Below are 109895 nucleotides of genomic sequence, written 5' to 3'. Positions count from 1 at the left end.
TATTATTATTATTACCTCTCATCCGAGAAGCTTCTTCAGTTCTAAGGTCAAATGGTGGAGAGTCCCAGATATAAACCTAGTGGGAGTTTCCCCCCACAGAGGGACAAAAGGACCCCCTGATGATCCTCTAATCACCTGAGCCAAGGTGTGAAACTGGGTGTGGGTCACATTCAGCCAGAGTTTCGGGTGTGTTCATTGTGAAACCTGGCCCCACCTTATCATGTGATTTCCTGAGGTCAGATGGCCCAGGATGTGAGTGGGCGTTAAGGCGTCTGGGAAGGATCTCAGAACTGGATTATAGATGGCAGAGAGTTGGTGTCGTAAACCCCCACACACGGACCAGTACCTCCTGTTTGACTCCCATCACCCTCTGGAACACAAACTTGGAGTAATTAGGACCCTACACCACCGGGCAGAACATGTTCCCTCTAAGCCTGAAGGGAAAAAGAAGGAACACACACATGTAAAGGAAGCACTCAAAACGTGCGGCTATCCTAAATGGGCGTTCTTAAAGTCAGCAAAGAGGCACAGAAAAGAAGACCAGACACCAGCGAGGGAGGATAAGAAGGACAGACGCAACAACATTGTCATCCCCTATGTAGCCGGTGTACCAGAGAAACTCAGGAGAGTTTTCTCCAAGCATGACATCCCAGTGTATTTCAGACCCAGCAACACGCTCAGACACAAACTGGTTCACCCGAAAGACAAAACTCCAAAACACAGACTTAACAATGTGGTGTATGCTGTACAGTGCAGCGAGGAATGCTCAGACCTCTACATTGGAGAGACCAAACAGCCACTTCACAAGCACATGGCACAACACAGAAGAGCCACCTCCACAGGACAAGACTCAGCAGTCCATCTGCATCTAAAGGTCAAAGGTCACTCTTTCGAGGATGCCAATGTTCACATTTTGGACAGAGAGGACAGATGGTTTGAAAGAGGAGTGAAAGAAGCATCTATGTCCACTGTGAGCGACCATCTTTGAACAGAGGCGGGGCTTACCACACCAACTCTCTGCCATCTATAATCCAGTTTTGAGATCCTTCCCAGACGCCTTAACGCCCACTCACATCCTGGGCCATCTGACCTCAGGAATTCGCATGATAAGGTGGGGCCAGGTTTCACAATGAACACACCCGAAACTCTGGCTGATTGGGACCCACACCCAGTTTCACACCTTGGCTCAGGCGATTAGAGGATCATCAGGGGGCCTTTTGTCCCTCTGTGGGGGGAAACTCCCACTAGGTTTATATCTGGGACTCTCCACCATTTGACCTTAGAACTGAAGAAGCTTCTCGGATGAGAGGTGAAACGTCTTCAAGTAACTTAAAGAAGTCCAGACGCTTTTCTCTGCAAGCTCCTTTGACTATACAACAAGAACAAAATGAACATATGCCAGGGGGTGTAATACAAAGAATTACATACATTCAAATAATTTGTAATTACTACAAATAGTAATAGTTTTCACAGCCTTTTTGTTAAGTGATCCACGAATCAATTTTATGTAACATAAAACATCATTATAGTAATGTTTAAAATTAGGCTTTTTGTTACTGTATTTGCATTTGTGAAAATAAAATTTAGCTACGATAACTAACAAGTTTATTATAAAGTAAACATCTTCTTTTTTTTTGCCTTCGAAAGAAACAAAATACTAAACAATAAAAACGTATTTTTTCAGGTTTAACTAATCCTGACGCAGAGGGGGAGGAGCCACGTCAGGTCATTCAGGTAAAACATGGAGTCGAGTGAGAACAGAGTGTACAAACTGGTGTATTACATTTAAACTTTTACATTTTTACAAAGGGTCAAGAGTCTTTACCCGAAAGAATTTTAAAAAGACGTTTAAATGTGTTTTATGAATAGAGAAAATGATTGCTGTTTTTGAGATTCTTTAAAAATTTACTTGATATACATTTTATTTGATATTATAAACTCATAATATTCTGATTGAACGCTCGTGATCAAGACAACATTTGATTTCGAGAACTTCATGTTAAAAGAGATCAAAACGAATCTCTGCTTCTCCTTCTCCTCTAACCCTCTGCATGTGCTCCTTCACTACAAAATAAAATAACAATAATCTTATAAATGCGCTCATTTGTCTTTATTAAAGGGAAATGGGTTTAAACTTGTAATTGTGTAATAAGAATGGCAGAATGCCGTTATTTTAGTGAGCATGCGCAGGTGCAGCAGCAGGTCACGTGTTCTTGTAGAGAAAAATAAAGAAATCTCTGCAGAGCTGAGGCTAACGGCGGAGTTACGGTCCTCACGGCGGAGACTCCGAGAGTGAGAAAGCAGCCAGCGAACCGAGAGAAGCATGAGCTAGGCCACAGAGACGCGGTGACGCTCACAGGTACCGTTTATTCACCTCACCTGTCCGAATGTGCTCAAAGCTAACGCGCATGCTAGCGCTGAGCTAGCAGATTGGGCTCGCGATGGAGCTAACTCCGCATACTGATCAGCCTCTGCGGGGGGAGGATTGCACGGATAGATGTTGGTCACTGTGCACACAGCTGGAGGGGAGCGCGGTGAGGAGGATGAATCGTTAGCCCAGCATCCTAGAGAGACCCGGGCCGGTTAGTCCGGAGCCAACCCCCCCGCCCCCGGACCCGGGCTGGTGGGGTCCAGTGGAGGCAGAGAAGCTGTTCAATAGTTCAGGTTTGACCAACAGAAAACTGGTTTAAGCCACCAGGTGAATCCAGGTTGAAGCCTCAGGGTTCAGGCCTCCATCACAGGAGCAGCCGCTCATCTCTGACACATAGGCTGCGTTCACACTGCAGGCGAAAGCGCATCAAATCTGACGTTTCTGACCCTATGCGCGACCCATCTATCCGATCATGGTCTGACAGTGTGAACGGCGCAAATCCGATATTTTCAAATCCGATCTGGGTCACTTTCGTATGTGGTGCTGAATCCATCCAGTGAAACTGTTGGGAAGACAATGTTGGAGAAACGTGAACATTTTATTTGTTCTGTATAATCTGCAGACTGACAGAAATCTGCAGCTAGAAGCAGCGCTCCTCTAAAACAGCAATAAGGATCATTATTAGGACAAATGTAAATAACAAGATAACTTTATAACTTAAAGCAAAACTGGGAAACGTAAAGTCAGAAACAGTCAAACACTGTTTGTTTGGTCTAAACGGAGCGCGTTGTGTGTGACGTCTTCTTGTGCGCATGCTGCTTTGAGCGTTCACACTAGAGCGCCTTTGCTGTCGCATTTTATTTGTAGTGTGAACGAGCAGACAAAGAAGAACAGCATTGTCAGGAAGGTATTGATCGGATTGTGTGTCTGTGTTTCAGGTGATCAGGTGTGTGTTGTATCAGCTGCAGGATGCCCATCCCTCCTCCACCTCCTCCTCCACCTGGGGGACCCCCGCCTCCCCCCACCTTCAGCCAGGTGAGCTTTCTCTCATTCATAACCTGTGAGCCTGAGAAGACTTGCAGCATGTCACAGTCTGGTTATTTAACTCCACCTCCATCTCTCAAAAGGCTAATACCAGCCCCCCGAAGCTGAGCAAGGAGGAGGCCAAAGGTCGTGGCGCGCTGCTGTCGGACATCTGCAAAGGCGCCAAGCTGAAGAAGGTGGCGGTGGTAAACGACCGCAGCGCCCCGCTGCTCGACAGTAAGACTCAGACACCAAAGAGCCAAACAACCCCCACTGAGCACCCATACATTCGCTTATACCAGTACCTACACCAGCAGCAGAGCCTGCCCAAACAGCAGGGGGCGCCGTCTGAGGAGCAGAAGAAGACAGTCGGAGATAAGAGCCCCACGCTGTCGCTGGAGAGTAAGAACGCCATCTTCTCTGGTACTGGAGTCAGCGTGCAGGAGGCCGAGCGCAGCCTGAAACAGCCGCCGTGTTTCCTGTCCACCGAGGGAGAGGGGCAGACGGGGCCAGACCCGCTGAGGTCAGCTGACCTGATGGTCAGCAGATCAGCTGAAGGTTTACCCCCCGACGGGGTCCTGGGGGTGCTAAGCTCAGCTACGGAGCGCTTCCTTTAGATTCCTGCGTCTAAAATCAGCTGATCGCTCATAACCATGTGACCAGCAGACGCAGTCAGATCAGAGCTGACCTAAACTTGCCTGCACAGCGGAGCACGCCTCACACTCATCCTGATGAATAACTAAACCTGTGGGGGGGCACGGGGTCCTGATACGGCCCCGGTCATGAGCTCACGCTTCAGCCTGTGATGTGTGTAAACATGGCGTGGGCCACGCGTGTGTGACTTGTTAGTGCTAGCGCTTTAGTTCAGACCCTGCGCATTAACACCACAGACTCCTGTTCTGGGATCTGTTTTCCAAAGTTGCCAAAATAAAGTTTAAACATGTTTCAGGACAAACGCTCAGCAGAGTTGAAACAGGAAGTGAGCGCAGGCAGGTAACACGCAGGTAATTCATCGAACCTGCTTGTGTTTCTGCTGCTGGCCAGCAGGAGCAGCCGCACAGACGGCGTTTAAATGTGACCCGGGTCCTTCGGGCTTATATGCGGTCACCCCTGAAGATCCAGCCTGTGCAGGAAACCCCGTTCCTCCTGGAGCTGTCACACACTGGTCCACAAACACGCTCGTCGTCAGTGTGACGTCACAGCGAGGACGCAGGTGATTAATCTGGTATCAGTGTTGGGATTGGAGAGAGCGTCAGAGCTTCGACTCTTCTTCTGCGCACCCTCGGTGGCGGCGAGGTGTGAACAGCTTCAGCTGTACAGGCAGAGACGGCCGGCAGCAGCCTCTGACGCGCGCTCGGTCAGTTTGTAGAAGCAGGCTGAAACGGACTGCATGAGCTGAAAGACTGGAGGAGCGATCGCTCTGCTGCTGCTCCTCCGTCTGTAGACGGCTCGTCGTCTGTTTGACGGGCGGCTCTGAAAGTGGCCGTGACTCCTGCCCGTCATCGGGCTCACAGTTGACCTCCACACACACACGCCGTGTCCCCTCCGGCTCTGACTTCCTGTTTGTTTCTGTTCCACCTTTTCCTGTTTCTCCTCATCTGATCCGTTCTGTCTGTGTCGGCTTCACCCTGAACCTCCGTCATGTCTGTGCTCTAACTTCTCTTCCTTTCTCCGCCGAGTTCAGACTTCAGGTTAAAGTTGCACCACGGCGGTGGCGTGCGGGCTCGGTGGGCAGGTGACGGAGCGGCTGTTGAAACAGATGCTGCAGCTTCCTGCACAGCTGCTGATGACCTGATGATGCTTTCTGCTTTGCTGTGTGTGTTCCTGCTCTGTAAATGTCTGCCGTCCACGCCACCCACAGTTTCATCCCAAACCATCGACGCACTCGCGACCGCACGTACGCGACACGGCTGAGCGCTCACCTGTCAGTGGAGCTGATGTCCTGGCCTGATGCTGGTTTGCAGAACAGGAATGTTTCTAAAACTCTATAACGTGTCATTGAAAGCCGTGCTCGCCGTTTCCTGCGTAGACTCTGTCGGGCGACTGAAAGCCGCCCTATCACACACCGATCAGCAGGATCATTGTCGTTGTTATTTATGTAGCACATTTAACTCCAACAGCAACGTTGACCAAAGTGCTGAACAGAAATACCAAATAACTCTCAAAGTGTATTAAAAGGCAGTGAATACCATAGATTGACAGTCAGAGCCTGTCTGATGTGTGGGGGGAGATTATTCCACAGTTAAGGCACCACGACCACAAACGTTCGATCGCCTCCGTGAACCAGCCTCGAACTGGGTACGGCTAAAAGCAAAAGATCCTTTGATCTAAGAGATCCAGAGGGTGCAGAAGGCTGCAAGAGGTCCGATTAAACACCCAGGAGCCTGTCCGTTCAGGGCTTTAAGTCTACAGTACAATTTTAAAATCAATTCTGATGTGAACAGGGAGCCAGTGAAGACGGCGAGCATCGGGGAAAATGTTCACGTCTTTTAGTTTGTGTCAGAAGACGAGCTGCAGCAATCTGGACCGACTGCAGTCTTACAAGGCAGGTCCGACTAACTGCAACGTATGAGAAGTTACAACTGTCCAAAAGATAAAAATGATCCCACCTTGGATAAAAGCCTCAGTTTGTACAACTGAGCTAATCTGTATTTTAAAGGTGACGTTATTGTCAAATATAACCGCCAAATTTTTAACGTGCGACTTAATAAAAGGCTGAAGACTGCAGGCGAGAGTTAAAGTGCTGCGATTGCTACGAAATGTTTAGGAAGTTAGAGGCCATCCAGACACTGAAGGCTTTTACTGGAGCAGAGCAGCTTCTCATCAGTCTGAGTGTCATCAGCGTATCAATCAAGTGTTATATTCGTTATGTGAAAGTTAGCTAGAGGCAGCATATAAATAGAGTAAATTGGGCCCAATATGGAACCCTGAGGAACACCACAAGTAAGGGGAACTGAAGAAGACGTGAAATAGCCAAAGCTCGCAGAGAAAGTCCTGAACCACTATGAGGGAAAACCCTTGGACAGAGCTTTAAAACCAGACTGAAACCTCTCCAGAACATTTTTATAACGACAGCTGTGTGCAAAGAAATTTTGTCTCGACTGTAAAGTAGAAACCCAGAACGTGTCCACAGCGGGTGGATGTTTCAGGAGTGAAACTGAGAGCGTGCAGCGGGATCAGTTAGCTTTTAGCTCGTACGCAGACACACCTTGTTAACCTGCAGCGGGACAAGTGGGCGGCAGACACCTCTGACCTTCCTCTACAGCATGAAGCCTGCCGAGGGCTGCACAGCTCGGTCATCCTGCTGCTTTCACTGCTGAAGGGTTGCTCTGCTTCCTGTACCCGTGTGCTCAGACCAGCTACAACTCGAGTTAGCATTTCCACTTCCTGTTTCCTCGCTTTGAAGTCAGTAGGCTTTCCTTTCAGTGTCTGAGAGGTTTACACTCAGGCCCCGCCCCTAACAATGCAAACTCTGACTCACTGCTGCCTCTACTGGATGGTAGAGGAACTGCAGGATTGGAGGTGAATTTATTTGTTCTAACATCGCCTCGTTAACCCACTGGCTTCATGAGCATGGAAAAGGGGCGGTGCTAACTTTAGAAGCAGAATGAGCCTTCAGGTAAAGGTGAAATAAAGACATTTTATCTCACGGGTGGGCGTGGCCACACTTCAGACCAACTTTACATCTACTTCCTGTAGCATGTTTTCAGTCATCATGATGTCTGGTCTGATGGTGGTGACGTGACTCCTTCCTCTTTCGCCCTACCTGACGGATACAATGTCTCCCGTTTGTTCCTGACTGATGCAGCCCTGATGATGTCACTGTGATGTAATAGGTTATAATCGATGTGTTTTCGACTGTTTGTTGTGCTGGCGATGATGTCATCGGAGCTGCGTGGGAGCGTAAAACACTTAAACTTAAAGTCTCACTTCATCTCACCTCATCTCACCTGTGGCAGTCTCCTGACCTCACCTGCATCCTACCTCGCGCACTAATCCATCCCATCGTCACGTTAGTGTCGTAGCTGTGGTGTCGGTGTAAAGCAGTGATGTCCCACCCTCAGGAGGCGGAGCCCTCACTCATCTGTCCGATGGTTGTGGTTCTCAGAGCCGAAAGGAGGTGGAGCAGCAGCTGCAGGAGCCAATGGAAGCGGAGCAGGCAGTCCATCTGGTTGTGCTGCACCAATCGGAGGCCTGTTCACAGGCGGAGTTCCCAAACTGAGGCCAGTCGGAGGTGAGAGGTCATTTGCTACTTTGTCACTTTGTATTTTTTCAATTTCAGATTGGTTTTTATTTGTTTTCATATTTTTTTTGTTTGTTTTTATAAAAAATCTTGTCAAATTTTAATTATATTTTTTATTTTTATTATTTATTTTTATTTAATTTACAAATAAAAATAAACGGGTGTTAATAAAGTTTTAGATGTTTGTAAAGTTACCTTTCCATATTTTCCATAGATGGCGCCGTCGGTCGCTCTCCCTCCACTCGGGCTGCTGCGCCCCGCCCTCCCAGCCATCGCCATGATGATGCAGAGAGCCCCTCCCCTCAGGCATCATCACCCATGGAGACATCTCGCATGCCGCGTCCTTCCCTCCCCAACCTGTCTTCATCCCCTTCTCCCTCTTCCCCCTCCTCTACAGCCTCATCCCCCTCCACCGGCATGAAACACTCTTCCTCTGCCCCTCCTCCACCCCCTCCCTTATGTCGCAGAGGTAACGCCCCCTCCCCTCCCACCTCCGCTTACAACAGAGAGAAGCCCCTTCCCCCCACCCCCAACAACACCCCTCCACTGCCCTCCAAACCCCCACCATCTCCTAGCAACAGCAGGCGCCCTCCTACCTCGGGAGGAAACCCCGTGTCCTCTTCCTCTCTGGCCCCGCCCCCTCCACCATACCGCATCACTAACGGCCCAGGTGGAGAGGCAGCACCCGAGCTGCCACAGCGCCACAACTCACTCAGCAACAAGAGGCCCGCCCCCTCACCAGGGGGCCACACCCCTTCCAGAGGCCCTGCCCCTCCACCTCCTCCAGCGTCACCTACACCCTCCCAGCAGGGTGCCAACAGGCCACCGCCCCCTGTTAGAGAGCCGCCAGGTAGAGGAGCAGGTGAGAGGTGATGTCCTTAAGTTACACAGGCAGTAAGATATAGTGCTCCGGGTGCATTATGGGAAATTTAAGAGCAAATGTTCATTTTATTTTCATGAACGCTTTAACAAATATAACACATTTTAATAAAAAAAATTATTTAAAATAATAATGTTTTGCGTTCTGTAGACATTCCTGCAGTTTAACTCATTGGTGTTATCTGGCCTATAATTAGCTAAGACAGGTCTAGTTTTATTTTTTTATTTCTCCAGGCTAAATGATGATCCTCTAAATTTGTGACACGCCATTTCCTCTCCAGCTTACGAGTCATCTGCTTTAGGCTACGTGTTTGAGAATTATACCACGGAGTCAGGTACTTCTGATTAGAGACCTTAGTTTTCACAGGAGCTACAGTATCCAGAGTCGTACGTAGTGAGGAGGAGAAATTATTAACAAGATAATCGACCTCTGTTGGAGCAGCGTTCAGATAGCTGCTCTGCTCTGTGTTGGTACAGGGCATTGAAGATGATAACAGTGGGTGGATTATATTCTTAAACTTAGTTACAGCGCTTTCAGAAAGACATCTACTGTGATAAAGTCTACTCTCCACCGCTGTGTAATCAATTATTGTAAATGTAAATGTTATCAGGAAATGATCAGACAGGAGAGGGTTTTCAGGAAACACTGTTAAATGTTCCGTTTCTATGCCATATGTTAAAACAAGATCTAGAGTGTGATTAAAGTGGTGGGTGGGTTCTTTTACATTTTGAGAGAAGCCAATTGAGTCTAATAACAGATTAAATGCCATGTTGAGGCTGTCATTTTTAGCATCTACATGGATGTTAAAATCACCCACAATAATTATTTTATCTGAGCTCAGAACTAAACCAGATAAAAAGTCTGAGAAATCAGACAGAAACTCTGTGTAAGGCCCAGGTGGACGATAGATGATAACAAGTAAGACTGGTTTCTGAGTTTCACAGCTGGGGTGGACGAGGCTGAGCATCAGGCTTTCAAATGAATTAAAAGTCTGTCTGGGTCTTTGGTTGATTAATAGGCTGGTGTGAGAAATTGCTGCCACACCTCCCCCTCGGCCTGTGCTGCGAGGTTTCTGGTAGTTAGAATGACTCGGGGGTGTTGATTCATTTAAACTAACATAATCATCCTGCTGCAACCAGGTTTCTGTACGGCAGAGTAAATCAATTTGTTGATCGATTATTAAGTCATGTACTACACCGTTCAGCTGCTTTACTTAGTAAAAGTGTGCTTGCTCGCTCTGGCTGTGAGCTCCTCGCTGACGTGTAATTACAACAGTGAGTGTGTGATGAAGTGGGTGTGTCTGCTCTTCAGTCATGGAGCAGGTAGACCAGCTGCTGTGATCTGAGCACACGAGCTGTGGACAGTCAGGGTTTAAATTAGATGCAGAGACGGGTTTAAGGTGGAAATATCAGAATCAGAATCAGAATACTTTATTGATCCCTGGGGGAAATTATTTTTTGTTACAGTGCTCCATTTTAAACCAACATTAAGACAAGACAGACAATACGCTAACTAAGAATAGTACAATATATATATATATATATATATATATATATATATATATATATATATACATACATACATACATACATACATACATACATACATAAGTCACTTATAAATAAATAGTTGGAAAAGAAACATGTGTAGCTGTAGCAGCAAACAGTGTGTTAAGTGGATGCGTTGTACAGGGAGATGGCCACAGGCAGGAATGATTTCCTGTGTCGTTCAGTGGTGCTTTTCGGTAATCTCAGTCTCTCACTGAACGAGCTCCTGTGACTGACCAACATGTCATGGAGTGGGTGGGAGGTGTTATCCAACATTGTCTTTATCTTGGACAGCATCCGCCTCTCCGACACCACCTTGAGGGAGTCCAGCTCCATCCCCACAACATTGCTGGCCTTACGGATCAGTTTATTAAGTCTGTTGGCATCTGCGACCCTCAGCCTGCTCCCCCAGCATGCAACAGCATAGAGGATCGCACTGGCCACCACAGACTCGTAGAAAATCCTCAGCATTTTCTGGCAGATGTTGAAGGACCTCAGTCGCCTCAAAAAATAGAGACGACTCTGGCCCTTCCTGTAAAGTGCTGTGGTGTTTTTAGCCCAGTCCAGTTTATTGTCAATGTGTACTCCAAGGTATTTATAGTCCTCCACAATGTCAACACTGACCCCCTGGATTGAAACAGGGGTCAAGTGTTTCCTGGTCTTCCTGAAGTCCACGATCAGTTCCTTCCTTTTTACCTTTGGTTTCGTTTTTTCTTTTAAAAATTATTATGAAATTGTTGTAACTTCATAAAAATTTAACAAATTATTTTTGATTGTTAGACAATTTTCAGAAGTACAGTCACCTGTGTCGATCACCTGTGTCGATCTCTCCTCAGCTCCTCCGGTTCCGGTCCAGACGTCCTTGAGGGCTGGTGGCAGAGAAGCCCCGCCTCCCCCTCCTTACAGGACACATGGTAGCCCCTCCCTCTCTTCCGATCCCCCGACCCGAGGAAAACCTCCTCCCCCGCCCACCCGCACCCCAGCCGCTCCTCCCCCGCCTCCCCCTCCTCTCCGAAACGGGCACTCCTCCTCCGTCCCTCGCTCGTTTGCGGGTGAGTCCGTCTCCAGCAGGCGGTCGATGAAGCTGCTGCTGATTTCCTCTGATGATCTGATTAGAGCTGAATTCGTCTCCCCGCTGCTGTGTCCTCCTCCTGTCTCTCCCCTCTTCTCCTTTTATTTGTAAAGCCGTGTAAACGCACACGCAGCTGTTTGTATCACTCTGAGCTGTTTCCGTGTCCTGACTCTGTGTCGTCCTCCTGCAGATGATTTTGAGTCCAAGTACTCGTTCCATCCTCTGGACGACTTCCCTCCTCCGGACGAGTACAGACACTTCACCAAGATCTACCCGAGCAAGGCCAACAGAGGTACGACCTCGTGCACGTCTTTGTTTTCATTCGTCCGTTTATTCACGAAAATAACACAGAACAGAAAGTGACGTTAGAACGACAAGTTCTGCTGAAACAGAAAGAGGTTCAGTGGATCCGTCACGTTTTATTATTTATTTATTATTATTACAAACAGAATCCGAGCAGACACAGGGGGAGCTCAGAAGTTTAACAAACATTTTTGTTTGTTTCAGTGATGCGAGGAGCTCCTCCCCTTCCTCCGGTCGGGAGGTGAACCAGGAAGATCACACCCTGGACCACACACACAGAGAGACACACACACACACAGAGAGACACACACACACACAGAGAGACACACGGACACGCGGACGGACAAACACGCAGACACACACACACACACAGAGACACACACACACACACACACACACACACAGAGACACACACACACACACACACACACACACAGACACACACACACACACACAGAGACACACACGGACACGCGGACGGACAAACACGCAGACACACACACACACACAGAGACACACACACACACACACACACACACACAGAGACACACACACACACACACACACACACACAGAGAGACACACGGACACACGCGGACGGACAAACACGCAGACACACACACACACACAGAGACACACACACACACACACACAGAGACACACACAGAGACACACACACACACGCAGAGACACACACGCAGAGACACACACGCAGAGACACACGGACACACGCGGACGGACAAACACGCACACACACACACGCAGAGACGCAGACACACACAGACACACACACCTTACATCCATCATCCTGTCTGAAGTCTGCGGCGTTCCGGCTTCGTCATCCTCGCCTTCTCCATCGCTGCCTCATCTATGCTCACAGCTGATTGGCTGAGAGAGGTCTGACAGACTGACGAGTCTCAGAGAGATGGCGGGAGGAAGCACTGAGGAGCCTGATTTAAAGGGCCAGTATGTCCGTGCACGAGTCCTCCGAGATAAATGTGAAGCTTGGGAGGCGCTGAGCCTCCTCTCTGCACCGTTTTCATGTTTTTAGTTTTGCACCGGCACTTTTTGTTTTCACAGACGTCTGCACGGACGCAGGACACAAGAACAAAGTCACTCAGTGAATGAGCTGAAAGGAGCCGCTCGGCGTTTTAGGAAACCTTCTACAAGGAGCTGATTGACAGGAGACTCGTCGTGTCCCTGAGACCATGACGAAACGTTGAGTCGCTCCTTTAACGAGGCTTCAACTCATGTTTCCTGTAGGAAGCTGGATCGGGACCTGAACGGAACTCACTTCCTGTGTGAGGAGACACGATGGCAGCGTAACTGCTTCGTCATCATCACCTGCCGTGGTGATGTCATTGACCTCTTACTGAGACTGGAGCTGGTCCGTGAGCAGGCGGGTCTTTAAGTGCCAAGTGGGAGTAACTCATCTGGGATCAGCTGACTCCTGCTGCAGGTCATCAGCAGCTTATACCATGTTGTGGACTGTGTGGGGGGGTGATGGAACAAACCATCACAGACAGACTGGAAGTCTCCCACCTGTAGCGAGGACTTCCTTCCTTTTTTCTTCCCTCTAACTACAGACTAAACCTGGTGCATGTTGTCTTTATCTGAGCTGTGTGTGCGTGAGAGAGCACATTTCTTTTTTTAACATGCAGTGTTAAATAATTACCCATGATGCAGAGTGCGCAGGTGTGAGCAGCAGGTCGACACTCGCTCTGATTTCAGGAGCTGAATCTTGAGTTTTGTTTGAGGTTCAAATCAGGAAGCTGACGATGTAAAATAATCTGAGAGCGACGAAGTCGAGAAGTCGCGATGAAGATTCACACAAGTAAAAATGATACTAATGAAAGTTGTTGGAATAATTTGTCAGTAGAAATGCTTTAATGTTTGATGGGATAAAACATTTAATTCAAAAAAGCTCTGAAAATAATTTTGATTTAATGCTCGAGTTGATTAAAATAATAAAATGACATTTAGAGAAAATGAGGAGATTTCTGGAAATGAAGTCCGATTACATTTTTTTGATAAAGCTGAAAAAGAGAAACTAATGTGTAAAATCAGGATGTTTTCATTTACCTCGTTTTCTCTAACGTGTCCGTGTCACACTCATGTTTCCAGTTTCTTGTGACTGTTTCAATGTTTTTAAACGTACGTTCATGTTCGATGACTCGTTTTGTTTGTCACATGAAGCCTTTTTCCCGTCGCGTCCTGAATCCTGGTCACGTGACCCATGAGCGGTTTGAGACTGAATCTGATGTGGTGCTCAGGTTTGAGGTGTTTGCGGTCAGAGCAGATTTCGGCTCTTCTTCTTCTCTGGATCTTCGCTTGCGGTCCTGCAGCAGCAGAATGCGGCTCAGTCTGCACCCTTCGTTCCATTTTATAGCAAACTGTCTGATTTTGTGTTCTTTGATGATGCATTTTGAACTGCAGCAGAGCCTCCTGCCCCATGCCTGCTGTGTTCTGCCTTACACACAGTTAGACTCTGTAAAGAAACTACTAAAAGCTGTAACAAAGCGACCCGTGTGCTGCAGGGTGGTGGTAGTGATGGTAACCGTAGTGACGATAGTGTCGGGCTGTCCTGCAGCTTCACTGAGGCTGAACCTTCAGTCCCAGTTTAACAGCATGCTCCTCTGCTCTCAATAAACTCCTCAGCGACTCTCTGTGTCCTGTCTCATCTCCTCACAAAATATTTCTATGGCTCTGTTATAAAATCTGATGGTGTGTAGAAATTACATGAAAGTTAGCTCAAAAATCACATTTTTTAGCAGCAGTCTAAACATGAAATAGGGTTTGAGGAAATAAATATCATTTAGAAAAAACAGAACATTAATTCAGTAATTATATTATTTGATATTTATGTGGAGACTGAGTTTACAGTTAGAGTTTAAAAACTAAAAATCTAATTTCTTTTTGGCATTTCTGCTTTCAATCACTAGGGGGCGGACTTTGTTTTTCCGGGTTCGGAGGTCATCTCACCGGAAGCACGTGATTGCACTGCGAGTGAGGGGAAAAAACACGCACTGGTCTCCACATGTGCAACACAGTCTGCTTCATGCTAAGAAAAGGATTACAAGTGTTGTGAGGCTGGCTTAAAGTCGCAGTTTTCTGATTGGAGTTTGGTGCAGAGGACGGAACAAACATGGAGGACATGAGCTTCATTAAGCTGCCGGCCGATGAGGGCAAACAGCCGGCCAAGAAGAGGGCGAAACTCCCGCAGTCTAGCCTGGTGGAAGAAGAGGAGGAGCGGCAGAGGAACGTAAAGAACCTGGCGGTGCTGGGGGAGAAGAACAGCTCGGTGAAGCTGCTGGAGGAGCTGGTGTTCGGGGCCGAGGAGGAGCTGCTGGAGAGACTCGTGGAGGTGACGTTCTCACCAGAGACCGTTTAAAAAAACAGCTCATTTAAACTTTTTTGGACACTAACTGGAAACCTCTGCCTCTGAGACCGAGCTGCCGTAACTCTCATGAAACGCAGTTATTTGTGGTAAATTCGGTTTAACTGACCTGAAAGAAAAGTCACGAAAATCTTTGTTACCTGAAAAACTCTCCGTTTCCTGCGATCGGCTTCAAATGTTCTTGCACAGGCGCAAAACTGTTTACGTAAAGACAAAGTTTGACATTTACAAAAGTTTGCGGGGTGTTTCTGGTAAACTCGGCTGGCTAATTAACAGCCACGATGTCTGTAATCTGTTCAAGCTTAACTTGTATCAACCAAACTCCATTCAAAATATCCCTGACTTTTGTTCTCGTGCGCATGAGCAGATATTACTCTGAAAACTAAGGTTACGAAGTTTTCCAACAAACCATTAAACCTTTGGGTTTACCGCCAGACTCCATTTAAAAGTCTTCTAATTTAGATTGCCTCTGTTTGTGTGTGAACCAGGCTGACAGTTATCTACCACCAGACTCCATTTAAAAAAAGTCTTGTTTTTCTTTCCCTGCTCAGAAGCTGAAACTTTTGTATATATAAGACGAAGACGACTGTGTAGGACTTTGGCTTAGACCCGCTGAATAACTGAGCACCAGGTGAAGAAGAGTTTTAGTGGTGAAACACTTTAATGTCAGGTCACCTCCCGTTTGAACGATGCTGTAAAACTGGGTGAATTTTTGAATGGAGTCTGGTTTGTGGAGCTTGGTGATGAATCGTGCTGGGTTCAGGTCAGGTTTTGGTTTTTCACTGATGCTTCCTGTTCCCTGAGCAGGAGGACGAGGACCAAACCGGACTCCTGCTGCTGGAGGACAAAGATGAAGAGGAGGCAAAGGAGTCTGAGGATGAGGGCGGAATGCGGCAGGAGCCGCAGGCCGAGAAGAAAGCGGCGTGGGTGGACGAGGATGACGAGCTGGAGGAAGAGTGAGTGTTTCACAATAAGACGTGTTTTAGGCTGAAAGCGGGAAATCAAAGATGATTGTGGTGAGTGAAGACTCGCGTGATGATGCTGAGGTGTTGGTGTGTTTCAGGGTGGACATGAAGCACCGTTTCCGTAGAAACCTGATGAAAGGCGAGGCAGAGTCCACCATGACCAAACAGAAACTGCAGCAGAGGATGAGGGAGCAGTGAGTATGCACGCACACAGATGCACACACACACCTATAAACACACCTGGACGTGTGCTGCGTGTGTTTCAGGTTCCAGAAGGCGATGGGAGGAACGCCATCATGGGCGGAGAGCAGCGACCAGAAGAGGAGGAGGAGAGGTAGAATCTAAAATGTTTTTATTATTTTAAGAGTGTTTTCAGTCGACAGAAACTCAGACTCTGCGTCTCTGTGTTCCTGAAGCTGAGGAGGATGAAGATGAGGAGGATGACCTACTGAGGAGGACGGGAAACTTTGTGGCGTCCTCGGACAGCCTGCCCAGCGGCATCCTGAGGGTCAGTGAGTCCAGCAGGCTTCTGTTTGTCTGTCAGGCTGTTCCACCAGACTCCATTCAAAATATTGCTCATTTTACGTGTTTGCTGTAGGTAATGTTACAGAGCGATGAGTGTTACACCGGTGCTGGGATAAGTTTGTGTCTGAGAACAGGATGTGAGGCTTTGTAACATCTGCTGAATCTGGTGTGACGTGGTTGCCAGACTCCATTCAGAATATGGATCATTTTAGCAGCAGTGACTGTGTGATTTGATATACCTTTATTAGTCCCACAAGGGGAAATTTCATAAGGCTGCCGACATATTGCACGCAATGGTGGCGCCATCTTACCCCCCGGCCATACATACATGACACAAACATCACATGGGGAAGACAGGTCAGAGAGGTATAACATGGAGAATGCACCACATGAGGAAAGATGAGGAGAAAAATAACTCCCCCCAGACTGAACTCCAACAGGGAGATCAGTTTGAGCACAGAAAAAACACCTCTGCACATGAAAACACTCGTAATACACCAAAGAAACACATGACAAGCAGCAGGGGGATAAAGGTGAGAGACCGCCGATGTAGACAGCACATCCGGGCCTGCGTGCGCTGGTCTCCATGATCCACCGTCAGCATCGGAAGGGAATAAGCATCGAAGGCGTTTGGAAAGGGAGGGTGTGTGTGTGTGTGTGTGTGTGTGTGTGTGTGTGTGTGTGTGTGTGTGTGTGTGTGCGTGTCCATAGTTCAGCTGAGACAGTGTCCTTCACCCTGCCAGGCTAAGTAAACAGTCTTCCAGCCAACCCAGGTGGCCTTGCATGGAACAGGAAGAACAGACTCAACACAGTCGTTATCAGGGTGTTGTTGTTCAGCTCCAGCCTTGCAACCGCAGCTGGTGCCAAAGGGGTCTCCTCATGAAGTGATGGTGCTTTTTACTGTAGTGCGAACAGCTCATATGAATTTCAAAGCAGTTCTAACAGTCCAACACTGGTCTCTCACTCTCCCGTTGGAGAGCCGCGAGCTTTCTATGATGTTTTCCAAACTTACGTTCCGTGATGTTGTCGTTCTTTTTGCTCAAAGAGCAGGTTGTTACACTCACGACCGCAGTGCACTTCCCCAAGATGTGATCGAATTTGCGCTCAGGGGTGTTGTTCGAGCGAGCCCCTCCAGATGTAATCCAGTTTTTCACTCAGAGCTCTTGTTCTGAGTGTTCACGGCAGCCGTGCGTTCTCCAAGATCTTCTCCGTGCTGACTCAATGAGTCCATTTTGAGAAACTCACGCCTCGTCCCATCGTTTCAATCCCAGCGGGCAGCCTTGTGGGGGTTTGAACAGCCGGTTCCGCTTCCTTAATTCTCCGATAAGTCAGGGCCAAGCCAGCTCCGATCCGCCAGAACCCTGTTACCATGGTTCATAGGTAGATATCTTCAGCAGTCAGGTTCACCTGAGCCCAGACTTCTCGTTGAGAAAGGGTGTCGAACGCACCAGTTGATCAGTTGATCAAATCCATAATTCTCTTTTAGGTTTTAGAGAACAGACTGTGAGAGAGTTCCAGGGAAAGTAATACAAAAAACACGAGACGAGACAAGGACACAAGAGGCTAGGCAGGGAAGCTAAGGGAGAGGAGGAGGAGAAAAGTGCGAAAGCCTTCGTCAAGAGCAACATGCTAACATGGGCTTTGTTAAAAACATGTTTGATGCCTCGCGGCGCTTCGAGTGAATTCTGAGCTCTTCACTTGAATTTTGTTTGTTTTTACAGATTAATAAAGTGAGGTCGGACGGCTGTTTACTGACAGTTTTGCCACCAAACTTCATTTAAAATCCTCTGAATTTTAGATTCTCTTGCACAGCAGTTTCAGGCTCAGCTTGCAAACTTGGTTCAGGTCATTTTCTACCAGACTCCATTCAAAATCTGCTAATTTTCTGTTCTGCTGTTCATGAGTGAGTTCATGTGGCTTTCTGGCTGTCGATGCAAAACCCCGTCCTCAGACTGAAGCTGAAGGGTTCATGTAAAACCTGTGGCGTGCTTCCTGCCAGACTCCATTAGAAAAACAGCTGATTTCTGTTCTGTAGCTCACAGGTGAAGTAGTTTGATGCTGTCATTTGTTATAAACACACACAGACGAGCACTCGTTAAAACATCGGGTCTGACTTCCTGTCGTCTCTGCGTTCGTAATCAGGTGAAGAAGTGTCTCCACGCCAACAGCACCCGTCCGTCTGAGGACAGGCTGACCACTGTCCAGTTCCACCCCAGCGCTCAAGTCGTCATGACGGCCGGCCTCGACCAGTCCGTCTCCCTGTTCCAGGTACGGTCGAGCCTCTCTGCTCAGGTGTTAGGCTCAGGTGGGAGGGGTCACGTGATTTTGACCTTCCTCCTCTTCAGGTGGACGGGAAGACGAACCCGAAGATCCAGAGCATCCACCTGGAGCGCTTCCCCGTCCACAAGGCGCAGTTCAGCGTGGACGGGGAGATGGTGATCGCCACCAGCCTCAAGAACAAGATGTTCTACCTGTACGACATGATGGAGGGCCGCGTCTCACCTGTGCACACCGTCAGAGGTGAGGCGGGGTCAGAGGTCAGGGGAGGAGGAGGTTCCCGGGATTTCAAATTAAGAGCATGTTTGTTTGTCATCAGGTCTGAATGAAGCTCGAGTGAAGGAGTTCTCCGTGTGTCCTGAAGGAGGCGCTCTGCTGCTCACAGGCACCAACGGATACCTGCACGTCCTCACCCTCAAGGTAACTCCTCCCCCTCGCCCCTCCCCTCTCCTGAGTCCTCCTGATAACTCAAGCTGTGTCCCAATCCAGCAACCGCACACTTCATAGTACCCGCACTTCGCAGACTACGTGGGGCGGGTACTCTGAAGTGCGAGAAGGCCAGAAGAACGAGGCTCGTGAAACGGGACGGTCTGGCCTTCGTCACGCTGCTCATGTTGCCTAGCAACCATGATACTAACAGCTGGAAACGTTTCATACAGCTTTGTGTGACAGAAATGAAGGAGAACAAATGTTTTTTTGTTTGTTTATTTATGAGATCAGCTGAGTATCTGAGGCTGAGACCACGAGACTGAAACATGCGTGTTGGGCTTCATGTCTGCACTGAACAGTCATTTCAGATTAGTTAGTAAATAACAATTAGTTAATGTTGTTCATGAGACTAACGTCATCTCACTGTGGTGATGTAAATATAATATGGACAATATTAAAGTTATTGTCAGATTATTATGATTTATTACAGCAGAGCTTGAACTCTGGGTCAAAGATTCAAGTTGCAGTTATTTATATTTCCCATCACCTTAAATCTTCACTCAAAGACGAGTATCTGTGACAGTGTGTATACAGATGTGTTATATAGAAGAGACAAATATTGTTCGTTTAATATGTTGGTACTAAATGTGGCTCAATGCTTACATACATGTGTAAAAAGCAAATGTAGGAGCTGTGGTAACTGTGTCTGATAGAATGAAGAGTAGACTGATATATGAAATATTCCTTTATTGGGTGAGAAAATCAGACCATGTCATAACTGCTGTAAGTCACACAGAATAGACATCAGAGCCTTAAACAGGCTGACGTCTGCTAAATGGGTCAAACTGGGCAGAAAGTCTACAAACACATAACATCCTTATAGAATATGATGTAACACTATAGATCAACTTAGCTCAGAATATATAAAGCATATAAACAGTTACAGCAACATGATGCAACAAACACAGCAGCTACTGATCCAAAATACTCAAAGCTTCATAGAACTGAAACCAACATTTATTTTAGCTCCATTCTGCTGCTGATACAGACTTTAGGTTTCTGAACATTAAACTTGTTGCTGCCTTTCATGGTGTGTAACTTGAAGGCCCTGAGTACTCTGAGTACTTTCTCCCACACTGGAAACACTGGAATGATAACATTATTTGAACATTACCTAATAAGACTGATTCAGCACAGACAGTTCTGTTAAACTTTCCTAGCAGTCCTTCACAAACAGGGAACAGTCTGTCTATTCTCTCCATCTGTCAGCTGCTGCTGGCTCTTCCTCCTCCTCTTCCTCACACACTGCTGAGTTTGTCCTGGTGGATCATCAGGGGTGCAAAGCCTCACAGATGATGTGCAGCAGTGGGTCCCTCAGTCTGTCCTCACTCTGGACACTTGCAGTCGTCACACATGGAAATCAAATGTGTGATAAGCTGCAGGATTCAGACACAAGTGTGACTTATAAACACATGTTCATACTTTTATTCCACAATCAGAGAGAAAGAAACAGAGAGAGAGTGCAGGACAGACAGACAGGTGGCAGTCTCAGGTGTACACACTGCTACACAACAGCACAGAGAAGCAGGATTTAGTGTTTGTGTTATTACGAGTGTAAACAAGAAGAGTTCCAGATGGTGCAGTGGACACATGTGTGACTGCTGTGATTAAAGCATCTTTCTTTCAGCTTAACGAGTGAACCGTCAGCTCGTTCAAACACACGTTAAAGTGCGTTTGGCTCGACACCACCGAACAGAGGCAGCAATATAACACAGCTAACATTAACAGTGCAGTGGATCCTGCTTGTGCCGTGATGTTCAGGACTGCAAACCGAGCAGCATCACTGACTTTCAGCTCGTTGTGTTTGTGGATATATGACTGACATAACTTTGCAGACATGTGGCCAACAGTAATGTTTTAATGTTCTTCGTTATTAAACATTCGCACATAAAGAGACTCAATATTCAGTTCTTACTTTTGACAGTTTAACTTTTCGGCTGCCCCGCTTCAGCCATCCACCTTTTTTTTTTTTTCTGAACAAATTATCCACACCCACCGCCACGCTATGAATTGTGGGATATATGGGACCACGAAGTGCACAAAGAGAACACTTTAGATTGGGACAGCCTTCGTCGTGTCGCTGTGACGTAATCGGTCTACAAATGCGCACTACGAGGTGTGCGGCCGCTGGATTGGGACATAGCTACAGTGTATCTCTGACAGAGGCGGAGCTTGCAATGTGACCAATCGGAAGCATGGACAGGTGAACTGATGAAACTCTAATATTAGAAAAATCTGTGTGTGTGCAGACAAAGGAGGTGGTTCGCAGTATGAAGATAAACGGTGATGTCAGCGGCGTCGCGTTCTCTCCTGATGGCAGCAAAGTCTTTGCAAACTCAGGTAAGTCAAGGAAAGGTGGGCGTGTGTGTTCCTGCTCATGTCATGTGATTAATCTTTGTGTGTGTGTGTGTGTGTGTGTGTGTGTGTGTGTGTGTGTGTGTGTGTGTGTGTGTGTGTGTGTGTGTGTGTGTGTGTGTGCGCGCGCGCAGAGGATGGGGAGGTGTATGTGTGGGACATGCGCAGCAGTCGGTGTGTGAACAGGTTTACGGACGACGGCTGCGTGAGGGGAACTTCCATCGCCACGTCTCAAAACGGGCAGTACCTGGCCTGTGGGTAAGACACGCCCTCGTAACCGTGCTGCTCTCTGATTGGCTGAGAGCTGTGTGTTATTTAAGGTTAAAGACGCCGGAGTGCTCAGTGCTGAGCTCTTTTTTTTTTTTTTTTTCAGCTCTCAGTCCGGTGTGGTCAACGTCTACTCTCAGGAGGCGTGTCTTAATTCAGCCAATCCGAAGCCTCTGAAGGCAGTGATGAACCTGCTGACCTCAGCGACCGCCCTGACCTTTAACCCCACATCGGAGATCCTGGCCATTGCGTCCCGCGCAGAGGACGAGGCTGTGCGGCTGGTGAGAGACGGCAGTGATGATGATGACGATGGCGATGATGAAGAGCATTAACGGTTTACCTTTGTCCTCAGGTGCACCTGCCCAGCCTCACCGTCTTCTCCAACTTCCCCGTTGCCAAGAGGAAGATCGTTTATCGAGCCAGCTGCCTCGACTTCTCCCCGCACAGCGGCTTCTTCTCACTGGCTAACAACAAAGGCCACGCCCCCCTCTACAGGTGAGACAGTCTGTGGTCCCACAGGCGTGACCCTCTGGAGTCCGGATTTTTTAACCTCTAACTCTTCTTTGTATTTGCCCCGCCTTGTGTTCAGCCTCGTGCGTCTGAATGTGCACGTATTTCTTCAAATGCACACGAGCGTCAGACCGGAGTGTGTCGCACGCCAGCATGATGTCATAACTGCAAACAAAAACTGTTTAGAAACTATTTTTACAAACCGTTTACCTGAAAACGCCGTGATGGCCTCGGGCAGGTCTTCAAGCCCGTTACAGAAGCGGTCACAATAGAGATCGACAGACCACGTGACTTTCACGCATTGCATGCCGGAAACTCGTGGCAAAACAATCCAAGTACCGCATCAAATGCAAGCACTTGCAGCACCGCAAAACGTTCATTCTCCGGTTCCAATAAATTCTTGCTTTTTCTTTGCCCCCCAAAAAAGTTCTGTACAAAACGAAGCAGAACAATGCCGGTCCGTACAAAGACGGACTCGACGAAAAGTCAAAGAAAAGATACGAGGACAAAATCAAAGGAGTGAAAGGGTCAGACCCTTACGAGCACACAGAGTGGACAAAAGACGTCAGCGTGCTGCCCAACTTTCACCACGCTCATATTTATAATCATACGGTTCTTGGAGTGAGTGCATACACTCGTGAAGTTTAGTAACTTCAGGTCACTGCAACAAGCCCAGGTACAGTTTACCGACGGATGGGTGCAGGACCTTGAAATGCACCGTGTAGAACGAAAGACCATCGTACGTATCATAAGTTTACCAGTCTCACAAATCGTCTTCATAAATACACATTCCTTAACCGTTTATTAATATAATCTTTGAGCTCAACGGTAATTAATTAGTAGTGGAAATAATTTCTGGTTCATCACAGAAATGTAGCAGTGACAATAATACTGTATGCTGTAATCGTACTGGGCAATTAGTGAGCAGACTAACCTGTGAGCTGGAGTGTTCTGGGACGTTATATTTGGTCTTTGAATGGCTGCAATCCAGGCCATCCGTGGCTCTTTGTTACTTCGGAAACACGGCTCGAACAATTTCTCTTCAACGACGTAATCCGATAAAAACGATCTCTTTACCCGTCAGCTTCCCGTGGCTGTCATGCGACCGGCTATTGCAGTTAATAATACAACAGCTTCTTGACATTTTTGTGTTTCTTTTTATCGCTGTGTGACTGATTTTAATTGAAAGCCTGCGTGCGCTAGTACCGCTTGCCACGAGTTCCCAGAATCCTTTGCAGTTTTACCCCTGAATGACGTCACATTTTCAATCTCTATAAGACGCCGCGCAAATTATGTGTCACTCCAAAAAGTAGTTCCTGTCCACCACAAGGCAGCGGGGCAGATCACAACCCTGAAACCTAAAGGTGTATCCCTCCTCCTGTCCTCTACCTGGACGCAACGTTTACATCTCATGTGCTTTTGGCGGCAAAATCACGAATCCCCCAAAACGCGCCCTCTCACGTCCTCACCAACTAATGCTACGTGGGGTTTTTTATATCGTGTTTTGATTGGTTCATCTCTTCCACAGCGTCTTTCTCCTGTCTTCCTTCTCTCACCCCAACCAATCACAGCAGATGGCCCCGCCCCTCCCTGAGCCTGGTTCTGCCGGAGGTTTCTTCCTGTTAAAAGGGAGTTTTTCCTTCCCACTGTCACCACAGTGCTGCTCACAGGGGGTCATATGATTGTTGGGTTTTTCTCTGTATGTGTTATTGTAGGGTCGACCTTACAACATAAAGAGCCTTGAGGCGACTGTTGTGCTTTTGCGCTATATAAATAAAGTTGGATTTGAGCGCTTGTCGTCATGAATCGATCATGTGATCGTGACCCCGTCCGTGAACAGCAGGAGGTAAAAGTTTAAAAACGGCAGTGTGGACTTTTCTGTGTGATCAGCTGTTAATACGACACAAAGTCAAACAGGAAACTGAGGGTGAAGTCACCGCCACCACATACAGGTCGCCTCAGCAGCAGTGTGACGTTTGGAGGCGGAGCTCTGATGCCATGTACGCGGTCTGCTGACCCCTAATCACATGACAGCTTTTACTTTGAAATCCAGTTTATCCTGTTTGGAGAGTCACAAAGTGAGCGAGTTCTTGGGGTGAAGAGCGCCCCCGTGTGGTAAAGAGCTGGAACAGCTGAGAGCGCGCCAGAGCGAGTCTCACACACACATTTACATCCATGACACACTGACCTGGACACACTTAGGCTTCTGTGAGATGATTACGTGTGTGCGCGTGCGGCTCGCGTCACGTTCCCGTACATGCTAACGTTGACCCTGCTCTCTGTCTCCAGGTTGCTGCATTACAAAGAGTTCTGAGGGGCGGAGCTTCGAGCAGGAATCAGACTGTTTCTGTAAATACTGAAACCTGCAGAGGACCAATCAGCTGCAGGAGGCGGAGTTTGTTTTATTGTTTGTATGATGTGATTTCATAAAGACTCAAAGAGGATCCCTGCAGTTTCCTCCGTTTGTTCCAAACCAGTTTTATGAAACGCTGACGTCGTTCTGAACAGTTTCAAATGAAACTCACTAAAAATCATCAAAATACAAAAATGTCAAAGAAAAAACGTTTTGTGTGGATTTGACGAACTGTCATCGTAGAAATAATGTTTTTGTTTGTCTTAAAAACACAAAGTTTCATTTTGAGTTCAGATAAAATATTTTATTGATAAATAACATCGCAGTGAGCTTTAATTAAAGAGGAAGAATTTAAGCTGCAGGTTCGTAATGATTGTAAATAAAAGTCTTTTGTAGAATCTCATCACAGAAATCACTGATTAGCTCTCATCGTGTAATAAACACACACACACACTGTATAATGGGTCATTATGACACATACAGGTCCGGTTGGAAGGCTGAATTTGTCGATAATAATATTCTACAGTCTGTCTCATAATTCCTCGCACAGGTGACGTCTCCACTGATCGACTGGTTGGTTTGATTTGATTACATCAAGTGAATTTAGTGATTTTTGAGCTGTTTGGCATCATTGAGCTTCGGTACAGCAAACAGCTGTCTCATGATCAGTCAGCATTGAGGAAGTTGCAGAGGTGACCAATCAGATGACAGGAAGATAACCGTCAGACTGGATTTGCCAGCTCGCTCGCGCTGCTGCAGGAATGTCCTCGGTCCTGTCCGTCCGCCTCCTTCAGGCTGAAGCATGAAAAGCTCGCGTCCCTCCCAAAAACTCGTCAGCGCTCGCTTCCAACCGTCACGTTAACTTGGCCCTCGAGCCAGGCATCACCCAACCTGCTGCCATCACAGTTCCAGAGGTCAAAGGTCAAATTCTTGTCGAAAATAAAGTTTGAAAGATTTTTTCCTGTTTTATTTAAGCTTTTATTAAATGAATAAATAAATCTAATAATGATGTTTTCATTTCATGTTTATTTTATAACATTTATTAAATACGATTCTTTACTAATATTTGTTTCATCAGCTATAATTTAGATACATTTTTGTTGTCATTTCATTTAGTTTGGGTTTGTTTGAAGTCTGATGACATGATTGAAGTTATGAAAAGATCATTTTAATGTTTCTTTGTTTTTAAACTTCGGGACTGAAACATTTTTAAAAACCAATAAAAGGATTCGATCTGATCGATCGGATGTTAAAATGCGTCTGAAAGTGGGAGGAGCAACAATCTCACCCCCCAGCTGCATAAACATCCACCCACCAAACTAACCTGACCGCTTTCTGCACCTGTTGGCCCCGCCCACGCTGACATCACAGAGGAGCACTAACCAGAGTTTCAGGATCCAGAAACGCCTGACCTGACAGAGAGGAAGGTAAGAGCTTTTCCCTGTTTCACGTAGAATGATCTGGACTCACAGACTGATCTTAAATCACAGGAACAAAAACGTGCGGGTTTGGCGGTGTCTCTGATTGGTCAGGTGAGCACACCTGTGCAGGTGTTCCTGTGAGTTTGGCCTCCTGAGTCCGAGCTGCAGGTGGAGCCTGCTGTAGGTTTGATTCCAGACGTCTAACCTGACGTGAGACAACAAAATCTTTACAACCAAAGTCTCAACCTGTTTGTAATCGTGTGGCGTCTGAGCACCTGTGGAGAGGCTCACACCTGAGCGCCAGCTTTTACTTTCAGTCTGGACCAGGGCTGCCCAATCCCAGTCCTCGAGAGCTACCGTCCTGCAGCTTTTAGATGCATCCCTACTCCAACACAGCTGAATCAAATGGTGTGATTACCTCTTCAGCATGCCATCATGTTTGGCAAAGGCCTGATAACAAGCCATTCATTTGATTCGGGTGTGTGGGAACAAGGATGCCTTTACACCGAAACCAACAGCTGCCGGTTTGTCCTGACTGAGTGGGACGCGTTGGTCCTAACCCACCGGTGGCGTGCAGACACCTGACGACGTCCCCCGCCCCAGTGGAGGCGGTGTCAGGCTGGGTGGCTGACCCGCACAGACGCCCCGAGGATGGACTCGGGTTCAGATTTAGCCCAAACCGACCGAGATGTGCAGAGATGCTCTGACGGCTGTCTCAGGATTCAAAATTCAGATGATCTGCAGTTACATGAAGCATTTTTCACTCTGCTCGTTTTGACGCTTTGAAACAAACAAACCGAACTGATCACATTTTAGACTGTTTTCATTTCTCTGGCGTTCTGCGGGAATCTGTCCGGTTACAGTCATTTAAAATGACTCTGACTTGTTTCCATGTGCTGATCTTATCTCAGCTCTGACTCACTGCGACGCAGAGCTGCTCGTGGTGAAACACGTAACAGGTGTTGATGCGTCTGAATTCTCCGATGTGCGTGCAGCACTCGGGGCACGCGCAGCCTTTTATCGGTCGCGTCCACGCTCCCACATGTTTTTACTCGGCTCTCACTTCCTGTTCTGGAAATAATGGAGGAAATTACATGGTCTCGAGTGGGGGGTTATTAAGTCGATTCGGCACAAACATGTAAACACAGAGCGTGGATCGTCCACAGACGCCGTTTCTGAGCTGCAGGTTTCATCACTCTGACCAACACTGACTGTGACCATCAGATCTGCATTATTCTCTGCTGCTGTGTTCAGTGCTGTCGGCCTCTGACAGCAAAGCCTCATCTCTGCTGTTCACACTGAACAAATGTGAACTTCAACGATTGCTCAGCTGTGTCTGTGACTCTTCTTCACTTCAGCAGCATCAGCTCATCTTCACATGTTGATTCATGGTTTTATTTTAAATGGTAAATGGCCTGTGTTTGTATAGCACTTTACACCACATCCAGTCATCCACACATTCACACACTGGTGATGGAAATCCACAGCCACCCTGGGGCGCACTGACAGAGGCGAGGCTGCACTGGCGCCACCGGGCCCTCTGACCACCACCAGTAGGCAACGGGTGAAGTGTCTTCGGGCCTCGAACCGGCAACCTTCCGAATACAAGGCGAACTCTCACCTCTTGAGCCACGATCGCCCCAGGTTTAAGGTTATCTGCTATAAAAAGCCTTCATGTGTTTCTGCTTTAGCCTCAGTGACTTTGACACAAAGGCCTCTGCTGTGATGCTCACACCTCTGATCAAGTCTCACAGTGTCAGCTTGGTTTTATACACAGACACAAAATATGGAGATGAACTGATAACTGATCAGAATTAGAATATTTCTGACTGACTGAGTGAAAACTGAATCGAATCAAAGTGAATCGATACCCAGCCCTGGCCTCGAGGGTCAGCTGTGGTAAACAGCCCTGTGATTGGCTGGTGACCTGTGCAGGTGTGGCTAAGAACAGGTGGGCCGTTTAAGTCCATCCTGGTACTGCTTCATCATCAGCCGTTTGTTTCTCTGAGGTGAGCAGGTGTGGGCTTTATACTTCACAGACGTCATGCGGACGATTCGGTTTTTATCAGGATTCCTCCGAAACTTGCCGATGGATTTGTTTTACATGTTCCGGAGACGATGAACTTTGTCTGGCTCTGGATCAGGGAATTTTTGGAAGCGTTCTTTCAGACAGAGACTGGACTTTTGGATCAGCTGCTCTCTGAATGTTTTACAGTGTAGATGTGCAGATGTTTCCAGATGTTGGCGGAGCGACGCTTTGATCCTGACGGGAATGAAATCAGCTGAAGCTCAGAGTGAAGATGAGATGAGTTTGTTTGAAATGATCTCATCACAGATGAATCGCCTCAGGCTCACTGCTCGGCCTCTGATGAAGAGGAGTGGTGCGTCCTTGCTTTGAGAGTGATGAAGGTGAGAGGTCATCCTCTGGCTGAAGCCCCACCAACTTCTGCCTCTAGGGTGGAGCTGCTCGAACAAGCCGGAGGACCCGAACGGTTGATGCTGTTCGTCTGGAAAAGGGCACATCCAGACGAGCAGCATCAACCTTTCGGGATTTCCTTACCTGGATGACTGAGCATGAACACAAACTGGAGGATCGCGGTGACGCTGCAGCTGAGGCGCTCGTGCTGCTATCAGAACCAGTTCCTCCAGCGCAGTGACGCTGAATAAACCTGCTGCCGATCTCCTGTGACCAATCCAAACTCAGACGTCACAGAGGAAACGGGCCGAGGCGCAGCAGCCCACCCGACTCGCTCGGCTGCCTCTCCATCAGCATCCAGAGCGTCCAGTTCAGTGGGAGCTCACGCAGCGTGATGCTGCAGGGCGCCGAGGCCATGCCTCTCCTCGCAGACACGCCTCTGCTTCACTCTGAACTGCAGTTTCACGTGTCGGCTTAAAAACACAGTTTTAATCTTTTAAGGCCTGGAAGCTTCACCTGTGACCTCACGGGAACACAAAGGAGCAGGTCCCTTTAAACAGCTGGCCCCGCCCTCTCCACCTGTCCAGGCCTGAGCAGGTGTGCCATGTCTGTCCCCGGGCTCTGACTTATTGCTGTTTTTTTCTGGGTCAGAGTTCAGTGCGGTTTGGCGTGGGCATCCTGCAGGTCTGAGCAGATAAACATCGCCTCCTCATCCTCCGCCCGCTCCACCATCGCTTCACCGCAACGCTGCTTCATGGCCACCAACCTGACACCGCTGGAAAGCCGGGTTATTGATATGCAGCAGCATCTGTGGGTGGATTTGATGATTGAAGAGCGTCGAACACCAGCAGCCTGACACCACCTGCTCCGTGTCACAGCTGTGGGAGACGCCCACAGACTCGGGTCTGCTGCTGCGCCCACAGGTCTGGTTGGTGGCCATGAAGCATCGTCACGGTGAAGCGATGGTGAAGCAAACCCAGATGTTCTGACTCAGAACATCTGGGTCGCCGGGCGGTGACGCTCTGAAAGGTTACAGATGTTAAAGCGCCTGATCCTAAACCCCGCCTCCTCTGTGTCCTCCTCCAGGAGCAGCACGATGGCGGAGTCGACGGAGCTGTTCACAGAGCAGGAGCTCACCTGCTCCATCTGCCTCGACCTGTTCACCGACCCCGTCTCCACCCCCTGCGGACATAACTTCTGCCAGGTGAGTCCACCTGCAGGTGTGAGCACAGGGGGCGCTGTGCGTGGAAGCTGCTGCTGAAGGTTCACCCAGCTGTAATGATCAGGAAACGTAAACAAATCTGTGATCATTGACGTGTTTCTGCTGCTCGGCACGTCCTGAAATGCTTCATTTGTACAAGCTGCTCTCGATTCTGAGTGTTGTTGTTGTTGTTGTTGTTGTTGTTACTATGACGACGATGGTGTTGATTAGCTGCTGTTTTTGGCAGGTCAGGTATTCGTCCTGCTTTACAGCCTTTTAAGAACTAACCAATCACAGGGTCTGCAGCAGTGTTAGTAATGCAAACAGAAAACTACCTGGGGGTGCGTTCAGGTGCAGTGGGTTACTGGTGCGTCCTGTGCCCGCAGGCGTGTATCGGTGGTTACTGGGCGTCCAGTGCCGTGTCCACCTGTCCACTGTGCAAACATCAGTTTGAAGGACGTCCTCAGCTCAGCATCAACAAAGTCTTCGCTCAGATCGCAGAAAAGTACAAACAGACTCACTATGCACCGTTACCGTCGCCCTTCGGTAATGGGGCGCCCGGCGCCGCGATGGCAGGCGCCATGAACACCAACCCCTTCCTGACGCCTGAGCCATCAGTAGCTCAGGCGAACGGGGATGTAGTGTGGTGCGACGTTTGTACGGGAATCAAACAGCCCGCCGTCAGCTCCTGTCTCACCTGCACCGCCTCCTACTGCACTGAGCACGTGCAGCCACATCACACCACGCCATTCTACGCCAAACACCCCCTGATGGACCCCCAGGAGGCCCTGAGGGGCCGCACCTGCTCCGTCCACCGGCGCCTGATGGAGGTATTTATTTTTCTCTATGATTGCTTGATTTGATGTTTATGTAACATTTAAATATTTGAATGTTTTTTTTATTTTAAAATGGTCAGTTTCAGATGTTACAATAATTTTTTATATTTTGAACAAATTCAAAAATAATTAGTTTTATTTTAATAACTGGTTTTATTTTATCATGTAAGTAAAACTTTTTCATATCAGTTCATGTTCTGCATTGATGAGCGGCTCACCTGTGCAGGTGTACTGCAGGACGTGTGAGAGCTGCATCTGTGCCATCTGTGTGCTGGAGGAACATCGGATGCATAAAACTGTCTCCGTGCAAACTGAGAGGCTCAGCAAGCAGGTACAAATATCCCAGATTCTTCCCGGGAACGCCATTTATTAAAGTAATTTGATTCTGTTTTTTATTTCATCTCATTTTGGTTGACTGTTATGTTTGTTAATGCTGCTCATTACATTTCATTACAATTCATCATTTAATTTATTATTACATTTATTATTTGTTGTAAATTTGTAAATTTTATTTGAAATTAATGAATTTTTGCAATTTTTGCAAAAAATTTTTTTGTTTCTTTTTGATGAAAAACAAAGATTTTAAAATGATGAAAAAACATTCTGGAATGAAAATAAATCCTTGGAGATGGATACAAAAAGTAAATTCATCGTTTGGTCCAAAGTGATTTTTGTTGTGGCTCTTTGACTCGACCGTGTCCGCCTGCCTCTTCAGAAACAGGTGTCCAGGACGGAGCAGGAGATCCTGAACCGGATCAAGGAGAAGGAGATCCGTGTGACGGAGCTGAAGAAGAAGCTGGACAGCCTGCAGGTGACTCACCTGTTTGCTCCTTATGTAAAAACCTGGCGGGGCGGGTGGAGCCTGTGGAAGACGATGGCGTTGTCGCTCTCTTCTCACCAAACATCTGAACCCGTCTGTGTTTCAGAGCCATGCTGACAGAGAGCGCGGCGAGGTTGAACACCTGCTGAACGACCTGTCCGGCTCGTTGGACCAGATCCGGTCTCATGTGGTGGGCGGGATCGTGACCCAGCTGGATGCTGTGATGACAAAGGGGGACGGGATGGTGAACCGCCTGGAGGAGGAGCTTAGCCAGCTGACAGAGAGGAGAGCCGCGCTGGAGGCGCAGGCTACCAGTCAAGATCACATCGCCTTCCTGAAGGTGAGGACGCCTGCAGTCACCGATCCCAGAATCACAACAGAGGCCTGCTTCATCACCCCTCTTCATCACCCCTCTTCCTCCCTCAGACATACGAGGCGACCACGGCTCCTCTGGCCGAGGATCTGCAGGCCCAGGCGGATGACGACTCGCAGCTGGTGCTCCACTTCCATCTGGGCGAGGTGAAGCTCGCTTTGTCCGAGGTCAAGGAAAAGATGGAGGAGATCCGGACCGGGGAGATCCGCTCGCGAGGACTGCGAGGACCCCGAGGATCCCGAGCGGACTCCTGTGAGTTCCAGATGTTACAGCACAGTCTGCAGATGTTGGGTTCCAGATGTTTCCTCTGAGTCGTTTCTTTCACCTGTTTCAGTTTCAGCCGGTGACATGATGGCGGCCGAGAGCATGCTCAGTCTGAGAGCCAGCACGGCCAGTCTCAGGAAGAGCCAGTGGTCCCTGAAAGGTGAGAGGTCAGAGGTCACTTCCTGTATCTACCTGCAGGTGTGCCACAATCCGATCATTCCAAGCTCCTCTGTGGAGCCCTGCAATAAAGAGTGACTCTATTCTACTCTATTCTCCTTACTGAGGGAAGAATTTATCCAGTCAGAATAAGCCAGAGAAGCGAGCTCCGTCAGAGGCAGTTACGGCCACGGTGTTGGATGGAGCGCTGTTGCAGACACTCAAGACACCACCCACGAAAACACACGCTGATTATAAATGTACATTATCATCACCTCACTGCACTCTGTGTACATATGAAAAAGGAAACTATGGAGCGGTTCTTATATAGCCCTGGTCTACTCTGAGCACTCAGAGCTTCCCGTCCTCGTACGTGCACACATGTCCTCGCACGTGCACACATGTGGACATGAGTCCACACATGGACACTCTGATGGGGTCAGTATCATGCCCAGTGATATTTGGCACGATTGAACCACAAACCTTCAGATCAGCAGATGTGCATGCGCAGTATTTTGGCTCTTTTTGTACTTCACTTTTCTTCCTGTGCCCTGTGAATGTCCACAGTGTCTCTGTCTCTGCTGTGGGAACATGTTGCTTACCTCGACAGGTTGACTTGTTTAGGGAAGTGCTGCTCATCCCACAATTTCTTATGTTGAGGAAATGAGTTACAAGTTGTGGGGCTTTTATTGTGAAAGAATAACTGAGTGTTTTCCTGTCTACTTTCAGACCTAAAGAAGAGCAAGCAGGTGTCAGGTACGTACCTGTGTGAGTGTGCAGCAGACATGGATGCTCACCGTCAGCCTTTCAGACACCGATAACGAAATTATGAATCAAATCAAAGATGACAGATTTTTTTAAATGCTGGTCGTTTTTAAACGACACAAAGATGAAGTGAAAGGATAAAAACGCTGAGTTGTTAGAGAAGCTGTAGCGGTGGGAGGTTTGTGAAGAGATGAGAGCTTGTTTCTGATTGCTGATGAAATGTGTTCGTTTGTTGTTGCAGGATACAAGAAGGCCCGACTCTACATGGGTGAGGTTTTCAGCGTTTTGGTTTCTGGGTGATTCGGTTGATGCAGGTCGGGTTTGGTTATAACTGCATTCACACAGACAGACAGCTGCCAGCTAATGCTGGGCAACATCCAAGTAAAACACTCTGGCTCCGCCCCCCAGATGCTCTCTTACCATAGTAACCTCACAGCAGCCACGTTACTGGTCACATGATCTCATTAAACAGCCTAAACACGGTCCAGAGGTCCAGCTCAGGTGAAGCTAGCCACCTGTATCACCATCCACCTTTCAGTCACAGAGGCCACACCCCCTAATAAAGCACATTTTAAATGATACACAAACAGTTTCAGGCTGTAAACGTTTGTTTCTGCTGTAAGTTTGAACATGCGGGCTGACTCACTGCTGCCTCTACTGGAGGAACTGCAGGTTTAGCCTCATGGTGAGGTCTTCACATTATATATTTCTAAGCAAAGATACGTAATAGTGCTTCATTGGATTCAGCGTTGTTACATATATTTGATTTCTGGACTGTAGAGGAGCTTTGCATGATTCACAGTTCAAAATAATCCTCCTGTATCAGATACTGGGCCTCAGCGCAGGTCCTCTCTTCATCCTCTGAACGTTGTGATTGGCTGCCCTTCATAATCGTCAGATGGGTTCAGCTCATGTGGTAGAATCGACCGTAAAGGGGATGTGCCCTCGCTACCTTTAGATTCACAGGGTTACTGAAGCTGACTCTGAGATCACTGATATGAAACTCCAAGGCTCAAACAGGGGAAGTCCACCTTTACTCATCCTGTGGTGAGGTGTCGGGATCGTCCTGGATCGAGTTCTTCAGCCATTGTGATGACTATTTCAGCCTCCAGGGGACCTTGCTGTTATGTTTACCTGTGCTTGTTGCTTCCAGAGGACGTGACGCTGAACCCGGTGACGGCGTATCCCTTCCTGATCCTGTCCGAGGACCGTAAGCAGGTGAAGAGAGGAGAGAAGCTGCAGTTCTACAGAAACAGCCCGCACAGGTTCGACGTCTGGTCCTGCGTCCTCGCCAAGGAGGGATTCAGCTCCGGGCGCCACTACTGGGAGGTCAGGACCCAACCGGCCTTGGGACTGGGTTCAGTAATGGCTAGCAGGATCCAAGTCTGATCTCAGGTGTGTTTTTCAGGTGTGCGTCGGGGAGAATAAAGACTGGAAGCTGGGCGTGGTCAGCGAGTCGGCTCAGAGGAAGGGTCTGTTCGATATGTGCCCGTCTCACGGATACTACGCCATCTGGTGGAGCAGCAGCCAGCTGAGGGCGCTCACCACGCCGCCGCTCACCAAGGTCCAGTCCACGTTTCACATGCACTTATGTACGGAAGGCCACTGGTGCCGCAAGAAAGCAGCCACTCAGACTTAAACATTATTTTGGTCAGCATGACTTTAACATAGAAAATCTCTAAATTTAATTGAAATAAGTTGGCGCAAAAAGTACCCAAAATCCATCATTTCCACACATTTAATAACTTTAAAATCTGATGAAATTAATTCTATTGTGTGTTAATGACAAAATTTTAAGGCAAGAAGGATGCAAACAAGCCCATCCTGTAAAGCTCAATAAAAAAATACAAATTAAATTTATGTCATTTATGTTTTTAATGCAACAGTTAAACTTTGAGTCCTTTCATGAATACAAAAACACCACAGTGTCTTTTTGGCACCAGTGGGCTTCCACACCTTGAGGCTTCTTGACAGTTTGCAACTTCTGTCGACTCGTCTTAATCGTATTCTGTTTGCGTCTCACCTGCAGGTCAAAGGTCACCACCCCAAGCTGCGACAGGTGGGCGTGTTCCTGGACATGGAGGAGGGTCAGGTGTCCCTTTACAATGTGAAGTCGGGCTCAGAGATCTACAGCTTCCACACATCCACTGAGTTCACCGAGAGGATGTTTCCTCTGCTGGGGACCGGAGACAAAGAAGTCCCCCTGATCCTCCTCACCACGCTGCAGCACCCGGCCTGAGGGACTGGGACCAGAACCGGGACCAACCGGAGGGTCAATGCTGAGCGAACTAAGAGCAGAGGAACTGCAGGTGGAGTCGAATCGTCCTCACGTTGATCTCCAGACTCTGCAGTGAGACTTGAAACAACAAAGGATGTTTGTCTCGTTTTGTCCCCGTTAGATCCTGACAGGCGATGGTTTTGTAATATCGATCACTGAAGAACGATGTGCTCTTACAGCCAGAGCTGCTTCTTAAATTTGTAAATATGGTCATAAAAATACATCAAATGAATCGAGGGAACCAACTTTTTTTTTTTTTTAACAATTAAAATGATATAAAGAAGTTTTCACTTTGTGTAACCAGTTTGTTTTTGTAACGCTGTGAAACTAAAAGATTAGTAACACTAAACCTTTACTGAGATTTTGTGAAACATAAAATTATTAAACTCAAAGCAAATAGTTGATGTCATGAATACGTCACGTTTAATGTAACAGCTTATCGAACAATAGTTAAATTCTGTTTTCATATTTTTTCTAAATGTGTTGCCTTTTTTTGGCAACATATTGGCAACCTTCTTTTCGGGGGGCGGGCGCAGCAGCTTCTAGTGGACGTCAGAGGAACTGCAGCCATGGTGATAGTTAAACTGACAGTTAAATTATTTTATGAAAAACAAACGTTTCAGCGTGACCTCGGATTTTTGCCAGACGTCCGTGTACTGTAAAGCTTGTTTTTCCAGTAGATTCTGAGAAGTGTCGAATAATGTTGGAAATAAAAGTGAACTTGTTAAATAAAGAAAAGAAAAATTGAGGTTGTTGACGTGTTTTTTTTTCTTCTTTTATTCATGTTGCTGAAACACAAACTTACTGTGATCAAAGGTCAAGGTTCAGATCTGGGATCACACCACAATCGCAAAATCCCTCCATGCGTCCAGACCCGACCCTCACATCACAGCTCGGATCAGAAACTCTTCGTTTCATTTCTTCATTTTCACCTTCTGATTGGTTTTACTTCCTGCTGCTCACTGCCATTGCTCCAGCTTGTTTCTCTGATGTGGGACGAGCTCAGGACCAGTCACATGCTTTTAAACAATGTATTCCTGACACTCGTTATTAGATTAAAAGAACCAGGTAATGCACGCTCGCTGCACGAGTCCATGGTTGTCATCGGTGACGCTGAAACAGAAATTATGTCCCTGTTTAAACCTTTCACATGTCAAACGTCTGCTGCGTGCTCCGACCTGCCAGGCAGTCCGACAACTTCCTAAAAGCAGGTTATTAGTTCAGTGCCCCCTACTGTCCCACCCATGTTACTACAGCTCCAGCTCCAGGTCGTAACGAGCTCACTGAAACTGAGCGTGGTGCTGAAACGGGACGCCAGGGCCGCTGTCTCTCCACGCTCAGCTGATTACCGTAGGGCAGGGTCTCAGGGTGCTGAGGCGTCTGCTCAGGTATTAACATCAGCACAGAAAATATGCACCACGAGCTTCATGCTTCATGTTATCCTTACACCACCGAGCACCGATGCGTAGAGCCCGCCGCAGAGCCTTACCCGACCATCTTTAAGCTCCTCCCCCCACACTGGTGATATCATCTGTGGCGATCGAGGACGGAAGTGACGTCAGCACAGCTCTACTCATTCAACTTCATATTTTATTTAACATAAATCATACTGCAGTCAGTGTGAACAGCCGGGGTTTCAATATACACAATAGAATCGTAACATTTTAACCCCCTCCCCCTTAACCCCACCCACAACCCCCCCAAATGAAAATCGACCCCCCCTCCCCCTGTAACCCCGCCCCCAGACCTACAAGCCTTTAAACATAACCCTCCCACCCTATAACAGCCCCACCCATCTCACACAGCTCCGCCCACCAACCCTGTCTTCATGTTTCCATCTAGCAGCGAACTCCAAACTTCTCCATCCGCCACACCTGCAGAGCGTCATGTGACCACCTTAAGCACAATGGCACTAACAAGCCCCTCACATAAAATCAAGCTCCACCTCCACACCACCCGCAGAGTAACAAGCCCCTCCCTCCAGTGTAGGCACACACAAAAATCAAAAACATGTAGCATCTCCTAGCATTGCTAACAGACTCCGCCCACTCCCACAAGCCACTCCCCCTTTGCTGGAGAAGAAAAAAAATTAAAAATGGAGCATGTGCTTAAGGCCCCTCTCCTACAAGCCCCTCCCCTTGTGCTGACATTATCATTACACCTGCAGGTGCAGCAGATGGCTTTAAGGCTCCGCCTACAGGTGGTCACAAGCGCCACCCACAAGTGTCCATACAACACTGAAGCTGCTAGGGTTTGGAGTTTGCTGCTAGTGGACTTGCATGTAACCAACAAGGGGGCGGGTCCATTCTAACCGCCCGTCTAATGTCAGGCTCCCTCGCCAAAAACTCGAAAACTAACAAAAAGAAAAAAACAAAATCACATGAGTATCATCATCACCAGCATCATGGCCATCACTGACCACCCTGCCCTCCCCCTCCCCCGTCCATCATCATCATCATCATCATCGGCGGCCGTCTGCTGGCAGCCATCTTTTTGAGTCCATTCAGGTGTGTGTTGTGTGTCGGCGTCCCGCGGCGGCATGTCGACGGTTCAATGCTGCGTCTCAGAAGTTAAACAGAGACAAACAGGAGGGGAGGGAGGAGGGCAGAGGGGGAGGATGAGGTTCTTCTTCTTTTGTTTTGAAACAGAAAAGCGTCTTCTGGTGTGCTGCTTCCTGTCGCTGCAGCTCCTGCTTCAGCCAACGAGCAGGACCGGGGAGGAGGGGGAGGAGAAGTAGTGAAGGTGGTGGGAGGGGGGAGGTGGGATGGGAGGGAGCTCAGAGGATGATGGGACGCTAAGTTATTTAAGACATCTCTCAAAGTAGGTGGCGCCCACGTAGCCGCCCCTCAGGGAGCGATGGACATTCTGCTCGAAGAGCCGCCGGTTCGTCTGCAGGACCTCCGCCGCCTCCTTGTTCAGCGGATCCTCTGGGTTTGGCTCCTGCGGGGGGAGACGGGGAAGCAAAAGGCGACAACGGTCGTTAAATGTCTCGTTACAAAACGTTCACCAGCTGAGGGCAGCACTGAGCCGCAGAAGAGAAAACATGCGCACTCACTAGAAATAGATACTGTAGGCCGTAGATGATGGAGTTTATTGTCAGCACGGGCTTCCAGTCCTCTCTGTGGAGAAGAAGGAACAGGTGAGCAGCAGAAGACCTCACCTGGAAACGCTCACCTGTCTGACCTCAGTGTGACCTCAAGTTTGATTTTAAGAACGCACACACCTTAGGATGTTTAGGCAGACGTTGCCCTCCAGGTCGATGTTGGGGTGATACACCATCGTCTCACATTTTACCTTTGGGGGGTCGTGGGGGTAACCCTGTCCTACCTGAAACACACACACACTGTCAGATCACCTGCTTCTTAACGAGCCCCCGGCGATGACCCTCGAAATGTCGCCGGACCCTCTGAGCTGAGATTAGATTAGCAGCCTCTACAGGTGAGGTCAGAAGTCTCCGCCAATCACAGGCGTGGATGTCAGGATGGAACGACTGTACAGCAAACATCAAAGGAGTTGGAAGAACAGGTCTGTGAAGACGTTTCATCCCAGAAGCTTCTCCGTCACAGACTTTAGTGGGAGTGGCCCTAAGAGTATTCATCATGTGACTCATCACAGCCAAGGTGTGAAAAAGGCGTGGGTGATTATCAGCAGATGTCTTGGAACCATTGTGAGACTTTGCCCCACCCCATCATGTGACCCACTGAGGTCACCTGATGCAGGTTGTGAGTGGGCGTCAGGGGTCTGGGAAGGATCTCAGACCAGTGTAGGTGGCGAATGTGAACACTGGCATCCTGGATAGAGTGACCTTTGACCTTTAGATGCAGATGAGTGTTTTGCTTTTAGAGCTGAAGAAGCTTGTTGGATGAGACGAAACGTCTTCAACAACCAAACACGTCTGCTGGCTTTCTTCCCGAGCTCCTCGGACTTCCCTGAGCTGAATGATGTACAGCAAACTCCTTCAATGACTCTAAAGAACAAGTTTGCATTTGCTTTTCTCTGATCCACACAGGCCCAGATACACAGACATCTTTTATTAAGCGAGTTTTATTTTGACACGGTCAGGTTATTCAGATGTGTCACCACTTTGGCCTGGAAGAAGGCCCAAACTGCCCCCCTTCAGATGACACCACATTGGTTGGGATGTTCAGGAACCACCGAGACTCAAGCCTGCCATGACCCACAGCGAAGCCAGTTTCACATCGCCACGGACCGAGAGGGTCCCAACCAAGAAAGAAGCACCTGCTCCAAAATCAAAACCTTTAAAAACGTGTACCTGCCCACATGGATGAACCAAATGCCTCCAGGAGAAGAGTCTGATGGTCAGAGACAAAGACTGAGCTGTGTGGCCAAAGGTTAGTGGTGGTGTGTTCATTTATTGGCCCCGTGTGGAGCAGGGAAACGCCAACACTAATTCAAACCTGTTTTTTTAGAGTTTGCTGTACAGTCACTTCAGCCTGGAACAAGAACATCCAGGCCCATGACGACTGACCACAGCTACCAGTCGCCAATGGTGACGGTCCACCCCGATCCTGAAATATAAAAACTATCATTTAAACGCATTAAAATGAGCCACGCACTTATCAAAACGTCTCTTTGCCTTCCTGTAAATCATCAGCGACGAGCCTCCTCTCCTGACCCCCACCGGCGTTCCTACCGGCCTGCAGCAGCCACCGCAGGAAGTCTGCAGGCGGGCCAGCAGGAAGACCAGGTGGACTCAGGAGACCTGTAGGACCGTGGAACGTCACACAAGTCTGTCAGCGATTATGATGAATCCACCTGCTAGTCCTTTACGGGCTCACCTGCAGAAACCTCAGGACTTCTTACAGCTCAACCATGAGGACATCTAAACACTGCGTGAAAGGCAGCACCTGATTTATAACACCAGAGAAAATGAGAGCCTCGTGGAGAAAACGGAAGAAAAAAGTGATTTTATCATCGCTGCAAGCCAAATTCATAAATAAAGTGATAATTAAATAATGGAGCTACATTAGTGAGCCTCTTATTGATGTTCTCAGGGCGCTGTGGGCCGGACTTTACACAGGTGAGACCTGTTGTTAGACCAGTGGAGGCTGCTGAGGGTCAGACTGTTTCAGGATTATTTCAGCATGAAGAGCCGAGGGTGGAGCAGAGAGAGAGACGGCTGTTTCTCACCTTAAAGCTGAAGACAAACTTTCCTCCTTTGTAAAAACCCTGAGAGACAAAAAGACAAACAGAGGCAGACTCGTTAGCTCAGCATCATCTTCATCTCCCGATTCAGCCCCTCATCCTCACTCTGTACATCCTGAGGTTTCATACACCTGTGTGCCACATGAGTGGGAACAATCGGCTCTGGTGCAGCAGTGTCTGAAACTGGTCCTGCGCTCACAGGTGGAGGTGTTTCACTGCTTTTACAGACAGCACTGCTCGTGTTACTGACGCACACCTGCAGCTCTCACAGGTGTTTGTCCTCAAAGTCAGAGAGGAATAAAGTTTTTATGCAATCACGTCTCTGAATGAAACGCACACACGCACCTCGTCCGGTGAAATGATGAGTCTGAAGTTGAGGAGGTCGTCATCATCGGGGAAGTTGATCTCACACGTCTTTGGTAAGTTCAACTCATTGATGTCTGAAAAACAAACACAGGCAGGTGTTACTGATTCTGATTCGTCCTCGGGAATCAAAGACGTCCTTCATCTCTGCTTCTTTCACCTTTCAGAGGCTCATGAAAACATCTGGAGCTCTAAATACCTTGTCTGTATGCTAGGACCTGTGAAAAGCAGTGCTGACACGAAGGTCTCTGAACTGTCCCAAAAGACTTAAAAATCCAGAACAACATCTGGAACACTTTCAGCTAGAACTGGAACCTTCTCCAAGACCTCCTTCAGCATTTCTCAATCTCACCTTGGTATTTAAGGACTTCTAAAACCTCTGGACCTCTTTAAATATTCTTAAAAATCTCCACATATTGTGTTCTTTAGGACTTCAAAAATGTTATGTCATCATCTCCAAAATCTCAATAACCTCCAGAGAAGAACACAAACCTCCTTAATCAACTTAGATGAGCATCAATGAGAAATGACGGCCTAGACCCACGAGGTAAAGAAATAAAAGGACCATTATGAAACAAATCTAATCAACTTTTATGTGTCAAAACGTTTTTGCCAAAATGTGGAAGAACAACTTCCAAATGTAAAAAACCCTGATCTTGTCGCAGGTTTAGGGGGTGACTCTGAAACCACTGGATACCTTCTTGTTGTTTAAGGCACCAAAACATCTGGACCATCTTCAGAATTGCTTTGATCCCGTGTGGTGGGTCAGAGCGGGCCCAGGTGGTCACTCAGGTCTGCTAAACACAGGTTGGAACCCAGACCCACGGGCCTACAGATCCCCTGAGGACCCCAAACCTCTGCAACCCCATGAATCGCTGAGATTCAAATTGTCATTCATCAGGTGGGTGGAGGCAAGAAGAAGTAGGTGGTTGGTGTCAGGAAAACGTGCTTTTTCTTGGACACTTGCTGGGGCATCACCGCCCAGCCTTTTGGCCTGTGTCACTCCTGCTCGGGTTATGCTCCAGATAAGAGACCAAAAGGTATGAAACCACCGACAACCAGCCAATCAGATCCATGGAAACCACAGAGCCCATTCCAGCAGATCACTTAGAAGTTGAGAAGGGTTTCAGACCTGTCCAGGTCAGATGCTGCAAAGTAGACAGATAGAGCTGATAATTCGGACAGATCCTGATAAGGTGAGCTGGACTCTGAGAATAGGGACCTGAGGCTGTTCTCCTATTGGTCACCCACACCAGGTGACTCACAAGGCGTCTGACAGGCAGGCAGGACCCTCAGAGTCTACTGTGATCCACCACACAGGTTCAGCCTGGTTCTAACCCTGCAGTCTAAGCCGGGCTCTGATCTGCGTTCACCTGTCGCCCTGCAGCCCCTCGGGTCGACCTGCACCTGAGGAGGATAGAGGGTCAGGAAGGTGGGCGCTGTGCTCAGGTGTTCCACTGAGTCCCTGTGTTCCTAACTCACCTGGTGTTAGGTAGAAGTGGACCCCGCGGAACTGACACAGCAGTTAGAGGCTAGCTGCCGTTAGCCGTCAGTGTTTACGGCTATCCGGCGTTAGCTGTTAGCAGCTGTGTTCCGGGTTAGTGTTGTTAGCTGCTAGCTGCTGCTAACTGCGTGCTAACACCTTTAGCCTGCGTTTTGTTTTCATGTAGCACAGCCGGGCTAGCAGCCCTAGCTAACACCAGCTTCAGCCGCAGTTAGTCGGCCAGCCGTTAGCCCGAGTGAGCTACAGCAACACCGGGTCTGGGTTTGAGAGCCCTGGGTCCCGTGGGTTCGGTGTCGGCCGGTGGGTAACTCTCGGCTAACAGAGCCTACCTTTCTGTATTCGGAGCTGGGCCGCGCTGGCTTTCTTGCCCCCGGCTCCGGTTCTGTTTCCTCCAGCAGATTCCTCGTCTTTCTTCTGCTGCTTCAGGGAAAAGAGCTTAATCATCTTCAGTTATTTGACACACGAGGCGTCCCTTCTGTGAGCCGTCAGCGGGTCTGAGAGGGTCTGAGAGCGGGGTGGTTTCCCAACAGCACCGTGATGTGAATGGAGCCGGTGCGTCTGATCACGGAGGCAGGAGGAGCTAGCAGCGGAGCTAGCAGCGAGCTGGCTAGCGGGAGAGAGGGGAGGGGAGGAGAGGAGGGGGGTTGAGCGCGCGCGCGTGTGTGTTGGTCTGAAACACGTGAAAGTCCACTGGTGCCAGAAGAAAACAATCGCGAGATGGTCTGGGGGCTGCTGGAAAGAGTGAGGGGGCCACAGGCAGGTAAACCCAGCTTTAAAAACTCTGGGTTCAAGAAAAGTGATGAAAAGCACCTGAACGTGAGTTTGAAGGTGTTTGTGATGAACAGCTGTCTCTTCAGTGAGGGAGGAGAGTGTGCTCAGCACCTCCGGCCTCCGTGCTGGTGTTCCAGTTCAGCCCGATGCAGATGTGGAGTGTAGGCTTCCTGTCTCAGGACAGGTGCTCCATGCAGTTACCCTTTTCCTTCAGAAGCTGTAGGGGTCATGACCCAAAGCTGAAGCTGTTCAAGGCAGACAGGAATTCAGCTTTACAAAAATAAAACTTGTTTTTCGTGCAGTCTTCTCGTATTAAATCAGAGTCCCATAACTGTCTGCCTGTAAGTACAGGTGGGGTCTATATGGCAGCACAGGGCGCTGAAGGTGGAATTTAAAACATTGACCTTTAACCTTCTGCTGTGAAGACTGGTTTTTGCTGACAGTTTGGATCCAGGTGGATGTGACCAAGAAAGCGCAGGTAGACTAAAAACACTGCAAATAAAAAAACAGCAGTGTACTGATTCAGTGTAGTCTGCAGTTATCACAGCGAGGAGTCTCAGCATCCGTGAGTTATGCTTTACTATTATCCATCCCAGACTTCTACAAACTCGAGACCAAATAAACGCAGTCTGGTCAGCTTCAGCAAACATCAGCATAAATCCTATTTTTATGGCAGGAAACGTCCAGCTGGCCGTCACTCAGTCAGAACACCGTAAGCAGAGCTCGTCGTCACAGACGTGAACCTTCAGGTTTGAGCTGGAGCTCAGATCAAAGATCCACTTTCAGCAGAGCCACTGTGCCCTCTGAGGAAATGCTTATACCCAAGTGTCTGAACCCACAGAGGAAAGTCACTCACGTTTACAGAGGAGAACAGTACTCCACACATCACATGACTTTGTTCATACAGCAGACAGCGACCAAAGTCAAATGTAAAATTACATCAGTAAATAATAAAAACAGAAAACATGCACTGGGAGAAATGACACAGTAAATCAAATCAATGTAGATTAGATTAGATTAGATAGAACTTTATTAATCCCTCGGGTGGGTTCCTCTGGGAAATTCGATTTCCAAAAAAGCACAGCACCGACAGAAGTTACAGAGTTACAGAATATTATATATATATATATATACATATATACAGAGACAATATAAATAAAATATACGAAGGGGATAAATAGAATAAATAGGAATAAAAATAAAAATACAAGTGAATTGCACATTTCAAGTATTGAGTCTATTGCACTGTTGACTATTTACAAAAGTATTGCACAAAAGGTATTGCACAGTGAAGTGAAGAGGCACTACAGCTTAGTTGTTCCCCCCTCCTTTGTCCTCCTGTTTCCCCTCCCTCTCCCCTCCAGAGAGGAGTTAAACAGTCTGATGGCGTGTGGGACAAAGGAGTTTTTAAGTCTGTTAGTTCTTGTCTTTGTAAAGCTGGAACGAAACAAAAAACGTGTTTTATGGAATAAAATATTTATAAGATATATTGTGAATAAACCCTGCGGTGAACTCAGGAGTCAGCACTGCTGTGTTTCTTTATAAAAATAAAAATCTCGGTTTTTATGAGCTGTAAAGTTATTCACCAGCATGTTTTAGTCGTTGATTGATTTCATTTTTATTGCACCAACATGTATTTGCATGTGTTTGCTGCATTTTTTAAATCTTTTTTTTCTTACCTTGAATTTCATTTTTATCCGGATTCTACTGATCTCTATATTCTATTATATTTCAAATGTCTTGTGTGGGCTAAAAAACATTTTAGCTCAACGCTTTTTTGTGGAGAAGCGGGACAACTACAAGTCCCACAATGCCCTCCGCACTGTGACGTGACACGGAGAGGAGGAGCGTGCATATCGTTTGTGCCTATATTTTATTTAGCGGTTTATTTATTTATTTATTTATTTTATTTTCCGTCGCTGTCCGAGGCTGAAGCAGCGCGAGCTCTGCGGTCACCTGCATGATGTCATCAATGCGGGGTTAAACGTGCCGCGAGCCACCGGCCGATTCGCGACACTGAACCGAATCACGCGCAGCACCGCAGCCTCGCGCCACACAATAGAGTCGCAGAACAATAGCCGCGCGCGGCGCTGCTTTTCCAGCCTACGACGGCGAACGGGCCTAGTTCGTGCGGAGGAGTATCACCGGGAACGCGTTGAAAGCGCCGCGCTGCGGCGAGAACGGGCCGTTGTGTGTATTTTGGAGCCCCTCGGGAGGAAGAGCCGCGGAGCACGCGGAACGCGCTGCGGGGGGAGAGCGAGGCGGATCGAGTGCAGAGAGAGAGGCGGACAGAGAGGGGAGTGAATGGGCACGACTGCGCCCTCCGCCTCACCGATATCCATCCGTTCTCTACCGACACAGTTAGACCACCGCGGTCCTTCAGGCAGGCCAGCCTGGAGAACCGGAGCCAGCGGCAGCCAGCGGGATGGCATGCGCATGAAGCAGCGGCGGGCGAAGAAACAAGGAAGCGGACGGCTAGCTGCGCTCAGCACGGGCTAACGTGGGCTGATTGTTGGCGGATACCGATTCTAATGAGCGACCCAGGAGCATGCGAGCTGATTCAGAGAGGTGAGCGGGGAAGGGTTCGTGAGGGTCGGGTTTGTTCACCTACACCTGCCCGGCAGCTAGCTGCGGAGCGGGGACAGCGTGAAAGAGGAAGCTGCTGCAGGGGGCGGACGGGCTGCTAGCGTGCTAGCCTGTTAGCACGCCTAACGTTAATGTTTTAGGAGAGGCTGGGGAAGGGAAGGGGGGCTGCCCTCCTACATGTGATATTAGGTAATTAACAGGGCAGACGGTGTGTACAGGTGTGTTGTCCGGGCAGGTATGCCCAGGCTGGCTGTAGGTGACTGTGACGGGATAGCTGCTAGCTGTTAGCGGTTAGTCTCCAAACGGTGCCAGATGCGCATCTTCATTATTATTGCTGTTAGCTGCTGTTAGCTACAGCCAGCCTCTGTTTCCGTCACATGTTTAATGAGAAAATCGCGTTTCAGGTGATGTTCTCATACAGGTGTTTCTGTGGGCTCGTGCTGGCCTGGAAGGAGGAAGCTGGTGAAAACGATCCTGGGATGTTAGCTTCACACAGGAAGCAGGATTGCTTCACCCTCTCCGTTTTCATTCTTTAATGTCAGGAATATTATTCCCTTGATTACTGACAGGCACTGTGAGACTACAGCAGCCGCAAGAATACCCAGAAAATACAATAAATATTATAAGTAACGTGAAAGAAACAGAGTGAAGCTTCAGAGCATGCTCAGCAGCCCGTACAACCAAAACACCTGGATTTAAAAACACCTGGATTTGGACCAGATAATGAAGCAGATCCGGTCTGTTAGTGATTTCAGTATGTCGAGGTCCACCTAACAGGTTTAAATAATAATGTAGAATCTTTAAGCATGTGGCTGCTCTGCAGAGGACTGCTTGCTGTTTTTGGTTCTTTGACTTTGCATCTTTTTTGGAATAACACTGTGTCCCTGTTGGATTTATGCAACTGTAAACCTGCAAAGATGCACTGATACGGCTTTACACTCTCCCCCTCAAACTCCAGGAAGTTCTTGTCTCACTGGAACAAAATAAAGTGTCTGCAGGTGAGCTGCTGTGCACTCGCCTTTGCCTGATGGGAAAGCAGGTGCAGCAAATTTATATAAAACCGGTTTTGTCGAGTCCTTTCACTGCTCATACCGAGGCCGCTCACCATCAGCTTTGAGGGGGACTCTAGTGTCTGATTAGAGTTGTTGTGAGGAGTGTGTTCTTGGTCTCGCCGCAGTGAACTTTGAACTCTGACTCTAGAAAGTTTTATAGTTTTTACCAACAAACTGAACAGTTTGAAGTCGAGGATGAAGAGAACATAGCCTGAGACTTCCAGATGTTTACAGCTTAACACACACTCCAGTCCACAGGAAGTGGCCTCGGCACTGCTGACACAAGTGCGTGCAGCAGACCCTGAACTGATCATCGTTTACACAGAGGAAGCTTTTTGAAAGTAATTATCAGTTAGAGCAAATGTGTGTTTTAATGCTCTGCAGCCACTTTTTGTATGAATGGGTTTATACAATAAAATATCAAATTAATGTCACTTTAACAAAGTGTAAAGCTGAAAAGTTGTTTTAAAAATAAAAGGTACAGAGATCAATCGCGTCTGTCCACACAGTGAACCGTTGTTAACATCGACCACATAAGTGATGATTAGTTAATCGAGCAGCGCCGCGAGGCTGCTGCGAACAGCATGTCAGCTGCATGTTGGTGTTTTGGTTTTATTCTTACAAAATGTTTTTTGTGCCACGTGAGAAAAGGAAAAAACCCAACAACAGCCAACGGCTCCTTCTGGTTATCGATCAGCTGAACCTGATCAGTAGTCAGTATCAGTCAGGAGGAGAGGGAGGCGTGTTCTTCAGGTTTAAACTGCGTTGAATTGGCTCCGTAACCTGACGGGCGCCTTCTTACAGAGCGACTGTGATTGGCCGTTGAGGTCTGCCACTTCCCATCTGGCTGCTTCTGCTGCCATGTTTCGAGTCAGCTGGAGGGCCAACTCGTGTTTGGGTGGTGAAACTGCAGGGCGGTGCGGGCGGAGCACGCACATGCATAAATGGTGGCTGTGGTGGGCGGCTGCGCCGCAGATTCAACACTGAGTGTGAGCTTTACCCCGTGCTGTGCGAAAGTCTTGAGTCACCCCTCATTAATCTGCTTCCGGGCAGCCAGACCTTGTTGTTCCTTCTAAAGCGCTCTTGAGCATTAGTCGCCCAGTTTCTGAAGTTGTTCTGTGGACACTGACTGCTTTTTCACTCCAGTCCTCGTACCTGACCGTTTCCTGTGAAGCACGGTGGAAGTTCTGTCATGGGTTGAGCTCATTTCCAGCGTGAGACGCTGCCAGTCCAGGGAGAGCACACCTGGATGGGCCTCGTCAGAGCCCGGACCTGCAGTGTGAGGTCATCCTGACAGAACACAGGCAGAAACATCCAAAAACTAATAAACATTCAAATACTGAAAACTCAGAGGGTGTTTTAAACCAGTCGTATTCAAATCACCAGTTAATTACATGACTTTCTGGGTCCTTATGATATGAAAAATGTTTTTCCTTTTGTTGAACCTCAGACGAGTTTCTGCTGATTGAATTTTCATTTTGTGAGACGCACATTCTGCTCCAGCCGTTTAAACGTCTTCAACAACACGTACGACGACTTCAGTCCACCTGTAACGTTTCAGGAATAAAACTAAGTGTTTGTTGGATTTAAAAAAGCGTCGTGATGAGTCCAGATGTTTGATCAGCACATTATTGGTGTGATGATGTCATTAAAAGGCTCGGACAGCACAAACATAGTTCAGAGGTCCAGTTCAGGTGAAGCTAGCAGACAGCCTGTCAGTCAAAGAGACCACGCCCCTAATAATGCAAACTTTCAGCCTTAATACGACTGAAACAGGTGTTGTGAGGGGTTTATCTACATGCTGTAAACGTCTTTACCTCCACAGGGATCGTCTGCTGCTGTCCCACATGCTCATATCTCTGTCCTCTCGCTCTCTCTGGTTCCAGCTGACTTGTTCGGTGATGTCGGGCAGTAAGGCGCTGGGCGGGGGGGCCGGCGGTGGGGCGAGGCGCAGGCGGACGCGGTGCCGGCGCTGCCAGGCCTGCATGAGGACGGAGTGCGGCGAGTGTCACTTCTGCAAGGACATGAAGAAGTTTGGCGGACCCGGCCGCATGAAGCAGTCCTGCCTCCTGAGACAGTGCACGGCGGTGAGACGCACACACGACACGACAGCAGACGCCGAGACTGTAACCTGAACATGAACCACACTGGCCTTAAAATGAACTGAGGTTAAAAATACATTACAGATCCTCATTGTTAGACTCTACACAGCAGCTTTGCATGATTCGGTTCAGAATCAGTCTTCTTTGTCTGACCTACATCCCTCGGAAAGCTCTTACACAGAGCTCTTGTTTAACCCTGACAGTGTTTGTGTAATATTCACAGCGAAGTGGACATGCTTCTGTCACACGGTCGCCGTTGGCTGATGTTTGCTGCGTGCCGTCCAGCAAAAACCTGCCGAGAAAGCAGGAATGTGTGTGGCTCGCAGACTGAAGGGTGACCTGTGCTTTTAGCTTTGGATCATCCAGCCCAAACATGTCAGTAACGCGTGACCTACGCAAACCAGCAGGAGACACGTCAAATCTCGCAGGGCTCGCTCAGCGGTCCTCGCCACTGCTGGCACACCGGCCAGCGAGAAAGCCCCTCCCACAGACTGTCAGATCAGGTTCAGTTCGTCTGCAGGTACGCCTCCGCGGTCGGACCTCAGGCTCTGTACACTCAGGTATCTCTGTGGCTTCAACTGATAAGAAGCAATGATTGATGAATATTATGCCCTTTGACCTCTGAAGCCTTCAGCTGGAGTCAAACCCAGCTCAGCGGTTTGCTTTCAGGACAAAGTGTCAGAAGCATGTGACTGAGCAGATCACGGAGGCGTGTTAGCTGCAGCGTACATGCAGCGCTCCATCATCCACAAACATTCAGCTCAAAAATCACACTGCACTTATTTATGCTCAGATCTGCAGTCTGAGTGAAACAGGTTTCCATGTCAACACGGTCCTCCATTACACCTGCTGCTGTCCCTGACGGCAGGATCGCGACCCATGCACAGGTGTGTGCGTGCTGAAGATGTGCTGTATTCTTCTTTCTGTGTGTCGATTCTTCAAATGGCATCAACCAAGAGCCCAGCGGGCGACGATGCTGGGTTTCCGTGGCAACCAGTGATGGTTGCTGGCACTGTGAGCGAGAGCGAGTTGGCTTTGATCCATTGCCATTTCACAGAGCTGCTTAAAACACACACACAGTGAGACGGTCTACGGCTCACATGATGGAGATTTATTTATCTGTTGTTGGAGCTTTGTGTGGAGGAGGAGGGTGGTGCAGGTTAGGATGATGCTCCTTGCTTTGCTCCCTCAGCAGGAGCAGAGACGCCCCCTGGTGTCTGCTGAGAGGATGAGGAGCACCAGCTGCAGGTGTTCTGAGTGCTGCTGCCTCACTGAGGTCGAGCAGTGACCTGGCGACCTGCAGCTCATCGCCTCTTTAAGTCATTGCGAGCCGTTTGAGGCCTCAGACCGCAGGTTTGGGTCTGCGCGGGTGTTGGGGGGTCGACCACCCTCAGTGGGTTCGATGTGTGAATCTGGTGTTTCTGAGTACATGAAACACGAAAATAAAACCGGATCATGCGTCTGTGCTGTTGACCTTTTGGTGACCTGCTCGACTTTTAAAAGGTTGATGGGTGCATGATCATGTTTTTAAAAACGCAAAATGCAGCCAAGCGTCACTGCTCGACTAACGAGGCGAGATTGTAGAAACACACTCGGCTTCTGTTTGGATGACAACAGCACAGGTTACAGACCCAAACACAGCAGAGCTCCACGATTCTGCGCTCGGATCAATAACCGCACAGTGTTGGATGCCAGAGCAGCCAGGTGAACGCCGAGGGGAACGGCCCACCTGCAGGATGTGCAGGAGAAGAAGTCTTGATCGATCGATCAGATCCCGACTGAGCCCTGAGCAGGTCGGGAGGGTCCTAAAGTCACAGGAAGGAGTCTGCCCCTCACCTGTGGGCCTGATCGACCTGCTCTGAGATCCAGATGTTTCTCTGAGAGATGTTCAGTCCTACTGTTTGATTAGGAAGCAGGAGTAGACATTAGCGCTCTAAAGGTTTCAGCTTTGTGTGGTTCATTCAGGTACTCTCCTCCCACAACATCTGCATCCACGTCTTTAACTGTCAGCACGTTTCCGTTTTTACCCCCCTGTACACGTCTCACCTGTCTGTCTCACCTGTCTGTAGCCGGTGTTGCCTCACACAGCCGTGTGCTTTGCGTGTGGAGAGGCGGGGAAGGAGGACACGGTGGACTCAGAGGACGAGAAGTTCAGCCTCTCGCTGATGGAGTGCACCATCTGCAACGAGATCATCCACCCCAGCTGCCTCAAGGTCAGTTTGCCTGGAAAGGGCTTTTATTTTGAAATGCCGGTTTGTTTCCTGTGAATGAAAGTTTAATGATGCTGAGGAAAAAGTGGGTCGATGCAGCAGAGCTCTCAGAGCTGTGAACGAGGACGGAGATCTGTGCTCAACACAGAGACGGACTCGGATCCAGATGTTTGGCACTCAGGCTGCACATCATCAGCGTGCAAACACGCAGCATGCTGCTGGAGTGCAGACACGGGGCTTCATTCTGGCTTCTTACTGTCCTGAAAACAAAAACCTGGAAACGATCGCTCCTCATTTTATCTTTTGGTTTCACTCTGCTCGCCCTCTGTGGCTGCTGTGCGGGCCTGAGATTGATGGCCTTTCATCTGTGTGCGCGGCAGCATTAATCCACACTAAAAACCAAACAGAGGTGCTCCTCCTTGGTTTCAGGGAGCTGCTGTCAAACACTTCCTGACTCAGAGCGAGTCCACTGAAAGCAGCAGTGACTCAGCAAAGTTTAATCTGTGTAACCTTGTAAGTTTTCAGCAGCTGCACACTGGTCACATGATCAGGTTAAATACATTCAAATAGCAAGCTAACGTTCCTTGGCTCGACCAGGACGTGAGTAACACGTGGCGCTCATAAATGTGCCTATAACAGTGTAATTCCAAAAACTCATTAAATGAATGATCAATAATCTGTCAGAGCCACCGACATCTTAAATGTCACATGACGGTGTCTGACGGCCACAGACAGGGAAACGCTCCGGGCGGATCTGGTCCACACGGGGTACGGTCTGAATTTGTATTTGGCCGACCAAGTTTGTCCAGCAGCAGCCACCGTAGCTCTGGTTACGCTGGAATTGGGAGAAGGAAAACAGACCTCAGCTCTCTGAGTCGGCTGACGTGGTGAAAAATTAGTTGCTGTAACTTCAAACTGAGAATATTTCCTCGCAGCGGCTCCATCACATGACCCGCAGTCGTGTCGAGCTGCTAGCATCTCCTCCTCTGCAGTCACTCGCTGCTCTTCCTGATGTTTCCAGATGTGCTGATGTGTGCTGCCTTTTGTCCTCAGATGGGCAAAGCTGAAGGAATCATCAACGACGAGATCCCGAACTGCTGGGAGTGTCCGAAGTGCCACAAGGAGGGCAAAACCAGTAAGGTGAGAGTGGGACCAGTACAGGGGACCGGTTCGGGGCAGTGGTGCGCTCGGATAGACTGAACCCTGCTTCTGTTTGTGTGCAGGACCAGGCGGACGGCTCGGGCAAACGCAGGCTGGATAATGGTGAGGTGGGCCGGTGGAAGCTCACCGATGACCCGCCTCCTAAAAAGAAAGCCCCACCCACCTCAGAGGAGGGCGGGCACAAGAGGAAAAAGGAGAAGGAGCTGCCTGCGGACAGCGGGCCCAAGAAGAAGGTGACCTTAAAGTCAGATTGAACGAGTCACAGAGTTGATTATAGATTATTGATCAGTGTTTAATGTGCTCAGATTTAAGACTGGAGGAGGAGCCAGTTCACAGCTCCCTCTCCAAACCGCTGTTAATGACACTAATGATGTTATCGATCTGCTTCCTGTTTGTTCCTCAGATGAAAGGAGGCCACGAAAAACGCCTGAAAAAGGTAAGACGTCCACCGCTAACCCACGTGATGTCCTCGAGCTCGGTTACCGCCCGCTTTCTCTGACATGTCGTCTTTTCTCTCGTCAGAAACCCAAACAGGAGGCGGCGGAGTCCAATGGCCCCTCCTCCTCTGGGGGCGGAGCCTCAGGGGTGCAGGGTTCCTCCACGTCATCTTCCTCGCAGCCCGGAGGAGGCGGTGGTGTGGGCGGGACGTCGAGCGCCGACCAGCGTTCCCATCACAGAGAGAAACTGGAACGATTCAAGAGGATGTGCATGCTGGAGCGCCGGCCCTCCTCGTCCTCGTCCTCGTCCTCCAGCTCAGAGTCTGACTCGGAGTCTGACTCCGACGACTCCCTGAGGGGGGAGCAGGGGAGAGTGTCTTCCCCGTCATCGTCCTCGCCAGCCCCACCCCCTCCCGTCGTCTACAGCAACAGCAGCGGCAGTCGTGCGGAGCGGGAGAGAAGGGAGAGGGAGCGGCGTCTGGCCGAGCTCGGCTTCAGTGCCAGCGAGGAGTCGGAGGGGGAGGGAGGGAGGGGCGAGGAGGACGAGCGGGAGGACGAGCAGGCCGGGGGAGACAAGTCCCGTCGGAGAGGGGAGGCGGGGCTGTCCCAGAGGGGACGCAAAGGTGGGCTGATGGATGTAGAGGATGACGACACGCCCACTTTGGACAGGACCAGGAAAAACTCCGCCTCCCTGCCCCCGCCCTCACCGTTGTCCTCCAGTCAGATGGCTCCGTCCTCGCAGCATGACAGCTTCACCGGGAAGCAGCGCAGCAACGGGCAGGAGGCGCGCAACGGCCGGACACGTGGAGGCACGGGGGGAGGAGGGGGCGGGGAGAAGGAGAACGCGAGCGGAGCTCTGACCAATCACAGACACGGCGGGGGCGGAGCGGGTGGGACCAAAGGTAGCGGCAACCGTGGCAACAAGATCCGAAACAACAAGAACCAGACGTCTAGAAACAGCACCTCCTCCTCCTCCTCAATCCCCACCTCCAACGGCGGGGGGGGCGGGGCCAGCGGACTCATGATGTCAGCCATGGCGGCGTCGCCTTGCTCGCAGCCGTCCCGCCTCGGCCCTCGCTCTCAGATGATGAAGCGCAGCCCGCCGGCCGTACCCTCGCCTCCCCGCCCCGTGCAGATGGAGAGGCACCTGGTGCGTCCCCCGCCGGCGTGCCCCGAGCCCAGCTGCCTGCCGCTGGACTCTGGCACCGCCCACATCATGACACGGGACGTGTGGCTGCGAGTCTTCACCTTCCTGAGTCACAGAGAGCTCTGCGTCTGCATGAGGGTCTGCCGCACCTGGAGCCGCTGGTCAGTCGCTGTGAGGTCACGGGTGCGAGGGGGCGGGGTCTCGTACGATGGCCTATCAGAGTCGCTGTAGCTTTGGCTGAAGAGCCGAGCACGCCCCTTCTGCTGATTGGGTTTAAAACTTTGTTATTGGCTGGTTTTAATAATTATGAGGCTTCTGCAGGTCCTCAAAGGGTTAAAAAACTAATAACAATAAAATAAACGCTGTAAGAATAAGAAGCGTCCGACGAGTCGGGCAAACCGTCAAGACGACAGCGTGTTAGCCGACCCAGCAGGAGGTATGTCGGCGCCTCGACCTCCGCCTTTGTTGCAGCATTCGTGTCGCATACTCACTATGTCATGGGACCCTCGGCCGTGTTGCTATGACGACAGCCACACACATTAGGTGGTACTCGATAGGGAGGGTTTTAATCATCGATTCATCGATTAAAATGATTCTGGATAACGTGATATCGATTCATTAAAATCCTGAATCGATTTTTAAATATAAATTTATTTTGCCCGAAACGCCAGAATCTCCGGTGAAACCTCACAAAACTTCAACAACCACCAAAGATGAAAACAGTAACTGAGAGCAGGAACAGGCTTCTGCACAGAGACGTAAACACAAAGCTCGACCCGCCGACGCATCAGGATCAGCGAGCTGTGACTTTCTCACCGACGGCACGGACACGGTCGGGGCTGAAAGCCGACAGCTCGCCGACTCTGATGTGTCGGCGGGTCGAGCTTTGTGTTCACGCCCTTTTTGTGCTGATTCTGAAGCTGTTAGTTTGATCTCTCTCCAAACAACATTGATCCAAACTACGCTTCACATAAACATCGTCATGGATTCACTTCGTTTTTGATCGACTGCAGAATATTTTTATAAAATCCCAGAACAGGAAAATCTGCTTCATGTTTTTCTGTTTTATCTTCAGCTGCTGTGACACAAAGGCCTCTGCTGTGACGCTCACAGATACAAAAATATGTAAATGTACTGATCTGAATTATATTTCTGACTGTCTGAGGCAAAATTTCCCAGATTTAAATCGAATTGAATCGAATCGATTCTAGAAATCGGTGACGATACCCAGCCCTAGTACTCCAGTAGGGGGGCTACAGTTGCACTTTTACGAGACAAAAGTGGACTCGCTTCGATCAGAGCTGGAGAACAGCGGTAGGTCCGAGTTCATCCTGTCTGGTTTGGATTTCCAAGTCGATGCGTCTCGCTGTACACGTGACCTGTGCTTCTGCATCGTAGCTTACGCCATAAACGGAGCCCCGTTTGAATCCCACGCTGCAACCTTCCACCTAACCTGACGTGAGCCTCGTGGGTAACTACACGTTGGGTCGACATATACCGCCGTATCTCTAGTGGCGTGGAAGGCTGCGGTGCGGGGACTAAAGGAGTTTGCTGACCTCAGTGTAACCCCCACGGTCGTCAGCCCTGCGGACTAAAGCTGTGGTCTCTCCCTCCCCCAGGTGCTGCGATAAGAGGCTGTGGACTCAGATCGACCTGAGCCGGCAGCGCTCCATCACCCCCCCCATGCTGAGCGGCATCATCCGCCGGCAGCCCGTCTCCCTCAACCTGGGCTACACCAACATCTCCAAGAAACAGCTGATGTGGCTCATCAACCGCCTGCAAGGTGACGGTGCCGCCACCTCCACCCGCTGCACACACACACACACACATTACCCCCACTCGCAACACGAAGACTGAAGCGCGAGGGGAACTTGAATTATAAAAACGCTTTGATTCTGATAACTGCTGTGGATCCCCGTCTGACCGAATCAACTTCGTATTCATGTGCTCACGCTGTGGGGCAGCAGATGGAGCCGAATCTGAAGGCTTGTTTTCAAGGCCTCGCACAGGTGTAGCTCGCCTGCCCACACCCTGCTATAAGTTGCCGTGGTTTTCATTTTTTCACCTGATGGTGTAAGGCTTATTGGCCAAACCAGGTCACATGATACTCTTGAAACATCCCACTGGAGCCGTTTCCCTCCTTCCTGTGAGGCAGCGAGTGGCTCCACCTCTCACCTGCGAGTCTCACCTGTGTCTTCTGTCCCGCTCAGGTCTGCTGGAGCTGAATGTGTCGGGCTGCCCGTGGGCGGCGGTCTCCGCTCTGTGTCAGGCCGTGTGCCCCTGCCTGAAGCTGCTGGACCTCAGCAGAGTTGAGGACCTCAAAGACTCTCACCTGAGAGAGCTGCTGGCGCCCCCACCTGATACCAGGACAGGTGAGACACCCACATCGGAACACCTCCGCCTGCACAAAGGCTCTGAGGTTATCACGTGTTTGATTCTCTGCTCTGATTGGGCCTGCAGCCCACGGGGAAACCAGAGCGGGGCGTTTCCAGAATGTGACAGAGCTGCGTTTGGCGGGTTTGGACCTGACGGACGCGTCGTCCCGCCTACTGATGCGTTACGTTCCTCACCTGGCCAAGTTGGACCTGAGCCACTGCGGGAACATCACCGACCAGACGGTGCACACGCTCACCTCCCACATCTCCCCCCTGAGAGAGAGCCTCACCCACATCAACCTGGCAGGTAAGCGACGCCTGAGCCTCACCGTTGTCCTGCTCCACCTGTGCCGCTGCTCCGCCTCACCCGTCTGTGTGTTTTCTAGGTTGTGTTAAGGTGACGGAGCAGTCCATCCCGCTGCTGCGCCGCTGCACCTCCCTGCAGACGGTCGACCTGCGCTCCTGCTCGCTCCTCTCCTCTGAGACCGGACAGCTGCTCTCCTTCCCCTCCAATGCCACCACCTCCTCCTCCTCATCTTCTTCCTCTGCTACCACCACCACCAGTGTCGCCGCTACATCCTCCTCCACGCCTGCCGCCTCCTCCTCCTGTCCTCCTGAAGACAGAACGCTGCTAAAGAACAGCTAAAGTCCGCCTTCATGTTATGTGACACTCAAGTCCAGGTGGCCTGTGAGCCCGGCCTCGCTCCTCATTACACTACAGACAGGTGAGGAGGAGGAGGAGGAGGAGTTGTGCAGCACTGCTCCTGACGCTGGAAGAGGAGGAGGGACGTATTTTGGGAAAAAGTTGTTGGTTATAGTTAAAAATAGAAACCCTGAGCATGTATATATTTGTTCTCTGTATAATTTGGGTGTGTGTATATATCTGTAGGTTACTGTAAATGACCCCTGACCTTTGAACCATCATCCCACACCTCCTTAAACTCCCCCATCTCCTTCCTTTCCGTCCTTCCACCCTGCGACCGATCATCACGCCGGTCAGCTGCTCGTCGAGCGAACTCGTCGAGCGAACTCGTCGAGCGAACTCGTCGAGCGAACGCGCCGCGCTCCGTCTGTGCAGGTCAAGCTTTCCCTCTGCTTCCTGTCTCACAGCATCGTCCGCCTTTTTCTCGTTTCTCACCTGAAGCGTCACTGACCTCACACTACACTTTCCATGTCCTCCTCTGCACAGACCACAAATGCATCGACCGTCAAAGTTCGTTCAGACTGACCTTTACTGAACTTGGTTTATTTAACGTGACGAACTCGTCACATCTCAGACGCTCGCGCTGCCAAGTGACTCAAATTCAGGCAGAAACCATCAATCGACTGTTTCTGGCACCTCTTGTGGTTTCTCTCTCCAAAAGTTTGCCGTGATTTGAGTAAAGACTTAAACATGCTCACAGCAGGTCATCGCTGATTTAGTTTCGTTTTCTCTGTTTGACCTCTGACCTCACCGATGACTCCCCTGTAAATACAAACAGCTGAGTGCGTATGAATCGATTAATTGCCCAAAAGATTAGAAAGAGTCACTGGAAAAACTTTAGTTTGGTTTGGTCCAGCACGCCGTCCACGACTCAGACGTCACCGTGACCGACCGACATCGGGAAGGAACCAGAGGGAAAATGGCGAGGGATGGATTCCTGCTGACGGGTCGCTCGTATTGGGTCGTTCACGTAGGCGAACCTCGAGTGTCGTTTTCGTAACACTGATTTCTTCTGCTGCTGCTCTGCAGCTTGCTTCAGGCAGCACAGGCACGTTTTCTATTGTGGAGCCCATTTCTTTTAACGAGACCATGATGATTGTACTACAAACACCACGATGGAGCAGAGGTCCGTGTTCGCTGGGCTCAGTTTAACCTGCAGTCTGAGCAGGCTGTGGAAGCGTGTTCATAAAACACAAGTGACAGACCAAAAGACCGCCGCACCACCCGAGGGGACTCGATTTCAGACTCAAATCGTGCTGTCAGAGTCCCATCACCGGCCGAAACATTGGCGCCAACTTCCTGTTACTCCCCGGCAGGTCCTCCAAGTTCCTAAACCGTGACGAAATCTTCTGCAGTCAAAACGGAGGCGTGGCTTCCCTTAGCGCGCAGGCGACCTCCGTCAGCTGACGACATAAGGGGACAGCCGTGTCTTAGCTGCTTTAAATGTACCGACGCGGTCCACAAGGGGCCGTCCTTCAGCTCCTAATATTTGATGGTCCGCTCCGAGACCTCATCTTAGGTCGCCCCGCAAACAACAGCTGTGGAAGAACGTGAAGGTGAAGCAGGGATCAGTGCTGATTTAAAAACCTCTCTGTAGCTCCGCCCGCTCAATCAGTCGCATGCCGTTGAGACTGGTGGGAGGCGGAGCAAGGCTAGTGGTCTCCCCACGCTTCCGGTGCTCGTGCCGAGCTAGGCTGCAAACTTCACATGCGGTACTATTAAAGCATCGCAGTCTTTGTTTCCTGTATCGCAGGTGACCTTTGGCCATGTGTGGGGTGTGTTCAGGTGTTCCTCCTCCCTCTGAGCGTGTGCGTGATCCGACTGATCACGCTGTTTGAAACTGAGCCTCAATCATCCCCCTTTGATTTTATACCCTGTGTCCATCACCTTCGATCAGCTTCCTCTGGTCAATCATCAGTTTTCTCAGGAGTATTTGTTGTCTTTGATTTTCTGTTTTCTATTTATTTTGTGCCACAGCAGCGCTTCCATCTGCTCCGATCGGAGACATTCCTGTTTTTGGCTGCTCGCGCTCCATTTGATCAGCTTCTGTCGTTGCATCGTTCAGATTACTTTGAGAAATACGAATCTGTTTGCTGAAGAAACCTATTTCTGCCAGGAAAAGAAAAACATGGATGAACAGTCCAAAATCGAGTTCGCGGAAGTACGTCTGGACTTGTTTTATAAATCGTGTGTGTGCGTGTGAGATCTTGCTTTTGTTTTAAGAATCTTAATTTAGCATAGACTTATTTGATCATATCCCTAATTTTTCTTGTGATTTGCCATCAGTTGATCTTGTTTCTTGTTGTGTTCTTGACTTGTCTCAGGTTATTTCTTAATTTTAGTCACTCTGTAGTTGCGACTGAGAAAATCAAGATGATGACTTTGGGTCTTAAGTTGTTTCATTCATGAAGCGTTTGTTTTCTTGGCTTAAATGGGCTTCGGTTGTTTCTTGTGGGCGTCAGTTATGAAAAAGCATTCAGTTGTATTTGAGCAAAGGTTTTTGTTTGTTTGTTTGTTTGTTTTTTCCCCCGTGTTTCCATGGATAAAAGCAGGGAATTTCAATTATAAAGTCGCACAGATGTTTCATAAATCACGTCCAGATACTCAGCTGTAAATGTTGGGTTTATTTTTCTTAATGTATGTGAACTGCCTGAGTTTCCTTTGGGTGGAGGGTGGTGTTAAAAATGTTTGTTTTTTATTTTATTATAATGTTTGTATTTTAAGATGTACACGTCTGCGACACATCAAATGGTCGATCAAATCACAGCGGTTTTAATGACTAAAACTTACTTTTCAGGGTAGACTAGAGTAAATGGATTGCCTTGAACCAGCTGGCAAGTTGGTTAGCTGCAGTCAGTGCTGCTTTACCTCCGCTGCTCAAATATCACTCAAACTATTAAAACTAGTGGACAACAATGTCAAATTAGTGAAAACGTCCTCTAGCTAGCCCACATTAGCGACAATACCCTTTTTAATTTAGGGATTTATTGTTGGTAGTCAGCTAACACGCTAACACTAGCTCTTTAAGGATTAAAAAGAAAAACTAAAGAATAATTGAGTAAAGTGCATGGAGCAAATTAGCTAATAATATAACGTTGGAACTTACATGAGAATCTAGACCGGAATATTAAAAACAGGGCAGGAAATAATTTGTCAAGTTAATTTATAACCGCTAAAGATAACAGAATTAGTTTTAGCTAGCTAAATTATTACAGTATAAACTAAAAAATACAAACATACTTTTTAAGGGAGATTTTTATTTATCAATAAGCTAACAAGCTAATTCTGTTTAATTTTAGCTTTGAAAGTTGTCAGGAAAATTCCAAAACAAGCAGGAAAAGGGTCTGATTTATCAGGCTAGCTGAAGGTAACTGCAAAGGCTGTAGAGGTTCAGGGTTGGCTGGCTAAGAAGACCCGATACTGTTAAAGTTTAAAAAAAGAAAATGAGCGGGAAAATGGCTACGTTCTTTAGGCTAGCTCAGACGACCTAAAATACCCAGAGGTTTAGCTAACATTGATTCAGAACTTGGTCAGAAAAATAAACATGGAGGAAAAAATTAAGCAGGTCTACAAGTTTGTTTGTTTGTTGTTGTTGTTTTTTTTTTGTTTTTTTTTACATGATTACATTTTCAAGCTAATTGGTGTTAGCTTGTTGGTTTAGAATAAAGTGTTCACATATTTCTGGGGACATGATCATAACTGTTTACTGTCTGCTATTAGTCATTTTCTGCTGTTTGTTTTAAATATGTTAACCGTTACCCGTGTTCAATTCTTAGGAAAAAAATGCAGCGTCAGCACCTTCTGTTAGTTGGTATGAGTGAATATTGCAGCGCTGCAGCCGAGGTATCGCAGTGTTTCCTGCAGCAGTGCGTTGACTTTGGGCTGCTACCAGCTGTGAAATAAAAGTATTATGGGTAAATTTGAAATCGCCTGTGACGCCTTGTTGTGCCATAAACGCATCAGATCAACTGTCAGCATGTGAATGGGTCATTTTGTTTTTTTAATCTTTTATTTTTTTTCTATTTGTTGAGTTGTTTTCTTTTGTTTATTTGTTTTTTCCGTGGGGGTGGTGTGCTCTCTGCCGCTTCAGCTAGCAACAAATGAGGAGGTCAAATGTGATTGGACGATAATTGCTAAGTAATGGAAACTGTTTTCCAGTCGGACACCTGCGCTCTCCTCGGGATCTTAGTAAAAACTGAATCATGTGGTGTTTGATGTCTTTTTTTTTTTTGTTTTTGTTTTGTTTTTTTTAAAGATGCACTGGATCATCATCTTCATCCTCACCTTTTGCCAAATGTAGTTTTTGTTGTGAAAAGGGGCATTTTATCCTGTTTTCCCTCTGTTGGGTTCTTTTTATACTTTGTCCATGACTCTTCCATTGTGTTGATGTTTTAAAAAAAGAAAAAAAAAAGAGGAAGATGTTGGAACAAACGGTAAATAGACACAAAAAGACCAACTCCAGGCAGCTACGTATGAGTGACTACTGTAAAATGACTAATAAAGAAGCAATGGGTTTGTTTTTCAGCTGCGTGTCTTTATTCAGCTCGACGTGTTTCATTCAGACAGACCTGCGTCACTTCACCTGCGCTCACCTGGCCGTGGCCTCTCTCCTCTAATTATATATTTAAAACATCTAATTATGAAGCACTTTTCTCAAAGTCCTAAAACAGATCAACACGGAGTCAGACACACAATCATAAATGTGTCAATATGAATGTCTGCAGCTGTTTTTAGTAAAAACCTCTGAATCAAAGTCGAGGAGTGACACCCAGCCTCTCTCTCATATATATATATATATATATATATATATATATATATATATATATATATATAAAATTTAAGCGCAGAACATTCTAAATATCCTGTCACTGACTGGAGCAGATTGGGATGAACGCAGGTTTTCTGGGTTTCCGGCTCATGCTCGAGTTCTCCAACATCGTGGCAGAATGTGTGACTCGGGTGTGATCTGTAACCCTCCTCACCAGAGCCATGTCTACAGCTGTCCATCACCCATCAGTGCGAGTCCAACTTATACTGGCAGCTGCAGGTTGGCCTGATGATGTGTCCATGCAGTGAGGTGATAGCTCCACCAGGGCCACAGAGCGCTGTCACAGTTCAGTTTTATTCATGTCGCTCCGAGTCATCACGGCGGTGTTCTGAGACCTTTTAATCGCGCCTGGTTTCAGAACTCTGAGATGATGATGGAGATGCTCGAGGCTTCCAGACAGGACCGACTAACGACAAGAGTCCGATCTCTCCTTCAGGAAGTCCTTTCCTTCAGCAGCACTTCCTGCTGCCCTCTGCGTGTTTGACCTGAACGATCACTTTCTGGTTCAGGCCTCACCACCTCCTCACAGCTCGGCCTCCCACCAGAGATGAGGAGCGGGGAGTCTAGGCAACAGAAAATAAAGTGAGCTCTCCTTTAATGGAGGCCACAGGCAGGAGGACGGAGGAGGAGCTTGAAGATCGAAAGGCTTTGACGACCTGAGGAGAAGCTGCTGACAGAACTGCTGACTTCCTGTAATTGCTTTTATACAGCGCTTTCATGTGACGTCATTGTTTATGTTTTTGTGTTTGGTGTCTTCTTCCTGTTTCACTCAGTCTGAGGACAGAAAACATGACATAGTCCTGCAGCAGGTTCACTGACACACTCACAGACACGTGAATCCAGCACCAACCAGCAGCTGGAGCGCAGAGCAGCTACAAGTACAAGTACTTAGTTACTTTCACGAGAGACTCCGTACGCCGAAAAGATCCAAGAGGCGCGTGCTGCTGCTGCGTTCCTGTGTAGCTCGGAATCCACAGCGCCTAGAGCTTTTATTCAGTTCGTGTTGTTCAGGCTTACATTAAAAGGGATCTTTGAAGAATGATCCCTTTCTTTTAAGAAAGAAAACGTTTTCAGCTGAGCAAACTTTAACACAATGACTGCGCTCAGTGTACTTTTTCCTCCAAACGTCTCATTTTGTCAGCTTTGGGCTCCATCCACCTCCCATCGGAAGGAGGCCCCGGGGCAGACCCAGGACACTGCAGAGATTATGCTGGCCTGAGAACGCCTTGGTGTTCCTCCGGATAAACTGCGAGACGGAAGTCTGGGCCTCTCTGCTTAGGCTGCAACCCCGCTCTGGATAAACGGAAAAGAGTGGATGGATGGGTTCTATTGGGGGGAAGGCTGGAGCATATCCCAGCTACCAATTCAATTTAATGGAAAGGTATTTATAACACTAACAGCTGTTCAGCTGCATTTTAAAAGAAAATATTTTCAACTACATGAATAAATACATAAAAAAATAAACTGTGTGATTCAAACTGCAGCAAAAATGTAATCATTCTTTTAGTGTTTTAATAACGAACATTAAAAACTAAGTAGAATAAGATATTATGTATTTGTGTAGTTTAAAAGTGATGTAATGATATCTATATTTTCAGTCATCAGCTCCTGCTCCTTTTCATGCATGGATGCAGTGTTGTTTTAATTCAAAGGAAGGTTTGTGTGTAGGAAATTAATTACTGTTGCACCATGTGTGAAAAATTACATGAAATGAAATCTCAGTGTACTGAGACAGGATGATATGGTGTCCGGCGGTCCCTGAAGGCAGCACGTTTTTTGGCGTCACTGCGTGATATCCCTCCGCGGGAGAGAAGCGCGCAGCCCTTTCCCTCCCTGTAGCACAGGATGCGAACGGGCGGCGGTGAAGCGACGAGACGTGACTCTGCGCCGACGCTGTCAACATTTCCCGCAACATCCGAGTGAAAATACGCCGAACGAAGACCGGGGAACCTCCGCCACCCGTATCACCGACTGAACCCGTCCTGTGCCTGACAACGACCGAGCTCCGTGGAAGAAATATAATCCGCTGTGGGCGCTGCGCGGCAACCGAAAGTGTCGGACTGAAGAGAGGCAGCCGGGGGAAGGAATGGAGCTCATCACGATTCTCGAAAAAACCGTCTCTCCGGGTGAGTCCCTGCATCACGCAGCGCACACAGCCGGCGGCCCGGGCCCGATGCCCGGCCGGGGGGTGCGGTGTTTGCGAGACGGCGGGCTGCCCGGAGCACCGGGGAAAGTTGGAAGCAGGGAGGAGGGAAACCATGCTAGCTCACTGTGCTAACCCGTTAGCGTTACGGCCTGACGCCGCTGGTGACTTAGCACTCTACCGGGCGTTTAAGCACACTTTAATGGCATTGGTAACCCTTTAGCCTGTCGACGGGAAACCAGAAGACGTTGTCATATCGCCATCACGCGGATTCGGGCCCACATAGGCCGTAATGCCGGCTGTGTGTCCCCGATCAGAAGCCGCGACCCTGCCCATGCCCGGGTTAGCCGTTAGCTTCTTCGCTAGCTCGGGCCATTCAAACTGTCGGCCGCTTTCTCGGCGTGTTCTCCTGGGTAACGCCGCTTTAGAGTCGCTGCGGGCACAGGCGAGCGCCCTGGTTGTGAGTTGACCTCTGCTCCGCTGCTTTAAGCGGAGTTGGCGCAGTTTTAGCGGCTCCGCTGTTTGCACATAAAACTTCATGCGCGTCTCTGGAAACGTGTCGGCTAGCGTTAGCCTGCTAGCACAGTGCAGGTGGCTAGCGCGCATGTTGTAGGGTCGGTGTGCTTCTCGGTACCACCGATGGCTCTCACCGGGGCGGGAGTTAAACTTTCTGAGTCTGAGGTGAATCATTAGTGCGGGACATCCACCCCGGGGCCGGGTGCTTGTGTGTGAACGTCTGGTGAACACGTTTAACCACCGTGCGTTAGCCCGTCCGCTAACCAGCCCCCTCCTCTCTCCTCTGTCCGCAGACCGGAATGAGCTGGAGGCGGCGCAGAAGTTTCTGGAGCAGGCGGCCATAGAGAACCTGGTGAGTATGGAGGGAGAGCAGCTGGAGCTCAGGCTGCTGCAGGAGAGGAGCGGACAGGGACCGAGGACTGCTGGATCCCGCCGGCTTTTCCTCCTTCCTCCTCCCCTTCCTCCCTCTGCATTGGCACACACGCACGCACACTCTTCACATATGTGTCACAGTGAAAGCCTCCATTGGCTCCTGATATGACCGTGCCAGGGTCTGCATGCTTCAGCCACTTCAAGGTCTTCATCAGAGGGCGAAGCTGATGCTCCCACATTTCTACATACCCTTTGTGTGGTCCTGACCTTTGACCTTGCCCTCATATACTATTTAAGTACACATGCTAACTTCAACCAGAACAGGAAGTGGTTCATAGCGAGTGTCTGTGAAGGTTCATAGCGAGTATAAATATGTATGTTGAGCGAGTATATCTCTGTAAACGGGCTGTCTCTGCTGGTCACATGACTGCAGCTTTCTGTGACCAGGTGTGACCGGCAAGTGCGAGCAGGTGGGTCTCTGTGAAACATCAGTGTGAGGGTCACAGCTGTTCCAGGGTTTCTGTGAGGGTTGGATGCCGTCTCCACAGGTCACCCTTCTTGACTGTGTGGTCAGGTTTGACTGATATTCTGTAGTGAGGGTGGGGCTTGATGAGTCAGGGTGTTGCGGTTACGTGGCTTACTTGTTACTCAGGGAAATGTTTAAATGTGTTGTCAGATGTGGTGACTGGCATGTAGAACTCCAACTAAAAGGTGCAGGTGGTGGGGGAGTCGGGGTAGGGCCGGTGGGGTTTGCAGTAAAGCCGCCATGGGGCTGTGGCGGTGTAGTTTGTGACCATGTGGGCGCTGTTGTCACGCGTCACTGGGTGACCAGGTGAGCCATCCTGAGCAGCAGGTTCACCTGAGGAAATGTTTCTTCCTGTTTATACACACAGACACTCCATACGATCGTCAGCTGTGTGAGGTGATGTCATCGTCGGCGGGAACCAATAAAATCAAAGATGACTTTCTGTAGTTTCTTATTTTGTAGTTTTTGCTGTGTCAGGAAGATAAATATCAGACTCTGTGGTCAAATGGTCTCTGTGTTAGAGACAAAGGTAAGAACAGTTACCGTTTATCTCGCAGTTATAAATTAAGCCCCACCCCTTCGCTTTACAGTGTGTTGACAATAAAACTGTAAACTTGGCAGAGTGTAACCCGACCGAGTCAATAACTCCTGCCAGACGCCGCCATCGTGGCCAGAAAGTCCACTGATCTGATATTTAAAACTGACTGTTCAAATCCAGATGTTTCTGCTGGATCGTGGTTTCTGCATGCTAAAGAATATCTGCACACACACACACACACACACACAGTGCTGCTGTGGTCGTCTGCTCACTGCAGAGAAACAGTTAGTTGTCTGTCCAGAGAAAAATAAAAGTTCTGGTTGGAGCTGATTGAGAGCACCTGGACACCTGCAGGAGGCGTGATGCTGATGGCGTCCTGCAAACAGAAGAAACGTAGTTGGCAGTTCTTTGCTGTTTGCCTCTGTCTGCGTGTGCTACTGCCACCTTCTGGCAGGAGGAGCACGCTGCGTCTTGTCAGGTGTGAGGGGAAAAGTATTTCAGTCCAAAAATATCTTCGGTCAGCTTTCTTCTCTGGTCTGACGTCAGTTGTAGCTCGCCGTCCTTCAGCCTGAAGCAGAGCGACGGGGTCAGGTGTGCCTCACCTGTGCAGACAGAATGAATGGAAGCAGAGCGAGCAATCAAATCACTAAGTCTGTTTAATGCTCCGCCCAGCAAACTGACAGCGACTTAATGTTGACAAGCTAAAGTAAGACTTGGTTCCAGGTCGGCGACCGATCTCTGGTTCCTGTTAGTGCTTCCTGTCTGTGATCGTACCTGCTGCCTTCTTGTTCACACGTTTACACCTGAAACCAGAGACGCAGAGCAGCTGTTGTAACGAGAAGCTGTGTTTCAGCTCCAGTAAAAATCCCAGCGTCGTCGCTTCTGCACAAAGCTTCCTTCACTCTCACTGTTTCACCGTAACTCAAACCAGATGTTTGACGTAATCAGTGACGCTCATCATGTGACCTTTGCTCCTCCTCCTTCAGCCCACATTCCTGGTGGAGTTGTCCAAAGTGTTGGCGAACCCGGGGAACACTCAGGTGGCTCGAGTTGCTGCCGGTCTGCAGGTGAAGAACTCGCTGACATCCAAAGACCCCGATGTCAAGGCGCAGTACCAGCAGAGATGGCTGGCCATCGACATCAACGCTCGCCGCGAGATCAAGAACTACGTAAGGGCCGAGCAAACCCCGCTCACCGTCCGCCACCGCCTCCACCTGTCTAACGGTTCCCGTGTCTCCGGCAGGTTCTACAGACTCTGGGCACGGAGACGTACCGGCCCAGCTCGGCCTCGCAGTGCGTCGCCGGCATCGCCTGCGCCGAGATTCCCGTGAACCAGTGGCCCGAGCTGATCCCGCAGCTCGTCGCCAACGTCACCGATCCGTCGAGCACGGAACACATGAAGGAGTCCACGCTGGAGGCCATCGGCTACATCTGCCAGGACATCGTGAGTCACGGCGAGCACGTTAAAGCACGCCGCCTGTTGTTACCCAAGTGCTCGCTCACCCAGCTGTTTTCCGCAGGACCCGGAGCAGCTGCAGGAGAACGCCAACCAGATCCTGACGGCCATCATCCAGGGCATGAGGAAGGAGGAGCCCAGCAACAACGTGAAGCTGGCCGCCACCAATGCGCTGCTCAACTCGCTCGAGTTCACTAAAGCCAATTTCGACAAGGACGTACGTTGCTTTCTCCTAACTCCTCCCCCTTTTAATGTAACTTTATTTGCAGGGAATCACGCTGACAAATGTGTACTTCCTGTTTCAGACGGAGCGACACTTCATCATGCAGGTCGTCTGTGAAGCCACGCAGTGTCCCGACACCAGAGTGAGTAACGCCAGCGTAATGCCCGTGACCTTTGACCCCTCAAATGCACTCACCTACTGCTCTTTCAGGTGCGCGTGGCGGCCCTGCAGAACCTGGTGAAGATCATGTCTCTGTATTATCAGTACATGGAGACGTACATGGGCCCCGCCCTGTTCGCGGTAAGACACCACAAACCTTTATTTAAACCCGAGAGTCAGTCGGAGTCGTCTCAGCAGCGCCGCTACTCTTGTCACTTCCTGTTTCAGATCACCATCGAGGCGATGAAGAGCGACATTGATGAGGTGGCGCTGCAGGGCATCGAGTTCTGGTCCAACGTCTGTGATGAGGAGATGGATCTGGCCATCGAGGCCTCAGAGGTCAGTGTGACGCTTCCTTTAACCAACAGGAAGTTGTTTTTTACTTCCTGTTTGTTCACGGTTCGCTCTTTCTGTCTCGTCCAATCGCAGGCCTCGGAGCAGGGACGCCCCCCCGAGCACACCAGTAAGTTCTATGCCAAAGGTGCGCTGCAGTACCTGGTCCCCATCCTCACCCAGACCCTCACCAAGCAGGTAGCTCAGCTGTCGGAGCCTCATCCCGTTTACCTGTCTGTGGCTTTGAGTCTACCTGTTTAGCTCCGCCTTCTCCTCTTCCTGCAGGACGAGAATGATGACGACGACGACTGGAACCCGTGTAAGGCGGCCGGTGTGTGCCTGATGCTGCTCGCCACCTGTTGCGAGGACGACGTGGTTCCCCACGTGCTGCCCTTCATCAAAGAGAACATCAAACATCCCGACTGGCGTTACCGCGACGCCTCCGTCATGGCCTTCGGCTCCATCTTGGAGGGACCCGAGCTAAACCAGCTCAAGCCGCTCGTCATACAGGTGAGACGCTCGAGCAGCTCGCCCAGCTCGCCCAGTCTTCTGTCTGTCACACAAATCCCTCTGTGTACTAAACTCCGCCCCCTCCTCCTGCAGGCGATGCCCACCCTGATCGAGCTGATGAAGGACCCCAGCGTGGTGGTGAGGGACACCACGGCGTGGACGGTGGGCAGGATCTGCGAGCTGCTGCCCGAAGCTGCCATCAACGAGGTCTACCTGGCCCCCCTGCTGCAGTGCCTGATCGAGGGCCTGGGGGCGGAGCCCAGAGTGGCCTCCAACGTCTGCTGGGTGAGTCGCCGGTCCGCGCTGGGCGTCATGTGGCCTTTGAGAGAGCTCTGTCAAAACGAACCCGACCTCAGATTTCGTTCTTCTTCGGTGGAAACCTTAACCTGTCGTCTCCTCCCTCAGGCCTTTTCGTCTCTCGCAGAGGCGGCGTATGAAGCCACGGATGCCGCCGAGGACCAGGAGGAGCCGAACACCTACTGCCTGTCCTCGTCCTTCGAGATCATCGTGCAGAAGCTTCTGGAGACCACAGACAGGTATGACGATGCTCACACATGCGTCTGTGCCTCTGACGACCGCAGCCTGATGGCGGTGTGACCACTTCCTGGTTTCAGAGCGCAGAGTGAACTGCATAAAGAGCTGGCAGACGGCTTCCTGTCGGCTCGCCGATCGTGTCACAGCTGCTGTTTCCTTCACTTTAACACTTCGAGTTAACCGCTTAAATGATGATGTCATCACAGAGGTTTCTGTGATCGTGTCGACGTTTGTGGGCGGGGCTCGACAGCTGAATGCGCTCAGTCATCGGGCAGCCGTCGTGCCTCCTTGACAGCGCTCTGCGTACTCGTCTTTGATTGGTCTGTTCCTGTCTCTCAGGCCCGATGGTCACCAGAACAACCTGCGCTCTGCGGCGTACGAGGCTCTGATGGAGATCGTGAAGAACAGCGCCAAGGACTGCTACCCCGCCGTGCAGAAAACCACGCTGGTCATCATGGAGCGGCTGCAGCAGGTCCTGCAAATGGAGGTGAGGGCGCCGTCTTAGGGGCAGAGCGATATCGATGCCGTTGTGAGCATCGCTTGGATCTCAAAGTCATTCAAGAGAAAAAACATAGAGCTGAAATAAACTGGTTTGAGCAGACCAGGCAGCTTTTAATTTGAAAAGGCACTGGCTTCACGTCTCTTAACTTCCTGTCTTCCAGTCTCACATCCAGAGCACCTCAGATCGGATCCAGTTCAACGACCTGCAGTCGCTGCTGTGCGCCACTCTGCAGGTGAGACGGGACACCTGAGCCTTTCTGTGCTCATGCTCTTATTATGGCGGTTCTGAGTGTTTCCTGTGTGTGTGCAGAACGTCCTGCGTAAAGTGCAGCATCAGGATGCCCTGCAGATCTCAGACGTGGTGATGGCGTCCCTGCTGAGGATGTTTCAGAGCACTGCCGGCTCCGGAGGCGTGCAGGAGGACGCGCTGATGGCCGTGTCCACGCTCGTCGAAGGTACGCCACAGTTACTTGAGTGACTACACGGCGAGGGCAGTGACGTGTTGTGTTCAGAGGGCGCGGCTCTCCACGTGTCTCACTCTGCACATTTCTCTTGCAGTTCTGGGCAGCGACTTCCAGAAATACATGGAGGCCTTTAAGCCGTTCCTTGCCATCGGACTGAAGAACTACGCAGAGTATCAGGTAGGACTCGCACAGCTGATCACCACTTCCTGTTTCACAGTCGCGGTCTGACCTCGGAGCTGAGAGGCAAGTTTGCTGTTTATGGAGGAGGAGCTCTGATGTCATCACTGACTCAGACGTCACAGTGTTGATGATGTCATTGACGTGTTGCTGCAGGTGTGTCTGGCGGCCGTGGGTCTCGTGTGCGACCTGTGCAGAGCGCTGATGTCCAACATCCTGCCGTACTGTGACGAGATCATGCAGCTGCTGCTGGAGAACCTCGGGGTGAGGAGGGGGAGGAGCTCCTTCGTCTTTATTGACATGCACCACACTGACCGTGATGTGAAAACCACGTTTATCTGAGACTTCCTCTCTCATCACTTCCTCGAGTTTTTCTGCACATGCTCAGTGGCAGGAGCACTTCCTGTGTGGCACAGATTTGGGCCAAAGCGCCGTTAGCTGGCTGCTCTGACATCAGTGAAGCTGTAGAAATTCAGTTCCATTCCAGTCAACCTTTGACCCCCACACAGTCAGCTGGTTCAGTTTCCACATTAGCTCCCGTCTGCCCCTCACAGGGTCGGTCCAGATATTCCGACCCACAGTCACATGATGATCCAGGTGTAGCGAGCAGCCACCTGTTCACAGGTGTGGATTATTGATCCCAGACTTCACCTTCCTCTGGTGCTGTTTGATCACCTGATGGACATTTAACAGCTGCCGTGTTCCAAAGCAGTCTTTGTGCCGCTCACCTGTCTGACCCTCTCACAGGTGTGCAGATGTTAAACGTTGGTCTGTTTACAGAACGAGAATGTGCACCGGTCGGTGAAGCCTCAGATCCTCTCTGCGTTTGGCGACATCGCTTTGGCCATCGGGGGCGAGTTCAAGAAGTACCTGGACATCGTCCTGGACACCCTGCAGCAGGCATCGCAGGCTCAGGTGGACAAGGTAAAGCCCCGCCCCTTCAGATGTCTGAACACACACTGAATCTTGAACTTGGGCTTCGAGTGTAGAAATGCTCAGCTTAGATTCGGACGTCTGTGATGAAAACTCATGCACCACGCTGACCGTGATGTAAAACCAACCACGTGTATCTGAGACCTCTGACCTCACAGATTTACTTCCTGTCTGTCCGAGTTCACCTGACACATCTGAACCTGTGTTTCAGACGGACTACGACATGGTGGACTACCTGAACGAGCTGAGGGAGGGCTGCCTGGAGGCTTACACCGGCATCATCCAGGGCCTGAAGGGAGACCAGGAGAACGTCCACCGTAAGGACACACACACACACGGACAGACGGTCTCTCTGGCAGCGTCTGTCCTCAGGTGTCTGGGGCTACCTGGTTGTCTAAGTGCTAACGGTTATCGCTGTGATCGCATGACCACAGCTCCAGCGACGTCAGTTCCTCTTCCTGCTTGCAGTCAGCAGGAGGCTTTAGTGATGTCGCAGACAGACGTGGGTCCTTTTCACCCGGGAAGCTTTAGGCTGCCGCCGAACTCACAGCTTCCTGGTTTTGCGGGACCCAACAAATAAAAAAAACCTCCTGTTTGCTTTACTTGCTCTCTCACCCTCATCTCCTCTCCACCCCTGCAGCCGACGTGATGCTGGTGCAGCCTCGGGTGGAGTTCATCCTCTCCTTCATCCACCACATCGCCGAAGACGAGGACCACTCTGACGGCGTGGTGGCCAACGCTGCCGGACTCATCGGGTAAGCAGGGGGCGGAGCTGAAGCTCGACCATGTTGGTCCAACATGGAGATCTTATCAGGAGGTCACAGCCAATCAGAGGGTTCCTTTACCCCAGAACACTTCATGCTCAGATCAGATATCACAGAGTAGCTTTTATGGTTTTATTTTGAAGGAGCTAAACTTCCTGTGGTCTGCACCACAGCTGATCAGCGAGGGTCACATGGTTCAAAGTCTAAGGCGTTGTGGTCGGTGAAGAGAAATCATGCACCACGCTGATGGCGTGATGGAAAACAAACCGCATCCTCTGAGACCAGCACGGTTACCCTGGCGATGCTCCAGTGTCCAGCTTGAGAGCTCAGATTCTTTTCACATTAAAAGCCTCAGTTTGTTTGACGTGTGTGTTCCGTAGTGACCTGTGCACAGCATTTGGGAAAGATGTGATGAAGCTGGTGGAGGTTCGCCCGCTCATCAACGACCTGCTGACGGAAGGCCGGCGCTCCAAAACCACCAAGACCAAGACGCTCGCCACCTGGGCCACCAAGGAGCTCCGCAAGCTGAAGAGCCAGGCCTGGTGAGGGTGGAGGCATGCTTCTCGTGGCTTCTCTGCGTCACTTCCTCTCTAACCCCTCCTCTCTCTCTGTGTCTCCTGCAGATGGCGGGTGTCGTGTCAGGGCGAGATGAGACTTCGGATGACATCACTGAGGACAAATCGGCCGCTGGATTAAATCTTCTGTGTTTGTCGGCGTTTCGCTCGAAGCAGCAGAAGAAGAGATGAGTGTCTGTGTGTGAGCGCGAGAGAGACGTGTGAGCGAGCGAGAGATGATGACATCACACCACCTTCAGTTCCTGCAGGCGATGACCCCGCCCCCTCCCCCTCCCCTCTTGGATGGCCTGTGGACTGGACTGTGACTCCTCCCCCTTAAAGAAACCCCCTCTCCTTCCACTCCTCCCCCGCCTCTGCCCGCGATCCGCCTCTTTCGCTGTAGCTGGGCTCTCCTATGACATCGTGATGATGTCACCGACCTGCCGCCGCCACCCCCCCTGCTCAGGGGGAGGGGGAGGAGGAGGGGAACTGTGTGGAATCAGCTGATCGAGTGACTGCGTGGACTACTTCTTCTGTGGAAAACTGGATTTTTGTTGCTCTTACGTTTCTTCTTCTGAGCACTAAACATGGCGGCGGAGCTGTGAGGGACGGATGCCTCCGCCCGCTCGGTCTCCTCCAAACAACGGCAGCACTAAATTCCTTCAAAATAAAAGCCGAAACGATGCTGAGAGGAGCGAGTGCCAAATGGGAATAGTTTAGCCCGGGCGTGAGCGAGTGCTGCGAGCTGCCTCGGGTTTCCTCGCCGCCGCGCCTGCTTTGGGAACGGGTCACTCACCTTTTTGCTTGTTAAGATTTCAGATGATTGAAGACGTTTGTATGAGGTTCTATTTTTCCATTGCTATGATGAAAATAAAGTTAAAGTGATACAAAACATTCCCCGAGCTCTTCTGTGCTTTCGCTCTTCTTCTTCTCGGACTCCTGGACTCAAACGTTTTGGACTCTGCTGATTGGACGCTGAGCTCTGGCTGTCTCCCACTGTTGGCTTGTTTATTCGACGCTACAAAGAACCATGATTTTTGTTTTTTGGAACTCACTTTATGGCTTGTTCAGTAGCAGTAAGGCGGTCGCTCCTCGCTACTGGGTGACTTCCTGTTGGGACGGTTTCAAGAAAAACAACAAAAAACCCCAACACTGACACGAAGCTTAAACGCTGCAGAGCGCGCTCATTGCCGCCTCTACGGCCGGAGAGCTTTGCTTTCAGTTGGTAAATATGATGGTCACTGAAAGCCAAGTGGCTCTGGCCTCGGAGGCTTTTATTTTGTAGAGGCGCGGCAGCTGTAGGGAGGAAGCACTTCCTGTGTTGACATGAACCTGAAAGTTTTATTTCTGAATTGTGACTCATTTGAAGCTGATCTGCTTTTTCTTTCATATTCAACTTTAGTGAACTAATAAAGTCTATATTGTACTGACCGTCTGCTGCTTCTTCACAACGCTACTGCTTCCTGCTGGAGTCTGACAAAATAAAAGCCTCTCACTGCTCTACATCGGGGCTCAAAGTCAAATCCTGATGCGATGGGTGAAGCAGTGTGTGGTGTCACGTGACCTCATGAGTGTTTTATTTTATCTGCTTTGCCTCAAAACAAACGCTCTTCCTCTGCACCAGACTGCATTCACAAAACTCCTGATTTTACCTGAGTACAGGTGAGCTGCGACAGTTGGGACTTCAGTTTAAAACATTAAAGTACAACACTGAGGATTCAGGTCCCAGCGGTGCTCAGACGTGCTGCTAAAGGCTGGCGCAAGCTCTGCAGCACCGCTATAAAATCGACATGAAAAGCTAGAGTATTGTAAAGCTCGTCGGGCCTGTGTGTGTGGAAACGGGTTATTCATAAGAATCTGCAGGTAAGGGGTGACGGGCTGGCTCAGCGTGCGTCACGTGTCGCCTCCACGGTTTCTGAGCAGCTCGTTATGCGCTCAGCATTACGGAATATCCTTTAAATCTTTCTAAATGTGTTCTGGATGGTTCAGTGTTTCCTGCAGCGCGTCCTTGCACTGCAGGGTTAAAAAAAAACAAAAAAAAACTGGTTTTGGCTGTCACAGAGCACCGGACTGGACCCCGGGCCACATGTTGGACACCCTGTCCTGCATATACACACAATGGAAATGATAAACCAGCTCTCTGTTGCTGTGGAAACAGCTGAAAAATGAGAAATGCACAATAATGGAAAGGTTTTCTGTTTCGCTCGCCAAAGCAGCACCTGTGGGCTCTAGAGGCTCACCTGTTGAGCTTTGAGTTTCCCTGCTCTCCGCTGTAGCTCAGGTCAGGTGTTCCTGCTGCGAGCACAGGTGAGAGCAGCAGGGCCACCTCCTGTCGATGAGCCATACACTAATAATACAATGATGACCACCCACGGGCCTTACTTTGAGAACCTGACTTTCTCCTTCAGACCTCAGAGGGATTTTCGGGAATGATGATGTTTTCCATTGATCTGATTGGCCCGTAGGTTGTTCCTGATGAACCACCTTTGAGACCTCGAGAATCAATGATTCACTTTTTGTTTTTCTTTACGTGATCATCGGACATCAGTTGTCGACTCGTCAGCCTCTCAGTCTGCGTTTCACATACAAGTTACTGACTGTTGGAGAAGCCTCTGACGTCACTCTTAGCTTCAGTTTCCCGGTCAACTCACTTGCTCTCCGGCTGCTGCGATGGCCGAGAGGTTAAGGCGTTGGACTTGAAATCCAATGGGGTCTCCCCGCGCAGGTTCGAACCCTGCTCGCAGCGACTTTTTAATAAAGTTCAAACACTCCCCTGAAAAAGCTGCACGAGCCGGAAACAGCCCAGAGAGTACGCGTCACACCAAAATAAAAAAGGAACTGTATGAGGATGAATTAAAACCAATGACTGTAGAAACCAGTCATTGATTAAAACACACAGACACAACACCGATAAGTAAAATAAGTATATTAATAATGTTTTGTAAACTCAAAGAAGAAATATAAAAAACAGAAACAATAAAAGAAATCATTAAAAAAAATCCAACCAACTGAAAAACAATAATTAAAAATAATACCTGTATATTACTGCATAATAATTAAATGAAATAAAACTTTACTACTGTTCGTAACATTAAAATTTTAAAGTGATCCACTAAAAGCGAATTATTTTTTTTCCATAAACCTTCATTTTCCCTCAATAAACGACAACAATCGTCATCATCATCATGAGGCTGTCAGATCCCGGCAGGTGTTCGGTTCCCTCCGTTAATCGTTTAGCTATGATCGGTGATCGATCCTGCGTGCGCAGCCCCGCCTCCCGCCGTGTTGTCTGACCGGAGGATGAGGAGTCTTTAGGAGGCTAACAGCTAACGTCACGGAGCGGCGGCACCGGGATCGTTTCTCTCGTTCCTTCATGTTCTGACGTCGTCCAGCGGAGCCTTCGCCGTCACGAACCGGACCGGACTTCACATGTCCGCGGCTGTGCGCTGCCGGCGGCCCGGGTAGCTCTGCCGGGAGATGCGGCAGCAGCTAGCCGTTAGCCCCGCAGCTGTTATGTAAGAGCGGAGCGACTAGCCGCGCAGCTAACGTTAGCCGCCGCCATGAATGACGCGCAGCAAGAAATGTCTCCGGACTTCGTGCTCATGCGGCTCGTGTCCGCCGCGGAGTACGACCGGCTGGACGACCCCGACGAGCTGATGTCCGGGGGCGGCGGGTTCGGCCCCGTCAAAGCCGTGCTGGGCCGCCGCGGCGGCGGGTTCGATGTGGACTCTGGCGGCCCTTCGGCAGGCCTCGGCTCGGCTTCCCCGCATTACAGCTCCCCGCTGCCCGGGAAAGGAGAGCTGAGCGGCGGGCTGGGGCTGACGCACGCCCCGTCGGGCTCCGAGGCGCCGTTGTCGCCCCCTCCGTCCGAAGACTTTGTGGACTTCCCGGTGCCGCGTGGGCACGGCTCTGCGGGGCACGGAGCGCAGCTAATGGTGCTCCAGAACTTGCTGCGGTCCGGAGACCGGATCCTGGAGTGCGGGCTGGAGCAGCCGCCCCCTGGCTTCCTGCAGGAGGAGGCAGAGCGACAGAGACAGCAGCTGGACCCGGTGCCGGGCACGGGTCCTGGCAGCGCGACAGCTGGTCCCGGGGGAGGAAAGGACCAGAACCCCCCTGCACAGGAAAACCTGCAGCCGCAGCAGCTGTTGCAATGGCACCCGGTCCTGAGGCTGGGCTCCCAGGCCCCCCAGCGGGGCGTCCCGGCTCTGGACTCGGAGTCCGGGTCAGTCCTGTGCCACACACACCACCTGCTGACAGACCGGCTGGCTAAGTGGCCCCCGGGCCTGCTGGACCAAGCCCTGCGGGCGGGGCTGCTGGAGCCCAGGAAGACCTGCCCCCCCAGGTGTCAAGACCCGGTCCTGGCTCCGGCCCAGAGGCCAGTACACCCGGGCGAGGTGAGGGAAGGAAGTGGCGGGCAGGAACTGGTGCTCTCGCTTCCTCACTGTTCCTGCCATGGCGTCCTGGCCTCGGGGTCCGGGGGCATCGGGCCTGGCGAGGACCCCAGCGAGACGAGCGACGCCCTGCTGGTCCTGGAGGGTCTGGGGTCAGAGGAGGTGGGGGGACTCGCGGCAGAGTCCAGGGATGCGGAGGACACAGAGAAAACAGAGCGGGTGGTGGGTGCAGGGATGCCTGGGGGGGCGGGGACTGTGTTCTCCAGTGGGACTCTCAGCGGGCTGATGCGGCAGGTGCACAGACTGGCAGAGGAGGCGGGAGTGTGCACAGATCAGAGCTGCCGGTCCTCACTCGCCGTTCTCGGCGCCACCGTGTCCCTCCCCTCCTGCGTGGACCCCCAGCCCCTCATCGGCAGCACCGCCACCCCCTGCCCGTACCTGCCTGTCCGCCCGCCACTGTCCCAGGCTGCTGCGGTGCTCCCCGACCCCCTCCCATCCTCTGACCCTCGCTCTCGCCCACAGCATCAGCACCAGTCGCGCTCCCAGCCCCAGAGCCGTGCCGCTACCCCCAAACTGGGTGTGGCTTCTGGGGCAGCGGGTCGGTCAGCCTCCCCTCTGGTGGTCCTGGAGGGGGAAGGGGGTGCAGGAGGAAGGGAGGGGGAGAAGATGCCCCGGGGGAAGTCGAGGAAGGGGGGGTCACTGAAGGTCCGGCTCAGCAAGCTATTCAGAACCAAGAGCTCGAGTGGCGGCTCGGGGGGGCTGCTGGACAAGAGGCCGTCCCTAGCGTCGTCCACGTCGTCGGGGGGCAGCCTGTTGGACGTGTGGGGGTCCACCTGCAGCAACCCAGACCAGGATGGCAGGTGAGGTCCCAAACTGATCAGGTAGTATTGATTAATCAGCTGCTTAGTTTCTCTGACATCACAGAACGGATCAGAGCGAATCGGTGACCTTGTTTTTGTTCAGGGGCGACTCACTTCCTGTTTCCTCGAAGCGGGGGATTTCCTGACTGTCTCATTTTTCTTGCGGCCGATCGAGTAGACTTCATGTTTCGTATTCCTGTGCAGCTCACAGTGAAAGTGTCTCTGATCATGTGACACTGATTAGTGGGGTGTATTGTTGTAACCATGGATACTGAAAGCACCTGGGCAGGTGAGAGTCAGGTGACACCAGGTGTTAGATAGGATCAGTTTTTATTGCCAGATAAACACTGACTTTACCTGTCGGCACACAGGAAGTGAAACTGCCCTCTCCTCAGGATGCTTCCTCGAGCAGCAGGTTAGTTTGTGTTGACACAACTAACCTGCTCACCTGCAGTCAGTGTGACGGTGTACACGTGACATTTCACCCCCACAGTCACACTGACTGTAGTGTGAAACAAAGCAGTCGCTGTCCACCAGACTCAGACCACAGCGAGCGGCTGTGCCTCTGTCGGCAGGTGTAGGGCGTGTTTTTGTGTCATGCTGGTGTTTGAAGGGGTCACTTTGGATCTGAACGAACTCCAGGCGTCGAGGGCCGGTGTCCTGCAGGTTTTAGATGTGTTCTTGAGCCAACACAGCTGCTTTAAATGACCTCCTCAGCATGCCGTAAAGTTCTCCAGAGGCCTGGTAATGAACTAATCATGTGATTCAGGTGTGTTGACCCAAGGTGAGATCCTAAACCTGCAGGACGCCGGCCCTCGAGGCCTGGAGTTCGACACCCCTGCTTTAAAGCATCAAAGTGTCCTGAAGCTTTTCTTTGAGCTGAAATGTTTATTCTGAGTGGAGTCGGGTGGTTGCTGATTCTCACTCAAGATCGCTCCCGTGGATACGAACATGTTGACGAGTTGCAGCGTTAAAACCTTCGTGCCTCGCTCTGCAGTCAGGATGAAGGTGATGGTGCTGATGGTGTTGTTTGTGTCTTCAGGCTGCAGGTATCCAGACCTCACAGTGCCTTCTCTCCGGTGCCCTTCACTCCGGCTTTCACCGGTGAGTCCACACAGCTGTGAGTGTGTGAGAGGTGAACAGGTGAGATGTTTTTACCTGAGTTTGTGTGACTGAGTGTTTTCAGCAGCTCTGAGTGGCCAGTTTATTAGGAACTCCTCTATAAGCTCGTTCACGCGTGCTCTGCAGCCGCGAGAACGTTAAACGCTCTTTAATGTGCGAGACCAGGTGAGCAGAGGGCAGGTGAAACTCATGTGACCTGCCTCTGATCAGCAACCCAAAAATGTCACATTAAATACATCAAGTATGTTTTTAAAAAATATTTTTAATATTTAATTTATTTCTGAATTTGACAGTTGTGGTCCTCCCAAACTTGTGGGGTGCTCCAGTGTGTGTGTGTGGGTGGAGCCAGGTGCTGGGGGCGGGGCGGTGTGGGTCTGTGCAGACCTGCCCGCGGTCACAGTCGGGCCGGGTCAGAGACTCCTCTGCTTCGCGGTGTCAAACATGCGGCCCGGGGACCAATCGGCTCTTCATCGATTATTATTTATGTTTTATTCCGAAAAACGAAACTTTTTTCCTGTTTTGCTCCTGACACGCCCCCCTCTCCTCTCAGCTCTGCTTCTGTCTGATCACATGACTCATCAGGTCAGCTGATCACTCTGCTCACTAATCTTTCCCTCTCTCCTCTAACCCCTCCCTCTCTCTGCTTTCACCTGTGTCCAGGTGAGACGGTCTCTCTGGTCGATGTGGATATTTCTCGGAGGGGGGGGAACTCTCTCCACCCCCCCACTCCTCCTCCCCCTCCCAGACGGAGCCTCAGTCTGCTTGGTACTTCCTCCTTCTTTCTGCTTCCTGTTTGCACTTCCTCCTTCTGTGTGTGTGTGTGTGTGTGTGTGCGCCGTGACTCTTAGGTGAGTTTCTGCTCTCACGGGTTTTCGTGGAATTGTTTTAATCGTCTCATTGAAGGATTTTAGTCCTCTGAGGACCAATCAGAGGCAGTTATTCTGTTTTAGAATTGTTACTTCGTATAAAGTTGCATTTTTTGGCTCTTTTATTATTTTAAATGGTTTTTTGCAGATGATTTTGGGGGTCCTCCTCAGCAGCACGGCCCCTTCATGGAGCGCAGCGCCGGGGCCTCCATGCAGTCGCTGCCCCCCCGACCGATGGCCCTGCCCCCCTCCCTCAACACCATCCAGCACAGCCTGAGCCTCAACGGTAGCGCGCGCACACACACACACACACACACACACACACACACACACACACACACACACACACACACACACGTCATTAATGGCATGTGTGTTTATTTGCTGATGCGTTTCCTGTTCAGGTTTATTTTCTGTTTTTTACTGTGTTTATTTTTAGCTTTGACTCATGAGCACATTTGTCATTGTTTTGCTTTTCAATGATTAAACTTCAAACATCAGTTGTGACGTCCTGATTTTCGTTTTTATCTTTGTTCTGTAGCTGTATTTGTTTATGTAAACTCATGCCCCCCCCCATCTCCTTCAGACACCTTCCTGCGAGGTTTACCTCGACCCGTCCCCCTGCGGCCCGACGGGCAGCACCCGCCCCCCCGGCTCGCCCCTCGCTGCCCGCTCAGTCGACCCGATGCCGGCAACTTCGCCACCAGCCTCAGGGAGCTGGAGAAGGTGGAGCTACTATCGCCTGCTTTTGTAGCCTGCTGTGCGAGTGGGCGGAGCTAACCTGTGCATCTGCTTTCAGTGCGGCTGGTACTGGGGGCCGATGAACTGGGAGGACGCTGAGATGAAGCTGAAGGGGAAACCGGACGGCTCGTTTCTGGTGCGGGACAGCTCAGACCCGCGCTACATCCTGAGTCTGAGCTTCAGGTCGCAGGGAATCACACACCACACACGCATGGAGCACTACAGAGGTAACGCACACACACCTGTGCGGCGCCACGCCTCGCCTGTGAGCCTGCGTCCCCGTCTCACGGTTTCTCGTCCTGCAGGGACGTTCAGCCTGTGGTGTCACCCAAAGTTTGAGGACCGCTGTCACTCGGTGGTGGAGTTCATCGAGCGAGCCATCATGCACTCCAAGAACGGAAAGTTCCTGTACTTCCTGCGCTCGCGAGTCCCAGGTACCAGCATCCAATCAGCTCCAGGATATCTGTGGCTGCACAAGCGCGTGACATAGCCTCGGACGCACCACAAACAAGTGGCATATAAATGCCACTTGTTTTGCACATATTCAACTCTGTATATTTTATATATTTTATTATTATTATTATTATTATTATTTTATTTTATTTTTTTACTATTTAATTTGTAAAAATGTGTACACACACACACACACACACACGTAGGAAAATATTTAGTATACACATCCAGAAATGCATACACTATTATATATTGTACATATATTTATTAGTTTCAGGTTGGCCATTCTTGTATTTTGCTCGTTTGTGTTGTTGTGTTTGCACATCTCTGTTGCTTGTGGGGCTCGCACACAAGAATTTCACTCGCATGTGCTGTGCCAGTGTGCCTGCACATGTGATGTGACAATAAAAAGTGATTTGATTTTGATTTGATTTGGCTGCAGCCGCTCGTCATTAGATTCTAACAGGGAGCCTCGTGGGTCACAGCCACACTACTCAACTACGCAGCCAGTGTGACCTCGATGTTTGTCCAACCCTGAAGCTGCGTCCATGTTTCGTGCTGTCAGTGATGCTCCGTGTATTATAATATAAATGGGGGGGGGGGGGGGGGTTGATAGGTTTATAGGATCCAATGAAGACATTAGTTCATCTACATTACCTTCACAGACAGGACATTTTACAAGTACACTCAGTAAGTATCTGGACACATCAGCGTTAGTTACAAAGGCTGGCTGTCCACAAATATGTTCCTATAATAATTACTGGACTTTGAATTGATTCGCCTTTTGTCCGGTTCACTTTCCTTGATATAAAATCTTTATTTAATATATTTTGAGTTTCGTGTCCTTGTGTGTTCAGGTCTGCCGCCGACCCCAGTCCAGCTCCTGTACCCGGTCTCCAGGTTCAGCAGTGTTAAGTCTCTGCAGCATCTCTGTCGCTTCTGCATCAGACAGCTGGTCCGGATCGACCACATCCAGGAGCTGCCGCTGCCCACGTACGTACCCGCCTGAGCGCTCCCACGTCAGACACGGTCCTCCTGACCTTAGAGACGCAAAGCTGACGTTTATCTGTCCCGTGGATCTTTTTCATGACACGAGATCCCGCGGTCCTCGAAGGACGCCGGGCGAGGATTTAAAACAATGTTGAAAATAATCATATTGACCCAAAACAAAACGCATGAAGGGCTGCAGCGTGACTGAGACCAGTGGCGGGTTTCTCTTTAAAGCATCATTTGGTTTAGTTTCCTTGTGCAGCTTTTGTTTATTTGATCCTTCATGTCAGTTTCACATGTTTGGTTTGATCATGTGATGTAACTGCAGGTAGAGTCTCACCTGTGACTCATTACAGCCCGTTTCATGCGCTCTCACGGTGACCTGCTGTTAGCGAGCACACCAGAACATGACAAAAAGCTAAAGCTAGCTGAGAGCCTCGGTATGAGTAACGGATCGAAGGTGATCTAACGCCGTCGCTGTGATGGAGACGATCCAGAGCGGCGTCCTGTGATCTGCTGAATTGCTGTTACTAAAAAAATCAGTCGGTGCGTGTCTGCATCGAGGTCCATGTTGTAAAAACGCGCCTGAATGTCGGAGAGTGTAAGCGAGCCGCTAACATCTGTCCTGGCTCCCCTCAGGCCTCTGATCGCCTACCTGAGGAAGTTTTATTACTACGACCCCGAAGAGGAGATCAGCCCCACGCTGAAGGAGGACAAGGAGCAGAAGGAGCGGGGGACGGAGGGCGGCGGCCAGCCGGGGGTCGAGTCACAAACGTAGCACCGGAGCCCGAAGCCGGCGTGAGTCATCTTCACGTTTCAGACACGCGCTCAGATCAAAGCTTTTATTTTTATTTATTTTTTAGCTGTTTCAGAGCAACTTGAAAGTGTCAGTTCCCAGTGATGATCACTGTGTGCTTTATTAATAACTGCTAACAGGACGCAGATGCTCTGTTAGCATGACGGTTTGTTTCTTTTAGTTTGTCACAGAATTTTATTATTTTTTCACCTTAAACAACTGATTTCCTTACAGACAGAAGTAATGAGATTACATTCATGATTAGGTTTTTGTGTTAGACTGTTGATGCTAAGCTAACACAGATAAGTGTGCACTGTAGTGATGACGGCGTCTCCTCTTCTTCTCTCTCTGCAGTTCTTTCCTTTTCTTTGTTTCTCGGACTCGAACACTGAAGGATGTTCAAAAATCAAGCTGAACTCTCAGACTTCAGCCAATCGGCTCCCTCCGCTCAGTCCCGCATCCGGGCGGGTTTCAGATGATCCACCCTCCTTTGAGCTCTCTGATCGGCTCACGGGGAGTCGACAGGGGAGGGGCCGGGGATGTGGAGACTCCGCCTCTCTTTTGATGTCATCGCTGAGCAGCCAGACGGCGATGTTAGCTAAAATCAGTAAAAGAGAAAGGAGCTGAGAAAGTGTCGGTCGCCTCTGGGGTCCTCTGACGATACGAGTGGGTCTCTGATCCCGAGAGCAGAAGGCGGTACAGATTTATCCCAGCTCAGAGCTCGGCGCAGCACAAAGTGTGAGAGCGTCCCCTGAATGCACCAAAAGGTCTTTAAATGAATAAAACATCACAGAAATAAACGAATGATTGTACGGAGCCCCGCAGGGACATGGAGGAAGAAAAAAATTAAGACGGACTTTTGCGGGACCTCGCAAAAGTTTTAGCCGCATTCTTCGGAGGCCGCCGGCTCGAAGCCGACCAGGAGGTCGAGGCACGATGTGCCGGGAAAGCGGTGTTCCTCCCGGCTGTAGTAGGTCTCGACCTCCCGTCAGCTTCGAGATGGCGGGTGTCAGATCTCCGAAAACGTCGGAGCACTTTTGCAAATATGTGATGTCTTGTAAACCGAGCAGGTATCTGACGTTTACACAACTACATTCACGCCTCAAAATATCTTAAGTGTATTTTGTGACCCAGAAAGAGGAATATTACAACTAAGCAGCTGCCGCCATTGTTGGAATTCAACTTTTGCGCGATCTCACAAAAGCACGTCTTAATTTTTTTTCTCCCATGTCCCCTGCGGGGCTCCGTATGATTGAACCTTTTAAAGCTAAATTTAAGCAGCTTTGATTCGTCGGATCAGCTGATTCGTAGCTTGATTGATCATTAAGATTTGATCGGCTCTAACATGCAGAGCGGTCAGCATCAGCTGTGAGCTGGGAGTCTGATCCATAGATCCTCAAACGTCTGCCATCTGTAAGAATGTGGGAGACCTTTCTGGGTTGAGGATGACGTCCTTGTGATGTTCGCGCTGCCGCTGAAGCGTGAGCAGCTCTCGTCTGATTGGCTCGGAGACGTCCGCCGTCTGCTGCGCCGTCGTGTAAAGTTGTTTACTTTCATATTTGCACTGAGCGACTTTTGTGAGTTTGGCCCGATCCTGAAGATGAGTCCTCGCAAACCGCTCCCCGTTCGTCGATCTCGTGTACGCTGAAACCTTTGGTACGATTTTTGCACTGCAGGTGAGGAAAGGCGGAGTCTGAATGTAGGTGTGGAGCTCCAGGAAGAGGAGCGCGCTGTGAATGTCACTGAAATATTTCCTGAGTATGAGCCTAGGTCAGCTTCGGGGTTTTATCATTGAGCTAGTGGTACTTGGCCGTCCTTTAGTTCCCGCAGCGGCGTTTTCTCCACGGTCTCGAGCCGCGGGGAGTCAGCTGACCCTTCAGAGAGCGACAGGTGATCGTGGACGCTCGTTTTCTTCCTTCAGCTCGCTCAGATATGAGCAGACTTGGACGTTGAAGGCAGAAACTCTGAAAGTGATTCATTCACCTATAACACGTCCCAATGAGATCAAACCCCGCCCACTCGCACACCTTTGCACACCTGACCAACCACCGCACAAAACAGAATCGTTCAAAGTTACAGAGAAACGGACAGAAACGACCCGACTCCATTAAAAGTGTGGTGTGAGGTGGAGGGGTCGGGCGGTGTTTGAAGCTCAGTTTGAATATCGGAGTTGAATACGAACAGCACAAAGCGAGTGTTTCCTTCATGCATCTGGCCTGTAACGCGTCGGTGTGTGAGGCGGCGCGCTCAGTACGGCGGCCGGGATCCTGGAGGCGACCACCGCTCCGCCTGTCGGGGCGTCATTACCAAAAAATAAGAAAAGAAGAAGAAACAGGACGACTACTGTGACGACTACTGAACTACAGCTTCCCCAAGCTGCACTGGAACAAGCTGGCGTTCAGATGAACTGGACTTGAGTGCATTCAGACACTGGGAAGACTGGAACGCTGGAGCTGGGATGTGAGTGCCCTGCGGGCACTTCCATGATGTCAAACGGTGAACGTGGGGGTGAACCTGCACCTGCAGGTGTGCTTGTCTGTGGTGTGGGGGGCAGTAATCTGTGCTTGTCACCTGTTAATAAAACAGTGTGGGCGGGACCAAGGCGCTCTCCTTCTTTGATCTGTACACATGCTTCCAGGAATGGCATGATACGGCAGCCTGGCTTCTGTCAGTCTGCCCCAGGGCAGCTGTGGCTGCAGCTGTGGCTGCAGCTGTGGCTCAGTGTGTGAATGAATAGTGGCATTGTAAAGCGCTTTATAAATCCAATCCATCATCGTCATTATTATTATTATTATTATTGTTATTGTTATTAATTCCAAAGGCAATCCTGAAAACCAGAGTCTGCTGTGCAAAAGTCTTGAGCCTCAGCTCATGTCTTTCTGTTTGCAAAGAGCCGACTCGGTGATTGTTTAAGCTGACCAATACTTCTTTAGCTGCTGAAGGCTTTCAGTCCAGTCCTTGGCCCTGACTGTTTTCAGACCAATGTTTTTGTTACGCTGAACTCTGACCTTTGAACCTTTCAAGCGTCATGAGGCTCCGAGGAGGTCCAACAGTGAGTCTGCAGCCGTCTGTGACGCATGGTGGAGGCGCGGTCATGGTTTCAGCTGCACGTCAGTGCTGTTCTTTGATAAACTGATGAGCTATGAGAAAGCAGAGTTGAGACTGTGCTCACACCAGCTCGTTCGTGTGATTCAAACTCTTCCTCACTGATATTCTGTATTTCATGAACACGGTTCACAAAATCACTGCAAAATATGAAAAAGTGAGGGAGGCTCGAGACTTTTGCACAGTAAAAAGTCTGTGGAAGTGACGGAAGTAAAAGTACATGTGTGTGTTCGGTGTTTTATTAATTCATAACAGCCCCTCGAGGTGCTTTATATAGAACTGAGAGATGATACAGTGTTAGGAGACCGAGCGGTCGGATGATTGCAGCACTCGGTGAAAGTAGGAAGGAAAAACTCCCTTTTAACAGAAACGGGCTCAGAGAGGGAGGATGAGAGAAAACAAGCTCTGGCAGAGAGCTGATGGATTTATAAAAGCATATTTTAAAGGACCTTCGTCCGGCCCTGAAAACGCTCCTCCTGCACAAAGAAGTCCGAGATTACAGCGAGAACTTCCAGCTGTGTTTCAGCTCCAGGCTGACAGTGCTGCTTCGCACAGATCTGAGAAGCAGAGCAGCTTCACCAACAGCTGCTGTTCATTCGACTCTTCCTCTGAACCAGCTTCAGTGTTTGCTTCCTCCCCCGAGGTCTTACCTATTATTACCTTGATGCAAACAAAGTGAATTGATGTGCTGATGCATGCTCAGGCATCCAGGTAAGGAAATCCCAAAATGATCAGAGGTGATGACAATTTGGATATTGATCATAAACGGACCTCCCAGCTTCATTCAGTGGGCGGGTTTCAGTCACTACTGCTTATAAGGTTGGAAACCTGCAGTCAGCTGAGACTGAAGGAGTCACCAGATGAACAGAATCAACAGTTTGAGTAAATTAATCTGTGTTGCCATCAGTGATCGTGCAGTTATTGGTGTTTTCGAGTCTGCTGTGATGAAAGTGCCCTTCTCTGTTGTCGTGGTTACAGTATCAATGAGCTGGATCCATTTGCAGCTCATCAGAGGATTCGATCCTCCGTCATGACTCAAAATGACCAAAATAGACTTGAAATCATTTAATGAACCAAAACTTTCAGCACAGGTAGAATGAGCCAACATTTCACAACAAAAGTTAGATTTGTGTGGCTGGATGTGTGCGTCTTTGCTCCCATCAGCCACCTGGGCCCCAGGCTGGAAACCATTACAATAACTATCATCATTACAAACACGCCGCTGAAGTTTTGACTTCACAGGTCAAATGTAATCTACGACATCATTCTAATAACAGCAGCACAAGCTCCGCCTGCAGTCAGACGTCTGGACTGTTGGTAATGTACGAGGTTAGGCACAGGCGGGGATGTTGATGCAGGACTCGCTCTGGTCCTGCTGCTCGCCATCGGGCAACGGGCCGCAGTTGACATTTGGTGTCCCATAAAATGAAGCTTTCTCCGACGAACGAGGAGGGAAAAGGCTGCAAACACACAAACACACGTTGTAGTATTCGCAGAACGGCAGTTTGACACTAGTTTCACTAAAAAACCGTCGTACTTGGATTTATTTCACTTTCAAAGCAACTGACGACCTGAACCCGGATAAGCCGGAGACCACGGCTGCAGGGGCAAACCTGTATTTTATTCACAGTAACGTGCAGAAAACATGTCAAATGTTCGAATCATCCTATTTTAATGCGCTGCTGCCTGACGGCCTGCAGATCACAGGTTATTCCTCCAGATTAGCGGAGTTTGCAGAAATGTACTGCAGACGAGACATTCAGTTTTTTGCAGAAACTTTTTTCTGGGATATTTTGCTGACATTAATATTTGTCATGAAATTTTAAAAGGTAAGTTTTGTGTTCTGCCGTGAGCATTGTTTGGGTTTGGATCTCATGTTCTTCCTTCACACAGTGAAGTCGAACCGCGGTTGGAATCAAAAGATGACCAAAGTGTGTAAACCTGCTTCTTCTGCCCTCACCTGTTTTTAACAGAGCCGAGTGAACACTGAAGCGGTGAAAGTGAGTTAGTCTGACCAGCTCACGTGTACTTCAACCACAGCCAGCTACCATCCGTGACGCTTTGGCTTTTTGTTATTGCTCTTTTTTTAAATCTGCGTTTTAACAACGGCCTGTGCACAGGTGATATTAGCCCAGGTAGCATCTATTACCTAACATCCAAGATGCCCTGGAGCTCACAGCTGGTTAAACTGTGGCTGCGACTATGAAACAAGGCTTCAGACTTTAAGGTTCTCACTGTGATGTTAGAATCTTAGCTCCCGACTGGATTTTTAACTGCACGACAGATTTGATTTGGTTTGCTGTGTCTTTGTTTTCCAGTCTGTAAACTGACTTGTAGCCGGTGTAATCAGGTTTGCAGATTCTCTTCCTGGACCGGACCGAGTTTTCGCCACAGGGTGGATCACAGAGACTCCACGGTGTCCAGGCCTCCCAGCGGCCGTTCACTGTAACACAAAAATGTGATGAGAAAGCAGCAACCTCCAAAAACTCCTGAAAACGAAGCCGGTGAGCCACCAGGACCTGCAGTTCCTCTACTGGCCAGCAGAGGCTCCAGCAGTGAGGCCACACCGGTCTCCCATGTTACTCTAACAGGTTCCGTTCGCCTTTCCAAACACGAGGTGTAGCTCATTCAGCCTTTCTTTAGAAAGTCAACATAATGTGTTGAAAGTTGAGGACAGACTCACTGTTGCAGCCTTTGATGTGGTAGCACACTCGTCTCTCAGTCAGGTTTTCACCTTCGCAGAGGGACCCGTTATGAGCCCGATGGAGACACTCGCGCACTCGTGAATGGCTGCCGTAAGTCTTCCTACAGCGGATGTCTCGCCCGCCCGGGTACTTACAGTCACTCCACTCGGACCACTCGGACCACACGCCGTCCACTGAAAACACAGAAGTTGGACATGAATCAGAAGCTTGTGCCGCAGTCTTTTCCTTTCACCTGCGCTGAGGTACCAAACCTGGACAGTGGCGTCTGGTTGAGCAGATCTTTGTTTGACGTGCTTCTCCCAGACATGGGCTACCACCATGTTGAGGGGAGGGGCTGTCACATCTCCTGGCTGATACATGAAGTCCTAGCCCGCAAGTAACAGGACAGGAACTGAAGGGCGACCATGACCCCCAACTTCCATTCACTGATGGAGAGATTTTTTTTTTAAAAAAAGTTGGGAAAACCGGTTATTGTCTTTGTGTTGACTCCAGGGGGCGCTACTGACTCCTTTTATTTACTGGGGAGTCATAAAGGACTTGTACAGGTAGGGAAACACACAGGTGTACCTGGGCAGAAGGGCAGGTGGTTGCAGCTCTCTGTCTGGTGCCTGTCACCTTGACAATTTTGACCAGGTGGGTTGGATGAAGGGGCGGGGTTAGAACAGGCGCGCTGGCGAGTCCTTCTAATGGCTCTGCCTTGTGGGATGCAGGAACCTGAACACTCGCCCCAACTCGACCAACCAGACCAGAACCCGTCAACTGTTAGAGACGCAGAGATCCCGCTAACACTAACTGTCATGTCACCTGACATGCGTACAAACTCCAGGAGAGGCGGCATGCGGAGTAAAACTTTAATAAAATAACTTTAATAAAAAGAAAATGACCTAATTTTGAATGTTTTCTGTTGTAAATAAAATGTGTGTTAATGATTTTTGTAAATCCTTCTGTTGTTATTTACATTTTACACAGCGTCAGCTTTTGTGTTTTAAAAGATCGATAAGGAGCATTAAACCACAGCATCACAACATCAGCAAACAGGGATCCTGCTCAGACGTCCAGGAAGCGTGGACGAGACGCAGCAGGGAGGCTTTCAGCAGTAACGTCACTGAGTGTGTTGCAGTCCAAGGCTCCAGGTGTTTGTCAGTGTGTGTGTGTGTGTTACCTGGACATGGACTCTCACAAATCTTGCTCTGAGTGCTCGGCCCTTCGCAGACTTTGCCTCCATATCGAGGGGCGGGGCTATCACATTTCCTTTCTGACAGCTGCAGCCCCTCCCCACAGGAGACTGAGCATGGCCTGAATGGAGACCACGCGCCCCAGCTGCCGTCCTCTGCAGAGACAGCCAATAAGAGCTCAGATAATTTGATAATTTTGACCTTTTTCGGATCACATCATGAGTTGGTTCCTCTCTCACCTGCACAGTTGGGAAGCTCGCTACAGTGCTGCACCTGTAAGGCGTCTCCAGGGCAACTGTTGCCAGGTGGCGATGTGTTGTCTGACGGGATGGGGTTAGAGCAGGCGCGATGTCGCACCCTGGAGGGAACGATGACATCGCCATCTGATTTAGCGATGCACGTAGCAGAACAATGAGACCAGCTAAACCAGCTGGACCAACCACCGTGGACTGAAACGCACAGGTGAGACAGAGAGACAGGTGACAGGTGGGAACTGAGTATCGGAAAGACTTTACTGAACCGCTTTAAAAGTAACACACACCACTTACCTTTGACCTTTATCAGAAACACACCTGTCCCCCCAAAACTCTCAACACAAATAAGCCTGTGAACCCTGAGAGCATGAATGACATCAATGTTACCTGGACAGGTGTTTTCAGCTGCACATCTCTCTGTTTCCTCTGAAGGACCGCTGCAAGCCATGCGACACTGAGGAGGACTGGAGCATTCTCGCTTTCGCTTCCTGACTCCGACGCCTCCACAGGTGACTGAGCATGGAGACCAGCCGAGCCACGAGCTCCACCCCTTATCTACACACACACACACACAGGTAATTAGCACATTCAAACACAACGTGTACGTCTCTGTGTGTTTCTGTGTGTACCGTCGCAGCAGACGCCATTGCAGGGTTCAGTCTGCAGTTTTTCAGAAAGTGGAGCATTCTCGCACTCTGACTGGTCGATACCGAAACACTTCCTGATTCTCTGCCTCACTCCCTGCCCACACAGCACGTTGCACAGTGACCATGACGACCAAGAAGACCACTTGAGGAGACTGAAAACACAACAGACACACAACACAGTGTTGGTGGAGGAGCAGTTATCAGCAGTTTTTACTGTGTGTGTGTGTGTGTGTGTGTGTGTCTGTGTACTCACCCACAGGACTCACACTGTCCGTCTGTTTCCATGTAACCATAGTTTGGGTTCTGACAGCAGTCGTCTTCGTCCACCTCACCGATCTCCTCATTACACTCACCTGTGTTCAGGTCGAAGCGTGTGAAACACCTCACACAGTCTGCAGAATCACACACACACAAGGGTGACAGGAAAGATGAATGACGGACACACCTTTGAGTTCTTAGCCATCTTTATAAGAGCATTTTTGCCTCATGCTCCATTATTATTGTGTAGAAAATATATTTTTTAAATATTTTAAAATCAACCACGAATCAGAGAAAACAGGAGAAACTTTGTGTCCATTCAGAACACATAACAATCCAACACTAGCATTACGTCTTATAAGAGTCACTCAGACTCAGTTATATTTGGATCTTACGGACTGGGGCCTCTGCTAGACGTTCCCAGCACACCCTCACTACGCGTTTAGGTGCACCAGGTCTGTCCAGCGTCCTCCCCCACCACCTGATCCAACTCACCACCAGGTGGTGATCAGTTGACAGCTCAGCCCCTCTCTTTACCCGAGTGTCCAGAACATATGGTCGCAGGTCTGGTGATACGATTACAAAATCGATCATCGACCTACGGCCTAGAGCGTCCTGGTGCCACGTGCACTTATGGACACTCTTATGTTCGAACAGGGTGTTCGTTATGGCCAAACTGTGATTTGCACAGAAGTCCAATAACAAAACACCACTCGGGTTCAGATCAGGGAGGCCGTTCCTCCCAATCACGCCCCTCCAGGTCTTGCTGTCGTTACCCACGTGAGCATTGAAGTCTCCCAGCAGGACAACAGAGTCTCCAGGTGGAGCACCCTCCAGCACCCCCCCCAGGGACTCTAAGAAGGCTGGGTACTCTGAACTGCCACTCGGCGCATAAGCGCAGATGACAGTCAGGACCCGTTCCCCGACCCTAAGGCGCAGGGAACAAACCCTCTCATCCACCGGGAAGAACCCCAACGTACCGGCAGCAAGCTGAGGGGATATTAGAATACCCACCCCAGCCCGCCGCCTCTCACCAGGGGCAACTCCAGACTGGGACAGAGTCCAGCCCCTCTCCAGGAGGCTGGTTCCAGAGCCCAAGCCATGTGTAGAGGTGAGCCCGACTATATCTAGCCGATACCTCTCAATCTCACGGACTAACTCAGGCTCCTTCCCCACCAGAGAGGTGACATTCCATGTCCCTATTGCCAGTGTTGGCAGCCGGGGGTCAGTCCGCCAGGGCCTCCGCTCCTGGCCGCCACCTGGCACACAATGCACCCGACCCCTATGGCGCCTCCTGCGGGTGGTGGGCCTGCGGGAGGATGGGCCCATGTCTCCTCTTTGGGCTGTGCCCGGCCGGGCCCCACGGACCAAGGCCCGGCCACCAGGCGCTCGCCCTCGGGCATCCTCCCCGGGCCTGGATCCAGGGCGGGGCCCCGGTAACCCTGTTCCCTCGATGGTATTTTCATAAGGGTCTTCTGAATCGCTCTTTGTCTGGTCCCTCACCCAGGACCAATTTGCCATGGGAGACCCTACCAGGGGGCAAAAGCCCCCAGACAACATAGCCCCTGGGATCTCAGGGACACACAAACCCCTCCACGACGATAAGGTAGCGATTCCTCTCCATGAATCGCTACCTTTGTAGCTGCCCTTTGTCTCCGGTTCTGTTCAAAATTTTTATGGACAGGATTTCTAGGTGCAGCCAAGTGGCGGAGGGCTTTCACTTTGGTGGCCTCAGAATCTCATCTCTGCTTTTTGCGGATGATGTGGTTCTGTTGGCTTCATCGGGTGAGGGCCTCCAGCTCGCACTGGAACGGTTCGCAGCCGAGTGTGAAGCAGCGGGAATGAGGATCAGCACCTCCAAATCTGAGGCCATGGTTCTCAGCCGGAAAAGGGTGGAGTGCCCACTCCGGGTCAGAGACGAGTTCCTGCCCCAAGTGGAGGAGTTCAAGTATCTCGAGGTCTTGTTCGCGAGTGATGGGAGAAGGGAGCCGGAGATCGACAGACGGATTGGGGCTGCAGCTGCAGTAATGCGGACGCTGCACCGGTCCGTCGTGGTGAAGAGGGAGATGAGTGTAAAAGCGAAGCTCTCAATTTACCGGTTGATCTACGTCCCTACCCTCACCTATGGCCACGAGCTGTGGGTAGTGACCGAAAGAACGAGATCGCGGATACAAGCGGCAGAAATGAGCTTCCTCCGAAGGGTGGCTGGCCTCTCCCTTAGAGATAGGGTGAGAAGTTCGGCCATCCGGGAGGGGCTCAGAGTAGAGCAGCTGCTGCTCCACATCGAAAGGAGCCAGCTGAGGTGGTTCGGGCATCTGACACCCCCTGGCCGCCTCCTGGGTGAGGTGTTCCGGGCATGTCCCACCGGGAGGAGGCCCCGGGGCAGACCCAGGACACGCTGGAGAGATTATATCTCTCAGCTGGCCTGGGAACGCCTTGGTGTTCCCCCGGATAAGCTGGAGGAGGTGGCTGGGGAGAGGGAGGTCTGGGCCTCTCTGCTTAGGCTGCTGCCCCCGCAACCCGGCCTCGGATAAAGCGGATGAAGATGGATGGATGGATGGATGGATGGTCTTTATGGTTTACGGGGACATTTTGTCCTCAAACCTTCAACAAAGGGTTTTGTGATTTATTCAGATCACATTTTTGGCTTCATTTTGGAATCAAGGTTAAGGGAGATTGAAAGCAATGCAAGCAGTGCTTGTGCTCACACCCTGCCAAAGTGAACGCGACCTCAGGCCCTTAAAGCTTCTCTCACTGCCTGTTTGCAGCCATCCTTTAGCTTACTGCCCTCTTGTGGCGTCAGTTGGAAACAGGCACGACTCTGCTTGACTGGTTGATGATTTCACTGGCGTGCTGGTGTAAACGGTGTCTGCAGCTGGTCAAGCTGAGCAGCTTTTTCTGATCGTTTAAACATACGTGATTAACTTCTGCTCTGCTTTCACTGCTCTGAGATCAGTTATAATCTGATTAATTAACTGATCTGTTATTGTATATTTCTCACATGTTTGTACGGGATACTGTATTTGTTTTAAATGTTATATACTTATGTGGTACATGCTCTCATGGAAATGAGACTTTTACCTGGATAAATAAAGGACTAATAATAATAACAAAAAAACAATCCAGCATCAGTGTTTATCATCAGATACATTTTCTCCTAATAACCAACCTGTGATGTAGAAGAGTGCAATGTTAGACAACATTAGTAAGGAAAGCCTGGGAGACTGCTGCACATGCTGCTGTGCACACGTGCAGGCAGCATCTCCGCTCGAGCCGTCTGCTTCATTTCATGCTTTATTTGATTAATCAGTCTTTGTTTGTCTTTGTGTGTGTGTGTGTGTGTGGGGGGGGGGGGGGGGGGGGGGGGGATGTCGACATAGGGGAAAGTTCGTTTTTGCTTCTAGTGAAAGTTGCACAATTTTCAGGCTCACTTCCAAAAACAGGAGCAAACGAAGCACAAAGACAGTTTAATGTTCGTCTCACAGTCAGAATCATTGATGTCCGTCTAACTGCTAACCTGGAGGATTGTTGCTGAATGAAAATCCGACAAAGTGACAATTAAAACACAGTGTGTGTGTGTGTGTGTGTGTGTGTGTGTTTGTTCAGGTTGATTATTTACAGATTTAGATCTGATCTCCTGAACCAACAACTCTACACTTTGAGTGTTTTCCACAGAAAACACCCGAACCCGTCACGCTACAAGCCGCTGTGGTCCTTTTGTGAAGTACTTCCACTTAAAGTACTTTTACTCTGTAGTGGAGTAAAAGTACTTCACTACAGAGTAAAGTTCTGCACTTAAAAACTTGATTCAGTAGAAGTGTGAAGCAGTAAGAGCAGTCACTGAGCACTGAAGGCCGTTTTTGGTGAAAGTTGAATGTTTTTTCTGTTTATTTCACTTAAAACCATCTCAGGCCTGTTCTGTTTTCAGCAGATCCAAGAAGTCCTCTCGACAGCTTCCAGACCCAGGAGAACGTCCTGTGGCCAGGCTGGAACAAACGTCACACGTGTGTTGTAGTACAACACTGAAATTGTCACACCAACTTTTACCATGACTCTGCTGTGAATGAACACGGGCTTCACGGTCGTGATTGTTTCAAGTTTTTATGATAAAATAAAAATGTGGGATGAAAGGTATAAAACACAATGTTAAGAACGTGATTCTGTTATTACGGCTTTCAGGTTTTTAGTCCCGCAGCTTCTCTACGAGCACCTCACAGCGTTGTGCGATTCACGTGCTGCTCACTTTAACGTCTTTACTCGTCATTCATGTCTGTTTGCAGCGCAAATCTTTGTGAGGGGGCAGAGTTCAGGTCTGACAGTTTCATTTCTTCTACCTTCTGTGGAGGAGCTGCGTCCACTGTGTGTGTGTGTGTGTGGGGGGGGGGGGTTACGCTACACTGGCTGACACGTAACGAAGGCGTAAGCAACAGTCGCGTTAATTGTATCGAATTTCCCAGAGGAACCCACCCGAGGGATTAATAAAGTTCTATCTTAACACAGAAGGGACGATACTGATCTATGATATCGTTACTGTCTGTATTAACCACGTTCACACAGACTATAACAAAGTGGAACCCATGATGTGCCACAGTAGCCACCTAGGCTATGTGAGCTTAAACAGATTTATTCAGTGCATGTAGCTCGTCCATCATCTGCTTTGGCACCACAGGATTGGGAGTCTATCCAGTTCCCAGGTAGACGCCTAAATCCGAATCATCACTTGACCTGCAGGTGCACATGAACCCAGGACCCCGTTACTGTGAGGTGATGGCGCAGGTTAAGGGTCTTGGTGTCATCCTCGACAGCCCTCTGTCCTTCACAGCACAGATAAATAATATCACTAATATTAACCGCCTTCGTCCCTCACTCACCTCAAACAGTACCGCCATGCTCGTCACATCTCGTTTAGATTACTGTAATTCTCTTCTCTGTGCTCTGCCTCATAAATCCCTCCATAAACTGCAGTTGGTTCAAAACACAGCTGCTTTATTTCCAGAACTAGATCCACTGAACATATAACACCAGTTCTTAAACAGCTCCACTGGCTCCCAGTTCACCTCCGTGTCAATTTCAAGATCCTGCTTCTCACTTTCAAAGCGCTTCATAACCTCGTTCCTCCATATTTACCTGATCTTCATACATACTCACTCCATCGTACGCTCCGCTCTTCTTCAGCTTCCCTTCTGTCTGCTCCACCTGCTCCCCTGACTACCACGAAACTCAGAGCCCATACTTTGGATGCACCTCCACCAGATCTCCAGACCACCAGCTCTCTCAATAAATTTTAAATCACATCTTAAAACCATCTAGAATTTCATACCCTTCATCGTGATTCCATAGTTGTTTTTATTTTGTTACACTAATGTGAGGAAACCTTGAGGATCTTTAAAGGCGCTTCTAAATAAAATGTATTAATATTATTACCATTATCACCTCCATGTTGTCAAATATGATTCACTGTCAGTTAAAATGATACAAAAGCATCACAGAGTGACGCAGACTCACATCTGCTGAGCAGGTTTAAAGGGAAAGCTCCACATCTGGACTCACCTGAACGCGGCACAGAGAGCAGCACCAGAACCAGAACCAGCAGACCCCTCAGACCCTCCATCGTCCTTCTTCTGCAGCACAGAAGTGACACTTAACTCTAACTGTGCCCATGTGACTGCTTCCAGCTCGGGTCCTCCCTCTGACCCTCCTCTGACTGGAACTGCAGGGCGCCGTACGATGAACCGTCACAGCTGCAGGCGGTGACATCAGCGCTGGTTAATGGGTACTCAAGTGTTTCAGGGTCTTCAAGATGTCAGTCAAAAGTCAGTGTAACGTCCTCGCAAAGGACAAAAACGTGTGCGTGTGTGCATGTGTGCGTGAGTAAATACAGATTTTCTCTTCACCAACCTAAACAAGAAACTTGACATGAGGCAACTGCTTATCTGATGACACCACCCACACCACCCACCCCCACCCATGTTGGTGTTGGTCACTGAAAACCTAAAACCCTCAACAGACCTTTCAAACCTGTTCAGTGAAGCCAAATTTATGTATAAAAATGTAGATAAAAGTGATCTATAGAATTTTATAGTATATCAAATGTATTTCAAATGTCCACGACTGCAGCACACAGACACACAAATGTGTGTCTTTGATGTAAACACCAGCCGGGTCAGAGGTCGTGAGGGGAGGACCGACTCCCTGTGTGAAAGCAGTGGTTCACACTCAGCCAGAGCAGCGCAGCAGATCTGAGCTGATTTCATCCAACAAACATCTGCAACAAAGAAACTGACATTTGAAATGAGAGCAAGCACCAGAAACATTAGTGGTGCTGATGAAGTACTTTGTTCATCGTCGGTATTATTGCTCTTTGAAAACAGTCAGATGGGATCATTTAACTTTCTTTTTGTCACTCAGATAAAAGGCTGAATAACTGACGTTAAAATACAGTCGACTTCTACAGTGCTGTGAAACAGTAACTGCAGTTCTTTCATCGTTCCACAGTGAGGCGCTGCAGCCCACACACATAAAGTTACTACATGAAAAAATACATGTTGTGGAAATCATGGGGACCTCGGGTGGTCCTTTTTGGGCTCTTGTCTCTGAGGGGCCTCTAGATGCCTGGGCCCTGGATCGCCTCCATACCTGCTTCTAACCTCGGGGGCGGGGCTCCCCACACCTACTATTACACACTTAGGTGGAGAAACCTTTTGAATAGTACCGTGCTCACGCACACCTGTGTGCACCTAAGCATACCGTGTAGTATCAGTCCTGTGTGCTGCTCAGAAACATTCAATATTTATTATTTACTGTTATTGATGCTTATGTTGGTACATATTCTAACCTTAATTACTGGGGAGAATAATGAATGATGCTCATAGTGAGTAAGAAGTAAACTGAGTGGATTTTTTGGACAGAGATTCACATTTGTGAATGTGGTGGTCAGAGGGCCCGGTGACGCCAGTGTCCAGCACCAGTGTGTGAATGTGTGTGTGAATGGGTGGATGACTGGTTGTGTAAAGCGCTATACAGATACAGGCCAGTTACCATTTTAAAATATATAAAAATACACTCCAAAAACAGAGTCCTTGAAATGTACAAAATATTGATTAGAAAAATTATAAAAATGGAGGCAACTTTGCCTGTGGTACACCAAAAAAAGATCTTATTGCTACTATGGCTCTATAGACTTTTCCTTTTATTTTAACCTATGTGGCCTCACCTTGAGGTTGGCAAATCTGTCTCTCACTTGTTGGTGATCAACTCTCTCAAGCAGTTTAACAGTTTCTGCCTGTCACTGCTCCCTGTCTGTGTCCTCACCTGGTTCTTCCTGACCTTGTACTTTCTCCTCACGTTCCCTCTTTGGACTGACAATCATACACAAATAGATTGGATTCAATTAGATTAAAAAATACTATTAAGATCACCAACAAAGAGTCCTCTCAGTGTACTTTCAACCAAAAGGCAAATAACCAAACCACATGAACATCTAATAAAAGATATAAATATTGAAACTGATCCAACATTAATCTTTATTGACGGATGATTTGTTTTTACACTTTTACCTGACGTGGCTCCTTTTTTTGAAAAAACTTCCTCATATCCATTATGAACCTGACTGTCTCTGTACACACACACACACACACACACACACACACACACAGACACACACACACACACACACACACAGACACACACACACACACACACACACACACACACACACACACACACAACAGCAGTTATAAGGTTAATGGGAATCCAGTCAGTTAGCTAGTTAGTACCTTGGGTTTAATATCGGCACATATGACAAAATAAGCAGCTTCTCTCATTCCTTTTCAAACAGGACAGTGGTAACAACAGCAGGCTACAGACAATGTTACGTTTTAGATTTTAAATAGGCTGTATACATTTCAATGGGAGCAACAGGGCGGTCAAATATCACTGATTTCACTACAGAGCAGGACGGATTGTAGGGCAGCAAACATCGTGGGGAAACACGTTTCCCACACTGCAGGTTACCTGGTGTCATGTTTTTCAGCTAAAAGAAACATGGTCTGACTCCTACCAACTGTACAAAGAGTAACGCAAGGTTAAAGGCAGCTAACATGTCCTGTTTTAAGCCAGGCTCTTCCACCTCCCTCTGCTGCGTCTCAGCCGCCATCGCTCTGGCAGCAACGGCGCCAGAGCCAGAGCAGGGGAGAGCTGGAACAAACCATTTTGGGAGGGGGGGTATCTATACTTTTGTTGTTAAAATGTTCCATCTCAATTAAGTACTGTATGCTTTTTGTATTTTTAGTAGTGTGTCCCACAAACAGCAAATATTGTCAAAGTAAGAACTCTTTGGGGTGCTTTGATTCAAATGGGCTGAAATCGCCCCTGCCCTCTCTCTCTTTATTCTGACGTTTAACTAATTCAAAATATATTTCAATATTTATTTATCTAAAACAAAACAAGTTTACACTAAATTTAGGTTTAACAGTAAAATGTTTTTATGTTTTCCCTAAAGTGTAAATATCTGGTTTAATATGAATATATATGTATCTGTGAATATACTGCTGTGTATTGAAGTTCCTCTTGTTTTGCAGAGAAATATACTGAACAACATACAAAGCATAATATATAAAATAACATCTACCTGAGTTTCTTCTTTGAAAGAAGCTCCTTATGTCCAGTGTTGTGTTCATCAGTACTTTACTGAGAGTTTGTTTAGCCGTGGAGGGAAACAACTGAAAATATGAAACAAACACACGTGTGAGCTGAGACTCTCTAAAAAACAGCTGTTGTTTCGCCATTTGTTGATTCACTCCAAGAGCGAGTAACGTAATATGGGTCAAGTGATCAGTTTGATATCAATCTTTTGTGATACACCGTCATATCACAAAAGATCGATACGACAGGACCACCAGTGTGTCTGCAACTGGCCCACTAAAGGGCCGTCATTCTTTGTGGTGTATGGGCCATGTGTCAGCACATTGTGTGGGCAGATCTGGGCCATACCAATTTTGCTATCTGGGAGTGAGTAGCGGCAGCCAGATGTGCCAGTGTTCACTCAAGCCGGAAGTGGGTGTCTTCAGAGGAGTGTCTTCTCCCTCTCATCCTAACCAGCTGAGATGCCTCATAATGTATCAGAGGACACGAGCTTGCTGGATAATGCTGAAACCATCTGCCATTCTTGCTTTTACACACTTGGAGATCCAGCAGAGCTTAGCACAAAGACTGAAAACAGGATATCTGGAGGGAAGCTAAACTGTACAAATCCGCTCAGCCATTTTACATTGGCTTAGACAAATACCTGCTTAATCTGCTGACCTATGCATACAAGAGGATTTTATAAAATGTCAAACTAAAGAGGGATTCATCTGTGCAGGTTCTCAGTCATCCAGGTCTTGGTAACCTAAGGAACTAGTAAAGAAAAGCGACTGGACATTTCATCCTAGAAGCTTCTTCAGTCCTAAGACCAGATGGTGGAGAGTCCTAGGTATTTAAACTCTAGTGGGACTGTGCTTTAAGAGGGTAGCTGATCCATTATCAGTCACGTGACGCATCACATGAGCCAAGGTGTGAAAAGGGGTCATTATGAGCAGAGGTTTGGGGGGAAACCGTTGTGAGACCCTGCTTTTTATCTAAACCTTCATTGAAAAACATTATGCACCTTTCATCAAAACATACAAGACAAAACCAGTACTTTTCCTCCTCCGCAGATCAGATCAATGTTTTTAAGAGCAACAACGTTACTAATAATCCTTGGTTCAGTTTACCTCTCGTTTTCTTGATGTGAGTAGTAACTATGTACCAGCATATTCACCTTATTTCCTCAAACACTTTTTCCTTAATTGGAGATAAAGTATCTGAATTTCAGGAGTGGGACCACGCCTCAAAACATGCTCCTTCGGGTTACTATTTACTATAACATGCTTTCCCCCCTTTTTTAAAGTGCATTGTGTTCTGCGTACACTCAAAAAAATAATTCATTGGATGAACGTAATTTTATCTTGCCACTTATATTCCATCTAAACAAATCATGTTATATTAATCCATCTTGATTGTGTTGTGTCAACACGATATATGTGTGTAGGTTTAACATAATATTAACATTAACATTCAATTAATTTGACTTTTGTTCAATCAACATGTTTGCACCACGTTAGTCTAATTAAATGTATTTAAATCCGTCTTATCTTGTTTAAACACTTTGGCACATCAAAAGTCAGTCTTGTTACACGAACTAGTAAAGTATTTGTTTGTTACACCAATGATAATCTTGTTGAATGAATGAAAGGTAACTTATGTCTGTAGTACATGTTGTATTCATATTACGTAATGTTCAACCAAAAGAAATCAATGGATTTACAGCAACTTCCAATCCACCCATCTTCTTAGCTTTATCTGGGCTGCGGAAGTGATAGGGCAAGAGGGACAGGGTACATCCTGGACAGGTCGCCAGTCAATCATACAGAGACAAACACCATTTGCATGTCAACACCTTTGGGTAATTTAGAATAACCAGTTACCCTTACAACTGCATGACTTTTAACTGTGGAGGAAACCAGAGTACACAGAGAGAACCCACTGCAAACTTCACCACACTGTGGATTTGAACCCAGGCTCTTCTTGCTCTGAGGCAACAGCACGAACCACCATGGCATTAATGTGTCAATGCAGACTTAACAAAAGTAGGAAAGCTATGCTTGATGATGCTTTATGTTGTTGTCCTTGACAAGTTAAACCATAAGAAGTAGTAACAGCATACACGTGGTGTGGTTGTCTTCCTCTTGTAACCCCACTGATTGTCCTGTGGTTTGACATCTGATGTGATCTTGTGAATTTCGTGAGTCGACCTCCAAAATCAAATTGGGTGGTTGTTACATGCATAAGATCCAAACTTGTAATTTGAACTAAATAATTCCATGTTTCTATGGTGAACGTAATTAAATCATGTAGCATCTGCATGAAATTCAGCAACTTAATTTGTTCTTGTTGAGATGACATCATACAAACTAGTAAGAGCGGTTAGTTGCCTGGATCCAGCCAGTCTTACTAGTTTGTATGATGTCATCTCAACAATTTCAATGTTTCATTGAACAGCCCGAGTGCTGACTCTGTGGTCAGCTCGTTCACACATAAATCAAAGACAAAAGATTTTACTCATTGCGCTCATTGCTATTTGATGGAAATGAGAGACGTAAGTGTAAGAATATGCTCAGTCAAGGATGAGCTGTATTTCCGTGATCTCTGAATGATTCCCAGGTGGGAAGTTCTCCTGGCATGCGGCAAGATTCAGCAGGACTTTCTTTCCTTTGTTGCAGTGGGTGATTAGTCATGCAGTTATTAAATACAGTTGATGCATTACAGACTTGTCATCTTTGGGGATATGAGCTATATGTGTTCTTTTTTTAGGCGGTTCACTCCTTTCTCAGACAGTCTGCATTAGATTAGATTAGTCTGGGGCTTACTATTTTAGTATTTAGTATTTATTTATTTATTGTCATTGTCAAGAACAATGAAATTGCGTTTGGGGCTTCCATACAACCCAAAAAAAAGAAGAAAATAATAAATACCCCTTAAAACCCAAGTGTACATATTTAACCCAGTGTGACTCCAATGCAATAAGACAATCCTTAAAGTAATTAAGGTTGAAATAAGTTCTTTTAGAGACAGAAATACTTCAGTTCAAAGATATGCAATCCTTTTGGAGTGTTAAATTCCCAAAGTTTCAAAAGAAATGGTGCAGTGAAGGGGATTTCCCCTCAGCTCAGTGTGTGCCAGCAATGACAATAAAATAAGGATCTACTCGTGATCCCTCTCAACTTAGTTTAAGTGTGTGAGCAAACTTAAGCGCAATTTACTCCAGGTTATTTAAACCATTTGTCCAGAAGTCTTTGGTAGCTTCTGTTTTCTTATTCTTTAATTTCCAACAACGTTCTGTAGAAAACTGGTGCCAGAATCGACCAGAATTCTTTGTAGAATTCTGCAGGAAAGCCGTCTGGACCTGGAGCCTTATTATTGGGCATACTTATCAGGGCTTCCTGGAGTTCACCTGGTGTCAGTGGTGAATCCAGTGCCATTGCTTGAGTGTCCAATAATTTTGGAAGAGTTATGTTGTCCAAAAACTGATCAATTTCTTTTTTAGATGGGTTTATTTGTGGTGAATACAACGTTTTATAGAAATCCCTGAAAATGTTGTTTATTTGTATCGGTTCATATATTGTGTTCCCAGATGAATCTTGAACAGCACATATAGTTGTTTTTTCTTTATTTATTTTTAGCTGGTTTGCTAGAAATTGACCGGATTTATTACCGTGTTCATAATTTTGTAGGCGTAGTCTTTGTACTAAGAATTTTGTTTTTTTATCAATTATCTCATTTAATTCTAGTTTTGTTTTGCGTATTTTGTTCAATGTTTCCTGATCTTGGTGGGACGCGTAGGCTTCTTCTAGTGATTTGATGTTTTTTTCTAATTCCTGAATATTTTTGTTTTCTTTTTTCTTTTTATGTGATGAGAAAGAAATTATTTTACCTCTCATCACAGCTTTCCCTGCTTCCCATAGAACAGAAGCTGATGTTTCGGGAGTGTCATTATAGTCCAAATATGAAGTCCACTCTTTTTTAAAATATTTAATAAAGTCTTCATCTTTAAGTAGTGATATATTAAATCTCCAGTTTTTTCTTGGCGTAGTATTATTCTTGTGCATTAGTGTTAAAGATACAGGACCATGATCGCTGACAGCTATAGGGTGAATCTCAGTGTCTGAAATGTCACTCAGCAGTGAGCTGCTGACCAAAAAATAATCCAGACGAGAGTAGGAGTGATGGACATGTGAGAAAAAAGTATATTCCTTACTGGTGGGGTGAAGAGAGCGCCATGCATCGCAAAGACCAAAGTCGCTCATATACTGTTTGATTATATTTGTGGACTGCCAGTTACGCTGAGTTCCTGCTGAACTGTATGCTGTATCCATGTCTTCATTTAATCCAAGGCTGAGGTCGCCTCCAAGAACAAGTGTGCCATCTAAGTGTTCAGAGCGTGCACTGAAAAACCCGTGAAAGCACTATTTATGACGGCGGACCCGTGTCATCCTTCGCTGGATCGTCGAGCCATCAGCGTCAGTTCCCCTGAACCTGTGAGTTTGAGACTGTGCCTGACCTGGACTTCTTTCTCTTTTAAATGCTCGTGCACAGCAGCAGTGCTGTTGTGCGTTGCAGAGTTTTCATTTAACTTGGTTTTCTGTGAAATGCTTCCATATTTTTTTAAATGTCCATTTCCGTTTTCTTCTGTCCTTCTGTTTCGTCATGCCCGCACACCAAGGGTTCATTTATCAGCAGTCGAGCGGTTTCACTTTCGTCATGAGCAGAAAGAGGACTCTTTAAAGGCTTCTGTGTGCGCTGTCATTACTGCTGTTTCACTTCTTTATCTCATTGTGCCACTTCCTGTTACACACAGTGGGGTTTGTGTAGCGCTTAATTGATTACAAACTTTTACATAGCAGCTAATATCTCTAACCAAGCAACATGGCCTATGCTTCTTTTAGCATTAATGGTTCTTTTAATAAATGTAGCCTGTAGGGAGGTATGGGGTCTTCACACACCCCCGTTCTCTGCTGGCCATCGGGGCGGGGGGGCTCAGAGGAGGTGTCGGCCATCCGATTGGGATCTGGGATGCGGGCCTCTCTGCTGCTGCGGAGTCGGGGCAGACTGCTTGCCTCCACCCCGGGGGAAAGGGTAACATCTCCTGGGTCTAGGTGCCGTTTCCCCCTCTGGGGGTGAGGGTACCTGGACCCGGGGTATAGAGTGTGTTTGGGGAGTGTGATTGTGTGAACATTTGTGTCTATCTTTATGTTGGGTGAGTGTTGAGTATTTGTATATGTGTGCATGAGGGTGGGAATGCATGTTTGTGTCTGTCTATATGTCAGGTCGGGTCTTAGACTCCACCTCTCTGGGAACTCCCAGGCCCTCCAAAGTGTGGAGGCCTATCTCTCCACACTCCCTGCTGGTGACTGATGCCCTCAGGGGTCGGTGCGTTGGTGGTTCTTGGTGTCCAGGGCTGGGCGCTCAGGTATGTACCAGCTCACTCCCGGTGGCTACTTGGTGGGGCCTGGTGCCTGTTGCTCGGTCAGGCCTATTCCGGGGCGTAGGGGGCCCTCGGGCCTCCGGCCTCTGGGCCTGCGGCTCGGCTCACTCTGGCACAGCTGGCGGGCACGCCAGTGCAGCCCCTCTCTGGCTTCTGCTCCGTGGCTACTGGGTGACCCCTTGTCTGGGGCTCTCCTCAGCTCTTCCCAGGAGGGTGGCACGGATGCCCCCCTGGTGCTCCTCCTTGGGCTCTCGCACTCTGGGGCCTCTACATGTCTGGATCTCCTCCATGCCAGCTTCATGCCCTGGGGGCGGGGCTATGGCTCTCTACACCCTCTTGCAGACGATTACATGGGGAAACCTTTTGAATACAAGCGCGCTGATCCACACAGGTGTGCACACAGGTGTTCACTGTTCATAGACATAAACTACACCTTTCTTGGCTGCTACCTCAAAGCACATTGTGCGCTGTCGGTCCTGCTTGCTGCACAACAACATTCAATATTTAGTATTTACTGCAGTTTACACGTAGCTAGATTAACGTGATGGTGTTGTGTTTAGTATGTTGCTCTGTTTTTTTTGCTTGTTTTCTCTTCTTTTTCTCTCAACAGGTGATCAATATTGAATCGGTGTGCAACTTTGCCAAAACAATGTGGGACTCTGTAGTTTTCTCTGGTCCCCTCCCCAATCAGACCAGGAGTGACATGTTTAGCCGCATGTTCTCCTTAAATTGCTGGCTGTCTGAGTGGTGTCCCAGAAACAATGTGGGCTTCATAGATAATTTGGAAAGCTTCTGGAGGAAACTTGGTCTTGTTAGGAGAGACGGCATCCATCCCTCTTTGGATGGAGCAGCTCTCATTTCTAGAAATATGGACAAATGTATCAAACCTCTGTCGTGTTCAATATTTTCAGAAGGAATTACAGGAGAAAGTTCTGTCTGTTAAAAAGATTTAATTTGCGTTGGCAGTTGAAATTACAAGTTTCCACAGCTCTGGACGTCTGTGTGAAATCAGGCATTTGGTTCACAAAAAGGATGACCCTCAAACGGGCCGTATAACTTTATATAGTGAAACAAAAACAAAGATTATCATGGCTTTCTGGCTCCTGCACGGATATGGCAGTCCGGCTGTCTCCCTCCCCGTCCACGTCTGACCTCGTCCGGTATCTGCTCGCTCCTCTGCAAGAGGTAGAAGAGGAAAACACCTCCCGCCTAGCCTTGATAATCTCATTTTATTCTCCATTGTTCTTGTACTGATTCTACGTTCTGGTTCAGAATATCTTGCTCGGACTCTCTAACCCAAAGACTCATTCTAACCATTATCCGTGTGTCAGCGTGTTTGCCACCAACCGCCTGCACTCTGTGTCACTCCTACAATATATCAATCTGGACCGTCACGCCGAACAAAGCTTTCGACCTTCAAAGGAGTGCCAGCTCGTATGAGCACATTTGCAGTGTGTATACAAAAATGATTAAACCAGCTTTATTTATACTGAAAACAAACATTTTCAAATTTTCAACACCTCCCAAAATATGAGTATCCAGAGTTGGGACCAGGAAGCAGAGCTGCAGTCTTACACGCCTCTCTGCATCTTCTCTCCTCCTGCTACCCCCCAAAAACCCATCTCCATAGAAACTGTGTCAGCTTCCAAACAGACAAAAACAAACTAAAAACCAGCAACAAACAACTTAAACATAAAAATATGATAAAATAACATAAGCTCTGTTATTGTAATCATACCAAACACATAATGAAACTGGAAGAACTGCTGAGCTTGTGTGTATAAAGACAAACTAACAGTCACACTACTTGAATGAAATGGCACCGTGAGTGGATCTGTGCAAACTGATGGGATCAAAGTCACAAGGAATGTGTGTTTCGTCTTCTGCCCTGAAGGCAGAGTTGCTGGCTGAACTTCACATATCATCCATGGTTTCTTGTTTGGATAAAACATAGATGTGTTTATCAGCTGTGACGTTGTCCATACATAACTGCAGGTCCTGGATTCTTAGGTATTCTGTACTCTGTGGCACTGAAGCAGTCCTGCAAACGAGTGACTGATCTTTCTGTGCAGGCTTCAACGCTCTTGAGTTTGATCTGATTAGTTTTTGTTTTTTAAATTTAAGTGTTTATTGAAGTTATGCATAAAATAAAACGTACAGTATTTGACAGCTTCCTTTGTTCTAAGACTCATATGTACAGTAGTCTGGATCACTTCAAGTGCTTTTCCTTCACGCAGGTATGAAAAAAAAGAGAAAGAGAAGGAAAAAACAAAACAAACAACAAAACAAACACATGTAGAGACAGATACAGTTTGTAACTATATCCATGCAGAGAGAGGGCAGCTGAAAAGCCAACACACTCAGTAGCAGATGGTGACAGAGCATTAGTACATGTTATTATAAAAGCAAACAAAAACTGAAACAACCGTTCCTTCGATGATGAATATCAGCGATATCAGGCCTTACAGGACTCACAGAGCAGTTTCCCCAGTGTTTTACAAATTTCTCACACTCAAAGTTCACAAAAAAAGTAATCTTTTCTTATAAATCTCAAACGTTACATCAATCCAGCTGTTTAATGTTGGTGGATCCTGTGTTGGCCATCTTTTGGTCAGTGCCTTTTTACTTGCAGCCAGCTGCACACCAAGTAAGTATTTATCTATACTTCATGCCTGAGGGTTTGTATCCTAAAAATATGGGTTTGAAATCAAAATATGTACCAAATATGTTTTGCATCACTTTGTGGACTCCTCTCCAGTAGTTCTTAATATTCTTACAAAATATGTGGTAGTGGTGTGCTGTTTCGTAGCCACAGTTCCTCCAACATTCACAACTTCCATCATCATAATGTGCCTTTATAGCTGGGCTGATGAAAAACTTTTCCAGCAGAGCTTCCTTATGTGTGATTTTGTACTTTTCCAATGAAAAGAACAAATGTTCTGCCATTCCTCTTTCTTCCATCGTTCTTTTATATACTTTGTTGAATAATCGCTGAGATCATGAAGACGATTGTATATTTATGAGATTACACCTTTCTTATAAGCATTTACAAAGAGTTGGATAAGTGGCCTCGCTGTAGTGGCTGTTTGGTTTTTAATGCTTCGAGTATAGAAGTTTCTTAACTGCAAGTATCTATCGTGGTCTCGGTTTTCTAAATGAAACGTTTGCTTTGAAGTTTGGAAACTCATAATTTCATCTTCCTTTACAATACCACACATCGATGTAATTCCTTTATCTCTCCAGTTTTTAAACTGGGTCTATTTGACCTGATTAGGTTGATTCTTCTTCTCAGGGGAGTATAGGCTGGGATGAGGATAAGTGGTGGTCAGATGTTCCCGGCTGTGGGAGGGGGACTCAAGTAGGAATAGACTCCATCCAGTGTGTTTCCTCTGATGGAAAATTGTCTGCGGTCTTACTATTACCTATATCTATATTATCTATATTCGCACCAGTTGTTGTGAATATCGATACACAGTCCACCCCACCTGCTCCAACCCAAGTCTTCATTTCAATCATGGCGGGGAGTTGTGGGGCCCACTAGCTACACTGTAGCATCAGGATAAAACGATGTAGCCAGACCTGTGGGATGATCAGAAGCATGCTGGGCAGTGGTGGTTTGAATGATTGTTTTCTTAGCACACCATTTTTGTCTGCGCTCCACATATTACTTTCATCACTTGCCAAGGCCGACTGCACACCTGGGAGAATCTGGCAGTGTGCGAACGATTAAGATTGGCTCTGTGAACATGTTTTATTGTGTTTCTCCCCCTGCTGGCCCTGCTGCTGTCTTCTTAAAGGATTTTACAGATTTTTTATCTTCTATTATTATTTTGAGAACGTTCTGATTCTTGGGGATTTTTAACATGTTGATGAGGGAAGCATCAAACTCAACAGCTGAACTTTGATCTGTATCTGATTCCTTTTACTTTGTTGAACGTGTTTCTGGACCAAAACATCTGAAAGGCCGTACCTTGGACCTTGTGTTTGTCGAGGACGTACCTGTACTTAAGTCTAGCTCTAAATAAATACTCTTCATATTAAATCTCACAGAGGCATAATGAATTAAGAATTTTTTGTTGATAAGGTCAAAGAAATCAAGGCCAAGATCTCACCCCAAAGCTTTCTTGTTCTGCTAGCGAGGCAACCCCTTCTCACTCTTGGTCTCATATATATATATATATATATATAACTACATTTTAAAAAAAAAACATACATGCATAGGTTGTGACCTGGTCTGAAAGTTTCCTGGGCGGAGCGTAGTCATGGCGACATGGTGGATGCTCCATGGATCCATACTTACTGAAGATTATGAAACACAACAGAAGCTGAAATACAGTTTTTACAATCAATACACAAAAATATGAAGTCCATGACACCTGCTTGCATGCTTGTGTGTACTTCGCAGGAGAGGTAACAACACGTGATCAATGCTGTGAGGACTGCAGGATGATTATTTCTATGCGTGATGGACCTCTACGTTTTATTACCATACAAACAAACCCTTTTCCCCACATTCAGTCTTCAGTTTGTTTCCACAGATTTTAATGGATTTTGCTGTTTCCTGTGTTCTTAGGATGTTTCCTTGGCTTTATACAGCTGTGTTATAAGCCCTTGGTCAAGGATGGGCAAAGGGCTTATAACACAGCTGTATACTCTCTATTCCCAATATTGTGCATTACTCTGAGAAGAACTGGCAGTTTTTCCAACTCTTGTTAATCAGTAAAAAAACAAAAATGCATTACTATGATAAGGTGTTATTTGTTGTGTTTAAAGTGCACGAACTTGACTGATTCATACTCATCATTTACACTCATCCTCCTACAGCTTGCACAGAGACACTGAGGACTGGATGTTAAACATCAGGTTAAAGCCCAGCCTGGAGTCACAGCCAAAGCCTGCATACAAAGGCTCGGTGAAGGTGGTGTTGAAGGTGTGAAGGTGGATCAGACTGTCACAGGAGACTCTGTAGAAGGACACAATGCCGGCAGGATAGTCTACATACACTGCTATTCTCTTAGAGAAAGAAGATGAGGATGAGGATGAGGAAGGGAAGTACATCTCTTTGCCTTGGTTGTTGTGGCAGACAGCGTAGCGGTCAAGAAAGCAGCTCAGACTCCAAGACTGATCATTTCCTCCAAACCTGCTTCGAGGGCTGTTGCCTTTTCTTTTGATTCCTCTGTAACTCACACATATGTCCACTAGTCCCCTCCACTCCACCTCCCAGTAACAGCGACCGCTCAGTTCATTTTCACACA

The 109895-nt window shown here is 48.7% G+C and overlaps 9 protein-coding genes across 15 annotated transcripts in view; 6 read left to right on the top strand and 3 right to left on the bottom strand.

The window, feature by feature from the left end:
• Positions 1–2197: 2197 nt before the first annotated feature.
• wipf2b (WAS/WASL interacting protein family, member 2b) lies at positions 2198–11892 on the top strand. 4 transcript variants are annotated; one of them, XM_080906423.1, is made up of 9 exons: positions 2198–2359; positions 3310–3406; positions 3499–3796; positions 7503–7628; positions 7852–8499; positions 10901–11116; positions 11327–11428; positions 11644–11717; positions 11828–11892. In XM_080906423.1, the coding sequence occupies exons 2-8, from the start codon at positions 3341–3343 to the stop codon at positions 11682–11684; spliced, it is 1497 nt and encodes a 498-aa protein (XP_080762549.1). In that variant the 5' UTR covers positions 2198–2359; positions 3310–3340; the 3' UTR covers positions 11685–11717; positions 11828–11892. The 4 variants fall into 4 exon arrangements, with proteins under 4 accessions (XP_080762549.1, XP_080762548.1, XP_080762547.1 ...); XM_080906422.1 differs by having other exon boundaries at positions 11796–11829; XM_080906421.1 differs by lacking the exon at positions 11828–11892 and having other exon boundaries at positions 11644–11783.
• A 2538-nt stretch (positions 11893–14430) lies between these two features.
• On the top strand, positions 14431–25586 carry utp18 (UTP18 small subunit processome component). The gene is made up of 13 exons (XM_080906186.1): positions 14431–14803; positions 15644–15792; positions 15900–15995; positions 16068–16135; positions 16218–16309; positions 18469–18594; positions 18672–18846; positions 18923–19023; positions 21342–21432; positions 21582–21705; positions 21821–21995; positions 22067–22209; positions 24514–25586. The coding sequence occupies exons 1-13, from the start codon at positions 14585–14587 to the stop codon at positions 24536–24538; spliced, it is 1584 nt and encodes a 527-aa protein (XP_080762312.1). The 5' UTR covers positions 14431–14584; the 3' UTR covers positions 24539–25586.
• Positions 25587–26006: 420 nt separating this feature from the next.
• btr30 (bloodthirsty-related gene family, member 30) lies at positions 26007–35853 on the top strand. The gene is given in 14 exon segments (XM_080906184.1): positions 26007–26109; positions 29501–29618; positions 30002–30445; positions 30678–30782; positions 31167–31262; positions 31378–31611; positions 31698–31896; positions 31979–32068; positions 32794–32820; positions 33071–33097; positions 33983–34158; positions 34238–34393; positions 34859–35049; positions 35051–35853. Coding segments are annotated over 13 exon segments (1986 nt in total). The 5' UTR covers positions 26007–26109; positions 29501–29510; the 3' UTR covers positions 35184–35853.
• Positions 35854–36936: 1083 nt separating this feature from the next.
• Positions 36937–42768, bottom strand: ube2m (ubiquitin conjugating enzyme E2 M). 2 transcript variants are annotated; one of them, XM_080906095.1, is made up of 7 exons: positions 42470–42768; positions 40619–40713; positions 40259–40297; positions 39526–39636; positions 38331–38434; positions 38163–38226; positions 36937–38047 (listed from the first exon to the last, which is right to left on the bottom strand). In XM_080906095.1, the coding sequence occupies exons 1-7, from the start codon at positions 42582–42584 to the stop codon at positions 37907–37909; spliced, it is 669 nt and encodes a 222-aa protein (XP_080762221.1). In that variant the 5' UTR covers positions 42585–42768; the 3' UTR covers positions 36937–37906. The 2 variants fall into 2 exon arrangements, with proteins under 2 accessions (XP_080762221.1, XP_080762222.1); XM_080906096.1 differs by lacking the exon at positions 39526–39636 and having other exon boundaries at positions 42470–42762.
• A 1953-nt stretch (positions 42769–44721) lies between these two features.
• On the top strand, positions 44722–61208 carry fbxl19 (F-box and leucine rich repeat protein 19). Its single transcript, XM_080905921.1, has 11 exons — positions 44722–45479; positions 48436–48636; positions 50721–50864; positions 51915–52001; positions 52085–52255; positions 52426–52458; positions 52545–53767; positions 55226–55389; positions 55817–55978; positions 56067–56288; positions 56368–61208. Exons 2-11 carry the CDS (start codon positions 48451–48453, stop codon positions 56625–56627), a joined length of 2652 nt encoding a protein of 883 aa, XP_080762047.1. The 5' UTR covers positions 44722–45479; positions 48436–48450; the 3' UTR covers positions 56628–61208.
• Positions 61209–63318: 2110 nt separating this feature from the next.
• Positions 63319–73646, top strand: kpnb1 (karyopherin (importin) beta 1; the record flags this gene model as incomplete). Of its 2 annotated transcripts, XM_080905923.1 has the most annotated exons (22): positions 63320–63638; positions 64465–64523; positions 66594–66776; positions 66851–67051; positions 67128–67280; positions 67369–67428; positions 67497–67586; positions 67674–67784; positions 67875–67976; positions 68064–68288; positions 68382–68573; positions 68694–68824; positions 69162–69309; positions 69485–69556; positions 69634–69778; positions 69882–69964; positions 70121–70228; positions 70745–70888; positions 71109–71214; positions 71538–71652; positions 72042–72203; positions 72285–73646. In XM_080905923.1, coding segments are annotated over exons 1-22 (2631 nt in total). In that variant the 5' UTR covers positions 63320–63598. The 2 variants fall into 2 exon arrangements, with proteins under 2 accessions (XP_080762048.1, XP_080762049.1); XM_080905922.1 differs by lacking the exon at positions 72285–73646 and having other exon boundaries at positions 63319–63638; positions 72042–72207.
• A 1553-nt stretch (positions 73647–75199) lies between these two features.
• LOC308411430 (uncharacterized protein) lies at positions 75200–83692 on the top strand. Of its 2 annotated transcripts, XM_080905302.1 has the most exons (10): positions 75200–77466; positions 78509–78570; positions 79249–79353; positions 79603–79740; positions 80041–80180; positions 80254–80422; positions 80501–80629; positions 81506–81641; positions 82278–82436; positions 82789–83692. In XM_080905302.1, exons 1-9 carry the CDS (start codon positions 75776–75778, stop codon positions 82414–82416), a joined length of 2709 nt encoding a protein of 902 aa, XP_080761428.1. In that variant the 5' UTR covers positions 75200–75775; the 3' UTR covers positions 82417–82436; positions 82789–83692. The 2 variants fall into 2 exon arrangements, with proteins under 2 accessions (XP_080761428.1, XP_080761429.1); XM_080905303.1 differs by lacking the exon at positions 79249–79353 and having other exon boundaries at positions 75202–77466.
• A 439-nt stretch (positions 83693–84131) lies between these two features.
• LOC308411431 (properdin-like) lies at positions 84132–90719 on the bottom strand. Its single transcript, XM_080905304.1, has 10 exons — positions 90574–90719; positions 90303–90472; positions 90061–90228; positions 89659–89868; positions 89407–89574; positions 88812–89003; positions 88496–88669; positions 88223–88417; positions 87871–87982; positions 84132–86999 (listed from the first exon to the last, which is right to left on the bottom strand). Exons 1-10 carry the CDS (start codon positions 90603–90605, stop codon positions 86870–86872), a joined length of 1551 nt encoding a protein of 516 aa, XP_080761430.1. The 5' UTR covers positions 90606–90719; the 3' UTR covers positions 84132–86869.
• An 18739-nt stretch (positions 90720–109458) lies between these two features.
• Positions 109459–109895, bottom strand: part of LOC308411566 (NLR family CARD domain-containing protein 3-like) — a gene marked incomplete at both ends in the record, with an annotated part of 10086 nt that continues 9649 nt past the window's right edge. The window contains one exon of the mRNA XM_080905502.1: positions 109459–109895. This exon is cut by the window's right edge and continues 138 nt beyond it. Coding sequence (XP_080761628.1) covers positions 109459–109895 — 437 coding nt within the window.

The sequence above is a fragment of the Rhamphochromis sp. 'chilingali' genome, assembly GCF_963969265.1.
Source record: "Rhamphochromis sp. 'chilingali' genome assembly, chromosome: 15".
Lineage (NCBI taxonomy): Eukaryota > Metazoa > Chordata > Actinopteri > Cichliformes > Cichlidae > Rhamphochromis > Rhamphochromis sp. 'chilingali'.
This window is presented reverse-complemented; position numbering and strand designations above follow the sequence as displayed.

Bases quoted from the DNA above. Each gene is read 5' to 3' on its own strand.
- wipf2b (XM_080906423.1), top strand. From the start codon at position 3,341: ATGCCCATCCCTCCTCCACCTCCTCCTCCACCTGGGGGACCCCCGCCT. The intron at 3,407-3,498 runs GTGAGCTTTCTC...ATCTCTCAAAAG, and splicing joins CTCCCCCCACCTTCAGCCAG to GCTAATACCAGCCCCCCGAA. The intron at 8,500-10,900 runs GTGAGAGGTGAT...ATCTCTCCTCAG, and splicing joins GCCGCCAGGTAGAGGAGCAG to CTCCTCCGGTTCCGGTCCAG.
- utp18 (XM_080906186.1), top strand. From the start codon at position 14,585: ATGGAGGACATGAGCTTCATTAAGCTGCCGGCCGATGAGGGCAAACAG. The intron at 15,996-16,067 runs GTGAGTATGCAC...CGTGTGTTTCAG, and splicing joins CAGCAGAGGATGAGGGAGCA to GTTCCAGAAGGCGATGGGAG. The intron at 16,136-16,217 runs GTAGAATCTAAA...GTGTTCCTGAAG, and splicing joins CCAGAAGAGGAGGAGGAGAG to CTGAGGAGGATGAAGATGAG.
- ube2m (XM_080906095.1), bottom strand. From the start codon at position 42,584: ATGATTAAGCTCTTTTCCCTGAAGCAGCAGAAGAAAGACGAGGAATCT. The intron at 38,435-39,525 runs GTTTGAATTAGT...TGTGTGTTTCAG, and splicing joins AGCAAACTCTAAAAAAACAG to GTAGGACAGGGTTACCCCCA. The intron at 38,048-38,162 runs GTGAGTGCGCAT...CTCCCCCCGCAG, and splicing joins GCCTACAGTATCTATTTCTA to GAGCCAAACCCAGAGGATCC.
- fbxl19 (XM_080905921.1), top strand. From the start codon at position 48,451: ATGTCGGGCAGTAAGGCGCTGGGCGGGGGGGCCGGCGGTGGGGCGAGG. The intron at 52,002-52,084 runs GTGAGAGTGGGA...GTTTGTGTGCAG, and splicing joins AGGAGGGCAAAACCAGTAAG to GACCAGGCGGACGGCTCGGG. The intron at 52,256-52,425 runs GTGACCTTAAAG...TTTGTTCCTCAG, and splicing joins ACAGCGGGCCCAAGAAGAAG to ATGAAAGGAGGCCACGAAAA.
- LOC308411430 (XM_080905302.1), top strand. From the start codon at position 75,776: ATGAATGACGCGCAGCAAGAAATGTCTCCGGACTTCGTGCTCATGCGG. The intron at 77,467-78,508 runs GTGAGGTCCCAA...TTGTGTCTTCAG, and splicing joins AACCCAGACCAGGATGGCAG to GCTGCAGGTATCCAGACCTC. The intron at 78,571-79,248 runs GTGAGTCCACAC...ACCTGTGTCCAG, and splicing joins CTTCACTCCGGCTTTCACCG to GTGAGACGGTCTCTCTGGTC.
- LOC308411431 (XM_080905304.1), bottom strand. From the start codon at position 90,605: ATGGAAACAGACGGACAGTGTGAGTCCTGTGG. The intron at 87,983-88,222 runs GTGAGTCTGTCC...TTTGTGTTACAG, and splicing joins CCACATCAAAGGCTGCAACA to TGAACGGCCGCTGGGAGGCC. The intron at 87,000-87,870 runs GTCAGTTTACAG...GTGTGTTTGCAG, and splicing joins CCTGATTACACCGGCTACAA to CCTTTTCCCTCCTCGTTCGT.